Source organism: Gossypium arboreum, chromosome 7 (genome assembly GCF_025698485.1).
Source record: "Gossypium arboreum isolate Shixiya-1 chromosome 7, ASM2569848v2, whole genome shotgun sequence".
Classification (NCBI taxonomy): domain Eukaryota; kingdom Viridiplantae; phylum Streptophyta; class Magnoliopsida; order Malvales; family Malvaceae; genus Gossypium; species Gossypium arboreum.
In genome coordinates, this window is record NC_069076.1 from 100,676,072 (window position 1) to 100,807,711 (window position 131,640).

Genomic DNA, 131,640 nt, shown 5'->3' on the forward strand with positions numbered 1-131,640 from the left:
CAGCCTTTTAATTTTTATAACGATCGATCGTGTTGAAACTGTTATAATTTCGATATACGAATATATAGGAAGAGAGGGGATAAACTACAAAAATAGTCATTTTTGTTTTGTCTTATATTACATTTTAGCCACTTATGTTTGAAATGTTATGTTTTAGTCACTTACATTGTCGTTTGTTACGAAGTGGCCACTCTAGCGTTAAACTCCATTACGCCCCTAATGACAGTCCTGCATGGCAGTCCAAATGAGTTTTAAACGTCAACTTGGATCTCCGGTTGCTAGGATAAAAATAGGTTTTTAATTAAATAAATTTAATTTGGACTACCATGTAGGACTCCCATTAGGGAGGTAATGGATCTTAGCTGTAGAGTGACCACTTCGTAACAAAACATTAACGTAAGTGACTAAAACATAACATTTCAAACATAAGTTACTAAAATGTAATCTAAGGCAAACAAAAGTGATTATTTTTGTAGTTTACCCTTTTTTTTCCTATACATTCGTATGCCAAAATTATAACTGTTTTAATACAATCGACCGTTATAAGAATTAAAAGGCGGCGTTAGGCAACTGGCAGGGGCTTTGGTTCCTTTAAAATAGGAAATATCATTTTTAACTTTTTAAAATTTATGAAATTTTAAGTTAGTGTACGATAGAATTGCAATTTAACCTTTCTAAAAATGATACAATTTTGATTTAGTATTTTTAAAATTTAAAAAGATATAAGTTATTAAAATAGTAAAATCGTATTTTAGCTTTTCATAAAAATAGATAATTTAATTTCAACCCAAAAATATTTCATAATTTCAACTTGAACTGAATAACTAACTCATCTCTAACTAAATTAAGTAATTAGGTGAGAGTCGAACTTAAAAAATTTAAAATTGTTATAATCTCAACTTTATTATTGAACCAATGTATCGGTTTAAATCAAAGAAAATTATATAAATTAAAAAATAAGAACAAATATGGGCATTCTTAATTTATTCCATAAACTATATCCAACGTCATTAAATTATTAGTAAATTTACATTTTGACGACTTCAAAAGGCAATATACAGATCTTGATTTACCAACTCTTTCTTTGCTCTGTTGTTTCCAAATTTGTTCTTTTCTCTTCAAACTCGGTTCAATGCGTATAAAATACCTTGCAAAACTTATTAAAAAAAAGAATCTAATTAAAAAGTAACAAAGTAGCTTAAAATACTAAAATTAAAGACTCTGTGTTAGAACTAGTTGTAAAATCAATTAAAAGACTCAATACTTGCTAAAAATCACTTAGAAAAACAATGCAAATATGAGCGAATAAAGGTCTAATATACGAGAATTTTAAAATTTTGAATTTTACACCAAACATATTTAGCAAGGTATTTTGAGTGTCATGACGTACTAAAACCTTCTTTGTGCATATTTAAGTACACTATCAATGGAGTTTTTAATTTTCGCAAAACAAGGTCAAGGGATAACAAATATCCTATAAAGATATAATAAAATATTAAAAAGAAAAACATAACAATTTTAAAATTACTTATAAAATTTAAAAATATACTATAAATGTACCAAATTGCAAACAAAAATCAGCTTTAAAATTTCTTTTGTAAAAGATGATTTTGTAAGCAATCAATTACACTTGCCCAAAAAAATCAGTGAAGCCTCGTGTTTTTGTTTTAAACCATTTTTTTTCTCAAAATTCCTCAAGCTGAATTTTTATTCTAAGAAAATGTTGACATTGATGTTTATACTATATATCAAAATTTTGGTGTCTTCAATAATTAAATTTTAATTTAATTTTTAAATTAGTAAAAGATATTTATTTTAATAAAACAATAAATATTAAATTTAAGGGTATTTTTATATATAAAATCCAAGAAAAATGTTTATGATAGGATTTAAATAAAACTTTTAAATTTTATCATTTTAACTAAAGTAAAATTTAATTTTTAATAAATATATTATATAATTGTTTTCTTTCACATTGTGGATGTGTCACAAATTAACTCGGTCAACTCAAGAAAAAAATATAATATATGTGATATTATTATTTTTAAAATTTTATACTTTATTATTTATTATATGTTATTTTTAAACTCACATTTATCTTCTAAATATATAATTTTCCCAGGAATATGTATGTAATAAAACTTCAAATAAATTAGCAATAAAGAAGAGTTAATTTGCGAAAGGGACTAAACTAAAAAAGATTGAAAAGAAAATGTGCACTGTTTCAATGTAAAATGAAGAACCAAAAAGAAGCATTATCTTGTACATACACAAAAACAAAACAAACAAAAAAAACTTCATTAACCATTCATATAAGCTTGTTAAAAGATGGAGCGCATTGGATTCTGAACTAAGCTAACTTCATCATCATCTTGTTCTAAAGCTAAAGCTAGTAAATTAAGATAGACCGATTGAACAGTAGACGACGACGTAATGGAAGTCGAGCAATCGGTGGTAAGTAATCGAAATGAATTTTCTTATGGCCACCAGGTGCTTGACCCCATTGAAACACCCACAAAACGGGCATTCAAAGATAGGTTCTTTGTTGATGAATCTTATGATCAGTAGTATCACCGCCATTTTCATCATCATCTTCTTCTTCTTCTTGGGAAATCTTCTTGCTTTTCAGTTTGTGACTAGCTCTATGCCCACCCAAAGCCTGGTGAGATCTGAAAGTTCTATTGCATGTCCCACACTTGTAGCGCTTTGGGTGAACCTTGGCTGCACCAAAGAACTCATCATCTTCTTCATCCTTCTCATTATCAGAACCCACACCATCATCAGATATTTCATAACCTTGGGTTAGTTTTGGATTATTACTCCGTTGATCCCTTGAAAGCATTAAAAGACATAGGGCAGCATCTTCAACAGAGAGAGGTGAGCTCACCGAGTCAGATGGTGAACCGGTCATCGCCATGTTGGAGGAGAACTTGCGAAGAGTTTTAGATCTTTTCCCGGCTGGGTACTTAGCAGACCCGGTGGACTCAGAAGAAAGTTCATGTTTGGACGAAGCAAGAGGTGGGTTGGAAGAAGAAGTAGAAGATGGTGAGGAGAATCTACCAAAGTGAGATTTCATGTGAGCACCCAAGGCTTTGCCGTTGGAGAATCTTCGGAGACAGATCGTACATAGTCTGGAATTTTGGTCCATGGCCGTAAGCGAGATGAAACAACACAATAACAAAGGAGTGTGGGTTAAAAGAAAGAAGGGAGATCAGTATTGTTATTTATATATATATAATTGTTAAGCCTTTCTTTGCCGAATCAGAACATAAAGCACATAAGGTCCGGAGCAACTCTCACCTTGTCTAATTTATTAAATTTCTTAATTTATCTCTATTTTAAATTTATTTATATACATTAGTATTATTTAATCACGCACATAATTTTAATTAGGCTTAGTTTAGTATTACTTGTCAAAAACTGTTTTCCAAAATAAACTACTTTTGGGAAGAAGCTAAAAAGCAACTTGTTTACAAATATTTTTCTTCCAAAAGTGTTTTTTTTTTTGTCTCAAAAGTGCTTGTTAAAAGCAATACTAATCACACCCTTGGTTGACATGATTGGTTAGATCATCTCGATCAATAATAATGTGACAAAAAGAGAATTTACATTAAATTTATTAAAGAATCTGAAGATTTTTCATTTATCAAGTATTGTTCGTTCTCAAAGAAGATTTAGCAAAACTCATTAGCAAAAGTTGAGATTAGATCTCTTACATTTTTTAAAGAAATATGTAACCATTTATCCAACAAGTGGATATTTTGATATAATTTGGTAGATGCATGTACAACTTAATCACATGTGAGTTATGATCAACTCGCAACTTGTAGTTTGTGAGATTATTTGTTTAATTATTTGTTTAACAACAAAACTTTCAAATTATGTCGTCGAGATAATTCTTGCTAATGTTAGTGAATTTATACTCAAGTTTTAATAATCACTGTTTGCTAGATACTCAATGCAAGTATTGAAGAACCTGATACTTATGTGTATAAAATGGTTTAATAGAATTTATAAAGTAAATGTCTTCAATTAGTAGTTAAATCATATCTTTTGAGAAAAAAAGTTTTTGTATATACGGAAATGACATTTTACATGAATTAACACTTATAAGCATCGTGTCAATAAGTTATTATAAAAACTCTCAGTTAGAATTGGCTTTCGGTTAGTAACCCAATGCAACTCATTTTAGAATTTTTGAATGTGCAATGGATGTTCAAGTTGCTCTATCACAATGCACAAAATGGATATTCAAAGAAAGTTGGGAATATATATTAATTATGAATCTCCTTGTATTATTAAATGCTTTGGACGAATTGGAGATTCAATTTAGTTATATATCTCGATAATCAATCACAATCATATCAATTCAATTCAATTAACCATTTTCAACTCACCTCAATATCACGTCGTGCAAAAAAATATAAATATGCAACAATTAAAGTGATATGAATCATAGAAATAAAATTCGAACACTCGAGCTACTTGTCGTTAGCTCTTGCTTTTCCTTTTTCTCTCAACGATTCAGTGATGTTGTTAACTATGAACAATCACAAAACATATCAAAATATCAAATTCCAGTCAATTCACAATCAATTATCCGTTTATGCAAATTTTTGTACTTTATTCAATTTAGTCCTTAAACCCAGGACAAACATAACTTTCAATCAAAAGCTTTGGATTGAAATCCAATTTCACAAATACTTATTAGGGACCTTCTATTTTTTATTTATATAAAAATTTCATGTCAATTTTAAGTTTTATTTAATTTGCTCCCTAATATCTGAGACTTAACAATTAAAAGTTATAATTTAGTCCTTTTCATAATTTAAACTTAATTTCTCATATATTCATACAAATTTCATCAAATTCTCAATAATGGTAACTTTCTAAACTATAAAAATTTTACAAATTAACAAATAAATTAGCTGAATGAAACTCTCATGACCTTAAATTTGTAAAAATTACAAGAAAATTACTTACCCGAATGGTAGGAAAAATATTGAAGTTTTCTTTGTTTTTCTTTTGTGGAGGACGGCCTAATGTGGAAGATGAAGAGAAATTTCTCTTTCTTTCCTACACAAATTATATTTATTCTTAACTTAATGTTGTTCAACTTAAGTTAATTATGCTTTAGTTAAGAATTAATCTTAATTCTACTTAATTAATCAATCATCGTTACACAGTCCACTAAGTCTTATTTTAACAAGGTCTAACTGTTGTTTGGTACCTTTAGTTAATTGCAATTTAAGTTCTCAAGTCATTCTTTAATTAACAATTTATAGTGATTAAATTTTACAATTTAGTCTCTAGGTCTTAATTAATCACAATTTCGATTAAATTAACTATATAAATTTCAATTTACCTATACAATAACTCTATAAATATTTTTATTTAATATTTACAAGCTCGAAATGAGATCCCGAAACCACAATTTTCAATATCACTAAGACCTGAGTTGTTACAAAGATGATTTTTGTTACTTTAATAATTCAATCAATTTCTTTTCTATTAAAACCTTCCAAATTGATTTATTTTGATTTTGGGGATATGTTAAATATTTAATTATAATATTAACTGTTTTACCAATATTGGGGATACTATTTTGTTGTCCCGAAAGACCCCAAGATGTCTACTAGTGTTTGGTTTTTTGCACCCCCTAAACGTGCTGATGCGACAATTTGGAGAATGCTTTTCTTTGCTGTTATATGGTCCATTTGATTGTTTAGAAATAATTTAAATTTTTACGGCAAAGTTCTGGATTTCCTGTTATTGATCAATACACCTTAATGGCGATCATCCATTTAATTTATTCTTTAATCCCCCTAACCAGGTTGTCTTGGAGAGGAAGAATAAGAGGACTAACTTTAGCGCCCGATGAGTGTAGCCTCCCATTGGGTGCTAAAATTCAATGTCGATAGCTCTGCTAAAGATGGTGTGGAAGGCACTGGATGTATTCTCCGAAATGAAAAAGGCTCGGCACTCGTGATTTTCTAATGCCCTCCTGTATTCACTACTTCTCCTCTATCCGAGATTCTAGGCTTGTCATTTGCTTTGATCTTGTTGTCAATTGGTGCACTGATCCTTCTCTAGCACGGGGTGTCGTTGGGAATTTCGTTAGTAGTTTTATTAGGAAGGTTTTTCATATTTTTGGATAATTCGTCATATATCCCGCAATACTAATATGGAGGATAATAATCTCGCCAAAGTAGGGGCCAATAGAGACTGTTATTTATAGCAATACTTTGCTTAACCTTTTTGACTTCCTTCCTCAACTTTTGCTACCCAGGTGTGCTCTTATTTTAGCGTGGTGTTATTTTTTTTTCCCTAAGTACTAGATTATGTTTGTTTTTGACTTTGTATTGAGTTTTGTTGAATCAATAAATGTGATATCTTTACCTATAAAAGAATGTAAAATAAAATAATTTACTGAATTCATCAGCTCTAGGTTAATATATAATTGAATTAAATATAAATTGCAAATATAAGAATTCTTTTTAAATATGACGAAGATAATTGCACATTCTTAAAATTATGGAAGTATATTTTACATTAAACTATCATAGGTATATTTAGCCAAATATAATAATAATAACTGATAACTTGAAATGTATATGATAGCTTTTATTTTAATCTGTTGCAAAAGTTTTAAGAAATAAAATCGCTGGTAATTAATGACAAATTATTAGACTTAAACTTTTTTCTCATTGAAATTAGATGAATATATTCATTGTTGGTAATAATAACTAATTTTTTTTGCCATGTGTTCTTCAAAAATGTAAACAGTTAATAAGTGCTCTATTTTTATGAATGAAGATCGAAACCTCAAAACCTCATAATTAAGATACGAGATAAACAACCATCATCTATTTTTCAAGAAAAAAAAACATTTGAAGAGATTAATTAGATACAAGAAAAAAGATAACTGCTCAAATTGGTATGAAAGTCCAATCTAATATGTTTGATAAAATTGATTTTTTTTTCTCATGATTTGATGAAATTGATTTATCAGATAAAATCAGTTTCATATTTACTTTTTAAATATTTGAATTTAAAAAATGAAGTCTAAATGATGAGATATTAACCTAAGTAGGGAACAAGTTAAAAGTCAGGAAGGCGAGCTAATATGATCTGGGTTGGGCTGTTTATATCTTTACAACTATATAAAAATGATCCCACATTGACTGTATTTTGTTTGATGCAAAAGTTTTTATATTTACCGAAATTACATGAACAACGGCGATAAAATTTTAGTCCATTAAAATTGGAAATTTTATTTTTATTTTTTAAAACTTATAAAATTTTAAATTAATATATAATAAAATTGCACTTAAACTACTCCAAAATGATAAAATTTTATTTTTATTTTTAAAATTTTAAAAATTTTAAGCTATTAAATTAATTGCATTTTAACCCTTGTAGAAATATACAATTAAATAGGGTATTCGTAATTTATTATAGATTTTGATGTTTGCCCAACTTCCCCCTTTTTACCTTATGCTATTTGAATCTAAGTTTTCTTGTCTTGTATTGGAGATAACATAAGTTTATTCCATAGATGCTATTTACTGTAGATAAATTTTCATCCTTAGCTTTCATCTACCAAGTTGTTTCACCATTTCTTTCTTCTATTGTAAGTGGCACTGGAAATTACCTGCTCGGCTTAGAAGCAACAGTCCTCTGGACAGTGGAAACGCCATTCATGAATTTTGTCCGGAAAAGAACATTAGCGTTGTTAAACATGCCCTCTTTCAGTGAAACTACGATAAACTGCAAGTTTCAACAACAAATGTTCAAGATCAGTTCAATGACTAAATTCCATCAAAACTAGGCAAGCCATATCAACATGAATACTTCCACCACTGCATGAATTGCGGTGCATTGTGTATCAACAACACCATTGTCCACATGTCAGACTTATACAGATTATTAACTTATCAATTCATCATACCTGAGATTGTGGAAAGTGAGCTTTAATCATTCTCCCTATATTCTGAGTGTGGCTTAGATCAATTCTGCATCGATCTGTTGCAATCATGTTTTTTGTAATAATTTATAAGAATAGCATCGTCACCAAAAACCCTGTGTGGACTTACTGAGGGTTAGTTTTGAAGATGCCACTTCCCCATAGCATGAAAATTAAATCCAATTATTTAACCTGACCCACTTTCATGAAACAATGAACCTTACTGAGCAGAAAAAATATCAGCACCCTACCGGTTTGGGATGTGTGCAGGTATTGAGCGGGCAGAAGAAGCAAGTAGGAAGAAGAAAGGAAGAAGAAAATAAGTACCTCGTCAAGTATATAAAATGGAGCGGAGTTAAACAGCAGCAGAGCCAAGATTAAAGAAAGTGCAAGTAGAGACCTTGACCTCCACTCAGTTCAGACAAGGACTGTTTCCAAACATCTCCAAACGCAACACGGACCTCAAGACCATCTAAGAAGCTGCAACCTTCTGGGGGTTCGAGCTTTGCCATGGCTCCGGGCAAAAGGGTAGAAAAGATGGACCCAAAGTCTCTTTAAGAAAAGTGCATCATGAAGACCGAGCAAAATTAACTTTTAGACAACTCAAAACCAAAATAACCATAGGAGAGATGAAACATAACATCTAAAAAAGGAGATTCAAACAGATACGTAAAATGCAGAAAAACCAAATATAACGGAAAGTAATGCTTACTTGTTAACTTTGACCAAAGTGACCTTAAGTGTTTCTTTCTTCTTCTCATCTAGTTCTTCAAGCGTCTTCTTAATTTTAGACTTGTCATTCTAGACAGAGGAACCATAGGATAAGGAAAAGTTAAATGCTAAAAAAGATGACAGATTGAGAGTATCTAACCTCTACAGTGTTTTTCTTGGACATCAGATTATTATATTCATCTTCTGCTTTCTCAAACATTGCCACTACTTTCTTGTTCACTCTTTTTCCAAGGCTTTATGAGAGGCGACCAAAAAAAATTGAAAATCAAGTCAAACCAGGGAAAAGTGAGCAATAACCTCTCATATTATTAGAAGATAATAGGTATGATATTGTTTTGGACTACATGAATATGAAAAAAAATTGCGACAGAATTTATTTAACTCTGCACCTTGATTGTTCGGCTTGAAGCTTGTCAAGTTCTTCCCTTGTTTTAAGAGGATCACAGGATGCAAAATCATAATCCGTTCCACCTTTGCCAAAAAATTGTCTTTCAGTAGCAACCCAGGCGTGCTTCTCAATCAATTTGTCAACTTTCATGGAGCAATCTTTCTGCACCCTCTCCGTTTGCTTTACCTAAGAGACAATAATAAGTAGTATTTAACTGCATCAAGTTATAGGAGACCTACATGGACTAATAAAAAAAACTTACCTCATTGTCCAACCTTTTCCTCTCAAGCTTTATGTCACTAAGCTTAAGCTGAAGTTTTTGCTGCTCCTTAACAATGCTGCTAATTTGTGAATCACACTCCTTACTCTTTAAACGAATTGAGTCTAACTCAGATTGCAATTGGTCATGGTCTTTATTTAGAGTATCAACCTACACCAGAGAGCATGAAAAAAAATATCTTTATAACATAGAAATAAACAAGATAGGAATCTGCCGGTACCTTGGCCAGTTGTTCTTCTACTTCCAAATTAAGATTGTAAATCTGTGTTCTCAAGGAAGCCAATTGGCTCTCTAAAGATGATTGTTCTTGTTTAACTGCTTCTCGTTCCATAACAAGCATCTCTATTTCATTTTCATGCTCCTAAAACATGCAACAGCAAGTCCAAGAAATGAATGAGCCAAAATAAACTAAGTCTTCATCTGTACTCAAAATTAAACCACAACCGATTACTAAAAGAAAACAAGGGAGAATTAGACATTCAAATTCCACAACCACCATCCACCACCCCTCCCAAAAAAAAAAAAAAAATTGGTTGTGTGACTAGTGCTTATAATGGTTACCACATTAACTAAAATCCGAAAACATCTATAAACACAAATTCAACATAAACCGTGTCTCTAGAATCAATAACAAAATAGCAACGCTGCATAAAAAGTTCAAATAAGTTAACTCTTTGTTTCTTCAAAATCATTTTTAAAGGAACTACGAAAAAGTGTCAATATACCTTTAGATCCTTTGAAGCCAACAACAATTGAGATTTTGTATCCTTAATCTTTCTCTCCAAGGTTTTAAGTCTGCCCTCTCTATTATTCTCATGATCCCTAATTGATTTCTCAAGTTGCAAAATTGCACTAACATGCTTTTCATACAAAGTTTGCTTTTCTTTAACAGCTAAGTTTGCTACTTCAAGTTATTGCTCAATGTTCTTTATCATTTCTGCAAGCTAGTTTCATTTAAAAGAAGGAAATGAGAAAATTAAAAAAAGGAAAGGAAAAAAAAAATAGGGGCTTCATGATGGCTTAAATGAGATAAATTTATTGGTTAAAAGTATAATCAAAAAGAGCGAAGTGGAAAACCTTAAGATGCTCATTTTTCTTTGCCCTGTTCTGGAATAAGGAAAGGTCATGCGTTTTAAGTTCTAACTGAGCTTTAAGGTGCATGAACCTTTTCTGAAGAGGCTGTAGGTCTGCAATCTACAAGACCAGAAAAATGAAGACAATAAACAATTGAAAACAGTGGAAATTTGATTTACTGTAGAAACTGGCACTTAAGTGGCACATAAACGTTCAAAAAAAAATACAATAGAACCTGGGAACAAATAGAATACAGATTTTTCCATTCATAGAAAATGTGATTTTGAATATCGGAATAATTACTAAAATCAAAGATCCAGTTAGATAATACAGCTACCTATGTATTGAAAATCCTGTAATTGATATCACTGCAGCAATATTTCCATGAATGGATTAAAACCATACAGACTATTCAGTCTTAAATTAATGAATCATAAATTGATAGAACTGTATAACAAGTCCCCATCAAAATGTAAAATGCAAAATTTGACATTGACGTCATGATTCTGATGATCCATCAAAAGCAAGGGTGCAGAGTGTAATTTTTTTCTTTCCAGGAAGCCAAAAAGAGAGGATGTGATATAATGCGCAGCAATTGTACTTTTAATCAATCCTCTCAATCAATTCATTTTCTGATAAGAGCGAGCATGCTTAAGAAGAATTACAAGTCAGAATCTGAATGGAAATGATATTTGCTATGGAGTAATTTTTCATACAATTTCTTCTTTAAAAGACATACCACTAGATAAAATGACAAAGAACGATAGTATCACGTATAGTTTTGTATCGTACATAATATAAACCAACTAGTCGAATCTTAGTTCAATCACATAATAGAATTAATCCTCAAATTGGCAGTTAACAACAACAACACGAAAATAAAAATAAAATATGTTTTTATTAATATTAGAATCAGATGTATCTAAGATAGCAGGTGATTATATCCATACATCAAAGAACAATTCAGCTAACTCATACAAGAATCTGACAAGACACAAATGCATCAGTAACGTACTAAATATGAAAAGATATTCATTCAATGCAGATTACCTTCATTTCAATTTCAGATAACCTCTTCTGATGACCTGCAAGTTTTGATTCACACTCTGCTAAATCATGAAGTTGTCTAAGCAGATCATCCCCCCCCCCTGTGAAAAAGGTCTCAATTTTCAAACCTCTTAATTTACACAAATAAGTACTTGGATACAATTACTTAGGACAAGTTATAAGAAGAAAAACAGTCACTTTCTAAAAAAAATTTAAACATCCACTCCAACCTTTCCAAAAGCAGAATGAAACCTCAAGTTTCAGAGGAAAAAAAGAGTGAAGAAAGGACAAATACTAAAATACTTTACGAGAATAAATAACCATGTACCTGCGGCTTCCACCAGTCAAAAGACCACTAGGTTGAAATATATCACCTTCAAGGGTGACACTAGGAGCGCGAATTTCCCTATTAAAAGCAACCTGCAATGCGTTGAGTTGAAAAGAAAAGAAACCATACATGAATTGACAGCTAATATTGTTTTCAGGTGACAAATAAAGGTAAAACTTAGACATGAGCTCTAGCCAAATAAGAGAATAGTGAATCGTTTCACATTGTTTAAAGAACCACATATGAAAGTATTCAGATGGACATGCCTCCTTTGCAGCATCAGTAGTTTTACAAACAAAAGTAGCTCCAAATACATACTCCATAGCACTCTGCAGGACCATTCAAAACTTCAGAATAAGACATCAAACAAAATAAAAGTTACCAATATTTCCATCCCGGCTACTTAAAAAGCTCCAAAAGCATGTATAGCTCAATTAATCGAATTTAAGCACCACATTATAAATTACATTAAGCATACATCAGAAATTTCTAATAGGCATCATGCAGCAGGAGGTTTAACAAATAAAATAGCATCATGAAAACATACCTCCAATTCCTCATCATAACCAACCAAAGAAAGTGCCAGCTTTGCATTCTCCTTGCCAACCTGCCAATGCGAACATTAAATCAGAACAGAGAAAGAGAGACTCAAAAAGAAAAAGAACAAAGACAAAAACAAGAGACCAATTTCATAGCAGCCTGATGAACCCTTGGATGGACAGTACTAGGTTGGATTTTGTTTAATGGTATAATTGTTACTCTTCTTCGTAGATCACCATTCTGAAGCAACTGCTTTCCAGTATTTTCGGTGTCAACTACCACATTAAATAACTTCCCACCAGCAGAAACCTACAAATTGATTTAAAGAGTTACCATATAAATTTGATGGTAGGCTAGAAATATATCATTTATATGTTGTCAACCTCTAAGGCTGCCATTGCTGAGCTATCCTTCACTTTTATCAGTTTTACAACCACTCCTTTCACCTTTGACCTATCAAAATTTTTCACAGGATCACAATAAGTGAACTGAACATTTGCTAGCTGTGCTGAAAGATCTTGTACTGTGTCTTTCAACTTCTGGATGAGGTCCAACATAATTGCACAGTCCTAGATAAATTTGTCCATTAAAAACAATTTAGCCAAAAGAAAATTCATGGACATTCCACACTGGAGAAAGAAACATATAAGGAACCTTCTGCAAAGTTTCCATCTGGCCTTCTTTGTGTGGAAGAGATTCCAATTCAATTTTAACTTTTTCCAGATCTTTTCTCCTAGAATTAAGCTCATTCTCCACCTCAAGTGCTTCATCACGCTTTGACATTAATTGATGCCTTTTCTCTTCCAGCTCTTTTCCACAATGGCTAATTTTCGTTCTCAGCTGTTTCAATTCTGTTTCAGCAGCCCCAACTGCAACCTTAGCATCACCTAGTTGATCTGCAAGGCATTTCTCCTCATTGCCACTGTTCTTGCCAGCTACGATAGCCTGCCATTTTAATGACAGAAAAATTCCTCAGTAAACTTGGTTTACTAGTTAACGCAAGAAATATAATATTTATTGTTTATAAAAAAAATTCACATATGAAGGTGGTTACCTGGTATTCCTTTTCATGCTCTTTGAAACTCTTAGAAAGGTCCTCAACTCTCTTTTTCAGATCAGCTGCTCCTTCTTTAGACTTTTGCACAGCAACGGCTTTCTCTTCTATAGACTGCTTCAAAACTTCAATATAGTGAATAATCTGCAACAGAAAATAAGAAATACAAGTAATTTACATGAAAACAAGATAAAGATTAAACAAATTGAACAGAAGATAAACAGATGCTTGAGCTGATGCTTATAAAGCAGCAGAGGTCGGGACAATAAATCAATAACCTTTTCAGCATTTTCTTTCTCACCCTTGAGAGTATCCTCCTTGCTATTCAGCACAGAAACTTCCTGCACAAGTTTCTTAGATAAGGAATCTACTTCATCTGATAAAGCTTTAACTTCCCCACCCAAATTAGCTTCCTGTTCAGCAGTCAACTTCGATATGTTAGTCTCCATATCTTGAATTTCCACCTTTACCCTTTCTGTATCATTATCTATTTCGGTGATCTTTGCCTTCAATCTTTGGACTTCACCAACCGCACTATCTCTAATCCTCTTTGCTTCAACGTAATCATAAGCAACGCAAAATCTTTTAAGTCTATCCAGCTCAACATTCCCATTAGACCATTGCACATACTGCATCCGTTCTTTCCTTAACTTCTCCAAAGCAGGCAGTATTTCCTCATCAAGAAGCTTATTAATCTCATCAACCTTACTTTGTTTCTTATCAAGTGTTTTTAACACAAACTCTGTCTTTGTTTCATACATCCTCGTCCCGGAACGGAGGCTTCATATGCAAAACCTTGGTGATCCGACCTTGCATTATGACGAAATACGGATTGTTAACATTAAGTTGAACCGAATGGAAGAGATTCTGCACTTGACTCGGCTGCGCAAGTTTTCCGTTGATCAAATATTTGTTCCTTCCACCAACCACAATCTACGAAGGTTTCAATAAGATTTTCAATTTTAAAAGATAGAGATAAACATGGGATTTGCAGCAATATTTCAAACTGAAACAAAATCATAGCTGAAATAAAGAAAAGAAGAAGACAATTACGCATCACCTACTTGTCGAGTTACAGTGATTTCAGAGTGCTCCTCGTAACCGAGTGGACTCCGGGATCTATCGGAATTATCAAAGATAATGGAGACAGTGGCCTTGGTAATTCCGGCTTGGCCTTGCTTGTAAACGAGCTCTTGGAGATTGGCAGCACGAACTTGTTGCAAATTAGTGATCCCTAAAACAAAGCATATGGAGCCGAGGATGTTGGATTTCCCAGAGCCGTTTAAACCGGTTATGGAATTAAAGAAAGGATCGAAACCAGGGACCAGGGTCCTCGATGCATAGGACTTGAACCCTTCCAAACATATTTCCTTGATGTACATCGCGCCTTAAATTCAGGGACTCATAGAAAGAATACTCTAGAATTTGAAAGAAAAGAAAATCGCATGAAATTGTGGAGGAAGTAACGGTAGATGCGGTGATTAGATTCACTTTTGGAGCGAAAAGCGAGGGAGGGAGTGTGTTCTGAGTTTGGAGCCGACGTACTCGGTAAGAGGAAACGGCGTCGGAGATTGAAACGGTGGTTTTTCAGAATTTCGAAAGTCAGCGTTTGAGATACTGGGTTGGTGGTGTTGATGATGAAACTGACCGAACCAAAGGGCGGGAAACGGATGTGCCCATTGATTTTTCGAAATCTGACGGATGAGGAAGCCAAGTGTTTTTTTTTTTACAATTTTATCCCAATTATTAGGTGATTTTTTAAGAAAATAACAATAAAAATTAATGAATTGAACTCTCTCCATTTTTGTATATTGTTTAACTAACATTGCAACTTTATCTATTTTTCATTATAAGTTTTGGAAAATTAATATTTAATCTTTTATTTTACATTTTATTTTATTTTTGTTTTAGGGATAATAATGACTATTAAATTTATCATTGCTCCATAATTGACATGTTTTGCTCCACTCCTTTATGAATGTATAATTTTGACAACCACTATCATTTTCATAGGTTATGGATACATTCATCTCCACCTCTTACGCTTCAATTTAATTTTTACTATTTGTTTTTAATAATTTCTATTTTTTAAATCAAGTAAACATTTAAACATAATATATTTTTCCATTTTAAATTATTATAATTTTACCCTTTTAATAATTTTATACGAATCAAGGCAAGTAATTACCTTAATTGCTACATACCCAATATTCAAAAGAAAAATTCACCCCGCTCTACATCCACCTTTCAAACATCCACCTTTCAAAAAAATAACAAATATTACATTTTATTGCCCTCATGATGGGATAAAACAAATTAATACTGAATTATATTTATAAAAAAATTATTCAACGTTAAAAATATTTATAAATAAGTTGTCTTTAGGCTTTAGACATTATATTTAGTTGTTTAATTTAAGCATTTGATATAAAAATAGTGAAAGACAATTATTATTATTATATTAATATTTATAATTTTATTAAAATTAATTTATAATATAATTATTTTATTTGATCCTCCAATGGGTTGATTTAAGACATTAATTTAATCAAACACCTTATATAAAAATAAATATATATTAATTATGTTAAAATACAAAATATAATTTTACAAAATATTGTTGTGGTATAGTGACCCTTTTGTTCTAAGGGACTTGTGGATTTCATATTAAATCTATATCTCTTACAAAATAAGAAACTTAGTACAGAAGAAAAGAAAGCACAGTTAAACTCTAGTTGTTCCATCGGAATTCACCCTTCCAGAAACATGACCGGGGAACATAACATTATCATACAGAAGCCCAGCCACTGCTGCTCCAATCAATGGTCCAACCCAATAAACTGCCTGGTTCTTGAACCGTCCAGCAACTACGGCGGACCCAAAGGCTAATGCTGGGTTCATTGACCCTCCAGAGAATGGTCCTGCCGCCAGAACCATGCTTCCTGCCATCAATCCTATTACCAGTGGTCCAATGCTCCTCATTGGACCGCTTCTTGTGTCACCTCCGGCATAAACAGCGTACACCAAACCAAATGTCAGCACACCTTCTACCATGGATGCTCCGAACCCTGTCATTTCACTGGCAATTGTATATATTGGGACATCCTGTAAATACCTATAAATGTCATTTTAAGGGTAATGAAAAATGAAGTAACTGTATGATGGTGCAACAACAGATGAAATGATATACCTGGGAGACAGTGGCGACCTTCAACAAAAGGCAAGCCATCACAGAGGCCAACATTTGAGAAACCCAGTAAAACAGAGCAGTCGAGACACTTATATGACCCCCAACTGCCAACCCAAAAGTGACGGCCGGGTTCACATGCCCACCGGAAACGTTTGAGGCAATGTACACCGACGAGGACAGCGCGAAGGTGTTTGCAATGGCGACTAACACCAGACTAGACGGATCGGTTGCCGAGTTCGACATCAATTTCCCTGGTAAAAAATAACAAGTCGGCCATCATGTCATGTAGGGGAAAAAAACCCAGATTCATAAACAAGATGAAAAGGCACTAACGTGAAGCCATGGCAGAACCGACAACAACAAAGACATAAAAGAATGTGGAAATGAACTCAACGAGATAAGATCTGAGGGCATCGGGGGTAACAAATTGCTTGAAACGGGCAGTGAAGGAAGCGAGAGCCATTTCGTAACAAGAAGAATATGATGAAATGGAATTTGTTTTGAGTATAGAAAAGAGGGTTGGGATTTCTGGTTAAATTGCTTTTGAATACAAAGAAGGGGTGAGGGAAGTTTATAACAAGCATGAAAGGTTGCGACCTGTTCATGTTCAAAAATTAACCGCGCACTAGTTCACGTTGTTTCTGGCGGTCTATACCGTTACGTTGATTCGGCGGGGAAGCCAACTGTTAAATGTGTACGGCTTGGGCCAGCTGCTACGTAGATCTGCTAATGGGTGATGCAAATTCAAAATTTTTAATTACATTTTTAAGTACACACCCGACTCAAAAATAACTTTGAAATATGTTTAAACTTTCATTCAAATTAAAAATATTAAATTAGAGCTTGAACCACTCTGTTTGAATTAAATTGATATATAAAATAAATTTAAAAAGTATAATATATCAAAACATACTATAAATATTAAAATAAATATTTCTCAATAAATTTAAAATACATTAAAAAATTTTATACTTAAATAACATTAAAATAGTGACAACTTAGCAAGCAAATGCGTCTAAAATAATAGCAAAATTAATAATAAAATAAGAGTTATACAATATCTAAATAATAACAATATAATAATGAAATAACAACAAATAATAGGAGTAAACAGCAACAGAAGAGAAAGTATAAATAAAATCCTACTTAAGGCTCAACTAATTTAAAAAACAGACCTTATTTTTTGTTCTAATCCAATTTTTGAGCCTATATTTTTTGTCCAAATCCTCCCACTTTTTTGACAAACCTTCAGGCTTAGACAAATGACACCATAATATTTGAGAATATTGTCTTTATTTGATGAATGTATTAGAATAAAATTTTGATTTTGTTAGTGACATTTATTTGATAAATGTATTAAAATAAGTGACATTAAACTCATTTAGTTGTTTGTTTCTTTTATTAAGAAAGATAGTATAAATTATTACCAGGGGCGAAGCCAGAACAAATTTTTAGAGGGGCCGAATGAAAATTTAATTTTTTATAGTCTGTATCTTTATAATTTTTAAAAGATTAAATCAAATTTTTATAATTTAAAGAGAGATCAAAGTACAATTTTACCTTTACTAAATTAAAATTTTTAAAAAAATTCAAGGGCCTAAATATAAAATTTCCGTTTTAGGGGGGCCAGGGCCACTACCAGCCCCCCTTTGTATCCGCATCTGATTATTACATAGCAATCAATTTAGAAAAAGATAAATCAGTAACAATTTCGTGCAACACATTCAAAGTAAAATCAGAAGGTTGGAATTAAGAGTAAAAGCCAACAACCACTTCTTCCGAAGCCTTTGCTCAGCAATCAACCATTTTTATACATGCCTAATATCAATATCCCAATCTCGATGCATCTCGGATGGTATGAATGACATACGAATCCTGTTAATGTATCATCAAAGTACATTTAACATGATGCAACGCTTGTAAATAATCAATTTCTAACAACATATCACAACAACCATGCTCCCAAGCCTGCTCAAGACTATCAAGAATACTCAAAAGTTCCGCCTCATAAGCACTACACCACCCAATATTCCTTAAAATCCCAAGCACCACGAGCTAGATGCACCTCAGATCATGTCGCCCGCCATTCCTATTATGTATTCCCGATTCTGGCCACCGTCTACATTTACTTTCCATTTCCCCATCAGTGGGGGAGACCATGAAAGTTACGTCCACCTTCTTTGGACATTTGTAGATCCCTAAATCTGTTTCAATTGACTGAAAAATAAAATCGCTTCTTTATGTCTCATGCAAGGATGATAAAACCATCATTGTCTACACAATCAGCCGTAAAAATATAAGCATTTCTTCTCTTCCATAATAACCAACAAACAAAGAAAATATCCCGGTTTTTTATAGAGCTCGAAAAATACCAAGACCCGGTGAGGTTACGAACAATCCAGTCCTCAATGCTTAAATTATAAAACTTTGCTAACTTACCGTTATTTACCAGACTATTCCTGCAAAGGATCGTCACCGAGCATCTTCTTAATACATGATCTATATCCTCAACATTAGTACCACATATATGAAAACTAGAATCCATAGTCAAATTCCTCTTTAACTCTTTCAACATTAGTTAGCACCTTTCCACTGCAGACCAACCACAAGAAAGCTCTAACTTGTTGTGGACAGCGAGATTTCCATAGAACTTTACCATCTCGGATTCAAGGGACTAACCATTTGATCCATGGTTGCATATGTTGATTTTGTAGTGAAAATTCTCCTTCGTCCCATTTCAAACCGGGCCAAACCATAATCTCTTCACCACAGGGACGCCGAATTGGCGCAATCTTGGCCAAGCATTGAGTCGGAAGTAAGAAACTAAACTGATTCCATGCACATTGTCCATGCTTAGTCATCATATCTCTAACTAAAATATGAAACGCCGGTATCAAAATCTATTGCAAACAATAAGCCGCAAGGGACTCACTTCAATGGATCCAAACATCTCTCCAAAAGTCAACTTAACGCCCATCGCCCAAAACCCCAACAACTCCATTTCAAACCTCATCCCAAACCTTACATAGTCCGTTCCATAATCGTAATCCATTTCTAGGATGAAGAACCTCCTAAAGCCTTCTATCAACTTTATACTTAGACCGAAGCACTTGTACCCATAGATGATCCATACGAGCCACCAACATATAGTCATTCTTAACAAGAAAGCTATTGTTCAATTGATTGTTTATAAATAGTATAGAATCTAGTTGTTTATACTTAGGATAAAAAGAAATTAGTGGGTTTATCTTTTGAAGAGTAAATGACATATTATACATTTACTTGATAAATATATTATAAAAATGATATTTTTGGTAATTTCACTACTGAATTATTTTCATAGAGTTAAGTGGCGCCAAACTTAGTTAGCTGCTCTATCATAAGTACATATGGAAGTTATTTACTACTTCACTAGAAGTATGTCCTGTGGAAAGCACGCCTCACCCATTATAGGTACCTCACAGATTAAGGGTTCTTTTGGACGAGTCTTTACCCCAGTGAGATATATTTAGCTTTCTTTTTATCTCACGCTATAATATCCCTATAATATTTAATTTCATCGCCACTGCTATTTTTACACTAAACACACTATCCATCCGAAGGGACCCTAAGCCTTACCAATCACATGACAAATGGATTTAATTGAATCCATCTACCTATAAGACAAGACTCTCCTCAACTTGCAACACTGTTGTTTAAGAGAGATAATAACTCATTAAACCTACCAAACTAAGGGACGATTGATCAGATGGAGACCACAAAAGGATTCATACAATAATAGTTAATGCAGTGAACATGCAAATATAGACCTTCTCTCCAACTTCCTCCTTGAACCTTTTCTCTCTCCCCACTCTCTCTCTCTCTCTAATTGACCTTGCATCTTAGTAGCTCAGGATGCAACTCTCCGCACACCTCTATGTGAACCGCCCTCAACATCCTTCCCCATCTTCGATAATCAACAATTATACTAGTTATGTATCTAAAGAATTTAATTAAAGTAATAATTGTTAGTGTCAATTTTCAATGATAAAAATGGTAGCTTTCACAAGCCACCGACTCTTTGGACGGCTAAGTTGATTGCTTATTTTATTAGTTTGATGAGAAATGGTTACTTTTAAGTGTGTGCCCCAATCATGTATGGTATAATATCATTGTTATGTGGATCTCAAATTTTTTGGATTAATTCAAATCAAATTATTTTAAAATCAACAAATGAACAATTTACGATAAACAATGGCCTAATAAAATCAAATGCCAGCTCACATCTTAATCCACTTTGGGGCTGGAAATTTTGAAAACTTCTGAATCACACAAATAATATGCGCATAAAAATGGCATGCTAAGTACTGCCAAAAATAGATGATAATAATAATTAAATAAGCCGAAAAATTAGTGTAGCAGAGAATATTTGGAAACACCAAAGCATTTCTAGTATACTGCTGCTGCTGCTCTAAAACTCCATAATCTAAAATGGCGTTCTCAGACGCAAAAACAATTGAAAATGAAAATCTCGAGTAATTTCACAAATATTCACAGCTGAAAGGCTGATCTCCTTACTATTATTGGAAATAAATTCAATTTATGATGGAAAAATATAAACATAAAATTGCAAAAGATTTTCAGCTTCTACAGACTAGAAATTAATCAGCCTATATTATACATCTGCAGCAATATAGTAATAGAAGTTTCAAGAACTCGACACACCCGAAATTTGAGATTGATCTTTTCTTTGATCGTTGCCTCAAGTATTTTTGTGCTGTTTCTTTATGGTAACTCTCCAGCACATCTTCCTTGTAAAGCAAATCTCTGGTGTCTCTTATATCGTCGGTGCCGAAAAACACATCTCCGATGGTGCCGCGATTGACCGACGAGTGGTACAAAGAATCGGAAGAAGACGATGTGGAAAGGGAAGAAGATTGGGTAAAGTATTGGCCTCCACTGCCACCACCACCGCCTGTATGATCATAGAAGCTGCCACCGTCGTCATAATTTGGGATTCCTCTGGCCATGGAAAAGGGTTTAGGGGAGGAAGAGAGGAGTTTGATTAGGTTATGGAATTTTTTTAGTCCATTCCATTCAGGAGAGGATAACAATAATAGAGAGTGATTTGACTAGAAGGCATTTAGCGACTTCAATTATATCAATTAAGGGTTAGACTACTATCATAATTCAAACTACGACGTTTGCAGCTATACGCAACAGTATATTCCAATATTCCTTTTTTTTATTTACTTATTTTAATAAATTAAACTAGAATAATCGATTAGTTTAATTCTAAAATTTTAAATTAATAACGTAATTATAAACAAATGGTGTTAGCATATTTTATTTTATATCTCATGTCATTAAATATTTAAAAATTTAAAATAATTAAAATTTTTAAAAAGCTAAATTATAAAAAGTATAAAAGTTCATAAAAAATAAAACTGCAACTTTTGACTCTGTTGGACTATTTCATTGAATTACCATGATTATTTCGATAAAATAATTATCACTTATCATTTATATGTTTTACAATTAAAATGATATTATATTATTCATTTATCAAGAGTTGACACGTGATCTATACAATTTAAAGTTAGAAAAAAATTATTTAAAACAGTTATGCCATCGTCATTATATCTATTTTTAATAGTTTAATATCATGTCAATATTTTTATTTTGAAAAAATTAATTTCAAATGAAAATGCTAAAATTTAAGATTAAATTATTAATATTTTATTAAACTATTAAAAGAGATAATAATCATGTTTTATACAATCCTTTCTCTTTCGGAAGTAAAAGCTTTGGCCTTTTGTTGGCTGTTGCTTGAAATTTTTTATTTTAATTTGAGGCTTTTTATTAAAACAAAATTTTTATTTTGGACTTCGACATCAATAATTTTACATTTTTTTCGATCCTATTTTGGCTTCCCCCTTGCCTTTCTCACGTGTAAAGAGCACACATTCACCATTTCTCTCACCTCAAACCTCATTTGTATCTCTTCCATTGGGTCCCATTTCTCATAATTTTTCTCCTTTTTAACCTCTCGAATAGTATGACTTCCCGTCCAAACAGGGCGAACTGTCTTCAATCTTCACCACACTCTCCTCCACATCACTTCTAAAACTTGAAATTGCTAATTGTTGAATAAAATTTTTAACCCATATAATAGACATGTTAAAATTTAGTATATATACAAATAGGGTAATATCTGATGCACGCAGGCTCTATGCATTATTAATACATCACAATCGATTATATCACTGATAAATAAAATATGAAAAAGTTAAAGTACTTTTTAATAAATATTTAAATTTTCATTTAAATTTAATTATATATTCTGATCATCATCTCTTAACAATAACAACAACACTAAAATTTTTTAATTTAAGATTCTCACAAACCTTAAGGAACAAATTGTACTTAATAAAAACATTTTTTTTTTTCAATTTTGTTGGAAGTGTTACATCTTCTATGGTGATTGAATAGTGATAAAAGGAGACCGCCTCTGTACTTCAAAGGAAGGAAAAAAAAAAACTGCACCATTTTTTTTCAATCTGTTTTTAGAACAGTGGTAGAGTAAAAAAAAGTTTTGAGGCCGAATTAAATTATATACTGTTATAATAGTAAAAAAATAATTTCATCATTTTAATAAATTATATCTCTATAATTTTTAAAGAATTAAATTAAAATTTTATTATTTGTAAAAAATTAAAGTATAATTTTATTATCACTTATTTAAAATTTTATAAATTATAAAATATTTAAATAAAAAAATTCATTTTAAGGGAGCCGGCCCTGCCTGCCTGCCTTTGGCTCCCCCACTGGCTGAGAACTTATATTGAAGGCACTTTCCACCCAGTGTAGTTGGTTGCTCACCAATTCCAACCCTATCACCAGTGTAGTTTCTGTTAAGTGTTGTTAGGAAGAGTTTTCCTGTAGTTACATTTTTGTAGCAAAATTATCGATAAAACGGGATACTAAAACAAATCGATAGTAATATGTAGTAGTTTTAATGAATAAACGATACATCTATCAATACAATACTAATTACTTTGTTTGAATAAAAATAATATATTATATTAGATTATTTACAAAATTATTTGAATCGGATGGAATCGAAGTTTTAAACAAGTCTTCACGCTTTGAAAAGTAAGCTAGGGCAGGACTCGAGAATGGTGAAATCAAATTCAAGTTTGTTTTAATCAAACTCGAAAAACTTGTCTCATTTCATATCCAAATTTTAGTGCAAAAACAGAGCATGTAAAATAAACAATCCTTGCATAGATGGGTTGAAACTTTTCACCAAATTTCGTCACACTTTCCATTTACGATGAAACCCAAGGAATAATTTGCAAGAAAATTTAGAAAAATCATTCTTTCTCTAACCAAAGCATTAATTAGGCATTATTAATTTTCAATCTATGCAAGGAAGGAGGTTTAACAAGCGGACGAACCTCCGTCTTGAAGAGAAGGAAACAAAGCTTGTCCACCGAGAAGTACAAGAATCCTCCGCCGGCGTGCGTCACAAACGACCCAAAACTCTTCCCCACTATGCAATGCCATGCCGGTCCGTACAACGCATCAAATTCCTGCATCCCCCAAAAAACATTTTTTTAGGAAAAAAAAAAACTCAAAACCCCCGACATCCAAAAATGTGACTGAAGAAGCAAGATTTTAGGTTTACCTTCTTAAGGCACATTGCCACCTGCGTAGGTTTGGTAATACCTGGGTTGTTAGCGTCGACTAAAGCTCTGGCTCTCCGGATAGCTCGCTCTTGCATTGCGAGAGGCATATCGGCGGATCTCAGGCGGACGTTCAAATCGATGGCCATTGCTGCTAGTTTCAATTGGTTTGGAGGAGGAGGTGGTGGCGGAGCTCTGGCGACCGGCGGCAGAGATGAAGAACGCTGGAGCCTACATTGTGAACGATTTTTGGGTCTTTCGTCAATATTTCTTCGTCCATTATAAGAACGTTGTCTCTCCATTCACTCAAAACTAGTTGGGTGTGTTGTTTTTGAACGATGGTTGCAGGGAGGAAGGCAAGTGTCTTCAAAGTTTGAGCTTTGACTGACACTGTTTCTATTTGCTTTATTTGGACTCCAAAAAGAGACTAACTCCTGGGTTATATACGCTTTTAGTCCTTTTTATTATTCTGAAATTCGAGTTTTAATTTAAATTGGAATTTCTTTTAATTTTTATTTTGTCATTAGTTCAAAATGTAATTTTACCAATATTTTAACAAATAATAATTAGTACATTTAAATTGGTTTCTATGTAAAATGCTTAAGGTTGTTTTAAGAGGAAAAATTTAGACTTTTTAATAATATTATAAAGATGTCAGTGTAAAGTAGAAAATTTTTTTAAATATGAACATAGTAAAAGGATTAAAATTAAAATTAGACCAAATTTTTTTATTCGCTATTCAAATATAAAAAAAGAAATAATGGGAAGTGTGACGTTACGGGGAATGAGTGCAGTGCAGGCTACAGGCTACGGATATAAAAAGAGGGACTAGGCCCCGTAAGTAACCAAGGAAGACAGAGAATTATTGGATCAATTATTTTTGTCTTGAGGTTGAGGGGGGCCTTCAATTTTATTCCCATCTTCACCAAAGGGAAAAAAGAGAGTAAAAATAAGTGGAAAATGAAGCCTTTTGGTTCCTTATAATACCAGGGGATGATAGTTATTTGTAGCAGTATAAGAGTGACACCATAGCTCCCAATAAAAGGAACATACATGGAAGGAAAACCGATATCTGAGAGTGAAATCCTCACCATTTATAGCAAAGCAAAGATACACAGGTAAAGAGTTTCCATCTAATAAGATTAAAGACTTTGTTCATCAATTTTCATTCATTAGTTCTATGAGGGCCAATTTCTGTACCAACCGGCCCATGCAGAGACCAAGCCACTGATACCAAGTGACAGTGGATGGTTGCAGAAAGGGTTTGGCTCGATCTCTGCAGCTGCAATTATTAAATCAGCAACATTTGCTGCCACTGCCATCAGCCTCATCACCCTATCCCCTCTTATCTTTCTTATCTTCTCTTTTGCATCTTTTGAATCTTCTTCTTCTTCTTGTAAAGCAATGAGCTTCCTTTCGGCCTCAACCCCTTGTTTCATGATGATCAAATCTGAAACAATGAAGAAAATATAACCGAATGACTCACCAAATGCAGATATGAAGCTCATCCTCTTAGCCAACTTGGCATCCAATGTTCCAATCCTCGATAGCCATAGAAAGTGGTCGAAAAAGAAATACACCATCTCTCCTGCATTAGCAAGTACAGCTAGGAACTTGAATGTTGGGGTGGCACCAGGGTTCCTTCTCAACCCATTGAAACCAGTGAGGAACCTGCCTGTTCTAAAGGCTTTTCTGCTAAGACCGGAGGAGACCTCCCATTGTTTGAACCTGTTTGCTAGGTCTGGGTGTGTAGCTTCTACTTGCCAGTTAACAAGCTTAGAGACGTATTGGAAGGTCTTCACAAGCTTGTCAATGCCATCTCTTTTGGCTAGAAAGATCACGAGCTTGTCTACTATGTCATTCATTGTTGAGGTGGTGGTGAGGGTAAAGCTTTTTTGGGTGTTGTTGATAATGATGAACCTAGTGAACACCTTATTTGATTTCTTGACATGTTTAAGGAGAGTGAGAGCCACAGGAATTTTTTGGTTTCGGGGATAATACTACGAGGGATTTGCCTTGTGGTTTTAAGCTCCTCACACTCACAGCCAGTGGTTTACTTGTTTTTTTCTGTCTTATTATATCAAAAGCAATTTGGGGTGCCATGTGGACTTATTTCTTCTTCATGCAGTAACAAATCTTATCTACCACATATATCGGATAAGCTATTTTGTATTTGCCCAAAGACAGCCGTGAAACACAATGACTGTGCTTCATCATGGTAGGTGTCACTGTTATATATACACATACTACTGGGGGGGGGGGGGGGTATGCTATGGAGTACTAAAGGTGATTTACCCATTTGCTGAGCAACACAGAAGATAATAAAGGAAGCACATATACTATCTTCATATACGTGATTTAAAAGGTTATACAATTTCCGGACAAAGAGTGAAACATCCATGACATGGTGCTGGTTCTGATCCAAACTTGAAGCACCTTACAGCTGCCTCAACAATAACTTGAGGAATATATTCTTCCATTCTTCGAACTGTGTCACTGAGGTCAAGGCCTTGGGCTCCCACACCACCAGTGGCATCCACCCCAGCAATGTCAAAGGAGAGGAGAACATCATCCATGTGTGAGATAAAGTTTGAGATGTTGGTTCCGTAAATCTAAGTAGACAATTCAAATATAATAGTGTATTCATAATAAATAACCGAATTTATCTTTATGTAGTCAATCTGATTGAACAAACAAAATCTAATCGTTCAAAATTCTCTCTTGTGTGGTAGAAAAGGGATTGAGGTGAATGAAAAAATTGGATAATATATCTTTATGTCGATTCCAAACTCCTTTTAAATAATGAGCATAAGAGAGAATTAAACCACCTGTTCTGTTGATTGGCTAACTTGTAAACGTCGGCCGTAGCAAGTATTATTTAAACGCGGGCCTAGCCCTATGATTAGCCTTAAGGATAATGGGCTCGTTTAGAAAATTAGATAGAAGGAATACCATCCACGTTCCAACACCTGTTCTCCACGGTGTGAATGCAACACAATTCCGCACAAAAGTTTATCTTCGAAGATACGCTTTGGATCACTTTATTGTCAATTAGAGGTAAACGATCGGGTTTGGATTAGGCTCATATAATATATTTAGATGAATTTTAAAATTTTGGTTGGTTTTGACTAAAAATTAGATTTATTTTTTCATTTAAGTTTTACTCAATTTAAGAAAAATAAATTTGGACCCAATTTGGTTCGTTCATATTTAATTTTTTAAAATTATTATTATTTAAAAATAATTTTGAAAAAATATAATATATTAAATGCATTAACAATATCTAATAAATATTTTCTAACACGTTAAAAATATATTAAAAAGTGTTTATATTAAAAACACTACCATAAATATAATAAATGCTTTATTATATTAAAAACACAAATAAATATAATAAATATTTTATTAAATAATGTTTAGAATTTTATATTTTGGGTTAGGTTATTTAGTTGAGTAAGTTCTTTTTAGGTTTTGGGTAATAGGTTTAATTGTTATTAGATTAGTTCTTTAATATAAATATAAATATACAAAGATTATTATTTAACATATATAATTAATATAATATTCTTTTATAACACAATATATTTCGCCGGGTTGAACTGAGCTAATCTTGAGTAAAAAAAAATCTTACTTAAATCCCAACCCATATAAAAAACACACCTTAAAATTTCCATAAGTCCATTTTTCATTTGCCAAATCCTCTTATTTTATCGGACAGATCTTCGCGCTTGAACAGATAATTCGACCCGTGAATAGTTCTATCCTCAATAACTATATCACTTCCATTCCTCAAATTATCATACCTTTTTCGCCACCCTTTCTTCTAGACCATTTTGGCCTATCTTCATGTTTAGTCCCATCACCATTATATATATTATTTGATTTTGTACAATTTTATATATGAAATCTTGATTTGATCTATTTCTCACAAATTATTAACATATTTATTGATGTAAGCGCATACAAAAATAATTATATTTGTCAAATATAAAATTAAATTTATATATTTTATTTCTTTAAATGTGTATAATTGAAATAAAATTAAAGTTTCATTTATAAATTAGAACCACAATAAAAATTTCATATATTTATATAATTACACATGTATCAAATTACACATTAAAATAAAAATCATATACAATTTTAAAATTTATCCCTAATTCTTTTTAACTCAATTTAATATTATTATGCATACACAGACACATGTATTTAGAACTTATAGTAGTGCCATAATTATATGTCATATATATATATATATATATATATATTTTATTCGTACTTAATTGATGGGGGAAGCCACAAGTGGGCTGCAAAATAGTAAAACAATTTATAACCAAAACCATGTAGTTTGTATATCCCATATGCGCACACCACGAAAACTTTAGTGTTATAAAGTTGACCCCCAATCATCACTCCGCCCCCCAATTGAGACACTATCACCCACTCTTTTTTATTCTTCTAAACTCCAACTTGCAGGGACCACTTCAAAATGCTGTGACTCCCAGCAGCCTTTCAACGTATTTATGATCATCAACCTGAAATTCATATAAAGTCCTGATCGTTTACTCGTAATTCGGTTGGACCTTATCAGTTGGATGTATATAAGTCTTGTAGTGGGGATCGTTGGAGGAGCTCGCAAGGATAGTCTGTAATCTCACTTCACATATACAAGGAATTTACATGTGTGACAGACCAAAACTATACACATGTTTAACATGCATAGAGCCTACCAAAAATGTCAGTTTCATAAACAATAATAATGTGCATAAATATCACTATGATAATATTTTTGTTTTTTGTTTTTAATGTAAAATTTATGGAAAGATATTTAAATTTAAAATTAAATTAAAAGAAAAATCATCGATTAGTCAAGTTGCAGGCAAAGTTAGAGGTAGGGTAGAGAACATGGTGCTATCTGCTATGCACATCAAGCAATTCATTCAGTACTATATGACTGAAAACAGGAGGAGAATAGGCTGCGCACCAATTCTGACTTGTACCAAAAGAAGGTATGGCGTACTTAGTCAAGGATTGGTCACTCAAGCTGGATTCCATATTTTAATAAAAGATTAACAATTTATTTATTTTTATCAATAACGCCCAATATAAAACTTTTAGCTTCCAGTTTTATTAGCCAAAGACTATCCAAATTAGATTAGAAATTGCGGTTGCTTGTTTTGATTCGAAAAAATTAGAAAAAAGAAAATTTTAAATTAATCAAATTGAATTTTTCGAGTCAAGTAAAATAAGTAGTTTAAATTTGAGTTTGAATCGAATTGAATTATATATTTTTAATAACAAATTTACGTAAATAAACAAATTAGTTTCTCAATAAAAATTACAAAAGATATTCAAAATAGATTTTAAAATTTAAAATATTTTAAAAATTTCAAAATTTATATTTTTAAAAATTATAAAAAATTTTAAGAAAATTCTAAAGAATATATAAAAATTTTAAAAATATTCTAAAATAATAATTTTAGGAGCTAAATAAATTAATTAATGATTTAAAATTATCATATTAAGATATCTTATTTTCTTTTCTTAATTTGCTTTAATTTTTTTAAATATATATAATTTTAAATTAAACTGACATGTTTAATTTTTTAATTTAATTTAAATAATTTTATTCAATTCGATTAAAAGTTAAATTAAATTAAAATAATAAAATAAAATTTATCAACTTAATTATTTTAAAAAAATTATTCAAATAGATTCGATGAACCCTCTGTCGGCCAGTAAAGACAGTGACAGGGACAGGCAGCCCGAAGGAATACAAGGTTGGCCGAGTACTATGTCCAGTTCCACTTGTATTAAGATCCTAAACACAATACAATCATGCCATGTAATTTCTCCAAAATCCGACATGGCAGTTGTGGGTCCCAACCTCGAAAGAAGGATGAGGATATACGCCTCCTCTCAGAATAATTCTTCTCGGATATGCGAATATGCTTTTCCGACTCCATCCGCCATTTCCATCATTTAACTCTCGCCCTCACGTGGATTGACGGAAATATCCTCCCTTGTTTCCCACAAATCACCCTTTCGCCATTTTCCTTATTTTTTGACCGCTGTGACCCAATTGACCCTATCCTCAAAACAAATTGAAGCCTCAAAAAAAGCACGTTGTGGCTGGATTTGTTTATTTATTTCATACCCCGTCCCTATTGGTTTGACAAATATTTTTTTCTCCGAAAGGTTCCACATTTTTCATACGTGAAGAGTTGAATAACCTACATTATTTATACTTATCCCTCCTTCTTTGCTTGATTCTCAATTTCCGGGTTTAGTCCTTGTAGTCCCTCCCAAAAGAAGACGTCTCAATTTTTTCAAACCCCCCTGGCCCCTGCCTTTATATTCGTTATTATGTATTAGGATGTGCAAAAGGAGAAATCGCATTGGTAGCCAATTTAATGGCTTAGAATACTGAAAAAGAAAAGCATAAAAAGAGAAATAGTAGCCACTGAAGTTGAGCTGCTTTTTATTTTATGGTGATAAGGAAATTAAATTTCACTTTCATTTTCATTTTTCTTTTTCTTTTTTTTTTTTTGCAATTTATGCATGCATACTCAATTTCTTGCCTTAGATTTAATTGCAAAATTAGAAATTTTAGATTAAGAAGTCAAGTAAATTTATAGGGGACAAAATAACATTTTATCAATATTTTTGGGAGTCTAAATGACAATTTTATCAAATTTTATATGCAAATATAGAATCTCATTCCAATTGATAATTAACTTAATAAAAATTCAACTACTGACCTTTTTTAGTAGTGGGAATTGGGACCACAAAGACTTTGCCTTCGCTTTTTTAATAATGCTTGGCCGGTACGTTCTGATGAGGGACAATTATGTCAGTTTAATAAAAATGAGGGGGATCTAATAAACGAGGAAGTAGAATACTAATAGGAAAATAAGTAAGGGTATATTTGACAATTCAATTGTTTAAATTATTATTTATGCCAAGTTTTGGAGTCCTCCCTCCCGCTGCACTTGGAGCTTGAAAATCCGTGACTTTGACAACCGGGGAAAAGAAGAAGATAAAAAACAGAGAAGAGAAACAATAGAAGAGAATTTTTAGGAAAAAGAAAGAGAGAAATCAAAGGCAATAGCATAGCAATCTAGTGACGTCAGCTAAGCTCGAGGTAACGATCCTTTTGCTTCCTGCTGTATTTTCCTTAATGTATCTGTTTCGTCAATATTGAAGCTGTAATTCTTGTAAACTTGTTTTTTTTTTTTTATATATATATATACTAATTTTCTGGGTTCTTTGAGATTGCTTTGGCGATAATGTTGAGGGGAACTCCCCAGGATGGAAATTTGACCATTTGGGTTTTATTTTTATTTGGAATGGTCAAAATTATCATTGGAAACTCTGGATACCTGTTTCTTGGCGATTCTCTGTTTTTTTTCCATGTGGATTCTGTATCGACACCTGCGTTTGATGGTGTTTTGTTTGCTTTTTTAGCTGCCGTTTTTATGAACCTGTTGGATTTTTTTAAGATTCCATTGAATCCTCTGCTACGTTGCATCATTATTTGTTATGGAACTAATTTTGCTTCGGTTACAATCTATTTCATGGGTCCAGTTAATATTCGATGTTAAATTTGAGACTGTTTCATGATTCAAAGCAATAACTGCAATTGGGGTCTTTTCTTTACTGAAGACAAGGAATATCGTTTCTTTTATAAGTTTCTAATTGAAGGACTTGTTTCCACTTTGAAACTTTATTGAATTTTGACTAGAATTTCATGGACTTTTCCAGCACAGTATCTCAACTTTAGGAACTTGATATTGTTATATTTCTGGGGATTCTGAATTTTTAGCAGCATCTCAATTAATTTCTAGGAGCCTTATCAACAGTATAACCTATTTTCAACCATTTGACGAATTTTAACTATTTCTGATTGATACCCGATCAAGTATTCTCTCTTTGTTTGATTTGATTTAGAAATTTATTTATTTGTTGCTTTTTCTTTTCACTAAGTTCTGTTTTTAATTGAGTAATTATTACTTTGGAATTGTATATCAAATAACAATCTAACGTAGCTTATTGGCTGTCTGATTTTGGTGTACCAGGGGAAGTTGGAGCTCTACTTGGTCTTTTTCTTTTATTCGGGGGGAATCAAAATATATGGGTTCAGAACATGAATTGCCAGCTGATAGAAGTTATAGCAAGCCTCTTGGAATTCGATTCTTGGAATACATTAAGAAAGCGAAGCTTTCCTATGAAAGTCATCAAGCCATTGTCTTGATTGTAACATTTTTCGCATACGCTAGCTATCATGCGACGAGGAAAACCACCAGCATTGTCAAGAGTGCCCTTGATCCCCAATCATCTGATGTAGGCTTGAAGTTCCCGTGGAGGATAACATACCTTAGTGCTCCAGAAAGCAAAGGACTTTCATGGGTTCTAGGAGATGGTTGGGCGCCCTTTAATGGATCCGATGGGACGGCCTTGCTTGGTCAACTTGATGTGGCCTTTCTTTCAGTATATGCTTTAGGAATGTACTTCTCTGGACACATGGGTGATAGAATGAACCTAAGGATCTTTCTGACAGTGGGAATGGTTGGAACTGGCTTGTTTACTTCACTATTTGGTGCTGGGTATTGGGCTAAAATCCATAGCTTTTATTACTACCTGATAGTGCAAATGATTGCTGGGTTATTTCAATCGACGGGATGGCCTTCGGTTGTTGCAGTAGTTGGTAAATGGTTTGGGAAGAAGAAGAGAGGGCTGATTATGGGTATATGGAATGCTCACACATCTGTTGGGAACATTACTGGTTCTTTGATTGCTTCAGCACTATTGAGCTATGGATGGGGTTGGTCCTTTGTTGTGCCAGGTCTGCTTATTGCTTTCATGGGCTTGGTGGTTTTCTTTTTTCTGCCTGTTAGTCCCGAATCAGTCGGTGCTTATAGAGAAGAAGATGAAGTGGATTCACTTAGGAAGAATGAAGAGGAAGAGGGAGTTACGGAGCCTCTATTAGGCTCAAATACTGAGCTCAAGGAAAAAGCTGTAGGGTTCATTGAGGCTTGGAAAATTCCTGGGGTTGCTCCTTTTGCTTTCTGCCTCTTCTTTGCCAAATTGGTCGCTTACACATTTCTCTATTGGCTTCCATACTACATTAGCCATACAGGTATTCTTCTTTATTTCCTTCTCCTATGCATTTCTCTATTGTAGTTTTGAATGCTGTTGATAGATATTGTGTTATACCATTTGGATATATGGTATTCCTTTAAACATGCTAAACTTGGCTGTCTATAGATGATTCATTTCTGATTAGCCTTTCTTTATTTGATCTTGCAGCGATTGAGGGTAAATATTTATCCAATGAGGCGGCTGGAAACTTGTCGACTTTTTTTGATATTGGAGGGGTGCTTGGAGGAATCTTAGCTGGACACATTTCTGATCGTCTAGATGCGAGAGCCATAACTGCGGCAACTTTTATGTATTGTGCTATCCCTGCTCTCTATTTCTACCGTAGTTACGGACACGTTTCCTTGGTCATGAATGTAGCTCTCATGTTCATCTGCGGAATGTTCGTAAATGGCCCCTATGCTCTTATAACAACTGCTGTCTCGGCAGACCTGGGAACACACAGTTCATTAAGAGGGAGCTCCAAGGCATTGGCAACGGTAACAGCAATCATAGATGGAACAGGTTCTGTTGGTGCTGCAATCGGACCATTATTAACTGGTTACATCTCTGCCGAGAGCTGGAGCGCGGTTTTCACAATGCTCATGGGAGCAGCACTAGTTGCAGGGCTACTGTTGACAAGGCTTGTAGTGGCCGAGGTGGCAGCTAGGATATCCGAATCAAGGTCACAAGGAGGATCACAAACACGATCTGAAGCTCCAGAACTGGATGTATGATTGATTTTGTAGGGGCAACATAAGCTCCACCTGTATAAATAGTGTGTGATTTCATATTTTTCTTTGCTGTAGTTATAAAATGAAGAGAGGAAAAGCTTTCATTATGACTTGGCAAGGAGAAGATTTTTTTAGCCTTCTCCATGATTCTAGTTATGATTACTATGGAGTTTTTTATTTTATTTTTTATTATAGGAATTATTTGGAGGGAGAAGTTGGAGTAAAAGAAAATAGAAGAGTAATGAGAGAGTATTTTCTCTGCCAATCTGTATGTACATTCTGTATGTTACACTATATTAATTGATGAAGGCATCATTCAATCCTGTTGCTTATTAAAAACTTCACCTCTACTTTTGGCATATCCTCGCCAGTTTTTTGCACTTGATTTTGGATAATAATGTAAACATTGAAGTTATTCTTGATATAATATAATGTTTTAAACAATTTATAATTTCTTCTAAACTCATAAATAAATAAATTTGTGCTATCTTATATTAATTTTTTTAATTAATTGAGCACGATGTTACTCAATTTCTTCTTAAAAGTTATTTCATTTTCAGGCATATACAAATAAATAAATATATTAAGAAACTATTATTAATTGTTTTAGGTAAAGAATTTTAATTTTTAAATAATTTTTACTATTTTCTTCTCTTAAATTAAAAATAAAATTATTAATAATAGGATGACGAGTTTTTCTTCTTCTTCTTTTTTTTCTTGCGTTTCCCGCAAAAAATAACTGCTCGTTTAATTCTCAGAGTTTTCTTTAAAGAAAGGGAAAGAAATTGTCGGTGAATTGCGAAAACTCGTCATAGCATTTTCTTCATCTTCTTTAGATCGAATCAGGTTTCGTGTTCTTTTCATCCTATATATCTTTTATTCACTTAAAATATCTATAAATTCTTACATTTAGCTTCTCGAATCTATCAATTCTTGATCTTTATGGAAAAAAATTTAATATCTCCAATTCAATAAATGTTCTTGCTACAATTTCCGTTCAGTGCCCTAATTTTATTTGGTCCTCCATATTCTTTCGGTTTTCAGTTTTTATTTGTGGCAATCAGGATGAGATTTTTTATGAATGTTAAATGGTATAAACTTCTTCTTTGATTGTAATATAAATCATTCCCTGAATATAATTTTGCTTTTTTTTGGTGGTCATTCAATATAGTTATGCTTTATATGGTGGCTGTTTCATATTCCATCTACATATGTCTTCTTTAAAAGGAACCAATTAATGAGATAAGAAAAGGATATGATCTTTTAGAAGCTGAAAATTCGTCATTAAAAAATTCAAGAAATTCTACTATTTGTTATTTTTTCCCCTTTTGTTGGTTATATTGGGCATGTTTTTTCAGGTTCGTATGGTTGCAAAGTAGCCTCAGTAATTGACTTCATTACCATTGATTGTGCCAATTTCGAAGTTTGCTATTATTGCCCAGTGATTAGTTATGTTTAGTTGGTTCTAATGAAAATCAGCAAGTTCGTTTTTGGTGGAAAAGTTGTGTTTGTCACCAATGGGTGTGAACTACTTGGTGATCTCAGTGTTCTCTACAGCTTTAAGCTTTATAGCTCTTCAACTTCGGACAGAATTTTCACTACTTCAAACTGATGGGTTAATTACTGAGAATTTTATTCATACGGAAAATGTCAACCATGTACCTGAGCTTCTTTTGGGTTCTTACTCCATCATGGCTCTGCTGGCAAATTTTGTGCTCAATGTATTTATTCTAGTCATCCTTACTCTAAAGGTTAGTTTAGTCTGTTTCCACGAGCCTTTAAGTATTAATGATTTTGAAATTTTGAATTTATAATGAGAGCTGATAACTGTTATCTGTCTTAAGACATTACTCTGATATGAAGCAGCTATATGCTGAGATAGTTTTGCAAGGTAAATGACGTTGTCAAAATTATTTATTACATTGGAAGAATCATTTGAAACTCTGAACACTCTGAAACCAGATTGATACTTTGATTCCAAGTCCTGGCTTTAAACAAAACCTGTGGAAATGTGAAGCATATATGTCACTTTCTGATAATTGTTTGAAGTTCTCATGATTCGATTTACAAGTGCTCCATGTCTGAAATTATGAAAATGAACTTCAGCTAGGTTCTTGCTAATTAGTGGGCTTTTGATATCCATTTCCTAAGTAAATTTTTTTTGAGCTTTGATGAAATAGGCAGGTTCATTTTGGAGTTCATATATCTAAGAGTAATTATTTATTGTGATAGTAAATTTATGCCGTCTTACTTTAACCTTGTTTCACTCTTTGGCGGTTCCTTCTTCCATGTGCAGACTGTATTCTTTGGTCAGTTATACTCTTCAGAAATTCGGAAATTAATAGAATGCATTATCAACTATGTTATCTACAAGGTAAATGTTTTAACTGATTTAAACAATATTAACCTGTAATGGATGGTTTCCTGGATTTCTGATATGTTTAGTCTGTATCTCCTTAAGGCATATGAACACGCTATTTCCTTCTTTCTTCTTAAGAGAGTATGGTTATGGAGAGTAAATTTGATGATGCAGAAAACTGACAGAGATGACGGTGCTTAGGGCATATTTAAATTGAGGAAGTTCTTGGTGCTCTTGGTCAAAGGTTTAATTGAAGATTTGATTGTGAATAGTTACATTTTATTGGACAGGCAAATGCTTAAGTTTTTCTAGGGTTTTAACACAACTATTAGTACTTTAATGAGGAATAGATGCTTTTTGAGTTGATGAGTATTGGTCACTTGTATCAGAATGTCATCATATTGGGCTTCTTGATGGCTGGAGACCACCTGGTGAACATTGAACTACCAGCTGTTGTGAATTATTTTTGGTCTGGCTCACCATTCGGATTCCTGAGACAGTATTCAGGATAAGGTCCCCTTGTTCAATTATATTTGGTTTCTTGAGGAAGTATATTAAATTGCTGAAGTTAGGTTTGTACAATTCGTGATGACTAACTTTGATCACCATTTATTTTCTCACCAAATAAGAATAGTATCTTTCCCTTGGTCATGGCTCATCTCAAGGGCCACTTTGTGGTCAACCTTAGATATGCTGAATGCTGATGGTTTTGCAATATGATGGATACACCAAAGGATGGGTGGATTGTAAACTTCATTGTTTGTGTGAGGGTGTAAGAGAACTCTTTATTTTTGTTATAATGCATAAGGAATATTTCTTTGACTGAAGGATTGGATGGAAGATGCATATGGACAAAATGAGGATATACGTGGTTTTCAGAGAATGGCAACCTAGTCAGTAGAATAAAGAGAAAGGAAAGAGAGGAAAGCCCCTTGAGGAAGAAGAAGATCAATTTACACTTCTTTGATTAAATTATCAGTCTGTTTGCTTGTAGAAACCTCATGGTCCTCATGGATATATTACAGGAAATCAGCATACCATCCCCAAGATTTTTTTTTCTAGCACTGTATCTGTAGTGTATGACAATAGGTACTGCTGTATTGCCAGCTGAATTGATTAATTGAACTAAATATGTTGTGTGGGTTGGCATAAGTTGTTTGTGATTGAATTGCTGATACTTTCTTAAGGTGAAACTAAGTCAGGATTGAAATTGGTAAATATTTGGGACCATTTTCATCTTAAGTTCTCTTGACATGCTTTTAAGGTTTTTTCTTTCCTCTTCTTTCTTTTCGCTAATTCTGATATGTATATTGGTGGATATTGCACAGGGGACCTTTTTACCATTAGTTATTCCACCAACAATAATCCAAGCAGGTCTTTGGTTAATCTGGTTGACTGTTATATGTTGTCTAAAGGTATACTATTTGTGATGGAAATCTTGTTTTTAGCTGAGGATGGAAGAGATTGAATTTGAATTGCTTCTTATGTATCCTAACATTTTCTTGAGCACACACTACAGATGTTTCAAGCTTTGGGCAGGGATAGACTTGAGCATTTGAATGCATCTCCTTCTGTTACACCGTGGGCATACTTCCGTGTCTTTTCAGTGTTTCTCTTTGTCCTATCTTTCAGTTTCTTCTGGTATTGCTCTATGTCTTGTACTTTTGTGAATTAGGAAATACATCCATAAACAACATCCCTTCTTTTTCTTTTCGTTTTTTTAAAATTACCATAGAATGAATAGCATTATCATACTTTTAGAATGCATGGCAGCATTAGAACTCAAAGGCTATAATGATGTTAGTTATTTTTTAATAGGAATATGAATTCTGTTGTTGATGCCTCTATTTTGGTGGCTGGGACTTACTGCCACTCTGAACACCAAAAGAAGAATAGAAAGATGAGTTTGAAAATATTATTGAAGCCTGTACAGTATTTTGAAGTTATCTTACACAAATAACCTTATTTATCGGATAGGTCCTAACACTAAAGTGCCTTAAAGTAAATAGTAGCTTCAGAATTGTACTTCTTTGTTTCTATCTGTCTAAACTCAATAGTGCCTTTAGAGTGCAATTCCATGACGTTAATTTTGGTGATTCTAAGCTTAAGGCAAACAGTGTAGTACAAAAACTTGTTCCTGAGTTGCGGGTAGTGGAGTTTCTACTTTTTATAATTTGGAAGAAGGCAGTTTGGCTTCGCACAAGTTCATAAATATGTGAAATATACTTGTTTTTTTGTGGGTGCACTCAGGATAGGGCTGAGCTTTGTGCTATTCAAAACACTGAATCCGTCTATGTTTCTGCTGTTGTTTTTTGAGCCTCTCAGTATTACTTTTGAGACCTTGCAGGTATGCTTGATATATACATGTGCAGTTTTTATGATAAATGCAATCATTCTTGAAGTTATGTAACACTTTTTTTTGATAAAGTTGTATAATACTATTATTCAGTGAAAATATTGGATCCTGGTTTGATTAGGTGGCTTTGTTATATATGGTATTCTATACAGGCAATTTTGGTTCATGGGTTTCAGCTGCTTGAAATATCATTCCATGCAGTGGGCAACACTGTAGATTGCGAAAGATCAAAACTATTTGATTTATCAGTTGCAGGTATTTTTGCTCTTTTTTTTTTGGTATGGATGTAAGTACTTTGTTTGTTGATAGGTTGGCTGGATGTTCTCATACTTGAAGGTTCTCTACTTTACAATGTCATTGACTTGAAGAGTTTTGTTTCCTGAGATTGCTAAGCAAGTGAGCAATAAATCAAAGGGATTTCATTGTATTGTTCTCATTATATTATAATCTCCATTCTCATTAACATAATCCTTGTTACTCTAGTTTTTCATATATACTAGGTAAGGACATATGAATAAATGGAAAAAGCTGAGGCACCTGTTCTTGTATTTGAGAATTTGATCTAGTCTTCAGTATCTATACGACTTGGAGCTATTATGTTCAAGTCTTTCAGATTGCAACATTTTATGCCTTCTGGTTATTTGCAAATTCGTTCGTGCTTCTAGTTAAAATTTTTCTAGGCTTGCAGGTTTCATCTTAAGTTCTTTGCATTCCTTTACTATGTGACATTTTCCCCCTTTTAGAATGATTGCTATTTTCTTATTTATTATCTGGCTGAAAAGGGTGAGGTTCCTTGTTGTTAGCCTTCTGTTTGTTCCCTGCACTTTCTTCCTCTTATTTTCTTTTGACGATTGTACCTACAGGTTCGTTTTGGGAATGGAAGGGCATTCTTATTCGCAATCTAGGTTTCTTCCTTGACTTGGCAACACTGATAATGGCAGTTGGCCATTATGTGCTTATTTGGTGGCTTCATGGCATGGCATTCCATCTAGCAGATGCAGTTCTTTTCTTGAATATACGCGTAAATATTCCATTGTATTTGGAGCATTTTACAGCCCAATATTGATAATTTGACATCCCAATACATGTTCCTTCTGTTCACCAATTCAACTTTTTTGAGCAGGCATTGCTAACTGCAATTGTGAAACGAATAAATGGATTTATCAAATTGAGAATGGCATTAGGTGCTCTTCATGCGGCACTTCCTGATGCAACATCTGCAGAGATACAGGCATATGATGATGAATGTGCCATATGTCGGGTATGCTTTTGTTTTTTTAATTGTTTCCTTTCTAGTTTCCATTGATTTCTTAATGTCTAACTAACTTTGCAAAGCTCAGGAATCTATGGCCAAGGCTAAAAAGCTTCATTGTAATCACCTTTTTCATCTTTCTTGCTTGAGATCTTGGTATGATTATATGCTACTATCAAATTCGGTTTGTGTATTTGCTATGTGTGCAGCTGAACCTAATGCTGGATATTAATATACCATGCCAGGTTGGACCAAGGCTTAAATGAAGCTTACTCATGTCCAACATGTAGAAAGCCACTTTTCCTGGGCAGAACTGAAAATGAGGTGAATTCCCGTCAAATAAATTCTGGACTTGATCGGCAAAATATGCCTGGTCACACTTTAGCTACCGGAGTATTCCCAAATCAAATGCAGAACCCAGTGGAGGGCAGCCCTTGGAGGTTTGGTTCCTTTAAATTAGTCTCCCTAGCTTGCCTTGAAATAACAGTGTGTTGTATTTTCATTTTGAACAATCATTTAATCTAGAAGTTAGTATTAAAGTATGATTCATTTAGTGCCCTGAGTATCACTGGAATTCTTTTGTTGTGCCTTGCATAGTTTATGGATTTTCTGTTAGTGAGGGTCAAAGGTGGTTTGCCCCAGCTTGTTTTGAAATAACCATGTGTTGTACCTTCTGTTTGAACAATCATTTAGAAGTTCAAATTGAGATGGGAAACTTTTACTCTTGATCCTGATTACAAAGGAATTCTTTTATTTTTTGGGTAATAAGTATTTCATTTATTGTTAGGTAGGATTAAACTGGTGGTCTGCCTCCTTTCTTTCTCAAGGAAGGAATTAATTTAGGTTTGGGGGAATGGTAGGTGGGATTTTGATGGACTTCAACTCCATTAGCAGCAAACTGCTGCCCTACATCTGCTGCTGTTATCACTCAATATCCATGTCCTTAAAGAGAAAGGTTCCTCTGGTTTTAGAAAGAAGTAAATTGCATTGCCTGCATTATTTCTTCTGTTGATGCAGGAGTCAGAAGGGAGATGGCAACTTTCAGATGCCTAAGTTATAATGTTTGTTGCAAACCCAAAATTGATTTTGGAAGTGAGTTGGAAATTATTGTTCTCTTTGTTGTTCTTCAGGATGCTTATTGATATATATTATTTGGTTTTTGTAGGAGTGCAGAACTGGATTCAGGATGGCTGCATTCTTGGCCAACCCAGAGTGTTGATGGAGCAGGTCCTTCTACCGGTGTTGGATCTGTTGGACTTGGGAGAGTTCATATGATGATGAGGCATCTTGCATCTGTCGGAGATACTGCTGTTGAACATACTGCTCGGAGCCCCTGGTCCATGAATCTGTCTCAGGCCGCTGCATCTGTTTCATCAGTTCCACCAAATGTCGGCGGAAGATACCCTGGAAATGCTGGCAGTTTACGTATGAGGACTACCCCAAGTACAGGAAATGGCAACATAGCAAACATACTTGCCATGACTGAGACTGTACGAGAGGTTTTGCCACATATCCCGGATGAGATGATTATTCAGGTATGGTTAGGATTCAATATGACAATTAAGATTTTTAGCTTGCAGATTTTACTTGGTTCAGTCGAGTGTGGTTTTTCATTTGTTAAAAGATAAAAGGAAAAGGAAAATTATTCGAGGGAAGGAACAGCTTAGCTAATTGAATTTATTGTTTATTATAATTATAAGAAATGATGTAATTTGACATTGGAAATTGCAGGACTTGCAGAGAACAAATTCTGTTACTGACACAGTGAATAATCTTCTTCTCCAAATGTGATGATGTGCTGTCTCCTTGGACACATGCTTCATCCATTCTAGTTCATTAACAAATATCCTGGTCTTTTAGCATATGTGATGCTGATGCCAATGGCAATGCCAACCTTTTTGAGGTTGTTGGGATCAGAAAATGGCCGGTTCCTCTTGTATAAATATATGATGATGGTTGGTTGCGTGAATATGAAGGCAAGGTTAGTGAATCAGATGGTGTTATGGATAGAAAAGAAAGCATGAGAAGTTAACAGTTGTATTGGTTTTTGTTGTTGTTATTGTTTTAATTTGAAAAATAGAAGTTGGTCATCAGCAATGAGTACGAGGGTTGGCGTTGGTAATGCCATTCACATTGGTCTTGAATCTCGATCCCACCACAGCTGAAGCAGCAAAAGGAGAGAGAAAGAGAGAGAAAGGCGTACATTGTTTTGTTAGATGTTTGTATGAGAATGGTGGCAGTGGATCCGAAACTCTAACTTTACTTTGGGTTTTAAGTAGTATTGTAACTACACCCACAAATTTAATAAAAATAAAGCAGACTTTTGATCTTGCATTTACAGAAATTCGATTAGTAGTACTTTTAACACACCTACAAGTTTATTTCCTATGTTTGAGAGTAGACTAGATTAGGCAGGGCTACAGGGTTGAAGTGGACAAGTTGGCAGTAAAAAAGGTAGTTTTGTCGACCCAAGATCCGGGGATTGTTAACAGTACGAAAAAAATCAGCGTAGTTATTGTAATAAATAAAATAGTGATTGTCGGTAATTGTTGTGGTGAATGTAGGAGGGGTGGTCATAAAAGCAGGCGACAATTGAATTGGAATTGCTCTCCATATGGGAAAATGTTGCATTTTGTATTCCTCCATTACTGTTCTACTCTTGTCATTCGTGAATGTGCCTTTTTTGACTACATCCATCTCGTCTACAATTTTGCTTCACAAATCACTAAGCAATTAACATGAGTTACACGCACGCCAATGAAAATATATATATATATATACTTGCAATTAAAGTTTGATGGTGCTGCTGGAGCTCTCTCCTTTGGTAGGATTAAGGGTCTAAGTTTCTGGGGGCGGCATTTAGTTTCTTCTCATGCTCTTAGACAGTCAGTGTCACCCACAGCAATCATCTGCCTTTCATGCAATAGTCTGCCATTTATATTTATTCAAAATACCACCACAAGAAACATTTTACTTACCAACTAGATTTAATTCCGAATCCAATCATGTCTTGTCTATTCTTCTTCATCTTTGTGTGCCTGGCCATGCATGCATGCAATGCACGACATCTTGGAGTAGTCATGGACAACAATGATGTATCCAATAAGAAACATCTTTTTTCTACCAAGGTAAACCTTTCTTCTCTCACTACTAATACCCTTAATTGATTTGTGTTTCTTATTTGGGATTTGTTATACATAATTGCAGGTGGTGGGAAGTGTTAAACGGCCGAACAAGGAGCAACCAACAGAAACATCACTTAAAAGCATAGTTTTCCGTGAGAGGAAGGGAAGAGAAGAAAGGTCAAAGACTGCAGTAGGTGTTTCAGCTTCGGCCAAGGAGTTGGATGACCGTAGTGGGTTTTTCTCTGATTATTCCAGACCTAGAACACGCCCTCCTTCTCATAATTGAACTGTTGCCTCCATTGTTATTACTTACACCATACTATTATTTGTTTTCTAAGCTCAGTTCTTATATTTAACTAACATATATAGCACGCCTGCACTGCCCCTCATTAACGTAATACTATTACTTTCCATTTTATTATTCACCATTACCCTTTCTTTTTTTTAGTTAGCTCCTGCAAATGAGGGTGATGCTTAGGGCAACAATAGTCAATCACATAACTATAACTCCCATCTGAAATATGAATTTCGAAATCACATTTAAATTTTCTTTTTTTTTTTAAATCACCTCCAAATTTAATGACTTTTTTTTTATGTGTTTTCTAATTTACTCTTAAGTTCTAGGAGCCATTGATAATTAGGATGCCAACTTAAGTAATATTTGAATTATATAAACTTAAATACTTTTTAAAATTCATGTCTTATTTTTTTATATAATACTTAAAATTATCCATAATCTCTCTAATCTATGAATATGAGGATGATAATACGTTTCAACGCAGTCAAATCTATCTCTTCTTACTTTGACAACAATGCCCATATCATTGAATTAAGATATTAATAAATATATAGAGCTTTTATACGGTTTACGAATTAATAATTTCTTCCAAATTCTCTCACGAAAATATAGACTATTTTTGCTCATTTCTAAAAAATAAGCTTAATTTAATTGTGTTTTAAAGATTAAGTGAGCAGAAAATGGGATTAAATGTGAATAAATTTGGTTTACAAGATTGCCTCCAAATCCAAGGATAGGGACAGGAGACCATTTCCATCCCTTCCTATAACCAATACACCAAAATGAAGGGGACCAACGGCTATGCTTTATAATTTATTAATTAAGTTTAGACTTTAGAGATTAATTGTAATTAATTAGGGTAAGAAGTGTTTGGAATCCCCAAATCCAAAATGAAGATCTCCTACCTCATCTCAATGCAATGGGACCACTTCTGTCACGTGCCACAATCTCCTCCGACCAGACAAATATACATATACATACATGCGCCATATATATATATATTTGATTTTGGAATGAATAAATGACCCACTCCAAATGACAAAAAAGATGTTAGTAATAATAAAATATGATGCACCATTAATATAAAATATTTATACGTAAGTACCTAATGCTTGACGCCTCGTGTCATGAAAAGCATCACTACGAAATGTTACACTAAATTCATTGGGATACACCCAAGCTATTCCCTTTCTTTTATGATAAAGGGACATTGAACACGAAACAAGAGGAATCATTAGTTATTACTTTATTAAACCATCATCTTAAAACTTTTAGCCTTGACTCACTTTCTAAATCATATTCACATATAGTGTATAACTTAATATTTTTGTATCACAATTAATATTATGCGTGAAAAATAAGACGAAAAACTATGGCTAAATTTACTAACCTTTGTTAACACACCTATGGGTTAAAAGGATAGTTTCTACGGGGCGTAAGCCTCCCAAAAGGTAATGGAGGTGTGTAAAGGTTTTCTCGAGTCAGATGAAGATTGGCCCTCGAGTGCAAAGTCAGAAAGAAGTTTAATTGTAAGACCCATCTATCTAGTAAGGACGAAAGTCAGCTTTAGTGATTTGATTGTGCCGAGTGGAAGGGTCGTCGCTCAATAGATTAAAGTTACTCTAGAGATAATAGGCTACTCTTCCCTAAGAGCTCACATCAATGGAAAGGTTTGGCACATCGATTTCGACTCTTCGTCACTTGGGGCTATAGTATATTCCAAGGGTTGGGTTGTTCACCTATTAAAGTGATATGTGAGTTGGGTTCAGAACATCCTGAGACAGTTTGTTCCATTTCTGGTGTGAGCGTTAAAGCATTGAGAGGACCTTTCCCTAGTACGAAAAGATTGAGAAGAACGCACCTTTCGTGTACCAGTTATCATGTCTACGATAAACGCTAGGTAGCCAAGTTCGAAATGTCATCCAAACATTGAAGCTAAATTAGGAAAATAACGGAAGTGCGCCTCAAGATAGGAAAGACTAAGTTTCAAGACTTGAACCCCAAAGTCACGAGACATATCATCATCAAAGCAAAAATACTAAACCAAGGGAGGTTTGTCTCAAGACAGCTTTGTTGTCTCGAGATATACTATTGGATTTTGGATATTGAGTTTGGGTTTAAATCCTAACTTTGAATTCGATGGAATTTGGCATCACATTTGGATTCTAAAACCAAATAGGATATAGGGTGTTACAAAATAAATGATTTTAAAAATCTTTTAAATTTTTATAAGTTTATCAATAATTGTTTTAGAATTTTTATTTTTATTTATAAATTCTCCATTAGCGTTTTTATACTTTTTATAAGTTATTATAGATTTTTTGAAATTTTTATAAATTTTCTAAACTTTTTTAGAATTTAAAATAATTAAAAATAAAAATTAAGAAAGAAATAAACTCTAAAAATAAAAAGAAATCTAAAACTTATAATTAAGAAACTCCAACATCAAAGTGGTGTCTATAGTTGACTCATAACTGATTCCTAGAAAATTGTTGAAGAAGTTAAAGCAAAATTTGGAAGCAAGTGGTTTTACTATTGTTGAAGAACACTTGTGGATTTCACTTTTAACTTTTTTTTTAATTAAAAAATATTAAAATTGGATTTACTTTGTTTCCACGAAAAAGCTTTTACGAAAAATATTTTCGACTTTTTCTTATGTTGTTTTCTTATGTTGATTTCATGTAAAATTACTATCTTTATTTCTATAAAATGTTTTACCAAATTTTTTTTTGTAAAATATTTTTTAAATTGATAAGATTCTTGTAACGCCCCCACGCCCGAAACCATCACCGAGTCAAGCTTGAGGTGTTACTAAACTTATCTTACCTTTTAAACAACTCTAAATCACTTATTTTAATTTTCGAATAAACTGTTTTTCTGCGTCATGGTTACTTAAAATTCATTTCTCGAGTTTCAAAACTCAAATTAAGATCCGTAAATTTTTCATGAAACTAGACTCATATATATATCTACTAATTTTTTCTAGAATTTTGACTTATCCAATTAGTACAGTTTATTAGTTAAAGTTTCCCTGTTTCAAAACTCGATCTGACCGACCTCTTCTTACTACTGAACCATTTAATAAATGTAACGCCCCCACGCCCGAAACCATCACCGGAGTCAAGCTTGAGGTGTTACTAAACTTATCTTACCTTTTAAACAACTCTAAATCACTTATTTTAATTTTTTTTACCCTGAATTTGTGGTTTCGCAACCACTGTTCCGTTTAGGCCCTATTTCGGAATGTTACATTTCTCCCCCCCTTTAGGGATTTTCGTCCCGAAAATCTTACCTGTGAAGAGATATGGGTACTGTTTTCGCATAGCCTCTTCGGGTTCCCATGTAGCCTCGTCTACCCCATGTCTATTCCATAGTACTTTCACAAGTACAATACTTTTGTTCCTTAATTGCTTTACCTCTCGAGCTAGAATCTTTACCGGTTCTTCACCGTAAGTCATGTCTGGCTGAATCTCAACCTCTGTTTGAGAAATCACATGTGACGGATCTGAACGATAACGACGTAGCATAGACACATGAAATACATTATGAATCTTCTCTAACTCAATCGGTAAAGCTAACCGATATGCTAATGGTCCGACTCTCTCAATCACTTCAAACGGTCCAATAAAACATGGACTTAGTTTGCCTTTCTTGCCAAATCTGAGAACTTTCTTCTACGGGGATACTTTCAAAAAAACTTTGTCACCAACTTGATATTCGATCTCTTTTCTTTTTAAATCTGCATACGACTTCTGTCTGTCTGAAGCTGCTTTTAAACAATTTCTGATAACTTTCACTTTTTCTTCCGTTTCTTTAACTAGATCAACCCCGTAAATCTAGCTTTCTTTAAGCTCTGTCCAATATAAAGGTGTGCGGCATTTACGTCCATACAAAGCTTCATAAGGTGCCATCTTCAAACTCGACTGATAACTATTATTGTAGGCAAACTCTACTAATGGTAAATATTTTTCCCAACTGCCTTGAAATTCCAGTACACAACATCTAAGCATATCTTCAAGTACCTGAATAACTCTCTCTGACTGACCGTCGGTTTGAGGGTGGAAAGCTGTACTAAAACTCAACTTTGTGCCCAAAGCCTTCTGTAATTTCTTCCAAAACCGTGAAGTAAATCTTGGATCTCTGTCTAAAATGATCGATAATGGTACCTTGTGTAGTTTGACTATCTCTGACATATACAACTCGGCCAACTTGTCAAGTGAATAATCCATACGAACTGGGATAAAATGAGCCGACTTCGTTAACTTATCAATCACAACCTATACTGCATCTTTCTTTCTCGGTGTAAACGGCAATCCTGTCACAAAATCTATAGTAACTCGATCCCATTTCCACTCAGGGACTAGCACAGGCTGCAATAAACCTGAAGGTACCTGATGTTCGACCTTTACCTGCTGACAGATCAAACATCTAAAAACAAACTCTGAAATGTCCCTTTTCATTCCTACCCACCAGTACATTTTTTTTTAAATCATTATACATCTTTATACTACATGGATGAATAGACAAAGAACTACTATATGCTTCCTGTAAAATCTTTCGAATAAGCTCATCATTCTTCGGTATGCATACCCTGTCTCGGAACATCAAACAACCGTCGAATCGATCCAAAATCGACTCTACATCCGACTCAGACCGATCTCTTTTGGTTAACAACTCATCATGTCATTTTTTTTTTGAGCTTCACAAATTTCTTCAAGAAACATCGGTTTAGCTCTCAACTCAGCTAAGATAAAACCATCATCCGATAAGGCTAGACTAGTGTTCAAAGCTCTTAATGCAAATAAAGATTTCCTACTCAAAGCATCAAGAACAACGTTTGCCTTACAGGTGATAATCGATCACTAGCTCATAATCTTTAATCAACTCTAACCATCTTCTTTGCCTCAAATTCAAATCTTTTGAGTCATCAAATATTTCAAACTTTTGTGATCGGTGAATATGTGGCACTTCTCACCGTACAAATGATGTCTCCAAATCTTCAAATAAAAACAATGGCAACTAGCTCTAAATCATGTGTCGGATAGTTCTTCTCATGTGGCTTTAGTTGTCTAGAGGCATAAGCAATTACCTTCCTTCCCGCATAAGTACACAACCAAGTCCATTCATGGACGCATCATCAAATCACAAACTCCTTACGGTTCTAGTTGCACTAAACAGAGCTTTAGTCAACAATGCTTTTAACTTGTCAAAACTCGTTGACACTTCTCATCCATTCAAACTTGACATCCTTTCGCAGCAATCTTGTCAGCGGGGTAGCTATCATGGAAAATCCCTCTACAAATCGCCTATAATATCCGGCAAGACCAAGAAAACTTCTAACCTTTGATACATTTCTAGGAGGCTTCCAATCAACAATGGCTGAAATCTTGCTCGGATCAACCTTAATACCTTCACCTGAAACAATATGTCCAAGAAAACCAACTTCTCGTAACCAGTACTCACTTTTGCTGAACTTGACATACAACTGATTATCTTTCAGAATCTGAAAAACTGTTCTCAAATGCTCTGCATGCTCGGTCTCATCATGAGAATAAATCAAGATATCATCAATAAACAAAACTACAAACTTATCCAAGTACGGTCGAAAATTCGGTTCATTAAGTCCATGAAAATGGCGGGAGCATTAGTCAAGTCAAATGGCATCACAAGGAACTCATAATGACCATACCTAGTCCGGAAAGCGTCTTCAAGACATCGACTCTTTAACTCACAACCGATAATATCCGGATCTCAAATCTATCTTGAAAACACAAGAGCTCCTTCAATTGATCAAACAGATCATCAATTCTAGGCAATGGATACTTGTTCTTCATCGTTACCTTGTTAAGTTGCCGATAATTTAAGCACAATCTCATCGATCCGTCATATTACCTTGTTTCAATTCCAGAATTCCTTTCTCTTCGGTCAATAAACCTCGATGATGTACTTTTTATGAAATTCCTCCGAAAGAAATCCCAAGTGACCTCTCCTTTGGTACAACTGATACAAGTGTCTTCCACCAGTAGTAGGTCGAGTCTCTAAGAAGTGATACTACACATTCCATACATTCCTCGGTGTACAAGATAACTCATCAAAGACTCGATAGTATTTTCTAACCAAAATTCGCTCTTTCGCATCATCATCTTTTGTTGCTCGGAACTCTTCGCCCCTTGTTTCTGATTCTATCAACTGGTGGCTTTTCTCTTATCACTGCACTGTGATTGGGGAGCTTGAGCTACATGGGTAGCCCGAGAATCATGAGGGGTGGAGGTCTAACTGCGGATTCGCATTTAACGAACTCGGTAAACAAATCATTCAAAGCTTGGAAGAGAGCTTCTCGAGTCACTCCTCCCCGATTAATCACATCGCCTATTCTCGATGGCGCTACCCTTCTACGGAGCAAAGCGCATTACTTTCTACATCATCATCACCAGCTCACTCGGGATCCATTACAATAAGACAAAATATTTAAAAATCGTCGAGTCGTCACACTATCAAAATACAAGTATGGCATGTATAGCTAGACTTTTTCTCACACTAGCTGCTCCGAGAACCGACTAAACTCGCTTCGATACCAATAAATGTAACGCCTTACGCCCAAACCATCACCGAGTCAAGCTTGAGGTGTTACTAAACTTATCTTACCTTTTAAACAACTCTAAATCACTTATTTTAATTTTTTATACCCTGAATTTGTGGTTTCGCAACCACTGTTCCGTTTAGGCCCTATTTCGGAATGTTATAATTCTATTCATTGTAACACCGCCGTACTCGACTCGAACATCATGTCAAAGCGCCGGGATGTTACATTCTCTACTACATTCTTCAATTATCAAATATTTTCTTAAAACTTTCATAACTTTTCAATTTAGTCCTTTTTTTCATAAAAGTTCAATATTTACTAAATTAATCATATTAAATCAATTTTCTTTATTGTTACACCTTAATCACATAATTTATTTCAAAATCTTATTTCACATATCAAATTTCTATGTGTTTCACTTCTATTATTTCATCCACATATTTTCTCATGTTTAACAATTTAGTCATTATCATCATAAAATTACATATTTTTCCATAATTTCACTTTTACAATACTTTATGCATATTTCATCATCTCATAACACGTCCATTAAACTGTTATTCACATATTAAATTGTTTCACACTGAAACTTTTGTATATTTTTAATTTAGTCACTATTGCCATGTAATTTATTTTCACCATATAAGCACTTTAATCAAATAATTCATTATAATATTTTATTCCACATAAAAAAATTATGCATACCATTTATCTTGTTTCAATTATAAATTTCACAAAGTTTACAACATGAAAATTCATTATTTACTATAATTTCACATTAACATCACTTTGTAATCAATTCACTACTTATCATAAATCTCAAATGCATGATTGTTTCATTGAAAATAGCTTTTATGAAATATTTTTAGGAAATCACGAACACTAGAAACTATTTTATACAAATTCATCAAAATACCAAAAAATATTAACTTTTTTAGAAAAATAAATTATTTTCCAAAAATCATTTTTTAGAAATCATTTTCAATAAAAACAAATAGAGCGTTAAACTCAAAACAAAGATTTGAAGCTAATGGGTCTAAGGGATAGGTTATGCTCAATTTTATTTGGTAAGGGGAAAAAAAATTGGTTTCCTTGGTGTGCATAGGTTTGACATTTAAGGAGCTTGCTCCAAGCTAGAATTAAAGACTTCAAAGCCTATATTCCATGAGACTTTTAGAGTAAAGAGGAGTTCCTCGAGAAGCTATGGAATAAATAAAAATGATACCAACTCCATCAGCCAAAGAAGCCAACGAAATAAGCATCAAGATGTAACTTTTCATTGAAGATCAAATTTAATTCCTTTATTCAAGAGTTTGTTTCTAATTAAATTTTATTATTCGGACCTCGATGCAAAATTTTAGGCCTATTATCTAGGTTCGGATAAAAAAAATGGGCTTAAAATTTTGTCCAAACTTGACCTGGATAAAAAATGCTAAACTTAAGTCCGACTGGCTCGCCTGTATTAAATTTGTATATAAAAAAATTTAAAAATATAATACATCAAATACACTAAAAATATTAAAATAAATATTTTTCAACAAATTGAAAATATATTTAAAAAAGTATTTATACTTACATAACACTAAAATAGTTACAATTTAGCAAGCAAATGCCTCTAAAATAATAGAAAAATTAACAATAAAATAAGAGTTATACAACAAAATTATAGCAATATAATAGTAAAATGACGGCAAAACATTAAAAGTAAAAAATTAGTCAAATTCAGGCCGAACCAAAAATTCTTATCTAAGGCCTAACCCGTTTAGAAAATGAGCCTTATTTTTTGTCCAAACCCATTTTTTATATTTATATTTTTATTCAAACTCTTCTATTTTTCATGTGAACCTTTGAGTTTGGATGGGTAATCCGACCCATGATCAGGTCTATTTCTAACCAACTTAAGAAATCCCTTAACTATCGTTTTAAAGTGCAAGTTTGATTTTTTTTTTCTTAAAAAGAAATTCAATTTGGAAGTTTTGTATGAAGTTTCAAAACATGAAAACTTATGTTTAGGAGACAATTTAGACACCTTTCCTTACATTTGGGAAGCTCTCATGATGTTTGGAAGGTTTTGAGCAAAGTTAAAGGGTTGTTAATTAGTTTTCTAATTTGTACCCATGCGTTTAGGAACCTTGTAATAGTAAGACATTGTTATTAGGTTGAGACAAGTATTTTGGTTGTTATAGTTTAAAGAAATTGCAAAGTTCCAAAATGAAGTGTTCAGAGTGGCGACTACAAGATGAATTCAACCATTTCATGGGAAGTCTTCAAGGTACCCCACTGTTATGTTATTTGACAATTATACTCTTTAAAAGTTTCATTACATTTACACTTCTATGATTTATTATTACATCAGCATTATCATAAGGTCCCATATAGAATAAAAACAATTCTAGTCACCCGGAGAAGAAATTGTATAAAATTGTAATTTCACGTCATCCCTATTCCTTTCGAATAGGAGAATAATAAATTAGATTTTTTTCTCCTAATTTTAGCATTTTAGTTGGATTTGAATTTGTTCAGGAGTAAAAAACTAAAAATTAGGAAGAAAAAAACTAAAAATTAAGAAGAAAAATCTGATTTGTCATTTTCTTATTGAAAATGGATAGAGATGAGATGGAATCATAATTTCATACAATTCTTTTCTCTCTTTAATACATGTGTTTTCTATGATCCCTTACTTTGACAAGGAGCAACTAAATTATTGGACTCTCTAAATATATATATATATATGTATAAATTTAACTTCACCACAGTTTTCACCAAAGTATCTATATCAACCACACTAGAGACTCAATGCCCCATGGTGTAGAAGAATTGCCACAACACCATTCAACATCTGCAAATGCATCAAATTCCACCATAAGGTCAAATTTGCTATTCCACTGGGAATCATGAAAGAGCTCTAAAGCCATCTTAATAGCATAAAGTTCAACCATTTCAACACACATGCATAGAGTTTCTGAGTTTGTTCCGATTGACCACCAATTCCAAAAATCTAATTTTAGTAACAAACAATAGCTTATTTATTTCAAGTAATAAAAATTAAAAGAAAAAAAGTAAATAAATAAACAGAACACTTTGCATGAGAAAATTACATGCTGCTTGATTAACACTATGTGTTCCTCTCTAGTCTTTATTCTCTTAATATAACTAAATATTACCGATTGAATTAGTTAATTATTAACTTATACACTAAAATATTATATAAAAACAATACTTCTACCAAAACATAGTATATATATTCTTTTTCATACAATATCAGTAACTATCCATAACTTCTATATTCTTTTTTATACAATGCCTAGAATTATTTATAATCCCTCCCCGAGCTTTAAATAGGAGAATAATGCGCTTCTGCACACTTGAACCTATGTCTTACTAGATTAGCAACAATTCTTATGCTAATCGAAGTAAGATTTAACTGGTTAGTATATATATATTCTTAATAAATGATAAATTTATCCATTTTTTCTAGATTAATAGTTGATTTAGATATTTGGTGGCGGAAGCAACCATCTGCTACCCTCAATGAAGCCAAGATTTAAGAATTCTTGGGCAACGTTCTCAGTTAGCTGTACAGCGAATGGCACTCGCCCAGCTTGATCAGCTCCTGGCCCTGTGTTCTTGTATTCTCCGTAGAAAACAGTTCTGCAAATGAACCCCCAGAAAAAGCACCATTGTCAACTTCTCTAATCAGTGTAATAAAAAGAAAGAAGCAGCTTGCTTTTGGAGGGTTAAGATTGAAGGTGAAGCTTAGTCATGGGGGGAAAAAAGATATGTAAATGAAACTTACTGGGCGCGCTCAGGTTGTAAATTATGAGACCATCCCTCGGGATTGATGACTTCGCTCATATCAGTATAGGCATAAACAACTTTTGGACTGGTCTTCCAAGCTCTACCCAGATATGCACCTTGCGCTGTTCCAGTAATGGTGCAATGCACAAAAGAATAACCAGTGTTCTCCTCTTGACTTTCCCTTGCTTGTGCTGTGATTACTGTTAGTCCCGTATCCCCGTCTACGTATAATTCTGTGTTCTGCATGATCAAATTATGGAATGGTGTTATAGTACTGGGAAAAAAATCGCATGTGTTGTTAAGCTTAACGTATTTAACTTATGATAGCGGGTGCATTTTCCATTGCATCATGTTTATGGAAGTAACGCATGATTAATTATGATAATTACCATTGTCAGTCAGCTTCTCCAATTAGTTTATTTTAAAAATAATGGTTTACCAGATACAAAGACTTTCCACTTCCGAAAATGAAATCAACAGTGCCATGAATATAGCAGTTCATAAAGAAATGGTTTCCCCTGTCATCACATAATGTATCTTGGAAACCAATGATCTTGCAGTTATAGAAAGCCGCCTCATCGCCAGAGATTCTCAGGGCAACAGCTTGTGCTCCGACCGTTTTCCCGTCTGGTCTCGGAGCAGAATTCTATGTATATGCCAAGAAATACAATAAATATTCAGTAAAAAATTGGTTAGAAGAATATATATATTGTCCAATACTTAGTTGCTTACTTCTATAATGAGATTAACAGCCATGAAGAAATCAGACTCCACAATAAGGGAGGCACTGTCTACTGTTCCATAATCATGTGCGGTACCATCGAATGTCAAAGTTGGCATCCCGTTGGGATCCCCATGGAATGTAATGAATGGTTTAGTTCGTTCAATTTTGATTTTCTCTTTATAAGAACCAGGTCCAATCGATATAATCACGCGTTTGTCGTTCCCTTCGGGAACGCTCTCAATGGCTTCGGTTATGGTTTCAAAATCTCCACCGCCACCTTGCACCACTTTTACCACTGTAGGTTCAGTTTCGGCCTGCGCAAGGACAGCGTCTATGCTGCCAGTTCTCTCAGATGCAGGCATGACGTTGGCGTCAAACCACGCACTCACTTGTGATTTATCTTCGGGTATCTCTGGTGAACTTTGCGATGAAACAGTTGAAGCAAATATGAGAATTATGGTAATTAGTGCACCAACTTCAACGTTTCCGATTCCTATTCCTGTCATTTCTTTTCAATGTTCTTTAAGTTTATGAATTTGATTTGATTTTTTAAAGCCTGTAAGGGTTCCAATTCACAAGACAATTATAGTAACCCCAAAACTCTTAAAACATGCAATTTAGAGGGTTCCTCGCTTTACCATTCATTTCTGATTTTTCCTTGGAGCTGGGTACAAATTACAGACCAACCATTTCTTTTTATATTCTCAAAGATTAAATTTTGATTTCTTTATCCACAAGTTGCATGTATTGCTAAAATGTTTATTATTTCGATGAAATAATTTGAAATTCTAAAATTTAATACAACTACTCATAGTTTCTTTGAAGATAATGTGTTTTAATTGAATTGAGATTCAAATGTAAAATTTATTTTCTTTTTAAATTAACAGTTGCTATTATTTGTTTTTTTTTTTAGTTTATTTGTTGTACTAATTGTCATGTTAAGTACATGTATGCATACTTGTGAGAGAGAAATTCAATTTTTTCCATGGGAACCACACTCCATGGGATGGTCCATTTTGGGAGGAGTAGCCAAAAAATTGACCTGCGGTTGATTGGGGGTGATTGAGGACTGGAAAATGTCATTTGGGTTAATGGGTTTTATTTGAGATTCAGATAATATAGAACTTAAATGTGGGGTAGTTGCTAGGGCATGTGTGAGAAGGGTTCACAAAGTCATTTGGATTTGTTTCCATACAAGTATGCATAATAGGATTGGACTAATATGGGGTTATGTGGTGAAAGCTTATAAGAAGAAGTTGTGACTCAAAGGAAACCACGATGGAATTGATGATAACAAAAATCAAGGAGATGCACATTCTTTCCACATAATTAGCATTGGATTCTTGAACTACTATATCGACTACATTAACGACTATAAAATGCTTATAATTAAGTCGAATGTTGCACATTTGAACCATTGGTCTCTTAAGAAAAGTTCTTTGTTGCATGAACTTCGTGCTTGAATAGTTGAAATCGAGTTGCATCAACACCAATCGACATTCTAACAAGCTTTCTTTGTGTTGTTTCTAAATCCATCGAAACAAAGATTACACTGTCCAAAGAGTAAGGAACCCTACTGAAACTGAAAGTAACTACAGCAAAAAATGAGTTGTACTCTTGAGGCAGTCAATTAAAAAAGGTGGCAATGTGTTCTGTTTTAAATACAGGGCTTCCACACACTGCTAGTGTATCACATATTTGTTTAATTTTCTTTTCTCATGGCCCTTAACTGACAAGACAGGTACAAAACGCTTGCTTTTGTGGGGTGAGCGAAGAACAACCTCAATAACGTGCTCCGAATTGCTAATGATGTTTCATCACCAACTAATTGAGGCAAGATATATGCGCTAACTGTGGATAACCATAAAGATGCAAGGACATAATCTTGTTGTACATGTTGCACATAATCTTCATTTTACTTCTTTTAACCCATCATCAGAAACAAAAAATTCTGGTGAAATCACTGACGATCCATTTAACTTTTGTTTTTGTTTTTTTTTTTGTTTTTTAAATCTAACATAATAAATCATGATTGATTGAGTTTTACTTAAGATATTTCATCGCAGGGTAGGGATGTTCAAATGGTTAACTGACCAAATTAGTATTAACTGAATCGAAATATTTAGGTTAATTCGGTCGGTTAACTGAATTAACCAAAATTTATATATATATATATATATATATTGTTAAAATAGGTATAAAACATATAAAATAAATAAATTGAAAATGTTCATTTGACCTAATTAACGGAATTAATAATTACCTAATACATATAATATATAATATTATTTATTAAGTTAGGTTAATTCAATTAATTACCTAATTTCGAACCAAAATTATTGTTAACCGAAATTTTAAAAAAAATTTAACTAAATCTCCTATCAAATTAAATCAATTTAATGAATTAATTTAATTTTAACCGAAGTTTGAATAACCTTGGAGTAGATTGTAATAAACATCATTACTTAAAATTCCTGGTAATGACCAAATAATTAAACTGAATAGGTATGAGTTGGTGGGAATTGGGATTGAATTTTATAACAATTCCTACAACTAGGATTAGGATTCGGGCATCCCAATCAGAAGTGGTTTCCGAGTTGCCTACCATATCTTCAGCATTGTTATTATTAAAAAAAGGGTCTGGCTTAATGGCATGTGGAAGTTGGTTTGTGGCCTGGCTTAGCTGCTATTGCCCCCAAATTGTTTGATTGTATTCAATTTCAATTCACCCCAACCAAATAACATCGAAAAATGGGACAGCCCTTGATTTGCTTCCGTCTTTTTCAACCAATCTCTTACTCTTCGGAAGATATCTGAATTGTAAATAAATAAAAAGCAACTGTCGTGTCGAAGCTACCACGATTGGATGATGGGATAGTAATGGTAGTAGTCAAATGGTGGTTGAGTCCCCACTAAGTCCATTTTCCAACATTATTATTATTATTATTATTATTATTATGAGAATCTGCTAATTTTGGGCAAAGCTGATCTGTGATATGGAAAGGTGAATTGTTAAAGCAATCAAGTATATGGACGCTCAAATCTTCAATTAATTAAGTGGAAGGAAAAGATATACATTAAGGGCTGTTGTGCAGTGATTTTCAAAATACTTTCAGCTTCAAAAATATTTTTAAAAAAAATTATATAGAATAAGTTGTTTTTTACTGAAATCTTTTAGCTTTTCAGAAGTTAAAATTTTATTTATTTTTTTTAAAAATATTTTTAGTGCTTAATTATTTTTCACCCTATAATAATATAATACTTTCCTTTTTGTGCTTAATTATAAATGTATTAAAATTATTAATTTAAAATAATTTTTTAAAATACTAATTACAAATATTTAATAGTTATATTTAAATATTTAAAATATAATTTATATATTTTAATTAAATTTTATAAATAATTAATATTTATTGTTTAAAAATATTTAAAATTTTTATTTTATATATTAAAATATTAACAATAAGTTATAATAATTTTTTATATTCTTACTAAAATATAATAATATTAATTAATTTAAATATTATTTAAATACATATTTGTTACTTGATAATAACATATTTAAAATAAACATTTTATTCTTCAAAAATATATTTTGACAATAATATTAAACACTTAAATTTTAAACTAAACATTTTTAAAATACTTACCAGAAATACTTTTTTCACAGTACTTTTTAAAAATATTGCCATACATTTGCTGGGATGAAGCGCGTTGAATTGATGGATGGAGGAGGGGCTCAAACATTCCAAAAACCCTGACTTCCACCCCCTTAATATCAGGCGGGTTTAATTGATTTCCCAATCCACCAAATGACATTGATTGATTGATACTTAAACCCAAATTCAAACAAGTCATGGTGGGTATTGTCTGCCTTATTTTAATATTAATTAATTACTTAATACCAAAAGTAAATGGAAACAAAAAGAATTCCTTCTGCTTCTCAGTTCTCACTCATGGATTGGCCTTCAATTAAGTAATCGGGGTGGGCCTCTCAATAATTTTAGAAAAAGTCAATTTCTTTTCTTAATTTCATTTGTATTTTTTAAATTTTAAAATTTAAATACTAATTAAAATTAAAATATTAGTATTAACGTTGGAAAGATGAAGAATGTGAAAATGGTGTGAGTCGTTGGGTTGCGGTGCATGTGAAGCGGACGCTTTTCTCAGCATAATCTCAACTGAAGGTTAGAAGTTTGGAGAAAAAGGGAAGGAAATCCTGATTTCACATTTAAATAATATTAATGTGAGAAAAGAAGACCGAAACTTATGCAGTTTCTCCCATTTATCCCTGCCTTCATTACAGGGCTGTTTGTCTCATTCCACCGGCTGCAGCAAGTTAAAGCTATACAGGTTGAAACAATATCGGCATTTCAGAGAACCGGTTAAGCGCGTTTCCGGTGTAACAGACAATAAAATATTTGGAAAATGATGTTTTCGATTCATCCATAAATTAAATAAACAACAAAAGCCCCGCTCTTCCTCTGTCTCTCTCTACTACTTGTGTCTTTTTTCAGCTTTTTCTCCTACTTTGATGTTGTAAAACTTCATAAATATTCTTTCTTGATTATTTTCTTTTCATTTTATTTCAAATCCCATTCTTCGCTGCGAAGAAGAAGATATCTTCTTTTTTTTTTGGTAATATGGCTCTGCTTCTTTTGATTCACATTGCTCTGTTTTCCACTCTCTGTTTCGCTGCCGACCCTTCCGTCTTCCTTGATTTTAAACTCTCTTACATCACCCTCTCCCCTCTTGGTGTTCCTCAACGGGTTTGTTTTCTCACTACTCTCTGTTTCTTTCAGTACTTTCACTTTGTGGGGTGGTTCTGGCTTAGATTGTTGAAGTACATCAGAGGGTATCTCTTTAAGTAACTGCATCTACAAACTGGATTGTTAGTGAACTATTTGTGATTTTCCACTAGTATATTAGATTTGTGTTCTTTGATTAACTTTTGAACCTAAGTTGAGTACTTGGCAATGGTTGTGCTTCAACTATATTAGTAGTTAGCATATACGCATGTCGCATAGGACTTCACGACTTGTCCCCGTGTTTGAAAATCTGGATACTTATAAAAGTTCAAATTGCCTTATTCATGTTTAATTCATCTGTTGGCAGGTTATAGCAGTGAATGGGGCTTTTCCTGGTCCTGTTGTTAATGTCACAACTAATTACAATGTGAATATTAATGTTCACAATCAGTTGGACGAAAATCTTTTGATGACTTGGTAGGATTTGAGTGTTTCCCTTGGGATATTATTACTACTATTATTTGTTCAACGTCAGGTTCTGAAACTTGAAATTTTACAGGCCAGGAATTCAAATGCGGAGAAATTCATGGCAGGATGGTGTTCTTGGCACCAACTGTCCAATTCATCCCAAGAAGAATTTTACTTACCGATTTCAAGTCAAGGATCAAATTGGGAGCTTTTTCTACTTCCCCTCCCTCAATTTTCAAAGAGCATCGGGTGGCTTTGGTCCCATTATTATTAATAACCGGAATATTATAGCAATTCCTTTTGCTCATCCGGATGCTGACATTGTCCTCTTGGTGGGTGATTGGTATACCAAAAACCACACGGTTAGTAACTGATGAAGGGTTGGGATTTTGATTTTATCCGCATTCTACTTTTTTTTTTTTTGCAGTTTAAGTCTAATAATTGACACACTCTTCTTTTAGGCATTGAGAACAACTCTTGAGTCTGGTGAAGAACTTGGGATGCCAGATGGAGTTCTCATTAATGGGAAAGGACCCTACCGGTATAACTCAACTCTTGTACCTAATGGTATTGAATATGAAACCATTAATGTTGATCCAGGTATTCTTTTCAAACAAGTTTGCTTTGTTTTTCTTATCATCTGAGTATATGGTATCATCAGTTACAGTAATTTTTCTGAGCCTGATTTAAACTGAATGGTTTTACCTTTTGCGTTGGCATCCTTTAAGCTTTATCTAAAATATACCCCACACCCTTGAAAGTAATAGGTTTCACGTGTTTCATTCAGTTATTGATAACGCTTCATGTAACATCAGCTGAAAGGGGTTATTAGTTTTTACTGTATGAAGTCTTAATCTGCAATGGCATTGTGTTTTGCAGGCAAAACTTATCGCTTTCGAGTGAATAATGTTGGGACATCTACTAGTTTGAACTTTAGAATTGAGGGCCATAATCTTCTCTTAGTGGAAACCGAGGGATTCTATACAACACAACAGAATTTCACCAGCTTTGATATTCATGTGGGACAATCGTATTCCTTTCTGGTTACCATGGATCAGAATGCAACTAAAGATTATTACATTGTGGCAAGTGCTAGGTTTGTGAATGAAACAGTGTGGGAAAGAGTAACCGGTGTGGCCATCTTGCATTATTCCAACTCAAAAGGACCAGCCAGTGGGCCTCTGCCTGTTGCGCCGAGTGATATTTACAATCAATGGTCAGCAATGAACCAGCCCAGGGCCATCAGGTTTATGCTCACAGTTCCTTAGCATGTGTCCACATTGATACTTTCCTTCCTTTATAAACTTCCAACGGCCCCTCTTTCTAAAGTTGGCTTATTTTTACAACAAATTTGTCTGCAAAGATTCACATATTGAACTCTCTATTTTGTCATGATTAGGCAAAATACTACTGCAAGTGGAGCTCGCCCAAATCCCCAAGGGTCTTTTCACTATGGTTCAATTAATGTGACTGACACATATGTGATACAGAGCTTGCCTCCGGTTAGGATTGATGGGAAGTTTCGTGCTACACTTAATGGTATCTCTTTCGTCAACCCTGATACACCAATCAGGTTAGCTGACCTGCACAAAGTAAAGGGTGCTTATAAGCTGGATTTCCCCAATAAGCCACATGATAGAACTCCCCACATGGACCGATCTGTCATTAATGCTACATACAAAGGATTCATAGAAATTATATTGCAGAATAATGACACCAAGATGCAGAGCTTTCACATGGATGGCTATGCATTCTTTGTGGTCGGGTAAGAAACTTATACATGATGTGCCAAGTGCCAATGTGCATTTATGTTCTACAGTATTTTAAGCAACTCTTGGGTGTTTTATGCAGAATGGATTTTGGTGTGTGGAGTGAGAACAGCAGAAACAATTATAATAAATGGGATGCGATTTCTCGCTCCACAACAGAGGTTTGTTTTTTTCTAACACCACTACCTTGTTCACTGCTGTGTGCAATGGCAAGTGCTTAATCAATTAATATTTCTATTAATTGGTTTTATGTAGGTCTACCCAGGTGGATGGACGGCTGTCCTTGTATCTCTTGATAATGTTGGAGTATGGAACCTTAGAGTGGAGAACTTGGATAGATGGTACCTAGGCCAAGAGACCTACATGAGAATTATCAATCCAGAGGAAAATGGCAAGACAGAGATGGTCCCTCCTGATAATGTTATTTATTGCGGTGCTCTGCAGAGCTTGCAGAAGTATGTATATATATATCTGATAATGAAACCTCGTTAAAATTTCTCTCAAGCCCTTCCTAATACTAATGGCTGGTTGTATTTGCAGGGAATCACAAAGCTCTTCTGCAATGGCATTGCACTGTGGTAACTTCAAGCTGTTTCTAACTCTTGTCATCACAATTTTAGCCTTGTATTTTGACTTTTAGGTGACTATTCAAAGCTTACAGCTCCTCGGCTGTTTGTTATCTTTCTCTATCCTGTTGGAGTGGTTTGCTCCTATTTGATAGTTAGATTAGGCGTGCAAATGAAGTCAGACCTCACATTATTCTTTGTTTTGGTGTTAAAAGTTTCTCCTCTTTCTACATAATTGTAATTTGCATCATGAGGGGATCCATCATTATGTACTTCACATACTTTGTTAAAATTTTGCTTTCTATGTTTCCTGGGTTGATTTATTACCTACATTCAACATTATTTGTCTTGATTCTGTAAGTAGAACAGGACCTTTTTATGGTACTTATGACTATTCATTTTAGCAGTGTTGTGTGGAATTTTTGAATGTCAGTTCTATAACATGACTTTAACTTGAAGCAATGGGGTATCATAATTCATAATCTTGATTTAGATTTTCACAAGAGGGACAATTCATCTACTTTTAGCACGAGTGGGGCAAAGTAGCTTTATAGTAGGGATTTTTTTGGATTGAAATGCAAATTAGGATTGAAGATAAAAGCAAGAATATTTTGCAATATCTAAGCTACGCGGATTGTTGGCTTCGAGAACGCAGTATCCAACAATAATAGGATCACTAAATGGTATGCAGATATGATGAGGTGGACTGTGCCGAAGCAGCAAAAATGTCATTCTTGACAAAAGAACATTTATAAATTATTGGAGTAACTACATTCATAATTATTTTTTTATACAAGTAATATAAGAGATTATTACAACAAAAAAAATTAAAACTTTATTGCTTGGTCAAAATATTTACAAAACTCCCTACTGTTATAATTGTCGTAAGTAGAAATTTTCAAAGATTTGCACAAAGTGATACCTCAAACTTGGTTTTCTTTAGACGGATAAATTAATATCCTAATAAAGTCAAAATAAATTCAAATATTCATTATTAAAGGTGAAATTCATATAAAGGTATATTTATTTTATTTAATATTGGTTTGAATGAGATATTTCAACCATATTGTATTACTTTTATTAGACTTTGATTAGAATAAAGAGACAGAACACACGTGATATATATGTTAGTTACATACTCAAATATCATTATATTTTTCTTTAAAACTGCATTTATTTTAAAAACACAATCATATTAGAGTACCAATAATTGTGTTATCAAGTGGCTATAACACCACACATATATACCTCTTTATTATAGATGTTACTACTTATTTTATAACTATGATTGAAACCATGTCCATTACTCAAATAAGTCCAATGACATATTCCTATTTTAAACATGGTCATACTCACAAAATCTTTGTTTTGTGGCTTCCAAAGTACACATACAATTTTTTTTTATCAAACCAGAGATTATAGATTATTTCTGAACTATATAAATATATATAATAATAAAAATCATATATGTCGCCATAAGCATTCACAATCTTAATTTCGAAGATATGACTATTGTGTTACACTTCTCTTAAAAGATTTTATTTCTATATCATAATAATGATATTATGTAAGCCAATGATTTCCCTATATTCCACCTAGGCTAGAAAAGTTAACCAGATATATGATATCTTCCATTTCTCTACTTTGTGGAGTTTTTGTGTTAGTCAGAATCTTACACTGCCTATGCTGTGTTTCAACAATTCTGCAGCTTGTGGCCTTGATCGATAAATTTTCTTTTCAAATATATGTAGATGGGTCAAAGCGTGACAAACAAATAAATCTTGATGATTCATTAAAGTCTAATGATTAGTTGTATTGAAGGAAAATAGTCTATTGAGAACCCAACAAAGTACATACAACAAAATATCAAATTTTATAAAAATTCTCTACAATAGTTTTTTTTATAAAATAATATATCATCTGTATTTGCGCTTCTTCTTTTTTTCCTTTTTTTTCTCTAACCTTGGATTCTTTGTTTCGAATATTAATGTCCATCTCTGTGTCTCTCTCATGTGTAGTGTGCGTTGAGGAGGAGGAGCACTATGAGAATGTCCATGGGGAGATATCTCTTTGGCTAAAGTTAAAGCCTTCTTGACTCTTGTATGAGTCTGATGAGTAAATGTTTTTACAATTCAAACTTCTCTAAGCTTTTATAAAAATTAATTTCATGGCAGTAAATTTTTTTTTTAAATTGACTTTATAGCATTTTTAGTTCATATTAAGCAGTACGCATGCTCAATCACTTTGCTCCCCTCATCCTTCGACACTTCTTGATCACTGTCTATGCCCTTTCTTGCATTCGCTCGGTCCACCTTGAGTTGAATCAAACGTAAATGTTCAAGGTAGGTATTTCTTGCTTCTTAGTTTCACTTCTCTACATGCAATGACTTGTATCATATCTGCTATATGTCCTTTCACATCATTCAATTTTAAGATGTTTCTTATACGTACTTTGCATGCCCTTCAAACACCTTCCTAGTATCAGAACATGCAAGAATATTTTGGGAGTTTCAAATGCCTTTAGGATGAGTTCGCTGTTCCTATATAAGCTTGTAATTCTCTGAAACTCTGGAAACTTGCTTTTCATACTCATTTTCATGCATTCCTAGTCATTTTGGCCTCAATCTATAGCTTGATAGCCACCTAGTTTTGCTCATATATATTTTATATACCTTTTATTATTTGAGGTTAGGTAGCTCTCTACCTTTATGCTCAACACATTTTAGGATTACGTATTAGCAGAAACTTGATTTCCACAGCAATATTTTTAGGATGATTGAACTATTTTGGAGTGGCTTCTACGTTTAAAAAGAACCCAAAAAAAAAAAAAAAAAAAAAAAAAAGAAAAGAGTATACCTACGCATTTGTGTTGCGTGCCTCACTTGCATGCCAAGCTTTCCAGCAAAGCTAGCATTCAAGTAATCATTTTAGACAAGCTGAGACAATTTATATTTGATTCTGGTCCCACCAGATGTTTGTTTGATATCTATGCATGCTGCTTGCCCCCTCATTGCAAAAATGGATCTTTTTTTATCGTCTTTTTCAAAATTACAGCAAAGCATTTAAATTTGCTTTACTTATAATCCAATCAATAGTCCATAAGAAACAATTCTAGAAACTAATATAGATCACAAGATGAAAGAAAGAGGCAAAGGAAAGTTTTTCTGATTAACGCTACTATTCATTGACAAGTATAAATATCTTATCACCTGTCGGGTCGATCAATAAACAATAATATATGTGTCTGGGGCTGTTATATACTTAATCCATAGGCCATAATTAAACAACTCATTCCTCACTGTAATACTCCGTCTTGCTACCTATACCAATTTTTCTTCTTGATAGAAACAACTTTTTCCCCCTGACTAATCATGTTATTAATTTAATACCACCAGGGAAGGGAAGAGCTAGCAATTGTTATACAGTTTTGATATGTACAGAAAATTAAATAATAACTTCCCTTCCCTTCCCCTTTTTCCTTTTTCCCTTTGAAACTGAATATGCTATGATTAGTAATATATACTGTCAAATAATTAAAGGACCAGTCACTTCCACAGATCAGTGTGACGATTGGATGTTGATGCATTCTCCGGTGCCATTTCTTGTTTGTTTAAATGTCTGATGAGCAAATTTGCGTGCTGCGACGAGTGGAAGACATTCTTAGCTGAAGCACTTGAATAGTTATTTTGCTTGGCAACTTCTTCTTGACTGAGTTGAGAAGCCACAAACTTGTCAAGGATGCGCCAATCAGTGACTTGATCCGCCGCATGCTCGTTATTGGTGTTAGCATAGAGTGTCTGCAAGTGTTGCTCATGAGTTTCCTGTAGAGTGCTTGCATTGTTGATGTCTAGGCCAAATGCTTCGACGGGTGGGTGGAGTAGTTTTGGGCTGTCTAGAAGTGGTAGCTGGAGGTAATGCTCATTTGGGGCTTGGTACTGCAAATCAAGCTCTTTCTTGCAGGAATAGGGAAGGTGGTGGTAAGCCATATTTTGCATTGGTGAAGCAAGATCTGGAGTGAAAGAGACTTGGTCATCGTACCAACAAGGAGACTCATACTGACTGACTTTGCTAATAGCTGGTATTCTCTTCTTGAATACCCTACACACAACCCATCCTTCTTCCTGCGGAGTCCCGTTTTCGTCTGTTTCTAGGCGATACTCATGCATGATCCAGTCTGACTTTTGTCCATTTGGGGCTCGACCTTTATAAAACACTAAGGTCTTCCTCATGCCAATCAAGTCATGCTTAGAGTAAATAGCCTTGTCTCTACCGGTTGCTTTCCAAAACCCAGCTGCAGTGGCTCTATTTGTGCGAGTTCCAGTTGGATACTTCTTATCCTTATGACTAAAGAAATACCATTCATTTTGCTCTTCTGTCCCTATTCTGCATAGCTCTGTTCAAAATACACGCAAGGTGTTCAATTAGTGTCATTTGGCCTTAACTTTGTAATCTACAAAGATTTCAGAATTTATCTACCTTGAAGATCCCATGGCTCAATTTTATAGAGATCAACATCTCTAATTACATCTAGGTCAATCCTTCTTGATGTAATTTTCTTCCTCAGGTAATAGGCCACAAGTTCTTCATCAGTGGGATGGAAGCGAAAGCCTGGTGGAACTTGTGAAAATGCATTCATTTTCCCCTGCAAACCCATCACCACACTAAACTTTGATCACATGATATATTAATATATTAACATATTTTTCCATTAACCACACTTAGAGAACAGATGAGCACAGATCGATCAAAGAATTGATTGAAATGCACACTTAGCTACTAAGATTTTAAGACCTAGCAAAATTCATGGCTTAACTAGTACTTGCCCATTCAACTTGGGATGTGGTTTTATCAAAAGAGAGAACTTGTTCCATGGTTGTTGCACAATTATAACAGACCATCTCAATGCGGGCAAAACCTAGCTCTTTTGAGAGTCTACGTACTCATATTTTTACATATTTAATTACTTCCATATTTTGATTCCCAAAGCAATTGGTAAAGGATAAATTACAACTGGCTCACCAATATAACTCTAACTACAAAATATCAATGCACATGTTACATCAAGTAAGAAAATAAGTGAATTTTCCACTTTTTCTGTTGTTCTTAATCTGCAAGACATGATGAAAGTATATGAATAAATCATCATATAATCTGTAAAATAATCTGTAAATTTCATTTTATAACTCTTTAGATTCTACATATATTCGACTAAATGAAGAAATCTAAAAAAAAAAAAAGGAAAACAAAAATCAATTTATAGAAGCAAGAACAGTAAAGATAAGTCTGATTTCGATAATTTTCATTACCATTTTATGCAGTTTAAATTTAAATGCACGTTCCTTGCAGGTTCAATGGCCTACACTATCATTGTTTTGTAATAGATAAAACTACAATGAATATTTTTATGGAGGTCAATAAGACAATAACATAATGAAGACAAGTAAACAAAATCATGCTAGTAACATTATATTATGCATATTCAACTGTCCTTCTGTTTCCCCTAAATCCTTATGGAAATATGATGATATGTTATATTTGATAAGTCCCTTTTTCACAAGGCCGAAAGGAGTGTATCTCGGACTTTCATTGTAGGAGAATGCGAATATATAGTTTTGGTAAGAGGAGAATAACATGTTGAAATACCATGTATTTAATCGCATATTAATACACTTTTCATATAAAATTATAGTTTTGGTAAGAGGAGAATAACATGTTGAAATACCATGTATTTAATCGCATATTAATACACTTTTCATATAAAATTATAATAGATTAAAGTAATAGAAGCTTAAAAGAGAGAAAACAAAGTTAGCTTTCTTTTTTACCCCTTTTTTCTGCTGTTAATGGAAAAAATAAAGAGAAGAAGAAGATAAAAGCACCTGACATAGAATTTCATTCTTATCTTGTTATTACAGCAATAAGGTGCACGAACACAGGCGGGCATGCAGTGAAATTAAAAGCACGTGATAAAACCATTATGTCATCTCCATTGTAAACTCATGAAATGGCTGAACAAGTGTTCATTGTGGCGAGAGATCCTATTTTGTGATAAAGAAACTTAATGGAAAATGCATGCTTTCGAGATCTACAGTCGGTAAAATAGTCTAGAAGAGCGTATTAATGCGTCGTAGAAAAAGAAATATATATTACAAGTGATAAATTTTTGCTGAATATAAGTATGATGATCATGGGATTAGTGCAAGTTTTAATTATCCAAAACTGGTACAAATATGCAGTCAATGACAAAATGAGTTAGAGGCCCACTTTTCATTAGAAAGAAAAACTTGTAGATCTGATCAAAGATGTTCTTTTGACCCAAACTAAATTCATCCCATAACGTTAAACCTAACACACACAGTGTTTTAGACAATCTAAAGAAAAATATAGAATTGCGTGCGTGTGTGATGTGTGTGTATAGAGAGAGAGAGAGAGAGAGAGGGAGTGCTCACGGATCAAGCAACCAAAGATCTAGCTCTTTTTTAACACACGGATCTGGAGTGATTGAATCTTCCAGGAAGAATCAAGAAAATGCCTTTTTCTCCCGAAATATGTCGAGTGTTCTAAACTTTTAACCATTCAGCAGGCTCCAAATTTGGACAAGAAGACCAAGACAAAGAAGCAGTCAAGTGATTAATTAGTGGTAATCGGTAGTCTTTATTTATTTATTTTTTTTGCTTTTAACTATTGACTCCAAATTTGGACAAGAAGACAAATAAAGAGAGAGAGAGAAAGAAACAAGTTACTAGATATTTTGTGGTCTCGAGAACTAAACCCAACTGCTTTGGACAAAGGATAGGTAGGATCGAATCCCGAAGGAAGAAAAGAGAGAAAAAGGGAAAGAGTTTGGGGGAATGGAGAAAGAGTAGGGTTATATAGGAAGCAAAAGAAAAAGAAAGTGATTGGAGAGAGAGGGAAACCCTAATGATGGAAGAATTGGTAAGATGTATGTTAGTAAGCTAAATGTTTTCATTATCTATCATAACCAATCATTGTCTCTCACTGTCGGTTTGGAGCTAAATTGGTGCAGAAGCTTAGGGCGGGAAAATGGTGGCGCAAGATTGGCTGAGAGAAAGATGGCGAGAGAGAAATACCCCACTCTTCTGCCACCTCCACCCGTAAATGACAACGACCCTAATGAGTGTGAATGTTTTTCAGTTTCAAAGTCAGAGGAACCAACCACAACATCAACTGTAACAGAAATCATATTAGCTATATAGGGTGTGAATCAATTGTGGTAGTGCTGATCTGGAGTGGGGTGACGCAACCCAACAACCACCAGCAGCCCACGAATACTTCGATAATATTATTGATAAATTCCAGCAGAGGGAAATGGTCTACTCCATGAATCTCCCTAGGTATGGCCGGCCCCCCTCTTAGCCCTAACTCCTTTCCTACTCCATACCATTTCCTCTAATATCTGTTATTCTGGCTAAACAAGGGGTGCGTGCAAACCTTTGCAAGCTGCTTCCACTTGCCTTATTTGTCATAAAAATGTAGGCAACATAATTTATTCACTAATACATTTGAAAGATAATTTTTTTTTAATTCATGTTTTAATGAGCCAACAATTTTCTTTTTTTAATTAAGATATCACTGATGTTGCTTTTATGTTTTTGAAAATTAATTCATTCTAACAATGTTTCACGAAGAATACAGTGTGTGTTAAGAACTTGTATAGGTTTCTGTTCCACTTTCACTATCATAATGATAATAAATATATGCGCAATCCATTTTATAAAGAAAACACGCCCAGTATCTGTGCTCATCAGTTTGCGCCATTGTTACGGAGTTCAATCTCCCAATTTTGCTTCAACAGCTTGCTCATAGCTTTTATCCCTCCCGTCCCGTGCGCGTCCTTTTTCTTCAAGTAATGACGCTCACCAAACAACGGTACGTGGCTCTGTTGGGTTGGTCGGTTGCTTTAAGAACCATGCTACTCCCGGTTTCCAGTGGCTTCGCCGTCGGTCCAACTAACTTCCTCCCTGGGAACCACCTTTGCTAATACATTATGCGCTAATATCTCTCTGATTCAATTTTATTAAATAAACATAGTTTCTTATATTAGTAACAGAATTAAATAAATTTAAATTTTAATATTTATTGATTAAATATAACTTAAGTCTTTTTATTTTCAATTCAATTTTATATAAAGAATTTCATTACAAAATCATAAAAATAAAATTTAAGATATTAAAAATTAAACAATATTTTTAAATAATAAATCTCTGCATTATGCTATACGTGACTGGTGCACAGTAGGTTCCGCAAGGCAGGATGGATCGGAAGTGAATAATAAAGAAATACTCCCCCTGGGTGGGTCTCTGTATGCTGCGGCTTGCGGTCCGGCGTGGGCTAGCCACTATCATTAAGCTCGCACTTGAGGGTGGGACTCCCCGTCTTTTATCCCAAATTTCAGTACACGTGAAATTTAGCAAAGCTGCAAGTATTGATTACAAACCTTGTATGGTTCTCGCGTAATGACGTTTAAACTTATATCCTCTTTTGTTGATATAATATTAATGGACTAAAGCTTAAGCAATTTGTTGGTTTTATTTTCCAATTTATCATATACTAACTTTTATGTATTTAAAATTTATAATTATTATAAAATATTTACTTAAGTTGGTGTCATACCAATTTAATTATGTAAGCACCTTTTATATAAAATATTTTTATAATATATACTTTTAATAAAATAATATTATGATAGCATTTCAGCTCAAATCACATGTTCATTATTTCCAACCAAAATCTTATTTGTTTTTAAAAATTATCAAAAATAATTTGATGAAATGTTATGTAATTCAACTTTATTTGTTTAATTTGATAAAATAGATTTCTTAAATAAAATTTTAGTCAAACCCAAGAAAGAAAAGGAAATATGTATATATATATATATATATATATATATATATATAAATAAAGATATTAAGAGTACGATGGTATATTAGCAAATAACACTTATGCTTTAACCTATTACAAACATATGGTAAGAAAGTATACTTATTCATGGGTAAGGTTTAGGTTGAACCTTGACAAAATTTTAAGCCAGTTTGATAGGCTTAGGTTTGACCCAACTCAAAAAATAGGTTTAAAATTTTTGCTCAAATTCGGCCTGAATAACAATGTTAAAGTCTAAGCCCAACCTAGCCCGTACATGGTAAAATTTTGTATATATATATATTTTTTAAATATATTACATCAAAACATTAAAATATTAAAATAAATATTTCTCAAAAAATTGAAAGTAAATTTTAAAAATATTTATACTTAAATAACACTAATATAGGTGCAACTTAACAAACAAATGCTTCTAAAATAATAACAAAATTAACAACAAAATAAGAGTTATATAATATCTAACCAATAACAACAAAATAGTAACAATATAATAGTGAAATGGTAACAAAATAGTGAGAAAACAGCAAGAAATAATAGTAAAATAATGGGAAAACAATAAGAAAACAATAATTTTTTTCTTTTTGTAAATTCGAGTCAGGCCAGGCCTGACCTGGTAAAAAAAGCCTTACATGAGGCCCAACCTGTTTTTCAAACGAGCCTTATTTTTTTTCTCAAACCTATTTTTTAGGCCTATATATTTAGCTTCTTTATTTATCACTATTATTTATATTAAATGTATGAAATAAAAATTAAAAGAATAAAAAACAGAAAGAACTAATTATTAAAAAGGAAAATAATTTTTATAAACATATAAAGTCCCGAGTGGTGGGCTGGGCAAAATCTATTCTCAACTTGATTCTTAGGCTAGATGTGCAAGGATCCAGCCCATTATCTTCCCAAGTTTCTTCGGCAATACTGTGGATTTATTATATAAAAAGAGAAAAATGTCAAACCTAGCAAGGTGAACTCATTGGAAGCTTGAAAGGATAAGGCCGATGGAATAAACGTAAAGAGAAAACAAGGGCTACAATGAATACATTTTGTATTGGCATTAATTAAATTTAAAGTACGTAACTTAAGGTAAGTGCCACTGGCAAAGGCGCCCGCCATTCAGCCTCCATATGATCCCATCTTGCTTTTCAATTTAAAAGCTTGTTTAATTTCTCTTCAATCAATGCAGATTACCTTTTCAAGATATACATGCATAACCTAGGCGGCGAAGTCCCTTGCCGCTTGATCTAACCCCAGATTATTAAAATTTTCAACGTGATTCTCTCTTTTTTTCTTTTCCAAAATACCTTTTTGGGCAACTTATCTTTGGCTTATTGACAAAGGCAACTACGTATCCAACATTCCAAATAATCTGAAACTAACGCCTCACCAGTTACGACGGTAAACAAGTCTCCGCCTGTTGCGTGCCTTATTTCTGCTTTCTTTTGTTTAGGCGGAAGCAAGCAAATGCATGCATGATTCATTACAAAGCGATTGGTTTTGGTCATCCCTGAACTAATTATATAGCATTATCCCATAGATAAATTGGATACCATTCATCTTAAAATTCAACCTCTAAGCCAAATCCGTGCTTACATATAATACGTGCTTATATTGTTCCTTGGACATCTGCAAGTAGACAAAAACAGACTAAAAGGGTAACTAAACAACGGAAACGTTTAGTCATGAGCCTAATACAAAGGTTATCAGTGTTGGGAATGGCGGCAATGGCGATGGGTTTGGTGGCTTCACATGATTATGGTGAGGCATTAACAAAGAGTATTTTGTTCTACGAAGGCCAGAGGTCGGGGAAGTTGCCTCCTACTCAAAGGATCACCTGGAGGAAGGATTCTGCTCTTCGCGATGGCTTTGAGATTGGTGTAAGTCTTTCTGTCTTCCCTCTTCGGCAGCACAACCGTGCAATGAGCTAAAGTCTTCGTTTGACAAGTAATGTTGGACTACCCGAAAAAAAGAACTATTGTGTGCTAGCAATAGCACTTGCGTGACTCAAGTTCTTACATTTCATGGGATTCATGCCTAAGAAATACTTGCATGGAGCAGAAATTACGTAGAATAGAATATACCATAAAAACTGAAAAGTAAAAAACAAACATTCTCTAGCTAGTTTGATATCACATTATATGGCTTTTCATTCACAGGTTGATTTGGTGGGAGGTTACTATGACGCTGGTGATAATGTTAAATTCACTTTTCCAATGGCTTTCTCCATAACTATGCTAGCTTGGAGTGTACTAGAGTTTGGCCAATCCCTTGGCACAGATCTGCAGCATTCATTGAAGGCAATTCAGTGGGGAACGGATTACTTGCTGAAAGCCACAAGCATCCCAGGCTTTGTGTTTGCTCAAGTTGGCGATCCTTATGGTGATCACAACTGCTGGGAGAGGCCTGAAGACATGGACACTCCTAGAACCCCATATGCAGTGAGTAAAGAGTTTCCAGGATCAGAAGTTTCGGCTGAGATAGCTGCTGCGCTTGCAGCCTCTTCAATGGTGTTTAGACCTATTAATCGTGGATATTCTGCAAGGCTGCTCAAAAGAGCAAGAATGGTAAATGGTAGTATTAAATTAAATAATTTTCTTTGGATCTAGGAATATGTCCCATTAGTAACACAACACTTGTGCTGGGGTTAGGTTTTTGAATTTGCAGATAAGTACAGGGGATCATACAATGATAGTCTTGGACCATGGGCGTGCCCATTTTACTGTGATTATAGTGGATATCAGGTAAGGTTAGGGCCGGGAAACAATAAACATTCAAATGATCAGCTCAGCATATATAAATTAATAATGACTTCCGATACACCTTAATCAATGCAAGGATGAATTAGTTTGGGGGGCAGCATGGTTACTGAGGGCAACAAAGGCTCCCTATTACAGGAATTATGTTTTAGCCAACATTCAAAACTTGGACAAGAGTAGTAGCTTTGCGGAATTTGGATGGGATACCAAGCATGCTGGCATCAACGTACTTGTTTCCAGGGCAAGTATATGTAGTATTAAATTTTAATTTACTGACTTGAGTAATTTTTATTTTTATTTTGTTCTTGAAAACATGGAGATGATCAAATATCAATGTAATAGTTTACTCATCTGCGCGCAGCTAATAAAGAGTCAAACTCCTAAGCCTTTCATTACTAATGCAGACAAGTTTGTCTGCTCTGTGTTGCCTGAATCACCAACTGTTTCAGTCTCCTACTCGCCAGGTAAGGCAATCAGTTTTCTCTTACGACCAAACTCAATTCTATTTACTGGCTGACTGTTGTTTAATTTTCTTGGAAATTAAATACATGTAATATACATTTATCTCCCTTCCCGTCAGGTGGGCTCCTTATTAAACCTGGAGGAAGCAATTTGCAGCATGCAACAGCTTTATCCTTCCTTCTTCTAGTGTACAGTCGCCCTCTGAGTAAAGACAGTCGGGTGATCCACTGTGGCAATGTTGTTGCCACCCCTGCCAGGCTTCTACAGGTTGCAAGAAGCCAGGTATTGAATTATATGATTATACATTAATGTCCATATCCCTGTGACTAGCTTTGTTTTGGGAATAATATATTGATGCGCGCATGCAGGTGGATTACATCTTAGGAAGCAATCCACTGAATATGTCATACATGGTGGGATATGGCAAGAAGTTCCCGGAGAGGATACATCATCGGGGCTCCTCTTTACTTTCTATTACTCTACATCCCCAACATATTGACTGCACAGGTGGAGCTACCTATTTCTATACTAACAATCCTAACCCTAACTTGTTAACCGGAGCTGTTGTTGGAGGACCTGATATTAAGGATTCTTATGCTGATTCCAGAGCCGATTTTGCACACTCCGAGCCAACCACCTACATTAATGCACCTCTCGTTGGTCTCTTGGCTTACTTCAAATCACATTAATGATTAACCTTCTTCCCGTTTCTAGCAACTGTATACAAACATGCATGTCTGTATGTATATAATTAATTGGATTTCTTACCCAGGAATTTGTTGATTTTTATATGACAGTGTAACAATTCAACTTTGAATGCTACAAAAGGTTAAATCTTGTTTAGTGGAATCAAACTGCAATCCTATGCATATATTGCTCAACTTCTCTATGCTTTTTTCTTCTTCTTTGTTTTTTTTTTTTTACAGAAAATGAAACAAACTTGATAAAGCTTCTGTGTTTAATAAGGATAAGAACAAGTTTAGAAGTAAAACTAGAAAGAGACCGAAAACAAATTACCGGCTGGAATAAAGGTTAAAAACTAACCAAAAGCACCCCTGAATCACACCAAAACACACCCCTGAAACGAAATAACATGTTTGAATCCATAAAGCACACTTAAGCCTTAGAGGAGAAAGCAATAAGAACACCATACACAAACAGCCATAAAACTGGTTGAACTGGAAAAACCGATGGCCAAGCCCATTGAATCAGTTTTCTTTATTTTTTATTTTAGTAATTTATTCAATCGGACTGGTCGAACTAATGTTCTGACCGATTCACCAACCAACCTGATTATGAAAACCGATTCACCCTACACCCGACTCGATTGTCGGATTCGAATATGAGATACCACGTTCATTGCCAAAACAACTAAAATTAGTTTTTCATTCAATGTCAACACAAATATCATACTTTTACCACATTATACAAAACATTCGTATTGATTAAAAACAAGTTCAAATCATTTAAAATACTTTAGAAACATTTTTAATTGAGCTCTAAGTGTTTGGGGATTATCGGGACCAAGTTCAGGTCTCTAGGGGTCAAATCAAGTCAAAATAAAGGAAGGATCCCTATCTGACTCGGTTGTATCGATACAAGTGAATACTTTTACTGATATTATTGGGTATTACTGTTTATTTTTAGCTACTAACTTAATTGTACCGATAAAAATTTGTCAAAATCCAAAAATACCCCAAAACTCACCTAATTTGATCCAAAACATTACCAATTCATCTCAAAACATTACGAAACACTATAAACAAATTTCAAGCATATTTAACGCCTTGAATCACATGCTCACAAACATAAACACCACATCACTAATTCCATGCATCAATTTCACTTATTTGGCGTGCAAGCAATACCTCAAATATAGTATAAACATAACCAAAATGAGCAAGCATACCATCATATTCCTAGGTTAACATATATACACACCACCATACAGACATGACCACATTCAAATAACAACCCTTTAACATGATAAGTATCAAAACATCCAATATATAAGCTCAAAGACTAATCAATGACTCTAGATACATGTTAATTTGCTACAAAACATATCTAAAGCTATACAAACTCGGTTAAGTTGAGAACTGAATCTTAAATGTTTTCGTATTTTTTGAATCTTTGAGATTTAATATTACCTGTATACGAAAATAAAAAAAAAATCGTATGCTGAACAATAAAGCTCAGTGATACTAACATAATTTGTAAACAAAATGAATCAATGCATTATTAAGTTAAACACATTTTTTAACATATAATTCATAACTAATGAAACCATATCATCTACTCTTGTGTCATGTACTTATAATTTATGCTTGTTGCAACAAATCACTTTTAATTACTTTGAATCCATTGACTATACAATTTCAATACCAACTCAATTGTTTTTATTATAAGGCAAATCATATACACATATTTACTCTCTCATTTCACTATTGAATCCATTTATTCGTTTTATAATTATATCGTAGGTGATTAAGGTGATCAAAATCCAAAACTCTTAAAGAGAGAGAGATATCTTGTTCGGATGTTTATGGGTCTTAAAAGGAGGTGCTCCTTTTCGAGATGTCACGTGTAGACCTGTTCATGAATCAAGTTATTTATCCAAGCCCGAAGGCCTGTTAGAAATTTAGAAGGGTTTGGGAAAAGAAATATTAAGCCTAAAAAATAAACTTCAATAAAAAAAATTAAGCCCATTTAAAATATACATCAGGTTCAGGCTTGAACATTCGAAGCCCAAACCTAACCCGACTCACTTTTAAGTTTGTAATGTTTTATATTATATTATTTTTTATATATTATGTAATTTATAATACATAAAAATTAAATCTATAGTAATATATAATACTACTATAACGTAAACATTAAAAAATATTAAGATAACTAAATATAACATTTTAATAAATAAAAAATATATAAAATCATTAAATATTAAATTAAAAATAATATAAATAGATATTTTTAAGATTTTAAAAAATAATATGAATGAACCTAAAATGAGTTTGGATAAACTATTTACAAATTAGTAGGCTTAAGCAAAATTTTAAACACATTTCGAACCAAACTAAACTTGAAAAAACATAAAATATATTAATATTATGTCTAAACTCGACTCAAATCCAACACACAAACACTTCTAATCACGTGTCATTCCCATGTTAATTTCATACTTTCTAGAGCCGAATCCTATATACTCATATGAGACTTACATTTTGTTATTTTATTGTTAGCACTTAAAAAGCATAAAAAAACTCGCCTTTCTTTTCAAATTAAAATGTCTGAAAGTCAATTCCACTACAGAAGTAAAACAAACCACCCGCAATTTCAACAAACCATATTTTGTCTAAACCATCAAGAGCCGGTTTTCTGTTCCGTTCTTTTTTGTTGTTATAAAAAATGAGGGTAGATAAGCTGGTTCAATCCAAAAGATAGCAACAGATGTTTCCCCAAAATAGATGTGTTGTAATATATTAACATAACTACTTCAAACATTAGATGCAATTTCAACTACTTTCACGTCTTTACCCGTCAATGCCTTCTTCATCCATAAACCAACTACCCCTCGCGGTTATTGCTACTATATTGCTCAAATTGGTTCCATATCAAATACATTTTCACTTCAACTAACACCATTTCTTTCTAGAAAAACCCAACACCTTTCATTTCTCCAGTAGCTGGCCCCTCTGCTTTATCAACATTTCCCAAAAACACAATCCGACCTACATATTTCACAACAAACATTAACTTTAAAGTCAAGTACTTTTCACCCCCAAAAGATAATATAATAAAACAAGCAGACTAAATCTCTCATTTCCTCCATGAAGCAGAAACAAGACCAGGAAAAAATGGATGAAAAAAAAAAAAAAAAGACTACACCAGTAAGCCACAAGACAGCCTAGTGCCGGGTTCATCCATACATGGACACACAACATTCATAAAATATAAATATTTAAATATCAGCACCAAGGTAAACAAAAAAAGAAACTGAAAATTTCAAGCAAGAGAACACATTCTTCTTATAAGCACCACTTGACCTTTTTCAATTTTATAAGGTAAGATCAAGGATACCTTTTCCAATAGGCATAAACTGAAAGACCCATAAGGCTATTCGGGATTTTGCGGACTCCTTGGTACAAAATAACAATATTATAAATTATTATTAACTTCTCTTTCAATTCAAGGTAAGTACTCCAAGTCTGACATGCCAAAAACAAAACAAAAGTCAAAAAGCATTCATGACTTCAAAATCTATCCCATGACAGTAAACCAAAAATTAGTGTTTAATCATAAAATCACTCATCCAGTTGACCATACACATCTAAATTTTTGCTATTGTCAAATAAGGAATTAAACGCGGTACGAAATAATCAGAAATACATCCATTTGAGCACTAAAAATACTTAAGAAAAAAATCTTGGCAGACAAGTATAGTGGTTTCATTTTCTTCTTTTCAGTTCAAAAGAGCAAGTACTAAAACAGGTAATTAGTAAGCATAGAATGGAAGAAAACAAAATGCTTACCATTTCGACGAATAGAAATCTCTCTCAGGCGTCGAACCATACCACTGATTGGATCAGTGAAGACTTTCATCTCCAGATTTCCCTCTAGATATAGAGTCGTGCTACATCAGAGGAAAAAAACATATATTACAATCAAGATAAAGAATGAAAGCATTTAAAAGGCATCAAACCATGCTCAAAACCAGATTACTATAGCATTCAATATCCCACTCTCACCCATTCCAAGAGACATATTAGAAACCTCATTTTGAATTTCATACATAAACAGAACTAGTTGCCCTAAGTTTATATATTGCAAATAATGCTATCAGAAAACTGTTATGCTCAGAAATGATCCACTACAGTCTCCCCACCCAAGAACATGGAATGCACAAAATCCAAAAGCTACGTAGATTTCATCAGCTGATTAGTAGAGCTCATTCAGTCTAAACTCATACATAACTAAAATCCTTCAAAACCAACTATTCTCTCGACAGAACAAGGTTGCCTTTATCCGGATTCTTGCAGCCACCCTTTCTCATGCATTTCACATTCATTAAAGAAGGCTACCCAATTCTAGATGTAAATAGACTGTTACCAGAGCATCTTCAGTATAAGTGTCTAATAACTTTAATGATTCAGTAATACCAGAGCATTCACCCTTAATCTTTTACAGCATGTATGTACTTTTAAATCAAAAGAAAACACAGTAACTAACCGTTACAATAAGTTTTACAAATAAAAGGGACGAAATTCAAGGATAAGAAAATAGACATAATCTGAATATAAAGAAGCATTTCCGCATGTTAAGTACAATGAAATATGCTTCGAATGAAACCTTACCCAGGAAGAGCATGCTTCAGGACAACACCTCCCAAGTGCTCTTGGTACACACAAACACGATGCCACTGAATAGCACAGCGATTAGCATACTCCACTGGTTCCTCATTCCCATGTGGCCTCCTGTTGTTTCGAATCCCACCTGTCCCCAGGGAAAATAATGTCACTGATAGCCCACTCTTCAGTTTCTTATGGATTGGGGTCTGCCCTACCTGTCCAACCAGAATTGCCTACCAACAGGAAAACCAACCAAAAGCCAAAGAACCACTTCGAGTTAGCATATACGACATTTTTGTCCTCATGTTTTCTTTTTAGAGTCGGCTAATGCCCAGAAATCACCAAACAGAAATATTGAAATTTCTTTTAATAAGAGAGAGAGAGAGAGGTATAGAAAGCCATTAGAGTGAAAATGAATGCACCTTGTAAATGCCCGTATCAAAGCCATTCTCAAGCGGGAGGTCGTATAAACGACTCTTAGTGTTGGAGTCCTTGGCAGATTCTAAGGGCGTTGAGGATTGCGAAGAAGAAAAGTCGGGAAATGGATCAGAGTCCGAGTCGGAAGTTTCAGCAGAGGAGGAAATCGGGGTGGTGGTGCAAAAGGGCATTGAAAGTTGAGAAGTTCTGGGGTTACAGAGAAGAGATCTATAAACCCTTCTAGATAAATTTGCCATCGAATTCGCCATTTTCCTTTTTGGCTGGAGCTGGAAAATTTCGAATGTCGCGGTGGTAGAGTAGGCTTAATTCTTAAACACTAAGCTTAAACCCTAGCAATGTATGACTCACACACTCCCACATTTCTAAAGTTTCTTTATTCAATTAATGTTTTTCTCCTTTTATTTACAACTAGAGAGGCTGCCATATTTTGTATTATTGAAAGGTTAATTATTTTATATGATATATTTATTTAAATAAAAACAATTATTTAATGTACAAATGAAAAAATGCGACAAGTTTTAAAATTTTCTAAATAATCATTTTTTTATTTACACTTTCTGATGCAATATCAATTATTTGTTTTCAAAAAGAATGTAAAACCCTCCAGACTTCAAAAATAAAAATTAAGTCTTTGCTTTCTTTTTATCTAATTGGGAAACTTTTAAATACGTAAAAGATCCTGGAATTTTTTAAAAAAATTATTAAGTCTTTGTTTTTTTACTTAATTAAATAATCAAACTGCCAAAATGTATTAAATAAATCATTTTAATAAAACAATGATAAAAATAAAATTAAGCACCACGTGCCACAATCACATTTAAAATTAATAAAATTTATAAAATTATTAAATTTTAATAAAAAATAAAAATATTTAAATTTACTAAAATTAAAAAAATTATAAAAATTATAAAAAAGTATAAAATATAGAAAATATAGAAAAAATATAAAATTTTATAAAGTCGTAAGAAAATTATAAAATATATAAAAATATAAAATTAAGTAAAAGAATTATAAAAATTATTGTACTAAAGAAGCATTTTATAATTTTTCTATAACTTTTATTAATTTTTATTTTAATAATTTTTGTTACATGTCACGCTATATTGCAACACATGATGGCTTTAATTGAAAAAACTAGCGGGTCATTTTATAATTTGAACGATCAACGGTTAAAATTAATGGTTAAATGTCCTTTTATGCATTTTATATTTTTATGATTTTTATAAAATTTTATATTTTTAATATATTTTTATGATTTTTATAATTTTTTCTAATTTTAATAAATTTAAAATATTTCTTATTAATAAATTTTATTAATTTTTATTTTTATAATTTTTACCATATAACATGCTGTGATTGTGACACAAGATGACTTTAACTTAAAAAAAAAAATTAGAGAGCAGTTAACTTTAACGGTCAAAAGACAATTTTGATACACTTTGATAGTACAACTATTCAATTGAATGAGAAAATAAAAACAAAAACTTAATTGACTTTTTTAAAAAAATTGATGACTTTTACACAGTTGAACCAAATTTAAAAATTTTAGTATATATAGTGGTTAGATTAATTATATTTTTATATAAAATGAATATTATTTTTACTCAAACAAACTTACAAACGAAAATTATTGGTTATTATTAACAATATAAACTGGGGAACCTAAAGAGACATACTAGTAGCTAATTTGGATAGTCACCCAATTAAAAATAGGTAAAAGAACAGAATATAGCTACGTGAAGCAAAAGCAGCAGAACTCTCTGAACGCAGTGTAGATTTAGAACACAGAAAAGAGAAGTTACGAGAGGAGCCAAAAATTCTTACAATATTCTTCCTCCCCATAGTTACAGCAGCATCTCTGCAACCTCTTCCATTACTCCCTAACATTCATTTCATTCCCCCCCTTCTTTTTCCTTTCCTTTTCCATTCTCAAACAGTTCAAATTATCCCCAGTTTTGTGTCATCTCTTCTTATGTGGCTGAAGAAGAGGCTTCAAAGCTGGTCCTCATAAATTGTGCCTTCATCTTGATGGACTCCGATTTGCAAGCATGCAAGCTTTCTTCTTTTCTTTTTTGGAAATAAAACACTTACCACTCCTATCATCTAAAATTAAACGACTCATTTAAATCTTAAAACTTTCCCAACTCCCCAAAATTGACGTTTAAAACTCATTCATTCAATTTCAGCTGTCTCGGCAATAATTTGGCTGTAAACTGGAGTACTATTTCACAAAGCCCACCAATGGATACAATAATATATTTCTATGTTTCACATGGTAGAAACCAAGATATGTGTGATTTCCGTATTCGCCTACAGAATGAGCGAGTTCAATCTTCCATTTCTTTCATGATGCATACCACGATAATGCTTGTAGGTACAAACACTACTTTAGCTTCATTCTCGAGTGATTTTAGTTCTTTTGGCCGTAGGGGACATGAAAAGCTTTCTAACTGAGGCAATGGGATCATCAACCTGCAGAATAAAATCTAGGATGATTATAATCCTCGAGGGATGGGAAAGCTAAGGATGTTAATCCGGTAAAAACAAAAACTTATGATATTTTAATCATCAAGGCTAAGCAACAGTTCCTATAACGAACTGCTTTATGGATGAAGCCTAAATTTTACAACAGATTCGAAAATTAGAGTAAGATAGTAGAACTAGGGGTAAGCACAGTAAATCAATTTTTTTTATTAAAAAAAAAAACTCTTAATAGCAAGCATACCAAATTCATATTTATACTCAATTACAAATTAATATGAATATATACTTCTGTTTCAGAACAAGATATACGGCAACACCTCCATTACTTGAATTAAGTAACATTTCAACTTACCTTAATCATGGAGACGGTTGAAGTAGAACACACAGGTGAAGAATTAGGAAAATCTTTCCCATAAAGCAAAGCAGATAATGTTTGTTGCCATCCAGGTGCCCCACCACTCATTGATGCAATCCACGGACAAAAATGCCTGTGCTGCCTGATCGGATCAAACTCTGATATTTTATCCATATGTAGTCGCTTTAGATCCTTTCCTGGAAAATGGAGGCACATCAGTTGCTCACTCTTGTTATTAACTGAAAATTCATGAAATCACAAATAGGAATATAGCAATTGCAAATACCACAAACACATAGACCATATATAAATTACATATCAAGAAAGACATACTTCATTACTAACCAGCTGGATTGCAAAGATCTAATGAGGACTTAAGAAAAAGAAAGGAAAAAAAAAAATGCCATGCAGTTACTGGATCAACCTTTCCAGGTAGAACTAGCATGAGATAGATCACAAAAGCTCCTAGCTGATCCAACAAAAGGTTTAAAGTACAACATACTCGGGGCATTATTATGGAAGTAAAAGAAAAAAAAAAAAAAAAAAAGAGTTGAATTCTAACTTTGCGGCAAAGTTTCACAAGACACTGTTGCAGGTTAAATCGTTCAAGACAGATAATTGTCAATGAATATAAACATGCCATCCCAGTGAAATTGAAGTGTTTGAGTGCAATCAGAGTTAATTATTGCCTTTACAACCTTGGAGCACTGTCCTCTATCAGTCCAGTAAGAACTTTAAACTGTTCTGTCGCAAATTCCAAGATGAAAAAAAAAAAGATAAAATAGAAATTATATTAAGCCCCGTCACCATTAAGTTGAAAGCAACTCATGAAGATAGCCTCAACCACCATCACCACCCCAGTAACCTAGCATCAATTTAATCAAGTACCATTTTTCAAACATCATATCTAGATAAATGCATAAGTTGATGGCTATGTTTCTTTTAATTCATCAAGGTGCAGTTCTAGGAAGATTCTTCTACATGACAATTCTAGCATGTTGTCTGCCCATCCAACAACAGATCTACCTCTCATTCTATACCTAGAGAACTAGAACAAAGGTTACATAAAATATTTTAGCAAATGCAAGAGCAAATCAATAAAACCTTGGATGTACCTTCCGCATTAACAAATGATGAAAGTTTTATTAACAAGGCATTAATTTTCAACAAGGTACTTGATTGATCAAAAGAAACTACAGAACCATTTTGGCATCTACAAGCAAAAACTATAAACTATAAATGTATAGCCCAACTAGGTCTACAAGCAGCTTGAATAAGTCCATTCTTGAAGAGTAAAGTTGGAATCAAATCAGGAGCATAGGTGCACTGAAAAATGTGTGACATTCTTGACAACACATCAGATGGAAAAGTGGGATAGAGAAGCAGTGAATAATCTTCCCTCAGTCCATCTGATATTATCTATGGATTTGGGTTCAACATGATAGACAGAAGGGAAGTTATTCCTTCCATGTAGGAATATAGTTGATCTCCTTGGGCTATACTGTACTAGGAAAGTTGAGCATTCTGCTCAATTGTACATACAAGGCTCATATGTTTCAAATATCTTCTAGAAAATTCTGGAAGTCTCCAACTCGTGCTTATTGCACACTTCTAAACAGGAAACATAGTACAACTCAAACACCCAACTTGGTACGTAGAACTCAATTCGAAAGGACAGAAAAAAAAAATAATGTGTAATGAGTATATAAACAAGAATCACTCAATCACACTAACTGAAAAGGAGAGTTCAGCAAATTAGAGCACTAAATTACATATTCATGAGCTGGTAATCAGAGAAGTCATATATAAGCCACATGCCTGCCGGAATAGACCATTAATAGAAATTGATTGGCAAAACAGGTTTGATATGATATATGTATGAAAAATAAAATATTCACACCAAAGATTATAAAAGGCAAAAAAAAAAAAAAAATCATATCCTAATTTAACTTCCTGTAACATAAAGTGAATAGCATCTTCTCCCATTGAAAAAAAAGTTTAACTTCACCACCAAAGCCCATAACAAAGGGAACTAATTAACAACACAGAAAGAGGAAAAAAAAAAAGCATAAGTGAAACTTTCATTTTGCTAAAGATCTTTTCCAATGACACTGAGAACAAAACTTATTGATCATGAACAATACTGCATTAATGCTTACCTTTGGGACAGGATAAGACCTTATTGTTTTGTACAGCCTGGACTTCGGCAATCACTCCTTCCTCGCTGTTGGAACAAGTTTTGTCTTCTCTGGAGTTCATCTTGTTTGTGCCATCAACATTTACATCAGCTTCCAAGCAAGAGGCAACACATGTAGAGTCTTGATTAGATAAACAATTTTTTTTATCACAAACCCTATCTGGTTCTGCATTTTGTTCTGGATAGTACTTTTCAGATGTAACCATAACTGATGAATCATTAGCCTTAGCTCCTTCATTTCTAGGGGAAACATTAGCACCTTGAGTCATAACAGAAGACTCACCAACATGCATGGCATCAGAGTTCTTTACTGCTAAGTTGCAAGTTCTATCATTGTCTACCTTTTCAGGAAAGCTATTACTCTGGCAAGAATCTAGGACTACATTCTGAGAACTCTCTATTTGACCCCCAATATTAGAATCATCTATACCAGTATAAGGAGAATTTTCTTTTGCAGTGAAGTCGGTTCCTTCCAAAGGTGTGACATTTCTAAAAGTATCATCTCCTGAACAAACATCATAGTTTGAACAAGGAGACCGATCGCTGCTTTTAGAATTACAATTCACTTGACCATCTTTTTTTCCATTTAAAGTTCTCAAGTCCGCTAACGGAACACCTAGCTGATTAACACTATTATTGAAACAATCTATTTCTCCTGGAATCCTATTACAATTGGATTCTACTAGAGTATTTTTTGGATTACTGTATATCTGATCTCTAACCTCTGGATGATACAAAAGTCTAGCCCTTAAACTCTCGCCAATAACAGGTACATAGATTCTTGCTTTAAAGTTTTGTTGTGTTGGTGGAGGACCCCCAGCTATAGTTAATTTTGAATTTGAAGATGGCTCCATAGATGATGCCCCACTATTAAAAGGAACCTCACAGACATTGCTTTCATGGCCAGAATCGTGGACTCCAGGATTGACTTCCTCGCATCCAAATAATCTGAATAACTCTACAGGCCGTTGGACAGTGGAGAAAGCCCATAATCCAACACTCGCGCCACAAAGCCTGCAATCTAGAACAACAGATTTGGGATCATACTGCAATCCAAAAGAATTTTCAAAGTCTTTATTTGCCGTCAAATTCTCATTTTCATCAGTTGGACGGAAGCTGAGACGCAAATTTAGTCCATAATGAACTCCCTCGGATGAACTTAAAATATCAGCATCTTTAACAAACTGATTCTGACCATCCTTGCAGTCAACTACATAAGGTAGTGAACGTGGTTCCCAGCCACACAGACTTAAAAGCTTTTGAGCCTGCAACATTTTCAGATTTATCAGTCTTCAACACCAACACAAATCCAGGAAGCCATAAAAGACAAAACCACAATCAACAATGCAGGACATGTTGTACAGTCATCAATTGGAGAATCCATTGGATTATTATTACTCCTTTTACCAGAAAGCAGGTAGAATGGTATGAAAATGCAGTAGAAGAAAGTTTCAGAAAACAAACATGCATGTTTAAGTGTACTCGTACTTATGCAACTGAAACTGGCAAAAGCTGTCAGTCTTTAATGTACTTGTAATCGCAAACCAAAATGAGAAACAAGTTACATACCTGATAATACAAGTTGGCAGAATCCACAGCAGAACCATCTTCTATCCTTTCTAAATGAGAAAATTCAGCGTTCCCTTTCAGACAATCCAGCATTAAGGGTTGTCTGAGAAATTGTTCAAGCTGAGGGCTTCTCATAAATTCAATGGCCAAAGATGAAATAACAGGAAGAGCTATAAGTTGAAAGAGTGAGTCAGATCTCGCCCGGAATTTATCAACTAAATCAGCTGGCACAGAGGGAGGAAATTCAGCCAATCTTTCATCACAGATATTGTCAATCCAAGGGCAAAGCAATTTGTGTCCACTATCCAGCTTTAAGCTAAATACCAAGGCTGCCTTCTCAACTGAAGAGTATAAAAGTTAAATAATTTAGCCTTACAAATACCAGATTTTTCAAACTATTGGTTCAAAGTGAAGGAATATCTGATGGATGACATGCCTTGCTGCCGTGTCCAAGAAGATGGAGTAGAAAACAGGAGACGTGCTCCACATGATTCGCACGCTATAATGTCCATATCCACATTGACCCAACCTCTCCTAGCACAATTAACAGCATTTACTACCTAAAACAACGGAAAACATGATCATCTCTTTATCTATTAAATAAAAACCCAAAAGCTTAGGAAAGTGTATAGTCAGAATAGAGAGAGGAAAGAAAAGGGAACCTTGGGCTTAGCAAACCAAGTCATGGATTTGAAAGTTGATAACCTTCTCAAAAGATCTCCTCTATCCCATGGTCTGCAGAGTGGAGCTTCAGACGCAGCTAAGCAGTGCTGCTGCTTTTCCACTGCTGTAGTGTACGATGGAACGGGTCGTTTCTTCGCCCGTAATAGTTGTCTTTGTCCTCCCGTTCCCGGTGCCGGAGGACTAGTAATTAATTACAAATATATTTATAAATAAACAAATAAATAGCCGTAGTTTAATAGAAATTTCATCAACTAGAAGGAAACAAATCAGTAGTTAAAAGCAAATAGGGAAACAAAAAGGAACCTGGAGAAGGAAGTGGTAGATTTAGAAGAATGGAAGAGCTTGTCCATGATCGAATGAAACCTCTTCTCTGGATCGTCGGCCATTTTATTTCCTTTATCGGAGAAATAATATCTTCGTTGTACAAAAGAGAAACGAAGAAGAATGGTATTGAACTCCGCCTCGCCCTCTCCAGTGGATTTTAAGACCTCTTGCCGCTCCTAGAACGATTGGGCTCTTCTAATAAATCGCTTTCTTCACCCCTAATATCAGTGCAGAATTTGGTCTTCCCTTTGGGCTTGTTAAGGGCTAGGCCGAAAATTAATTATATTGGATAGGGGTAGCTCCAGTGCCAAGTATATAGATCTCTCGATTTTCAATTTTGTAAGAGTGAAAATTCGTATAAGGTAAGATTTAGAGAGTTGATTCATATTTAAAAAGAGAATGCAAAGAAAGAACGAAACCATACAAAGAAAAAAAATGATTTATCTTTTACTAATCTTAATTTGAATTTGTCTAGTGAATTTTGTTTGTTTCTTTCAAAAATTTGTTCATCCTCCAAAAACAGCTCAATTAAATCATTCCATTTATGATAAATTTGAAGACGAATTTTTGAGTAAATGAAGAATGATACATGCATAGATGAATTGAAATTTATTAAATTTAATTCACCAAATCTGTCAATTTTCAAGTTTGAAAAATCAGTAGATTTGCTATAACTTTTGAGATGAGATCTAGATATTTTTAAGCTGAGATGTTCTCATAAAGTTCGAAAAGTTATTTCTTAACTTCGAAATGCACTTTAAATCACTCGATTTCAAGCTAGAGAGCTCAATCTATTACAATTTTAGTGAGCTATGGTACGCACTTTGAATCACTCGATTTTAAATCCGAGAGTTCAAGTTATTACTATTTTAGAAAATAACGTGTGAGCAAAATTTTTGAACAAGACTACAAAAATTACTAGTTTAGGTTTTAATTAATTTTTAAATCGTAGGGTTTAATCTTAATGTCTATATCCAAGCACACAAGTATATTTAATAATTTTTATATGTTTTTTTATTTATTTTAAGTTACTTAGGAAATAAGAGTTGTAAATCGTTTTAAATTCTTGTTAGATAAGATTGGCCACATCCTTCTGGAGTTTGAATTCATCAAGGAGTTTTGTTCCATGACCATGAGTGCCTATAAATAAGGCTGGCCTCCTTCATTTTTAATCAGATTAAATTTTAATTACTCTTTTGAGTTTCCTCTCTTTTCAAGAATTCACTTTTTGTAATTTTCAAAAAAAGTTTCAACTTCAATTTCATTTGAATTGCTGGTGGAAATTCTTCAACTTTTATGTTGCCAAGTAATTTTCTTGGAGGTTCAGATGCCATCTCTTATTATTGGTTCTTCCTCATTCTTCAAGGGGAAAGTAAACTGTGGACAAGAGCCCCAGTTTTTCAAGTTTTAATGGCCAAATACAACTGGATGTTTTCCTTTATACATGAAGTTGAGAATAAAATTGCTTGTCAAAATCATATAGCTCATCTACACTTTGAGTTTGATCATGTCATGAGAAACATTACCTGTGCATTGCGTCAAAACTCATACCAAGTACATCCATCAGGAATTTTATTGAAGGAGACCGGGTAGTGGTGGGTGTTCTGCTTATCTATATCTGCTAGCTTTTGGTTTTCTTACTTCTCAACTAAAGAATTTGCTGCCAAAAGTTACCTTTATTGAAGGGTTACTCAGAAATCTCAACAGCAGCCTAAAACACAGCCATATCTACACGTCGAAAGCTCATGTGTAGCTTCAAGTTCTAAAATTCTTTAATCCACAACCTAATGAAGGAGCAAATTATGTTATCAGCTCTAAATTTTAAAACCAGTTCTTTAAGAATATTAGACTTAAAAGTAAATATAAAATAGATTTAAATGTGACTTAAGGATCTACCCCCAGATATAGGTACATTTAAATGTTAAAAACACTGCAAGTCCAGTCAAGTGGCCATTGAGTCGTGTAGGGATATGGTCATTTTAAAGAAACTTGCTGAACGGTGGTATAACTCCACCTTCCATACTGCTTCCATTGTTGAGGCATTGTGTGGATAGCAGTATGGAAGGTGGAGTTATACCACCATTCAGCAAGTGGTAACCACTTCACCCAATCTTGTGGCCGTTCCCCAGACATGCACTTTAAGTAACTCACAAGACATCTGTTCAACACCTCGGTTTGTCCATCAGTTTCAGGATGGTAAGCAGTTGTAAGATGAAGTCTCGCACCAGCCCTTTGGAAAAAAAGGTCCTGCCAGAAGTTGCTGATGAATACCTTGTCCCTGTCAGATACGACTGAGTCTGGCATCCATCATTCCATGTAACTTGTAGACATTATCCAAGAATACCTGAGCTACTGATACAGCAGTAAAAGGTGAGATAAGGCAATAAAATGACCATATTTAGTCAAACCATCTACCACCAACTGACAATTTTTTCCATTGAACTTGGAATGCCTTCTATAAAATCCATAGAGATTGATGACCAAGACCTCACTGGTATTGGACGAGGTTGCAGTAAGCCTGTAGGTGCAACATTTTCTGACTTGTATTTTTGACAGGTGGAACATTCTTTTGTCCAACGCTTAAGGTCATTTGACAGTCCCTTCCAATACAATAGACTGCCCATTCTCCTATTGGTAGCATGGATACCAGAGTGCCCTCCCAAAGCACTTGCATGGAATAGCTAGAATAGTTCTTGCCTGAGGTTATTTTCATCACCTACCACGATTTTGCCTTTCCTTCTAAGGAATCTACCATCCCAGCTGTACTTTGGGTGCTTAGCTCCCTGTTGTTGCACCTTGAGACATAACTTGTGTGTTTTTGAATCCTTTAGGTAAGAAGCTTGGACTCTTGCAAGTAGTTGAGAGCTAATGGCACTGCTAGTGATTTGAAAGAGCGTGGGTGTTTTACTTGAAGAGATTTGAGATTAATTTAAGACGAGACGTGGGGATTTTTTTTAATTTAAAGGTTTGGTTTTTTTTTTTTTTTTTTAATTTGAGATTTGGGAACGTGAGTCCCAAATTGATAAAGGGCATTATCGCCCAACTGAAAACTACGGGCCAGCGTAAACTTGCCTACTGTTCTTATACGGATACGGTTCCGACTTAGATTACCTTTCCCCCTTTTCTTTCTGACATTCAAACCCCTGCATATGCAAAACCTCCCTCAGTTTTATTTTTATATTAAATTTACAGCTTCATTTTCTCATTTTTGCCCTTTGATATTCCGCTTCTGCTTCTTTTTCCAGGTTCTGGCTTTATTTATACCAAGCCTAAAGTTAGACATGATAAAACCCAGTATATGTAAAACCCAGAGAAGATATCACCTTGTTTGTCGGTTTATACATGGCTGTAATGTGGAGGTATTATCATGTCTTCACTTTTTTTTTTCTTCCTTTTCATTCCCCCTTCTATTAAGTAGACTGTAGTTTATTTCTTGATATTTTGTGATATTAGTTGTGGGGTTTCTCTTTTTCTTTATTGATGTTTATTTGCATGATTGGTTTCTTTATTTGTTGATGAGTTTATGGATAATTGGGTGGATTTGATTCCTAAAGATCTGATTGAGGACCATTGACTTTTCTTAGTTCTTACTATATACGGTCCTTGGGGATTAAAGAAATTTTATTAAGAAATTGTTATGATAAGTTATAATAGTTCTCTGAAGGAATGAGACTTTTTGGTGCAGACAAGTTTAGGATTTTTCGTAGAAAACGATGCCCGGTCTTATTATGGATGATAATAAAGAAGAAGCAGATGTGAATGAAGTGAATGGGACTTCATCACATATTAAGGAAAATGTGGTTTTGAATAAGTCCCCTAAGAGCGCAAGACTGCAAAGCCTTCGTGGTGCAGAATCTGCTCTTCACCTCAATAATGGGATGAATCAGGCTGACACCTCCATTGAGCAGCTTTACGAGAATGTGTGTGATATGCAGAGTTCTGATCAGTCACCCTCAAGGCAGAGCTTTGGATCATAGGTGAAGAGTCTAGGATTGATTCGGAATTGTGCCATCTTGTTGGAGGAGAGATGAGAGAAGTTGAAATAATGCAAGTAGATATAGATAAACCAGAAGATGATAGTAATAGTAATTCCTCTTCTAAGAAGGGAGGCTCGTCTAGTGGTAAGAAGTCAGGGTTGTTGGACAAGAGCCAATCTGCAAGTGCAAAATCCATTTCTCCAGATCATGTCAGGAAATCGTCTCAATCACAAATGGTCTCTGAAGTATCAACAAAACTCAGTCTTAAGGGAAAAAGTCCACCTGAGAAACCTCCCATTAACAAGCGGAACAATAAGATTCTGAAGAAATCAAACACAGGAATTGTATCCATGAAGAAAGGGAAAGGGTCGAAGTTACAAAATGGAACTGAGGATGCTTCCGAGTCGTGGTTAGGTAGTCCTGATCTTGGACCATTTTTACTCAAGCAAGCTAGAGATTTGGTTTCTGCAGGAGACAATCCCCAGAAAGCTCTTGAATTGGCACTTCGAGCGGCAAAATCATATGAACTTTGCGCGAATGAGAAACCCAACTTAGAACTGGTCATGTGTTTGCATGTTACTGCAGCAATATTTTGCAGCTTAGGCCAGTACAATGAGGCAATTCCTCTTCTTGAACAATCAATTGAGATTCCACTGATTGAGGAAGGCCAGGAGCATGCCCTCGCTAAATTTGCTGGTTATATGCAGTTGGGTGACACTTATGCAATGCTAGGAGAGCTTGAGAACTCAATAACTTGTTACACCACTGGCCTTGAAGTCCAGAAACAAGTTCTTGGAGAAACAGATCCCAGAGTTGGTGAGATCTGCAGGTATTTGGCTGAAGCTCATGTGCAGGCATTGCAATTTGATGAAGCTCAGAGGCTATGTCAAATGGCTCTTGACATTCACAGAGAAAATGGTTCATCAGCTCTTCTTGAAGAGGCAGCAGATCGGAGGCTCATGGGTCTCATATGTGAAACAAGGGGAGACCATGAGGCAGCTTTGGAACATCTTGTTTTAGCCAGTATGTCCATGGTGGCAAATGGCCAGGAGGCAGAAGTGGCTTCTGTTGATTGCAGCATTGGAGATGCATACCTATCTTTGTCTAGGTATGATGAGGCTGTTTTTGCCTATCAGAAAGCACTCACAGCTTTTAAGACAACCAAAGGAGAGAATCATCCAGCAATTGGATCAGTTTTTGTCCGGTTGGCTGACTTGTATAACAGGACAGGGAAATTAAGGGAATCAAAATCATACTGTGAGAATGCTCTCCGAATCTACGAAAAACCCACGCTTGGGATTCCTCCAGAAGAAATTGCAAGTGGCCTCACAGATGTTTCTGCTATCTATGAATCAATGAATGACCTTGATCAGGCAATCAAGTTGCTACAGAAGGCCTTAAAAATATACAATGATTGCCCTGGTCAGCAAAGTACAATTGCTGGAATTGAAGCACAGATAGGAGTAATGTATTACATGCTGGGGAACTATTCAGAATCTTACAACTCCTTCAAAGGTGCCATTTCAAAGCTACGTGCATGTGGACAGAGGAAATCTGCCTTCTTTGGCGTTGCTCTCAATCAGATGGGGCTAGCTTGTGTCCAATGCTACGCTATACATGAGGCTGTCCAGTTGTTCGAAGAAGCCAAGAGCATATTGGAGCAAGAGCTCGGACCGTACCACCTTGATACACTTGTTGTTTATAGTAATCTTGCAGGCACTTATGATGCAAGTGGCAGGTATCAATATGCTTCTGTTCCTTTCTTCTCAATCTCATATCTACACCTGATTGTCAAAATTCACGACGCCACACTGACTTTCCTCGGGTTATGCTAGGTTTGATGGATCTATAAATATTTAACTAAACTGCTACCATTGTACTACTTTCTGGATGCAGATTTTTTAATCTTCTTACCGTGATTGCTGTGATATATGGTGTCAACAGGTTGGATGATGCCATTGAAATATTGGAGCATGTTGTTCAAATGAGAGAGGAAAAACTGGGGACTGCTACTCCTGAGGTTTATGATGAGAAGAAAAGGTTATCTGAATTATTAAAAGAAGCAGGAAGAGTTCGGAGCAGGAAAGCCAGATCATTAGAAACCCTTCTCGATGCCAACCCTCATAGTTTAAATGGTGAAGGAATTAAGGTGTGATAAGGATGAATTTATGTATTTATGATTGAAGATAGTGTATTATAGGACCCATTAAACTGAAAGAATGGAAGAAAAGAAAATAAAAAATAAAAATAGATTTTTTTATTGGCATGGGAAGAATATAAAGGGTGGTTGGGAGGGATGAAATAACTATCTGGAGATTTTGCTGTACTATTTGTTGTAATCCTATATTGATTGAAGGTTGCTTTTAATTATATTCTAATAATTTGTGATGTTATTTCTATAATAAAATCTCTTGAAGTATGGATATGCTTAGTGTTGCATAAGTAAAGGTTTGTTTGATCAGATGTAATTAGTGGTTGCAATGATGACCAACATCTTATTCAGTTGATCGATTGCTAACTCTTTTTCGGTTTGGTGCTACCATTCTTGAATCGCCTAGGGCTGAACTTATCAGTGCACTTAAGAGTGTTAGGAGGAAAGGCGTTATTAATGCTAAGCATAATTGTCTCTTGGAGTGTTTAGAAGGATGTACTTTAGGTGCCTCTATCAATGATAAATTGGAGTGTGTTCAGTGGGAAATAGAGGTGTGCATGGGTAGCCCGGCCTGAAGGCCCGTCCAAATAATGGGAGGGTTCGGGTAAAAATATAGGTTTGAAGTATGGGTTTGAGTAAAAAAACGAGGCCTGTTTAGGCCTTGGGAAAAACTATTTTGGCTCGGGCACAGCCCGGTCGAATTATATACTAAATATATATTTATTTTTATTTTAAATCATATTTATATTTTATTTTCAATTTTAATATAACCACTTTTTATTATATTTTCAATTTGTGTATTGTTTTAAGAATTGTTTTTCTCTTTTTTGTTTGTTTTTGTTTTAATATTTGTTTTATGTTTTTAAATGTATTTGATTTATTATATTTTAAAATTTTTATTTAATGAAATAATCTAAAAAATTTAATATGGGCCGGTCGCTCTCGAGCTTAACAATTTTTTTGGGCCGGGCTTAGACAAATTTTTAGGCCCATATTTTGGGCTGGGCTGGGCCCAGAAAACCGGCCTAAAATTTTATCTGGACTTGGCCAGAACCTAACTTGGCCCGGCCCATGTGTACCTCTAGTGGGAAAACATTCAACGATACAGTGATGTTATGTCATTTATATTCTTTTTAAATAATTTAATGTCATATTAGAATTTTCATTTTAAATTTTAAGATTTTCATCTTAAAAAAATCAAATCTAAATGAAAATCCTAAAATTTAAGATGAAATTACTGATGTGGCATTAAACTATTAGAAAGTGATAATATACATGTTTTATACAATCCGTTTGCATATGGATATATTTCGTATACTTATTTCAAGGTGAAATGAAATGCTAGAAAAATGAAAAAATCATGGTTGGGATGATTAGAGTAGCAAAAGTCATTGGAATTTTTATTTTATACATTGGAAGAATCCATTTTGTTATGAATAGACTAAAAGAAAACTGAAAGAAAGAATTAGTTATTCATAAAAATAATTATTTAATGGCCAAAATTAAATGGGGTTACATAGCTCGGAGACATCGAACAAAATAAATTTATTCTACTTATATTCCACTACTATTTACTAAGGACTGAAAATGAAATTGTAACAATAACCATTATCGAACTTGTGACATGGTTTAACTGTTGGCTTGGTAATATTGGTATATATGTTGAATGAACTAGTCAAATGAACTATAACACTCATCCATCTCAACGATTGGAACGAATATGAGTTGCAACAACGACAATTTCAAGCTTAAACCAATATATATATATCTATTTCGCATCATATTAATGTTTTATAAATCAAATTGGCAAGGTTAGAAAGTTTCAAACAAGATTAGAAATCATTTTGGGTCATTGAGTATATACGGGGACATGCCCAAATCATACAAGTGTTTGAAAATTCTTTGGCTTAATCGAGATCACTCAGGTTGAGAAAGATAAAAGTTTTACAATAACTTAAAACTTAAAATAATTTCAATAAAACTATAAAAACAAGGTAAAATCATTTTTGAAGGCTTTAAAATCATTTAGAAACTCTTATTGAGTGATTAAAGGTGGTCGAGGTCAAGTACGAGCTCCAAGGTGTAACGGCCTAATTTTCAGTGGTGTCGGAAATGGTGATTTGAGATCACTAAATTCGACAAATGAGATTGAACAAGATAGTAATTTAATATTTATGAGTCAAGTAAGAATTTAGAAGAATTTGTGAAATGGTGAAATTAGTGAATTAAAAGAATTTATTAGGTCAAACGGGTCAAAAATGAGGTATCGAGACCTCAAAGTTGAAAATCGAGCTATAAATATTTTTATAAATATTTATGGAGTGTCATTGAGTTAGTATTAAAGTTTAGTTAGAAAATTTTAACGTTTGGATGGCTAATTAATTGAAAAGGATTAAATTGAAAATAGCACAAAATTTGTTAAATTGTGAGTAAATAGCTTAAGTATTTAAAAGATGGATTTAAAGAGCAATTAGACCCAAAGGTTAATGGCTGGACGGTTTGGGTATGAAATAAGCAAGAAAACAATGTGAACAAGGGGCAAAATTGGAAATAGATAAAAGTTAATAGTTAAATAATGATGTAATTGAAAAATCTAGACATTTTCTTCATAATTTCTCAGCCAAAACGCCATAGAAGGTCTGGAGAAAGCTGGTTTTCATATTTTTACATCATGTGAGTCTAATTCTTGCTTTTCTTGATAATTTTTATGTTTTTATGACTTTTACAATTAGGTCCACTTGTAGAATTCATTAGTTTTTGATTTTATGGGTGAAATTGGAAGTTACCCTGGATGGATAAGGGAATTTTATGATGAATTATTATGAAATTTAAGTTCTAATTTCATATTAAGGTGGTTTTATTAAGTGATTTTGATAGGAAATGATATTTAGGACCTAATTGTGAAAAAGTTGTGAATTGAAGGTTGCTGTTGAAATTCAGAATATAAAAGGTTTTGAAATAGTTTATAATGATAAAATAAAGTGTTAATTGAGAAAAATTAGTTCAATTGATGGGTGAATTGAGTAGGGACTAAATTGTGAAAACTGTAAATTTTGGGGTAAAAGTGTAATTTCGAAATTTGAACAGCATAAATTGTGAAGTGAAATAGAAATCAAATAAATGCTAATGAGTAGAAATATTTTATATTATAGATCAAGAATCCAAAGAAGAACGAGGAAAATAAAAGTTGCGAATAGTCCCAAAATTTCAATATCTTCTACAAATTAGCCGGGTAAGTTCATATGGTTGAAATTAGATGTTTATTTGTGAATGATTGAAGTATATAATGTGTTATTATATACGAATTTTTGTGGGATTGTGTAGATTTTGTTAATGAAAGAATAAATGTGGAAATGCAAATTAGGAAAACGCAGGATTGAGTACGTTCAGTATCGTGACGTGTGATGAATTGACGGATAAGACCATGGTTGTTCCATGACAAAGTGTGAAATGTAGGTATGGTATCATCCATACTGAGTTGTGAAATGTAGGTATGGTATTATCCATACTTGAAATGTGAAATGTAGGGATGGTATTATCAAACCCATCTGAGTTAAGAAATGTAGGTATGGCATTTCCCATACCGAGTTGAAAAATGTAGGTATGGTATTTCAATGAGGAAAACCATACTGAGTTGTGAATCGTGGCATTGAGCAACGACGTACTCAATTTCGTAAGCCGTTTCCTAATTTGATTATAAGAAATAAAGAGAAGTGATCCAAATGAAAGAGATTGAGTAGTTATTCTTGTTGAGCTCAACTATGTGAATTATTATAACAATGGTTGTGAATCGCAGGAAACTTTAGTAAATGTTTTGGTATTGTTTGGAAATATTATGTTTGGTAAGCATTACTTTTAACCTATGAACTTACTAAGCTTCAATAAGCTTACTTGTGTGTGTTTAATATTTTATGTAGATTGACTTGAAGTGAAGTGGGTAGATCGGATCAACACAACAAAGCACACTATCCAGATCAATTCCGGTAGCTTTTGTTTTATGTTTGAAGATTTATATGGCATGTATAGAGTTTGAATGAATTGAAGTAAAGATGTTATAAACTAGTTAACAATATTTGTACTAAAATAGTTTTCGGTAAGTAGCAGTAGTTTGACTTTGAAAAATCACTAAAATAGTAGAAATGGAATTAAATAATGAATAAATTATGGAATCGAATCTCGATGAGTCTATTTTCATATGGAAGAAGCAAAACAGGTATATGAGCTATATTTTATGAGATGTTTAAATTTTTGTGAAACAGGGCCAGAGTAATTTCTGGATCCCCTGTTCTGACTTTGGAAATTCACCATAAATTTTACAAAGATAATTAGAAGTCATACTTTATATGTACAGATTCCTTATTGAGTCTAGTTTTATTAGAGACAAACGGCATAGTCATTGAAGCTCTGTACAGAGAGATATCTGATTCGTAATACACAAAGGTCAGAGTAGTCAAACCCTGAAACAGGGAGATTTTAAATAATAAACTGTACTAATTGGCTTGACCAAAATTCTAGAAAAAATTGGTAAGTAGATATATGAGTATAAATTCATAGAAAATTTACGGATTTGGATTTCGAGTTTTATAACTCGAGATATGAATTATTTAGCAACTATGATACAGTTGGACAGCTTGTCTGGAAAGTGTGATATAAATTGTTTGAATTTGTTTAAGTGCTCAAATAAGTTTAGTAATGCCTCGTGCTCGACTCCGGCGACGGTCTCGGGTAAAGGGGGCGTTACACAAGGAGACCAAAACGACCGAGACAATGCAAGGAACCCTACCCAGGATATCTAAGCCTGGTATTATAGCATTTTAACTATTGTAAAGTCCTATTCCGATACCTATAAGTTAGGACCGGAACTTGGTGTCCTTAAGCCAAAACTCGGTCTAAAAACATATAAAAACACCATTAAGTATCGGTAGGTTTCAAATCATTTAAAACACATTCAAATGACTCGTAGAACTCAGATACATTCATAAAGCATACTCAAGAATTTCAATGATCAAATAATAATTTATAAATCATCAAATTAAAGTACATTATCACTTATCAACATGAAACAAATAATTACAACTCTTTTCAAGGGACAAAGCCTTTATGTAAACGTCATTTTGATACAAATTCTAAGATATCATCCAATGTTCAACCTTCTTCTATCATCAAGTGGTGATGCAATGCATCTAAATCACTAATTCAATCCTCTCGGAAATGGTTTTACCTACGGGTTCTAAATCATTACCGTGTGAGCTTGATAAGCTTAGTAAGTATCTAAAGATTAACCTATTTATCCTATCCTTTTATAATGTTGATCCCCTCTTAAGCATGTCATACAAAGTTCACTCAACCCGCATTATAATGCTACAAACCGATTCATTTAAATTAATTAAATTACTGGCCTCAAATTACATTTTAATAGTTTATTTGTCAATCATTTATGGAATTCATGTTCCAAAATCTTATGGAAAGTTTGTATAGAGTTTAATCTCACACACAATCCTTTAAACCATAGTTTTTTAACATTTTCATATATGTATACAAACATTCTCTTTTATGTATCATACATTTTATTTTCGTAACTTCACTAAGGGCGTACATGATTATCAATTACCATAATATCACTAAAGACATGTTCACTTAGGCCACACAGATTTAGAATTTGTTACCATATCAATTTCTTATTAGCTTATTTAGATTATGCACCTTATAGCCACATTTTTCATTTCATTTTCAACTTTTATCGAAGTTTGAATTAACGCCTACTATAATCTTAGTAATATAGGATTTAGATAAATAGGAAATTTGCATACACTAATGAGCATCAAGGTGCTAAGCCCAAAGACAACAAAACTCCGAATGTATCATGAGGGCCTCTGAAGAGGTAATGTAAGCCTAATGATCTGCAAAACAAGCTTGACCAAGGGGTAACGTAACAAAATTCGAAGTCTAATCACATAACTCTAGAACTCCACATAACACCATTACAAAATTCCAGTAAAAATACACATGAGACCCTAATTGACATGCCAACAATATCCTAACATTGCTACCACATAATCAAGATCTTTATTCATGTAGTATTTATCGTCTTTCCATTTCTATGTTATAGCATATCAAATTTCATGATCTTAAATATACTTCATACACATTCATTTCCGTTTAATGGTCCCCAAATGGTAGAGAGTCATGATTCATTTATTCATCAACTTTCACATAGTCATTTTCATGTTTTTACTGACTCTATTGGCAACTTGCAAGAATTAACAATTCATCCCATACTAGGCTTAGAGGTGCTCATGGGTCGAGTTGGTTGGGCTCAACCAAAATTTTAGGCTCATTCGCTAGGCCCGGGCCAAATCCCACCTAAAAAATGAGCCTAAAATTTTGTCCAAACTTAGCCTGAATAAAAATGCTAAAATTGAACCCAAATTAACCCACACATTAATTTTTTATATTATTTTTATATAAATTTTAAATATATATAATACATTAAAAGACTAAAAACATTAAAATAAATGTTTCTAACAAATTAAAAATAAATTTAAAAATATGTAATTTAAATAACACTAAGATATGTGCAACTTAACAAGCAAATGCACTTAAAATAGTAACAAAATTAACAATAAAACAAGAGATATACAATATCCAAATAATAACAGCAAAATAGTAACAACATAATAGTAAAATGATAGCAAAATAGTGAAAAAAACAAGAAAATAACAAAAAAAAGTAAAAACAAATAATAAAAAAACAACAGTTTTTTTTTGGCATATTCGGGCTGGGTCGGGCTCGGGAGAAAAGTCTTACCTGAGGCCCAACCCGTTTTCTAAACGGGCCTTATTTTTTTGCCCAAACCCATTTTTCGGGGCCATATTTTTACCTAAACCCTCTTACTTTTCAAGCGGGCCTTCAAGCTGGGCCACCCAGCTCGGCCCATGAACAAGTCTAACTTGGCCATAGGGACATTATTAACATTTTCATACAATAAAGTATTTCATACATATTCATACACATCCTAACATACTTTTTAACACTTCCATGGCAACCAAGATTTCACATCCCACAATTAATTAATATCATTTGACCAATTCAACCTTTTTTGACAAGCAACGTGTCATTTGAAGCAATTAAATTCCCATGCATTCTCATATCCTACATATTGATACATTTAAAGAATGCAATGTATAATAATGCAATGATTATATAGGGTTAAATTGTATTTAGGATTTAAATTCAAACTCATGTGACTAATTTCTATTGGAGGTCTTGAGACATATCTTCCATGTCTCAAGACAAGATGGGCTTTACTATAATTTGATATGAAGATGTCTTGAGATATTGGGGTTTATGTCTCAAGACTATGCGCCTTATGTCTTGAGACGAATTTCTCATATTTTCTTAATTTAGTTTAATGTTTGGGTGTTTAGTTTATGTCTCGATACTTGGAATCTATTTTAGCTTTGAAGTGACATTGTCTCGAAACAAAAGTTACATTGTCTTGAGACTTAAGTTAGATTGTCTCAAGACTTCCTTGATCAATCTTGAGACTTAAAGCAAGCAAATGCATGAAATGGTTAATTTTATTCTTATGGTCTCAAGGTATGTTCTTATTGTATCGAGACTCTATGATAAAATGACCTAAAAATAAGCATTTAACGCATGCGACAACAATCAAATTCATTCGAAAGCCAACTTATAAACAAATGCATAAACATCAATTTGGCATATACAGTAACATGTTTAAACTTGCATATTCATCATCTAAGACCTTGTAAGTCCTTACCACCAAAACATACAAAAAAGGATCAAAATAAACATTAGACTTCAAAACTCAACTTAGGTACATGCCATAAACTATAAAAATATAAAATGAATAAAATTTTGATCGGAGTTGAGTTGCTGAATCTTGGATGCTTCGAACTTGATCTACTAAATCCTTACGAAACCAGTGCACGAAAATAAACAGCTGATGAACTATGATGATGGTGGCCAATGGGTGTTGGTGGAGTGGAGAACAACAAAGGTTTTTGTTAGGGATTTAGGACTTCAAACTTCAAAGAGGGCTATTGATTGCTAAATAAGGGAAAAAAAGAAGAATTGTTTTTATTATTTTATAATATAATTTGTTCGGGTCAAACTCAACTTAAAAAATTTTTACTCGAGGCTTGAGCCTTAATTATTGTCTAAACTCATTTTTTGAACATCTATTTTTATCAAAATTCTCTTACTTTTTAAGCAGATCTTCGAACTTAGATATATGTCTAATCCATGCTTTGCTGAAATTCGAGAAGCACTAACATTTTTATGGGATAATAATTCGAATCAGATTGCCTTAAGGTTGTTAATGTGTTACCTCTTCTTGTTTAGTATTATAATTAGTGATTGTTTAATGCTGAAAGACTCGCATATGTCTTCCCTTCGAACACGCGACAGGATGCTAGCTGCTCTAAGGTAGCTCTGTTCTATGTAAGCCGATTCTCTTGGGATTTTCCCTCCACTATTTCTTCCATTTCGATGAGTCTTGAAGATTATAAAAAACAGATTATTGTATTTAGACTGTATTTCTATTTGCAGAATCGACGAAAATACGAGTCTAATACAACCCACATTACCTTGGAGCCCAAGAACAGTAATATCTTAGCTAAATCATAAAATTCCCAGAAAATGTCAATAAATCGTTAAAAATTACCACATCCATACTCTACCTAATGAGGCAGATCCGGAAACCCATAATTGCCCACTTACCAAAATCATGTTATTGCAAATAAAAGTCATTCATTTAAGCTAAAACAACACAACTTCGAAAAATCCACACCACCTTTTATTCTCTTAAAGAACACACCTCATCCAAGTGCAAAACCAACACAAATTTGCATCAGAGTCAGCAGAAAGAAAGGGCATAACTTGGTATTGATTGAATAAGACTTAGTTCTTCTATTTTTTTTATTTTTTAGTTTCAGCATAAAGCAAGAGTGAAGCCTCACTTTGGGTCAGTGAAGAAGCTGTTGATACTGGGCATGATTTCTGGCGTCTTGTTGCGGACATATTTTCTCAAGAAATGTTCAGAATATTTTTCTCCCTCAGCAAAGTTGTCCAAAACCCCAGCAGCCCTGTTCTCCTTGGTTACCCTGTGAAAATCAATATATTCAACAGTTTAATTGATTCTCTCTCACAATCTTTCACTAATACCCAATATGACAAAATTTGGCTTGATAATTTGCCTATTTGCTTATTTATTTATTTATTCACTTTTTAAAAGCAAAATAAGTTTTAATTTTCCACTCATTCGTATCGACATAGTCATGGAACTGTAGAAAGGGCGAGCAGGAAGTGCACTGTAATAGTGTATACCCGGGTTTGATTCCTCTCTAGAAAATCCCTGATCAGTAATAAAAAACAAATTGGATGGACCGATTGACTTGAAAAATCAATGTTGCAATTATGCAAACATCTCCAGGTGGCATTCAGTAATCTCGACAAGTAGCATTCCTCATTACGTGTAAAAAAAGAGATGAATTTTGACAAAGATGATTCAATTATAAAAGGAAAAATCCCTTTGTAAACCTACCCCATGATTTTCGTTAAATAAAAGTAGACTTATATTTGATTTAAACGTGCTATCAACTTTCACTTGAAACCACATGTATATGGCCAGTACCACCAACAATAGATACAAACCCATTATAGTAGTAAGAACAGCGGCTTTCACATGTACAACAATAACAGTACCTTCCATACTTTCACAACAATAATAGTATTCACAACTCCCTCAAATAGACAACTGTAGCAGCAGCTTTCCCAGTTACTTTCACTAGTACAACAAAAGTCGTAGCTTTGCTGAATAAAAGCAAAGATAACTTCCTTAGCTACAACAAATGTTTGGGACATGATTGGTGGTCCTGCTTATGTTCAAGGTCCAGTCCAGGGCCATCGGGCAAAGGTGAGGATTTCTTTGCTCTTTTAATTATTTTTTACATTAAAATAAAGTACTATGATATTTTTTTAATTTCTTTTTGAGGTAATAGGTTCTTTATCTTGCTGATATGTTTTATGATTTAGCTAATTTGTTCACATTTGATTCTTGAATCTAAACTTTATGATTGAGGACATTATAGGAAGTGACTATCGTAGGTTATTCTATTTTAAGTACATCGCATTGTTCAATGTTTTGCTTTTGCAATTGGTTAGATTTAGCTTTCATACATAGTCGCCACTGATTAATGCATGTCATATAAATGTACACACATATAAAGAACTCGAAATCGAAATGATATTGAATCATATCCTAGGAGAAATTTAGATTATATAGCTCTCTTATGAATCAGTATAATTTCATTAGTCATCCGAGGTTCGTCAAATAATGTAATTCTTACCATGCTATCCTATCCCTTGATCTTTCCTATCTCTTTGTAATACTTTGCTATGAGCTCTTTAGAGAAAGATATGTGATCTTATCTAATGATCAAACCCAAGATATTACTGATTTAGATTTCAAGAGAGGCAACTAAAATCTTTGTCCCATGTTGATTTAGGTTCTTTAAAAAGATGATAATACTAGCTTTCTTCTTGATTTCTGTCGCCTTTACTCCTGATCTTCTTGATCATGCAATGGCAAGTATAGCAACTTCTTACAATGCATGATAAGATGAACGTTTCAAGTAAGCTATTTTAATCATTCCATCCGATTTGGGTTTTGTCTTCCAATTCTATCAAAATCCCTAATGGATTCTTAAAGCGGAAACTGTTCAAAGTGCCTAAACTGCATACGGTTTAAGTCGAATTTTTTATAGGCCATTTATAGAGAAGATGCCACAGCTTGAGCTACCAATGGCATATAAGTCATGACAGAACGGGAAAATTGAAGAGTTTGCATATGGTTTAACTCGATTTATTATAGGTCATTTATAGAAAGAGCTACCTATGGCATATACCTCATTTATGAGGAAATATGCAAGTTACACTCAAAGTGGTAGCATCCTCCCTGTGATTGACCAATATGCCATAGCTCATTGCTCGTAGACAAAGACCACCATGCACAAACTCTTCATTTTTGACACTTTATCTATTTCGGCACTCCTTCCTTATGAATCTACCACCAAGAGTATCAGTAAATTTGAAGCAACCCCCCCCCCCCCAAAAGAAAAGAACAATATGTTGAATTTGCTGAATGCTAGCAACTCTCAACAATGATTTGTATGAAAAGTATAAAACATTAATCTCAAATGTGCTATTAATAAATCTCCAACAAATATCCATATATTTAAGAAATAATCATAAGCGTTTTATATATGTTTTATATATTAGAAATTTTGTATTCTATATTCGTATTAAATATAAATCAAACATAAAACACAACGAATATTTTAAAAAATCCTATAAATAGGCAAAACTAGCTTATATATAACAAAAATCATAAATATATTAAAATATGAAAAGGAGAGAGAGACCTGACTTCAGGGTTGATGCAGATATTGCGCACCAACTGAAACCCGCAGATTCCGACAGCAACACCTACGGCCGCAAACAGCGGATACACCTGCAAAGTGCCCCCCAAATCCCCGTTTTTTTCTTATTAATTCATCAGATCTGACAATATACCATAACCTATAGAAAAAAATGAAATGAACCAACGACATGAATCTGAGCTTACCTCAGGCCTCAACCATCGATTTGCCATCGAGTGCACAGCAAGGATGCGAAATCAAAGCGATAGATAAGCCAAAGAGAATAGAGAGAGAGAGCTTTGAAATAAGGGAAAAAGGGAAGAAAACAGGAAGAATAGACCACCTTTTATCTGGATGACTTGTTAGGGCATATTCTATTTTTATTTATTTTTGCTTTAAAATAATTATACGCGGTTGAACCTAATTGGTTAGGGAAGAGCGCTAACGTATGGGATTTATCCAATCTGTTGATGCCGCGTGGACTACAGTGCTCTTTTCGAGGCTCTTGCAAAAAGAAAGTAAATTGTATCTGATTCGACACAAGTATTGTAGACATTTCCCATTTTCATCCCCGAGCATTTTATTGGTATATAATAGGAGGAAAATGTTTATTAAAAGTGTGTTTATTTACATGTAAAATATTTTACAAAAATATTTTTATATTTTTTGTGTTAATTTTATAAAAATAATTTAGTCAACGGAAAATAATTTATAGGTCAAGGTAAAATAATTTTTTGGTGTAAAATGACTTACTCTTTTGAAAAGCATAAATCATTTTTGGAGTTCTATAATTAATTTTATTTTATATAAAAATTAATTCAAATTAAGTTTAATATTATTATATTGATAATAAATTTTATTTTTAAAAAATATTTAAAATATTATATTTTTCAATATTATTAAATATATATATTTAATTTTTATATTTAGTCATATAATAAATTATTAATATAATAAATATAATTTATTATTCTAAAAATTTTAAAAATAATAATTTTAAATAATATTATTCACATAATATTGAAAATATTCAATATTAATATTTTAATAATAAATATTTATTACAATTACAAATATATTAATAATAAATGTTTTGTATTATAAAGGTTAAAATATATCATAAATCTACATACATTTCACGTATTTGTAATTTAGTCTTTGTACTTTTATTTTTAAAAATTTAATTCTTTTACTTTTCAAATTGGAAAATCAAGTCTAATTGTTGACATTATTAAATTTTTTGTCAACTATGTTGATGTCACATTTTAAATAAAAATACTCACTTAGTAGTCATGTAATTAAAAATAACGTTGTAATGAATTTGAATTTAACATAATATTTTTAAAATATGCAAAAACAATGTAAAATATAAAATTATAGATAAAAATAAATTCAATTAAACAGTGAAAAATAAGAAAATCTCAAATGTATGTTTGTTTAATTGAACACAACTTTTATGAAATATTTTTAAGAAATCTACTAAACAACGAAAATATTTTACAGATTCATCCAAATATCGAAAATATTAGCTTTTTCGAAATCATTTTCCAAAAGTTATTTTCAAATGAAACAAACGAGCCTTATTATATATCTATTATAATAGTTAGATTTAAAATAAATATAGTTTACAATTTAAATTTAAAATAAAAAGACGATTAAAAATAAGAATTGATCATGGGTTGGGATTGGGATTGAATTAATTTGGATTGAATTAATGTAAAACTTTAGGTTTATTTTGAACTAACTATTTTTATTATAATATTGTATATATTTTATTAATATTATTGATTAGTTTCAAATAATTTGTTTTATGCTTTAATATATGTTATTTTTAAAGCTAATCAGTATGTTATAAATACATAGTTTTCAAATAGATATATGTGGCGAATTCTAGTATTTATAATATATGTTATTTAATTTAATTATAAATAAAAATTATTAAATTTTGATACAACATTTTATACCTAACTTGGAAGATGATTAGATGCAAAGTGTCACATTTGTTGTCGAAGCAATAAAAAATAAACATTAAACTAACCATCAAAGCTAAAAGTTTGAACAAAAATAACTGAAGTGTGACATATACAATTAAAAAATATAACAAGTGATAAACAAACTCAAACGAGTTTATACGCAACATATTGGAGTCAGAGACAATCAAACACAGAGGCAGGTTACGTATACTAGGTTAAATTAGAAAAATACATAGCTATTTCAAACTCAAACGGGTTTATACGCAACATATTGGAGTCAGAGACAATCAAACACAGAGGCAGGTTACGTATACTAGGTTAAATTAGAAAAATACATAGCTATTTCAAACTCAAACGGGTTTATACGCAACATATTGGAGTCAGAGACAATCAAACACAGAGGCAGGTTACGTATACTAGGTTAACTTAGAAAAATACATAGCTATGTCAAAGATATGCCTCTTTTATATTTAAGTTCAGCTTTGAAGTTTCGTGTCTTAAGACAATATAGCTATATCTTAAGACTTGACCTATATATCTCGAGATACTAGCACCATGTCTCGAGACTTTGGCCTCTAAATAATGTTTTTAGTTTTTTTGTTTTATGGCATGAGATTTTAGTGTTCATGTATCAAGACAATTATGATATGTTTCAATATATGTACCTAGAGAAGCATAGATCTCATAAATTGTTATTGAGTCTTTGAATACATTCTTAATGTCTTGAGATACGGACTTAAAAATGCAAAAAGCAAGTATCACAAGTTGAGTCTATAAATGTCTCTATACATATACGAAATGACACTAAATCATTGTAAGCATATTGAAAATACAAAAACGAGTTTAAAATTTGCAAAAATATGATCATTATCATAATAGATAAAAAAAATTCACTAGGTAAAATAAATTTTAACACTTAAATGTATGCATAAGCATATAATTTGCATCACAACTCAAACCAAAAGTAATTAATATTCTCAAAATAAATCAAGACATAACAAATATATCAAATATTCTAAAATCACATAGAAATATACTTAAAGACATGAAAATCCCCGTAGTGGCTCAAGTACATGTTCAAACTAATAAAGTCCAAAGTAGGAGTAACGAAGTTGTAGATGAGACTTAGGCCTTGGATGTTGGAATAATCAAATCAAGTCTCGTATGCACCCCTACTACTTTCATACAAAACAAACATACTATGCCTTGAGCTTTCCAAAGTTTAATGGTGTTAGCAAATCCAATTTCATAATATATGACCATTGTGCAATTAAGCATGCTATAATGTTAGCATCAAGTCAATATAACTCATATAATCGAAACATTATCTTAAAGTATCAATTAACATATCATCACTAGCACAAACCCATAGATCAACATATCTCAAAGTTTAGTTAGGCAATGCCTCAATTCATGGTATAACATATTTTCAAATGCCAAATCTTCATATTTTTCAAGTTGATATCATTATAGCAAACATTAGTTTACATCAAGAAATTTGCCCTTATTGACCAATTATAAAACAAAGAATAAATACATAGATCAATCCTCTAACTTTCCAAATAATCATGCACAAGTGCCAAATGGGTAAATGTACTCTAGTGCATGTAAAACATGATTTTCTCTTAAGTGTAATACCTCTAAAATCACCATGCTATATTTGTAAAGTGTCATACTAGAAATATACAGAGCGATTTTCTGAGTAAATGAAATGTGATAACTATGCACTAGTGACCCAAGTTACTAGTTAAGTGATTACCAACCTAGTCGATTTAGGAATTATTAATGCAATTAAAATCAAAACATAGAAAGCTAAGCTAGATTATCTACCAAGTAAGCTAACCTAAACTTCCGCCTTCTTATTTTAGACTAATGCAATTAGTGGGGCAATGATCGATTAGTCAACTAGTTACTAACCAAGCTAACACGTCTTGATCGTATCAATTGTCATCCCTAATCAATCTCCTCTTGACCTCATTCAAACCTAGGAACTACAATTCAGGATCTCTTCTCAGTCTTAGCTAGTTTATAGCTCTCTTCTAGGTTTTATTGTTCAACACAATCATATTAACATTCTACTTAATAAACTCTTATCTCAGCCTCATCTATCTACATATCTAACTACAATAATCATTTGTAGTTTATTAAGCGTTTTAACCGAATCAAACAATCAACCAATCAATCTTTAACATTCACATTAACTATACTTAACAACCAACATTCTAATTAACCATTAGAGAAATTTAGCACATGGTAATCAAAACACAAACAACCATTCTAAATATTCAATTGGTAGAAATGAATTAAAGCAAGAGTAGTTGTAAGATTGTTTTACTTTAGAAACATAAAGTTTGTTTATGCCTTAAAAGGTTTAATTATGAGATTAATCACCTTTAAAGATTAGAAAGCTAGTTTAAGGTTTCATTTGTTAATTCTCTATTTCATTTTATTTTTCAAAAAAAAAAAAAAGAAGGGCCAAAACAAAATAGGTGTCTATGCCTTTGCACCTTCCTTATTACACAAGCAACACACTAAAAGGGGCAGTTATAGACACCTAATTTTGTCCAGAGTATGTGATTTCGAATTTATTGGGATTTGAATCCATTAAAATAGAGGTTATATGATACTTTTGAGTAAAATCAATTTTGATTTTGATTTTGATTTTAAATTTGATTTAGTATTAATCTAGTTTGCTACTTAAATTAAAATATGATTTTTTAAATTGGGACTAAATTGAACTTCTTTCATAAAATTTAAGGACTCGAATTAGATTTCGATTAAAATTTTGGTTGAAATAACGACAAGCTGAATTGAAATTTATTTGTTTTTGGTTTTTCATGGTGGATTATTTTGAAAATAATAAAAACATTTTTATAAATAAATTTGATTTTGTATTTAAATAATTTTAATTATTAATAACGAGGTTCGATGGAAGAGCTCGTTTTAAGTCCAATTAAATTCCAACCCAAGTCCATATTTGAACCTAGTTTTAAGCCCCATTCCAAGAAACGGTTCATTTTAAAGTCCATTTTACTTTTGGGCCTAAAGGCCCATATTATTATGATATTTCAGTTTATGGTTTTGAACCATAAAGTGGTTGTCGTGAATCAAAGTGGTAGTAAATACCACTTATTATTGTATTTTTTTATTTTTACTTTTGAAAATATCAAAACTGCTAAAAATGAATCTCGGAAATCAAAAGAAGGAAAATGAAAAAAAAGTTTCTTCCTGATCAAGAACACAAGCATGCAAATCTAACATTTTTGAGGCACAAATAAATAAATTTTAAAAACCTTAATTGCCTAATTAAATAAGGGTGCTTTTTTTTTTTCTTTTTGTCTTTTTTTTTTATCTCATCATTATAGAAATCCCGTATAGTGAACCCAAGAAAACATCAACCACTATCAACATCACAACAAAAAAATTAAAAAATATAAATTAGAAAAGAATACCAATAGGCACACACAAACACAGAGAGCACAAGCAGTAGCAGTTTCAGAATACCAAATGTATAATTTTTTAATTCGTTTTTTTCTTTTCCCCCCTTTTTTTTTTGTGTGGATGCATTGTTGATAATTGAGGTTTGGTTTCGAGAAGTTTTTGGGGCTTTGAGATGAGAAAGAGAGAAGGCTCTAATGAACATGACCTCACCAGGGTTTAAACCTAAAGTCATGAGAGACCCATCAATTTCCTTAAGCCCAGAAGATAAAATAAAATTTCTTTTATCCTTTTTTAAGGTTTTAAACATAGATTTGAGAAAAGGAAAGGGAAAAGTAACGACTTTTTTTTTTTTTGAAAAGAAGAAAAAGAAAGAAGAGTTTTTTTTTTTTTTTTGAAAAAGAGAAAATTTTGAAATTTTCAACCATTGTGTGCAGTGCGCCGCTGAAGAATTTTGAGTTGAAATATTTAATTGTTCTACGGTGTGTTAGAACAAGTAGTGGAATACAACTATATCTACTATTTACACTTATGCTAGAATAAGTGTATGTTCCAATCAAAATCTTTTAAGGTTGACATTATTAACATTAAAGGAACATGTTTTAAAGACCAAACTAGTTGAGACATGAATCTTGCTTGAAGCCCATGTTTGATTAGTTTGAGGTTTCTTGTGCTAAAACTCTACCTATACTGCTTGTCTCTTTTCATGTTCAAACTACAGTTAGAAGTATCTATTTTGGAACAGTTGAAGTCTTTTATGTTATCATGTTTGACTTTTAATTAAATATCATTAAGGCCGCAACTGTGGAAATATTTTGTGGTTAACATTTTAGGATAATCATCATCATTTGCTTGTATGACTTGGAGAAGAGGTAGAGCAGTTTTATGTGCTTGGAAAAGCTATACTTAATTCTTATCTCTTGAGAGCTTTGAAGCTGATGGAAATTGTTCTATAAATAGCTTTATTTGAATATCTTTTTAAGATAATTATCAGTGTTTAAAGTTATATTAAACTCTTATCTCTTGGTTGCTAATCAACTTTAGAGAAGAGCTATAAATAGTTAGCTAGTCAACTTTTTCATTAACCGTTTTGGGGTGTGTATAGACACTCATTGTTTAAGAATTTTTGTGAATGTGAGGTATTTGAAGAAACTTATTTGTAATAATTTGGTTTTGACTTTGAGACTTCTCAACTTCCATTTCAACATAAGATAGAGAGAAACTATTTTTAAACATTAAGTCGGAATGAAGTGCAAACTAAATGCTTTTTCACATCCAATGACGAGCCAGATAAATGAGAAAAAGAGAAGATAGAGGAAAATAAAGGGAAAAGAGAAAGGGAGGGTGTTTTTCAAAAAAAAAAAAGAAAAAGTTTTAGGGGGTTAAATAGTGAGGGAAATGGGAAAATTTCTATCTAGTCCCTCCAGTTTTTTTTTTATTCAAATTTTCTAATGTTTCTGCTTTTTGAGATAACATGATTGGTTCCTTTAAGTTTTAATTTCATTTGAATTTTGAAAACTTTTCAATCAAGTCCCTTTTCTTTCACGTTGTTTTTAAAATTTGAAATTAAAATATCTTCTTAATTTAAGTTAATTTATTTCAAATTAAAATTTTCTAAAGTGTTCATTTAGATTGATATATTTTGTAACTTAATTAATTTTGATTATAATTTTCGTGTTTTTATAACTTTCTTATTACTATTAGTGTTTGATTTTGCTTGTGAAAAGTTTTGATGTATTTATCGAGTTATCTTTATTGTAAAGTTAAACTTGATTCAAACTCGAAAATTAAATTATTTATTTGAGGTAACACAAAATTTAAAAAAAATTTCAAGTCGAATTGAGTTTTGCTCAACCTTAATATAAATACAAGGTATTAATAACATTTTATACATGACAGTTACTACCAAAACGGTAATTAAAACCATAATTTACAAAATAGGACCTACTAGTAAAATAAATATTGTGAAAATGCTGATGCGTGGATTAAAGAACTAGGACACTCACTCTACCAAAATGGCTCATGTACCATGCTTTATTTTATATGTCTACATAAAAGATATCACAACTCCTAACCTTTATAGAACTTAGACTACCCCATTAATTAGATATTAGCAATTATAATAAGGATCAATCAGTGGCAAGCATTCCAATGGGTTCATGGCCTATAAATTTGTTGTTCGTCTTTAGCTACTCATTCAAAAATATTTTTGAGACAATGGAAACAGTTTCCATGAAGAAGAGATTTGTGATAACCAATGTAGTCTCCATTTTATATATGCTTATTGCAGTTCACGCTCAAGGAGACTTCCCTCCTGATTATTCTTCTTCGCAATCTGAATTTCCTCAGAATTCTCAGGACATGAAATACCCCAGGGAGACCCAAAAGTCATCTCTTGAAGAACAATCACATTCTCCCAATACCTCTCTCTCTTCAGAATCTATATTTCCTCAAGACCCCAATGAGCCTTTTGAAGACCCTTTTGAATCGGAATTTCCTAATGAAACAGATTCAAATGTCAAAATCCAGTCACCTCCTCCATCTCCCGCACCTTTGTCCTCAGCTACACCACCCTCACCTACAAAACCTCCATATCCTCCTAAACATCCATGGATTTTAGATAACACTTGTAAAACAAGGTGTTCTACGCTTTGCATAAGACACAAAGTTCCTCTTCTTAATAACCTATGCAAGGAAATCTGTGGGAAAAGATGCATACTCTATTACTGGCAGCTTGTCTACAACTGTACCATTCATTGTGCATATTCCATGCCCAAAATTTGCAAATCCGGTAAAAAGACTCTTTTAAGTTAACTTGTCTTTTAAATCTTTCATGGTATCAATATCGATTTCTGATAAAAACATTTCTTGGTATCCTTGTTCTTTCAGATAAAAAGAAAGAAGCAGGATATGTGAGTTACTGCTATCACAAATGCATCAAGAAATTCTAGGCTATGAATATCATTTCATATTGCAGGGAGGGATTTGAGATCCATGGAACTGAAGCTATATTTGGTTTATCTCAAATGAAAGTACAATAGAACTGTCATTAGGAAGTTGATACTTTTTGATTGACGAAATAAAACTGGAGAGGAATTGTAATTTCAATATTCCACCTACTCCTTGCAATGCAAAGAACGAGCTATAATTGTCATTTCAGTATTTCACCTACTCGCTGCAATATTAACATCTTTTGATGCTCTAATATCATGCAAAGAATTAGTTCCATTTGTCATTTCAGTACTTCACATAACATCTTTCCATGATAGAATCATGCCAAGTATGAGTTAGATTTGTCATTTCAGTATTCCAACTACCCTTGTAAACCTTACTATTACATGAGCCAAATATCAATCTTTATAATTGATTTCAATTTATAGTTAAAATTATAAATAATTTTAGACATAAAATTAGAAGAGTTAAATCAACTAAAAATTAGTATTTTCATTATCTATTTATTTTAACCACATTTGATAATCCCGGTAAACTATAAAAATAATCACATTTAGTTTTCTTTTCCATTTTGACTGAAAAAACTATTCTCATCCTAGTTGGACATTCAAGTTGGCATTTAAATCCCATTTGGACTGCCACGTAAGATTGCTATTAGAGAGGTAATGGAGGTTAAAGGTAGAATGACTACTTCGTAACAGAATAATAACATAAGTGACTAAAACGTAATGTTTCAAACATAAGTGACTAAAATATAATCTGAAGCAAACAAAAAAGACTATTTTTATAGTTTACCCTAAAAAGAAAATGATTGAATTTTTATTTATGTCAAAATAAAATAATTATAATAACATTTCTATAATTAATTTAACTTGTCTGATATGGTGAATATAATCTAACATTTTCTTTATTCCGGTCATTACAACCAGAGAATGTGACCCTATAGGTTCTTATATCGTTGGCATTATAACCAAGTTATCATAGAAATTAATGAAATTTTTAATAGAATGACAAGTTGACTCTTTGATTTAACGTGTATGGACTAATTTACCCATTTTAAATAGAGAAGACAAAATGCAACCCTAATCGTAATACATAGGCTACATATGACTTTTACTTATATATCAACACTTGTGAATAGTTTAAATTTCTCCAAATTTCTCAGATCTGATTAGCTCCAAACTGCGAGTGGAAGGAAAAAAAAGTAATTTGCACTCTCTTCTCTTCACTATCTCTACAAAGGACAGTTTAATATGACTCTTCGTTTGGCTTCATAGGTACTTATTTACCAGCCAGAATTTCAGAATTGCATAATGGGCCTGAATACTTGCTTTTTTGCTGCTCCCTTGTGTGTGTATTCACCATTAAAGACCTAACTTATGTTTTAAGGCAACTGTTCCTTGTTTATGTTGCTTTTGTGGATTTTGTTATTCACTGTAAACTTATCCTCCAGTCAAAAGTAAAAATGATGTCTTAACCAAATCTTAAACCATCTGCACCAGCTACTATAAATGACCTTATTTTGCGTCTGTTTGCCAATGACTTTTGATACACTGATCCTGTAAGTCTACATTTTTGTTGTCTCTGCTTAAAACTTGATTTCCTTCAACATATTACTGTACTATCTTCAAATATCTATAATATAGATTGTCTGTATTTTTAGGTGGATGGAAGTGTAACTACAAAGCAAGATGTTTGATTAGTCTTCACCGATGGTTCAAGGATTATATTTCGTTGATCGGTATGGCATTGCTTTGTTTCCCTAACTCAAAACTTAAGGCTCATAACTTGCTTACTCTTTATCACATGTTAATTTCATATGCATACAGGGAACTGGTTCAGCCGGTGCTACCATTCAAATCTGTATTGAGCAGTTTAAGCCACATGCTTCCAGACACGACATGGATGCCCTCAAGTCATTAATAGCTCAGTTACTGATGATTTTACATATATTCCTCTGGGCAAGTTATGAATAAATTGTTTGCTAGTATTTCAGAACACTTTACAGGAAGAGAAAGCTACAGTCATCACATAAACCACACTCATCCTGAATCTTACTTATCAACTGTTATCTCAAGTGGCCGTTACGCTCCATGTAATTTATGTGGACTGTTTATGCAGAAATAAAGCATCTAACTTCCACCGCTAGATAATGAAGAGCAAGTGGGATCCAGTAATACATTTCTGTTGATAAGACATCCGCACACAGGCTAAAAAGAGATGCCATTCAAATGGTCGATTAATGGAATTCTACTTTGACTCGATCGCAACTAATAAAATCTTGTTGTAGTTGCTAATTTCTGAAAAAGATAAAATGTTTAATGGAAGTTTTTGGCGTGATGGACAAATTGACAAACAGAGTAAAACAATGACACTAAAGATTGTTTATAGAGTTCAATTTCCTTACATCTATGAAGCTTAATTTGGTAAGTAAATTTACTATCTTTAATTTGCAATACAATAATTGTATTAAATTTTATCATTTTTTTAGTATAACAATCTCACTTTTGTATCTAAATACCTAGACCACTCACCTCTCAATCCCTCTTTCGGCAGTAAACAAAACGTGTTTACTCTCTCAAATGCATTCAATAAAGTATTCTACAATGAACAAATTCATACTCTCTAGATCAAAACTGTAACACCCTGTACCCGAGACCGTTGCCGGAGTCGGACACGAGGGGTTTGCAGACTTAAATCACTTGCTTTCACAGTCCATTTTAAAAATTTCCTTGCTTTCACAGTCCATTTTAAAAATTTGATTTAAGTCTGCAAACCCCTCGTGTCCGATTCCGGCAACGGTCTCTGCACGGGGTGTTACAATTAAATTGGTATCAGAGCTACGGTTTAGTCGATTCTAGGACTACCGTAATGCGTTTGGGTCTAGCTATACATGCCATTTTATGTGATTATTTGATAGTGTGGTGATTTCGACATTTGCAAATGTGTTTATTTATAGTAATGGATCCCGATCCCGACCGAAGCGGAGGTGATGATCTTGAGAGTGTAGCGCTTTGCTCCTTTAAAGGGACAATGGCCGGCGGACTCTCAACCTAATGCTAGTAATCCAAATGATGAAGCTAGACAAGCTTTCTATAGCGTGATGAATGATTGGTTCAACCAATACATTCGAACTAATACTACTGTTCCACAACCTCCATTCCCAACAAACACAACCCCGACCTACAATGCCTCCGAATCGACCAAATAAGGTCAAATAAGCCCCAGTTGATGAATCAAAACATGGGGCTACTGAATTTAAAGCTACGGATAGCGACGATGCGAGCAAGCTGAATTTTGGTTGGACAACACTATCCGGACTTTCGATGAGCTATCTTGTACACCGATGAATGCCTAAAGTGTACTATCTCCTTGCTACGCGATTCGCCTACTATTGGTGGAGTACTCGACTTCATTGTGCCTCGAGAGCAAGTAACTTGGGAGTTTTTCCAAACCGAGTTTGGAAAAAGTATATCGATCGAGATTTGTTGATCAAAACGGAAGGAATTTCTTGAGCTTAAGCAAGGTTCTATGTCGATTCATCGATTCTGACGAAAATTTGTTAGACTTAGTAGATACGCCGGAATGTGTTTCGTCCGAGGCTATCATGTGTAAACGCTTGAGGATGGGCTGAATGAAGATATAAAATGTTCGTTGGCATTCTTGAAATACGAGAGTTCGTAGTACTTGTCGAGCGAGCTTGTAAAGTCGAAGAGCTTAGAAAAGAAAAACAAAAAGTTGATGTGGGAACTGGAGAGTTTCATAAAAGATCCTCGGGAAAGTCTCTTCAACAGGCATCGAAGAAATTTCGAGATGATGTGGGCATGTATAGAGGCACTTCGGGCCTTTTTAGACGAGATCGTGATCGACCCCCTGTGGGTACACGAGGCACTTCGGTCGCCAGTGTTGAGAATGAACGTCGAGACGAGCGAGTGTCGACATTGTGGTAAATGGCATTCGGGAGTCAGAGGTTCCATGACCGCTCTCGCTATAAGTGTGGATCAGGTGACCACTTTATCAAGGATTGCCCGAGGTTGCTGAACAAAATGTAAGTCGAGTGGGAAACCGGTGCTACTCTCGCTCGGGGTAGACCGTCTAGAAACACGGGCAATGCTAGTGGCGGTCGAGAGGATCTAGAGGTGCTACAACCAGATCCGAGGCTCGTCGCTGCTAGAGCTTATGCTATACGTGCCGCGAGGATGCTTCTTCACTGATGTTATTACCGTACTTTTACTCTCTTTGATACTAATGTAATTGCTTTGATTGACCGGTTCTATTCATTCTTATATATGCGAACCTTAGCATCCAAAGAAGACTTTACCTATTGAGTCTCTTGAGTTCGTAATTCGGTGTCAAATCCTTGGGTCGTTATGTGCTTGTTGACAAAGTGTGTAAGAAATGCCCCTAGTAATTGAGATTCTGTTTTCCGCGGACTTGATGCTTTTGCCGTTCGACGAATTTGATGTTATCCTCGGTTTAGATTGGTTGACCGTGCATGATGCGGTTGTGAATTGCAAAGGCAAGACTATTGATTTGAGATGCTAAATAACGAGATAATCCGAGTTGAGTCTACAGACTTAAAGGGTTGCCACCGTAATATCGCAATGTTGGCCCGAAATATGTGAGAAAGTACAAGCATACCTTGCGTATGTACTTGATGACAAGGAATTGGAAAAGAAACCCGAATCTGTGCGGTGGGTTGTGAATACCGGATGTTTTTCCGAAGAATTTCGGGTTTACCACTGTTCGGGAAGTAGAGTTTGGTATTGAGCTTGTACAGGACTACGCCAATTTCGATAGCTCCGTGTCGTATGGCACCAACCGAGTTAAAAGAGTTGAAAGCTCGGTTGCAAGAACTGACGGATAGAGGTTTCGCTCGACCAAGTTTCTCACCTTAGGGTGCACCAAGATTGTTTATGAAAAAGAAGGACGGAACCATGAGGATGTGCATTGACTATCGTCAGCTGAATAAAGTGACGATAAGGAATAAATATCCGTTATCGCATATTGATGATTTGTTTGATCAACTAAAGGGAGCCTCAGTGTTTTCAAAGATAGATTTGAGATCGGGTTATTATCGATTCATGAATTCGAGATTCGGATATACCCAAAACCGCTTTCGAGCGAGATACGGCCACTACGAGTTCTTAGTGATGCTGTTTGGGCTCACTAATGCCCTGCGGTATTTATGGATTTGATGAATCGGATCTTGACATAGATTTGGACCGGTTCGTAGTTGTGTTCATTGATGGCATCTTGGTCTATTCAAGAGATGAGACCGAACATGCTAAACACCGAGATTAGTGTTGCAAATTTTACGGATAAGCGGTTATATGCTAAGTTCAAGAAGTGTGAGTTCGGTTAAGAGAGGTTAGCTTCTTGGGTCATGTGGTATCTGCATCGGTATTCAAGTTGACCCGAGCAAAATTTCAACCATACTTAACTGGAAGCCTCAGAAATATTACTGAGGTTCGAGCTTTTTGGGACTTGCGGTTACTACCGACGGTTTGTAAAGGTTTCTCGATGATAGCCACACCCATCGAAGCTACTTCAAAAAGATGTTAAGTTCGAATGGACGGAAAAATGTCGAAAAGTTTTGATCAATGAAAACTTATTTGACCGAAGCTCCAATTTTAGTGCGACCGAATCGGGCAAAGAGTTTGTCATCTATAGTGACGCCTCCCTACTTGGGTTAGGTTGCGTATTGATGCAAGAAGGTAGAGTTGTGGCCTATGCGTCGAGACAATTAAAGCCACATGAGAAAAATTATCCGACTCATGATCTCGAATTAGCTGCCATCGTATTTGCTTTGAAAATATGGCGACATTATTTATTTGGCGAGAAGTGCCATATGTATTCGGATCACAAAAGTCTCAAATATTTGATGACTCAAAGAGACTTAAATCTGCGACAAAGACGTTAGCTCGAGCTGTTAAAGGATTATGAGCTTGTCATTGACTATCACCCGGAAAAGGCTAATGTGGTTGCGGATGCCTTAAGTCGTAAATCACTGTTCGCTTTACGAGCGATGAATGTACACTTGTCTGTTCTACCCGACAATGTGTTAGTAGCTGAATTAAAAGCCAAACCATTATTGATTCATCAAATTCGTGAGGCTCAGAAAGTCGATGATGAATTGGTTGCAAAACGGGCTGAATGTGTTCCGAATGTGGAATCAGAGTTTCAAGTTGATGATGACGATTGTTTGAGGTTCAGAAATCGTTTGTGTATTCCAAGAAATTCAGAACTTATTTCGATAATTCTGAACGAAGCTCATTGTAGCCGAATGTCAGTCCACCCGGGGAGTACGAAAATGTACAACGACCTAAGACGTCAGTTTTGGTGGTATGGTATGTTTGCATGTGCATCGGAAAAGTCGATTCGTTTGAAATAGTATTCGTTCAATCGACTAACGAACTTTCGGCTCTTAGATAGGTTGATACCTTGTGTGTGTATATGTTGATGAAGTGTGAAGTAAGTATGATTATGAGAATGTGTATTAATAAAGTGATTCATTTAGCTATGTGAACGTAATACTTTAGTCAAAGCCGATTTCATTACTTGAAACTTACTAAGCATTAAAATGCTTACCTGTTGCTTTGGCTCTTTGTTTTCTAGATTTTGTTCGTTAGCTATCGGATTCGGGATCATCAAGTCGAAGTCATCCACACTATCAAAGCCCTTTTGGTACTCTTTTAGTTGAACTCTGGATATGGCATGTATAGGACTACCCTTTGTTGTTTTTCAAGTACTTTTTGTGATGTATGTGTGTACAGCCATGCGAAAATGGCTCGTAGAAGTGGAGTATGGCATTAGACCATTTGTGTTTATGTATATATATATGGTTTCATGATGTGACTATGGACTGGAATGGAAGTGTTGGGCAAATGATCAGCCATTGGAATGGCTAATTATGATCATATGTGGACCTATGTATGACAAAACTCTAGTTGGTCCATGGAAACCACGAAATAGGTAAAGTTTACCTTGAAAACAGATGCTGACAGCAGCAGTGGTGTGGATTTGAAAAATCACTAAAATTTGTAGGAATGGAATTAAATAGTGAATAAATTATGTAATCGAACCTTGATGAATCTATTTTCATATGAAAGTAACGAAACAATCATATGAACAGTATATTAAGAGATATTAAAGTTCTCGCAAAACAGGGCCAGAACGGTTTCTGGATCCCCTGTTTCGACTTTGAAAATTTACCATAAATTATCCAGAGACAATTAGAAGTCATGCCTTATATGTATAGATCCCGATTTGAGTCTAGTTTCATTAGAAACAAACGGTATTAGTATTGAAGCTCTGTACAGGGAGATATCCAAGTCGTAATACATGAAGGTCAGAGTAGTTGAACCCAGAATCAGGGGAGACTTTAACTAATAAACTGTACCAATTGGCCCGACCAAAAATTCTAGAAAAAAATATATAGATGAACATATGAGTCTAGTTTCAGGGAAAAATTACGAAACTGATTTTCGAGTTTTGGAACTCAAGATATGATTTTTAAGGTGACAGTGATGCAGTTAGTCAACTGCCTAGAAATTTTTAAAATGGACTGTGAAAGCAAGTGATTTAAGTCTGCAAACCCCTCGTGTCCGACTCCGGCAACGGTCTCGGGTACGGGGTGTTACAAAAACTTACACAAATCTCTTAATATATAAGAAGTTTCGAGGCTTGCTAACATACTAAACATCAATTACAATCCAATTCGTTTTCCCCTATCTAAGGAATCCAATTGTTAGATCTGATCCGATCCAATCCTATCTTGAAGCTAAGCTGCTTCAAATGGATTGGTCCTCAAAGTCAGACTTTCATACCTCCACAATATCAACAACATTCAAAGCGCAAATAAATTTATTTTAAAAAGTTATCAACTTTAAACATGACAAGTAACAATCACCGCAATGATGATAAAAGTGACTACTTCAAAACTTTCCTCAACGAATTCATTGACTAGCTATTTCAATTGAATAAATTGATTTTTAATACTATTCATCCTTTTTGAAGACTTGGTCCGATGGAGTATTTACGACAAGGACAAAAGAGAAGTTGGCTTTCACTTGTCAAGGTGAATTCGTAGATCCATTTGAGCTGATGAGATTTGGATGATTCAAATTTGAGACATGAGAGCCATCCACTGGTAGTGTCCCGACCAACTCTTATGGTACAACTAAGACAAGCATGAGCACCATGCAATTTTTGATGTCAAAAAAATGGTGTCCCTCGTGCCTACAGTTTTCCTATGAAATGCGAGCCAACGCTCTCCAGCAAAGCCCAAAAGTGACATAATGGCACAGCAAGCACTCAACGGGAGGAAGCATGTTGGGACAGCATGGCTGCGTGGCTTTCGAACCATGCAATTTAATTTGTATCATCCAGGTCTTTCTTCAATGCATTTCTACCTTTCTTTGGACGTGACACTTTCGGACAATACCCTCTTCACTTCAGGAAATAAGTTTCTTCTATTAGGAGGGTCCTAGCAACGTGCTTTTCCATAAAATTTTCAGTGCATATGGAAATCTAAAAAAGATGCCATTTTCCCTGTTTAACTGTTCCCTTATCATTGCCAGCTACAACATAAAGGGGTTCAACTAGAAATAGCTAGAAAGGAATAGCATTCATGGCTTTGAAATTTACAAACTTTACATGTGGAAAGGTGTCCAGTATCTGCGTGTGACAAGTGACAAACTGTTGGACCAAAACTCGATCAAAACATACATTTACACTCATAAATTGATTTGTCAGGATAAATATGGTTAACTTAACCTGAATGAGAAAAAAACATGCCTTGTTTGACTCCTTTAAAAAAACATAATTCCTACTATCTATATAACTTTATAAAGGAATGCATTAATAGCCTTTCTTTATTGACACGTGCATCATCATAATGCTTTCCGTTTTACATTTTAAAAAATGGTGAAATTTCAGTTTTAGTCCCTCTATTATATTTAAATTTAAAGTTTAACCATCACACTTTTATTTCTAACATAATTCGGTCCTTATATTATTGTTAATATAACTAACTTTTTAATTAAAATATTAGGTGATTATATATAATTTGAATACCCTAATAATCTTAAAGATTGATTCTAGCTTTCCATTTCTTCTAGTTTATATAGAGATAAATTATATTCATAAGAAGTACCTTTACAAAATTGTAAAATTTATTTTAAAAGAGTTGTTAAATATATATTTTTTCCCATAGTGATGATTAACTTTGGAAAAGTCACTAAACTTTTATGTTTTTCCTTTCCTCATCTTCAGGCATTTAGGGCGGTCCGACCTCTTTAAAATGTAAAATTTTTATTTAACCCTTAATTTTTTAAAAAATTTAAATTAATAAAGGTAAAGTTACACTTTACCCCTTAAAATTATAAAAATTTGATTTAATTCTTTAAAAATTATAAAGATATAGACTATAAAAAATTAAAATTTCATTCGGTTCCCCTTAAAAATTTGTTCTGGCTTCGTCCCTGCTCATCTTTGTTTATTTTCTTATAATAAAATATTTGTATTTTCTTCTTACCAGATATATTTTGTTCATAATGTCGTATTAAAGGTAAATATACAATGCGTGCTAAGTATAGTGGAAGACAACTATCTCTCAAGCAACAAATAATAGTAATAATTCTTGAATGGGTGCAGTGTGGTTAACTACAAAGGTCCACTTGAACTTGTTGAATCATAACTGGAAAGTCATAATGAAGCGATGACCTGTTCATATGAAACTATCTCTTCATTCTCCTGTTTCAGTGCTTTATATAGAAGCCACTTAATGTAGGTTTTGACAACATTATTTTTGGACTCAACTCGTTAATGACTGAATGTCTGTCATGTTCACTCTTTTCCTACATAATTGTTGTTTTTTTCCTTCAAATCAAGAAACATCCCAGACACATATAGTTCATATAGTTCATCGTCAATTTCAACTTGTCCAAAATCCACACACATGACACAGAGCAGCAAGCTAATGGCTGTCTGAAGTAGAATAAATATTGTGGCCTACGCTTTGGCAAAATCCAAAATTAGAAAGACTAGAGGACATATGATAACAAGCCAGGAGAGGAGGCATCAACTCTCCATCAGAGCAGGCATGTAACATGATGGTGGAGTTGTCATAATGTGATGCACATAAACAAGTGGGGCAAATTAATTTGAGTTGAGGCCAAGAGCAAAGAGCAGATCCCATGATATTGATATACCCAACAAGGTTGGATCCATGCACAAACAGTAGTTGAAGAGGTGCTTACAATTAGGACAAACACAGTTCCATCTTCCAATTTATTTATCCACTAAAAAGATTGCTTGCTTTTCTCCCTGTCTGTACCATTATTTGTTGGTGGGTCTGGTGGTGGGATATTAAACCACATTACAATGGGGGGCAGAGAATCCCCATTGATTTTGGTTTTGGAGTTTTGAAGAAAAGGACGGGGCTCTTGGCTACCATTTCCAAACTTTTGTGTTCTCTTCCCCAGTTTGTATTAGGAATTATATCAATTTCGCTATTAAACCCTCGTATTCCTATTTTCTTTGAATTTCTTCTCATGCCTTGCCTGGCTGGCCCTTCGCCGAATGGTAAAATTGTGATTTTAGGCCCTGTAGAAGGTAAAACATTCAATTTAAGACTTTAGTTAAATGAAAGATTCAAATTTTTACCCCTGCGAAAATAAATAAGTTAATTTAAGTATTTTTAACACAATATTTTTAGCTTTGCCCCCCAAAATTTTATAATTACATTTTTCATCTTGAATAAAATTCTTGGCTTCACCTAAAACTGGTACTAGCAAGCTACTCGAGTTCAACTTGAAAAATACTCTAACTCGATTTGATAATTATTGAGCTAAATACGAGTTTAGTAATACTCAGTTAGAACAACTCGCAAGCATTATCAAGCTTTTCATTTTCAATATATATTTTAAATATTTTAATTTTATGAAATTATGTTATTGCCCTTAATATATATAATCAAACCTAGCATTAATTATCGAGTCAAGCTCGAGCTCAAGTTTACATGTCTACAAGCTTATCGAACCCAAGTTCAAGCTTGAGTACGAAAATTAAATCGAGCTCCAACCCGATTAACTCAATTATATCCTCAGTCGATCTTAAACTTAAAAAATGATGTTTGATCGAGTTTAAACCGAATATTGAGATTCAAATTTCAAGTACAGCTCAAGCTTATTAATATTCAAGCTCAACTCGACTTGGTTACACTCTTAGAGTTGCCACCCTTTCTCTCTCCCTTGCTTCAACAATTGAATAACCCAAATTGCCACAATATTTAAATATTAAAGGCCTTTTTTTTTTTTTTCTAATTATTGAGTAGGATAGGACTTCTTCGGCGTTCGAACCCAAGATTGATGTTGAAGACATGACCACAAGTCATTTTAACCTATAAATAATTATTTGGTACACTAGCCTTGATTTTTTTAAATTCTACAACTGATGTTAAAAAAAAAGGAAGAAGACAACTGTCCTTAAATTGGATTCAAAAATAATAAATAAAATGTAACATCCCTAAATTCTCCTTGGTTATAAGTAGTATTATTTCGAGAAAAATATGTGCTAGATTTTTTAGAGTAAATAAAATGTTATTTATCAATATTAGTAGGGAAGGTAATTGGATATCGGAGGAAGTTGAAAATAATGTTATGTTGGGAGATATTAATATGGGGTGTGGCCTAAATTGTAAAGAAGTGGAAACTGAAGGGGTAAAATTATAAATATTTAAAAGTTGAGGGGTTAAACAAAAAATATGGAATAGTTGGATGACCAAAGTTGCATTTTTTTCTAAAAGTGTGAATGGTGAAATTGTAAATGTTAAAAATTATAAAGGCAAAATGATCATTTGATAAGAGATATTTTTTAGTAAAATTATCAAAATGCCCTTAGATGTGCATTTAATTGGTGCCCTTGGATTTACTTGATGGAAATGGAATTATTATGAGTCTTTACATGAACAAATGCCTTCATATAGAAATAAATTGTATCTTTTATTCATTTTAGTCTTTTGTCATTAAATTCCACTAGTTCACACTAAAACTTTGGGAATTTTCATAGCCTACCTTAGAGAAAAAGTGAAATAAAGATCTTAGAGAGTTTGTTTATCATCTTGAAGCTAAGACCTTAGAAGTTAGAATTGAAGAAAATTGAAAGGAAGTGATGAAGGTGTGACAGGCAAAGGCTAATCTAGGGGACTGGTAGGGGCCCTGACCCCCCTAAAATGAAAAATTTTTCTAAATTTTTTGTTTTGGTCCTTTAAAATTTTAAAAATTTTAAATTAGTAAAGATAAAATTGTACTTTGACCCCCTAAAAATGATAAAATTTTGATTTAATCCTTTAAAAATTGCATCTTTGCTATTGTAAAAATTACAGTTTAATTTTGGCCCCTTAAAAAAAAAATTCTAACTTCACCCCTAGTAACAAAAAGAAAAAAAGAAGTAAATAAGTGATGTTCTTGTCAGAAAGAGGTAAGTATTCTTTTGGGAATTTCTGACCATGTTAGGTTTCGACGAAAATAAAGATATAGACTAATAAAATATTGATGAATATGTTAAAGGGTTGAAAGGTTAAATTGTATAGAAAAAATATGATTTAATTGTGTTAGTTAATTTATATAGTAAACTACAAAGCTAAATTATTATAAATCTCAATAAAACATATTTCTAGACAGCAACAGTGTTGCAAATTTATAATTTTACAGAAAAATTTGTAGGAATTGAGTTAAATTTTGAACTAAACATGAAATCAAAGCTTTATAATTCTAGTTTTACATACAAGAAAAAGTGTAATGCATTGGATTGTAATTAATGAGAAAAATAAGTTTTGGTGAGATAGGTCAGTCTAATTTTAGGTTTCCTGTTTCAACTTTAAAAATAATTAAAAATATAAAAAATAATTAGAAGATGAAGTTTATATGTATAAAATTCTTAATAAGTTTATTATGAAGAAGAACAAATAACGACATTGTACAAGTTTTGTACTAAAAGATAAATATTTTCTAATGGAAGAAAGTTAAAGTAGCCTAACAGTAGAATAGGGGAAAATTTGAAGACAAATTGTATTAACTGGCTAATTTAAAAGATTTGATCAAAATTTTTATATTAGTGGTGGGGTATCCAGTTTTGAGAATTTCAAATGAAACTTAATTATTAATTCTAATGAATGAGATATGAATAAAAAACATGACTATTATGCATTGGATTGTTCTGTTTTGAAAGTTAAGTATAGGTATATAATTTTGATCGCTTATTAGTGATATATTATGAGACATGAAAAGTGAATATGCTTGACAACAAGATATCGAACTGGGATTATTATAAATATTTTTATATTTATAAATATAAACTTTGTAGAAACATAGTAGATATCTTATTGATGAATAAATAATATACACTTCTCTCTCTCTCTTCTTTTTTCTTTTGAATAATTTTATTATAGGTTTTGATCATATCTACTTTTTGTGACACAAAAATGCTTAGAACTACTTATAACCCCTTCCTTACCCATAAATAGGAAGATAATACGCTTCAGTATACTCAAACCCATATTTTCCTGCATTGGTAACAATGTCCATGCCAATCAACTCTTTTTTTCTTTGATATAAAAGATTAGAATAAAGGATATTATTCAAGTAAACCCCTCTTAACAATAAAATTTTTAAGATTTAAACTCAATCTAAATACCTGAAAAAAAAAATTCCTTCCAACCATTAGTTGCTATACATACTTTCCTTTCTATTCTCTTCATCTCTTGTTGTTTTACCTTTGTTGTTTGCTTTACTTTTATGACATTATTAATTATCCATCATTTTTCGTCATTTTGTCTTCCTATATATAATTATAAAGACATGATAGAGAAAATGTGGTAGGTAGTATTAATAACGTGACATAACACTCAAATTCAGGACCACAATATCGAAAATATAAAAATGCAGTGACATATATGAGAATATATGTCTTGTAGCTGTAGATTAAAACCAAATATATATATATATTATTTTACATAAATAAAGTTATAGCCTTATCTAGCTTGGGTTTAAAATAAAATTTGTTCAGTAGACAGTGAACTCTAAAAGGCACAAGGAAATTCAAATTTTGAACAGCAAGAAACAGGGCTGTTAGGTTGCGCTAATTTTTTTTCTTGGATTGTTATGGATAAATTAATGTACCAAAATGTTACTCTACTCGCCATCTATATGTTAGCTCAATGTATAGTAGTTGGTTTAACTGGAAACTGATGAAATATGCTACAAATCTTTGACAATATGCATAAAATGATAACAATTTGTTGCCCAAAAACAAAAGAGCAGAAGAATCCAGAACATGACAATGATTAACACAGTTTCAAAATTTACTATGCTTCAGTCAAAAGTCCCTTGCACGATACATTAGACATGTGACTTCAAGATGTCGGCAACAACTTAGATTATCTTCAAGAAAACTGTTGTTAGGGGTAAAGGTCCTATTTAGTTTTGACTGCCCAAAAGCCTTTTTCATACCCAAAATAATCCTAAACAGTTGGCTGTTTCTGTCAAAAGCTGTTGAAAAGATATTTTTTCTTGTTGGCAAACGTTGTTTTTAGCCCCTTGTAGGAGCATTATAATAAATAGGCATCTCAGTCTTGGCGAAACCCCAGACATCCGTAGCATAGGCTAAGCACTATCACAAATCATTGAGAGTTTAAGGCCCTACCCCCCCAACCAAAAAAAAAAAAAAAAAAGCTGTGACGAGTGTACGCTGCTCAAAGTCCTGTGGTAGTTTCTGTGTTTCCTTGACATGAAATATGAAAGCTAACTCCCAGGATATTTTCTTGTTGTCAGTTTGTTGCAATGAAAGATCTTGGTGATATGAAATGAAACAGAAAATTTTGTGTCTTTTCCTTTAGTACTATGTTTGATTGACAATTATTCTGGTAACAAGTCAGCTATAACTGCTACAAAGTTTTTGGGTTCTGTCACAACACAACAAAGCCAGTCTCTTTCAGGGTGCTCGCTACTTTGGCAAGTTTAACGTGCTGTTTATCTTGATGTTTCTCTGTCCTTTTAGCAGGGTTAATAATACTGAGGAAAGAAGTTGAAAATGATACATGATGAGTTAGATGAATTAAGGTGAATTTCAGCATTTGGTTGCTCACGTGTATGTATAATTGGATAATCAGTGGGGTGTAGTGTGGTTCGACGGGTCGTCCTATAAGGGAAAGCATGCATAATGCTGTCTCATATTGGGCTTTGCCATTAGGTACAGAGATCTATGGGTCTGACTGCCAAGGACGCCCGCTGCTATAAAATAGTGAGGTCTTAGTACAGGTGACATTAGGATATCTCTCCACTAATAAAACGCCAAATATCATGGAAACGCTTCCTGGCAAACATTTAAAATTAAAAAGAAAAGGAAAAAAGACAACCTCCCCTACAACCTGTAGCAGTTTTCTTAATTTTTTCAATTCACAAAGCACCAAAACTGCAATTCTCCCTTTTAAGTAGCCCTTGTTTGCAAAAAAAGAATAAAGAAATAAATAAATTCAACAGAGATAGAGATAGAGCGAGATAGAGAGAGAGGGGGAGGAGCTATAAGATTCCAAAATTTGCGCACTGATTTCCCCAATGAGAGCGGCCTTGGCGTTTCTTTCATCACACCTCTCAAACTTATGTCTCTCCCTCCTCTTCTTTCCAATAACTAACTATTCCTTTCTCTGTCTCAGTCCATCTCTTACCGCCCATAACTACTCCTAAAATCACTCAAGTATATAAATATATCCATCTTTCTTAGGCCTCAAAATATTTACACTTCATGCAATGGCAATTGACTGCGTCTCCAGCATAGCCTCCATGCCTCACCATCTCAAAGACGACAGTAAAGATGAGCAAAAACAACTAGTTTTTGATGCTTCTGTGCTTAAATACCAATCCTGCATACCACAACAATTTATATGGCCTGACGATGAAAAGCCTTGCGCTAGTGCACCAGAACTCCAAGTACCACTCATTGACATTAAAGGTTTCCTCTCTGGTGACCCTGTTGCTGCGATGGAAGCTTCAAGGCTTGTCGGCGAGGCATGTCAACAGCATGGTTTCTTTCTTGTAGTTAATCATGGAGTCGATGCCACACTCGTGGCCGATGCTCATAGGTACATGGATAACTTCTTTGAATTGCCACTCTGCGAAAAGCAATGGGCTCAGAGAAAAGTTGGTGAGCACTGTGGATATGCCAGCAGCTTCACCGGCAGGTTCTCCTCCAAGTTGCCTTGGAAAGAAACACTTTCTTTTCGCTACTCAGCTCAGAGAAACGCATCCACGATGGTTGAAGACTACCTTGTTAATAAAATGGGAGATGAATTCAGGCATTTCGGGTAAGAAATTCGAATGTTGTAAAGTTTTCCGTGTCATTTTTTCTGCTTATTGTTATTATACTCCTCGATGCTGAAATCTTGAGTTTAATTGCCTGCAGAAGGGTATACCAGAGCTACTGCGAGGCTATGAGCAAGCTTTCTCTAGGGATTATGGAGCTTTTAGCCATCAGTCTGGGCGTAGGCAGAGCGCATTTCAGGGAATTTTTTGAGGACAATGATTCAATAATGAGGCTGAATTACTATCCGCTTTGCCAAAAACCAGACCTCACTTTAGGAACGGGGCCTCATTGCGATCCAACATCTTTAACCATCCTTCACCAAGACCGAGTTGGTGGTCTTCAAGTGTTTGTAGACAACGAATGGCGTTCAATCAGCCCAAATTTCGAAGCATTTGTTGTTAACATTGGCGACACCTTCATGGTAAGATCCTTTTCCATTTAATCCGTGCATTCTTTAAGTGTAGGAATGCTTTGGTGATTAAGTTTTGGAGTAATGTTGATTAAGCTGTGTGGGTTTAATTTTCAGGCTTTATCAAATGGAAGATACAAAAGTTGCTTGCACCGGGCGGTTGTGAACAGTCACACCCCAAGAAAATCCCTTGCTTTCTTTTTGTGCCCAAAGGGTGATAAAGTGGTTACCCCACCAAAAGAGTTGGTGGACGCAAATAGCCCCAGAGTATATCCAGATTTTACATGGCCTATGCTGCTTGAATTCACACAAAAGCACTACAGAGCTGACATGAATACGCTTGAAGTATTCTCAAACTGGGTTCAACAGAGAAGCCGCTGAACCGCTGTTGTCTCTACCGTCTTGTAAATTAGCTAGGTGTCATTACAAAACAGACATTGCCATATCACTGGCCTCTCTGCCAAGAACATGACACTTGATGGGTGGACAGAAAACTGATTCAAGAGCTGGGATTTTTGCTACGATTTGAAGGCAAGGTCAGGGGATAAGGGGTCAGGTGACAAGCATTTTAAGTGATGAAATGAAATACAAGACAAGAGATGCTACGAGGAACCCAATAAACAGCTCCACCATCACTAATTTTTTTTTTGTATCTCCTTTGAGAATATAGAAAGCATAGAATTACCTCTCCTCATGTAAAAACAAAATTAGGCTACTTAATTGCTAGGTTCTCTTTCTTTTGTTGTTATATTTCATGCAACTTCTTCCATTGCAAGTCGTTATATATTTTGTTTCATACTTTGGCTTAGTTTTTTATTTTTAGGTATGGCCTCGTAGAACCAAAACTCAGCCAATCCTATAAAAGCTAACCTTTAGCTTTGCATAGGATTGTCGCATCGGAGCATTACAAAATTCAGTCAATATATCCGAAACATTACACTCTCGTAAGATCAATTCAATTAAAAACTTCATCAAAATAAAAAAGGTTGATAAAAAAATTATTTCTCTTTAACTTCACTCAATGTTTTTGTGGTTATATTATTGATCTCTTAACCACTGTTAGAATTAAGTGACCCAAATTCTTATTTAAATAAAATACGATGGAAAATAAAATAAAAGTAAAATCCATATAGAACTAGACTTCTTTTATTTTATTTTAGAATAAGGTTTTAAACCTTATTAAACTCCATCTATTTTATATTGATTAGATAAGGTGTTTCAATCCTACTAGAATATG

At 33.6% G+C, this 131,640-nt stretch overlaps 16 protein-coding genes and 1 long non-coding RNA gene across 20 annotated transcripts; 6 read left to right on the top strand and 11 right to left on the bottom strand.

Moving 5' to 3' along the window:
* Window positions 1-2,527: 2,527 nt before the first annotated feature.
* On the bottom strand, window positions 2,528-3,190 carry LOC108476198 (zinc finger protein ZAT9-like; the record flags this gene model as incomplete). The annotated part of the gene is made up of 1 exon (XM_017778328.2): window positions 2,528-3,190. A coding segment is annotated over one exon (663 nt), but the record flags the coding sequence as incomplete, so codon positions are not given.
* Window positions 3,191-7,444: 4,254 nt separating this feature from the next.
* Window positions 7,445-15,204, bottom strand: LOC108471396 (structural maintenance of chromosomes protein 2-1). Its single transcript, XM_053030344.1, is given in 22 exon segments — window positions 7,445-7,770; window positions 7,952-8,016; window positions 8,019-8,025; window positions 8,294-8,370; window positions 8,373-8,518; window positions 8,679-8,767; window positions 8,838-8,931; window positions 9,088-9,272; window positions 9,349-9,516; window positions 9,587-9,727; window positions 10,444-10,560; window positions 11,491-11,601; window positions 11,809-11,907; window positions 12,082-12,144; window positions 12,363-12,422; window positions 12,500-12,664; window positions 12,739-12,924; window positions 13,010-13,300; window positions 13,410-13,553; window positions 13,688-14,183; window positions 14,185-14,342; window positions 14,474-15,204. Coding segments are annotated over 22 exon segments (3,300 nt in total). The 5' UTR covers window positions 14,792-15,204; the 3' UTR covers window positions 7,445-7,650.
* A 774-nt stretch (window positions 15,205-15,978) lies between these two features.
* Window positions 15,979-17,062, bottom strand: LOC108476187 (probable aquaporin TIP5-1). Its single transcript, XM_017778316.2, has 3 exons — window positions 16,933-17,062; window positions 16,600-16,850; window positions 15,979-16,514 (listed from the first exon to the last, which is right to left on the bottom strand). The coding sequence occupies exons 1-3, from the start codon at window positions 17,060-17,062 to the stop codon at window positions 16,134-16,136; spliced, it is 762 nt and encodes a 253-aa protein (XP_017633805.1). The 3' UTR covers window positions 15,979-16,133.
* A 6,818-nt stretch (window positions 17,063-23,880) lies between these two features.
* LOC108470994 (uncharacterized) lies at window positions 23,881-24,697 on the bottom strand. Its single transcript, XM_017772545.2, has 2 exons — window positions 24,269-24,697; window positions 23,881-24,173 (listed from the first exon to the last, which is right to left on the bottom strand). The coding sequence occupies exons 1-2, from the start codon at window positions 24,566-24,568 to the stop codon at window positions 23,982-23,984; spliced, it is 492 nt and encodes a 163-aa protein (XP_017628034.1). The 5' UTR covers window positions 24,569-24,697; the 3' UTR covers window positions 23,881-23,981.
* A 537-nt stretch (window positions 24,698-25,234) lies between these two features.
* LOC108470984 (peroxisomal membrane protein 11B) lies at window positions 25,235-26,333 on the bottom strand. Its single transcript, XM_017772536.2, has one exon. The coding sequence runs from the start codon at window positions 26,129-26,131 to the stop codon at window positions 25,445-25,447; it is 687 nt and encodes a 228-aa protein (XP_017628025.1). The 5' UTR covers window positions 26,132-26,333; the 3' UTR covers window positions 25,235-25,444.
* Window positions 26,334-30,428: 4,095 nt separating this feature from the next.
* On the top strand, window positions 30,429-34,477 carry LOC108467355 (putative glycerol-3-phosphate transporter 1). Its single transcript, XM_017768001.2, has 3 exons — window positions 30,429-31,410; window positions 32,345-33,405; window positions 33,576-34,477. Exons 2-3 carry the CDS (start codon window positions 32,400-32,402, stop codon window positions 34,139-34,141), a joined length of 1,572 nt encoding a protein of 523 aa, XP_017623490.1. The 5' UTR covers window positions 30,429-31,410; window positions 32,345-32,399; the 3' UTR covers window positions 34,142-34,477.
* A 318-nt stretch (window positions 34,478-34,795) lies between these two features.
* On the top strand, window positions 34,796-42,449 carry LOC108455767 (E3 ubiquitin protein ligase RIN2-like). 2 transcript variants are annotated; one of them, XR_001866823.2, is made up of 14 exons: window positions 34,796-34,984; window positions 35,497-35,889; window positions 36,435-36,512; window positions 37,826-37,912; window positions 38,017-38,138; window positions 38,748-38,844; window positions 39,006-39,108; window positions 39,717-39,874; window positions 39,977-40,114; window positions 40,194-40,261; window positions 40,351-40,545; window positions 41,271-41,640; window positions 41,837-42,086; window positions 42,186-42,449. XR_001866823.2 is itself a non-coding variant. In XM_017754315.2 (13 exons), the coding sequence occupies exons 2-13, from the start codon at window positions 35,656-35,658 to the stop codon at window positions 41,894-41,896; spliced, it is 1,710 nt and encodes a 569-aa protein (XP_017609804.1). In that variant the 5' UTR covers window positions 34,796-34,984; window positions 35,497-35,655; the 3' UTR covers window positions 41,897-42,449. The 2 variants fall into 2 exon arrangements, 1 of the variants encoding a protein (XP_017609804.1); XM_017754315.2 differs by having other exon boundaries at window positions 41,837-42,449.
* A 10,846-nt stretch (window positions 42,450-53,295) lies between these two features.
* LOC108476181 (pectinesterase PPME1-like) lies at window positions 53,296-55,203 on the bottom strand. The gene is made up of 4 exons (XM_053031137.1): window positions 54,642-55,203; window positions 54,349-54,555; window positions 53,908-54,149; window positions 53,296-53,762 (listed from the first exon to the last, which is right to left on the bottom strand). The coding sequence occupies exons 1-4, from the start codon at window positions 55,137-55,139 to the stop codon at window positions 53,603-53,605; spliced, it is 1,107 nt and encodes a 368-aa protein (XP_052887097.1). The 5' UTR covers window positions 55,140-55,203; the 3' UTR covers window positions 53,296-53,602.
* A 3,528-nt stretch (window positions 55,204-58,731) lies between these two features.
* LOC108468262 (monocopper oxidase-like protein SKS1) lies at window positions 58,732-62,603 on the top strand. The gene is made up of 9 exons (XM_017769154.2): window positions 58,732-59,402; window positions 59,749-59,858; window positions 59,941-60,211; window positions 60,311-60,449; window positions 60,729-61,095; window positions 61,249-61,614; window positions 61,701-61,779; window positions 61,874-62,073; window positions 62,159-62,603. The coding sequence occupies exons 1-9, from the start codon at window positions 59,277-59,279 to the stop codon at window positions 62,256-62,258; spliced, it is 1,758 nt and encodes a 585-aa protein (XP_017624643.1). The 5' UTR covers window positions 58,732-59,276; the 3' UTR covers window positions 62,259-62,603.
* A 2,740-nt stretch (window positions 62,604-65,343) lies between these two features.
* Window positions 65,344-66,885, bottom strand: LOC108484169 (NAC domain-containing protein 7-like). Its single transcript, XM_017787865.2, has 2 exons — window positions 66,661-66,885; window positions 65,344-66,577 (listed from the first exon to the last, which is right to left on the bottom strand). The coding sequence occupies exons 1-2, from the start codon at window positions 66,836-66,838 to the stop codon at window positions 65,730-65,732; spliced, it is 1,026 nt and encodes a 341-aa protein (XP_017643354.1). The 5' UTR covers window positions 66,839-66,885; the 3' UTR covers window positions 65,344-65,729.
* Window positions 66,886-72,592: 5,707 nt separating this feature from the next.
* On the top strand, window positions 72,593-75,142 carry LOC108485807 (endoglucanase 8-like). Of its 3 annotated transcripts, none has more exons than XM_017789656.2 (7): window positions 72,593-72,956; window positions 73,236-73,643; window positions 73,728-73,820; window positions 73,915-74,076; window positions 74,197-74,299; window positions 74,416-74,579; window positions 74,666-75,142. In XM_017789656.2, the coding sequence occupies exons 1-7, from the start codon at window positions 72,762-72,764 to the stop codon at window positions 74,984-74,986; spliced, it is 1,446 nt and encodes a 481-aa protein (XP_017645145.1). In that variant the 5' UTR covers window positions 72,593-72,761; the 3' UTR covers window positions 74,987-75,142. The 3 variants fall into 3 exon arrangements, with proteins under 3 accessions (XP_017645145.1, XP_017645153.1, XP_017645161.1); XM_017789664.2 differs by having other exon boundaries at window positions 72,810-72,956; window positions 73,915-74,102; window positions 74,214-74,299; window positions 74,666-74,986; XM_017789672.2 differs by having other exon boundaries at window positions 72,810-72,956; window positions 73,915-74,098; window positions 74,222-74,299; window positions 74,666-74,986.
* A 2,504-nt stretch (window positions 75,143-77,646) lies between these two features.
* LOC108466524 (uncharacterized) lies at window positions 77,647-80,475 on the bottom strand. Its single transcript, XM_017766891.2, has 4 exons — window positions 80,068-80,475; window positions 79,652-79,878; window positions 78,830-78,930; window positions 77,647-78,028 (listed from the first exon to the last, which is right to left on the bottom strand). The coding sequence occupies exons 1-4, from the start codon at window positions 80,329-80,331 to the stop codon at window positions 77,949-77,951; spliced, it is 672 nt and encodes a 223-aa protein (XP_017622380.1). The 5' UTR covers window positions 80,332-80,475; the 3' UTR covers window positions 77,647-77,948.
* A 1,222-nt stretch (window positions 80,476-81,697) lies between these two features.
* Window positions 81,698-88,074, bottom strand: LOC108456070 (uncharacterized). Its single transcript, XM_017754665.2, has 7 exons — window positions 87,676-88,074; window positions 87,351-87,552; window positions 87,125-87,248; window positions 86,689-87,029; window positions 85,082-86,384; window positions 82,920-83,119; window positions 81,698-82,555 (listed from the first exon to the last, which is right to left on the bottom strand). The coding sequence occupies exons 1-7, from the start codon at window positions 87,756-87,758 to the stop codon at window positions 82,478-82,480; spliced, it is 2,331 nt and encodes a 776-aa protein (XP_017610154.1). The 5' UTR covers window positions 87,759-88,074; the 3' UTR covers window positions 81,698-82,477.
* A 979-nt stretch (window positions 88,075-89,053) lies between these two features.
* LOC128295567 (uncharacterized) lies at window positions 89,054-89,635 on the bottom strand. The gene is made up of 2 exons (XR_008286089.1): window positions 89,593-89,635; window positions 89,054-89,480 (listed from the first exon to the last, which is right to left on the bottom strand). It is a non-coding gene; the product is annotated as an uncharacterized LOC128295567 (long non-coding RNA).
* A 507-nt stretch (window positions 89,636-90,142) lies between these two features.
* LOC108465030 (protein KINESIN LIGHT CHAIN-RELATED 3-like) lies at window positions 90,143-94,080 on the top strand. Its single transcript, XM_053031245.1, is given in 4 exon segments — window positions 90,143-91,055; window positions 91,382-91,668; window positions 91,671-93,411; window positions 93,570-94,080. Coding segments are annotated over 3 exon segments (2,259 nt in total). The 5' UTR covers window positions 90,143-91,055; window positions 91,382-91,409; the 3' UTR covers window positions 93,829-94,080.
* Window positions 94,081-102,580: 8,500 nt separating this feature from the next.
* Window positions 102,581-105,644, bottom strand: LOC108458586 (uncharacterized). Its single transcript, XM_017758000.2, has 3 exons — window positions 105,476-105,644; window positions 105,273-105,361; window positions 102,581-102,953 (listed from the first exon to the last, which is right to left on the bottom strand). The coding sequence occupies exons 1-3, from the start codon at window positions 105,500-105,502 to the stop codon at window positions 102,806-102,808; spliced, it is 264 nt and encodes an 87-aa protein (XP_017613489.1). The 5' UTR covers window positions 105,503-105,644; the 3' UTR covers window positions 102,581-102,805.
* A 23,551-nt stretch (window positions 105,645-129,195) lies between these two features.
* Window positions 129,196-131,172, top strand: LOC108484411 (gibberellin 20 oxidase 1-D-like). The gene is made up of 3 exons (XM_017788188.2): window positions 129,196-129,995; window positions 130,094-130,415; window positions 130,521-131,172. The coding sequence occupies exons 1-3, from the start codon at window positions 129,442-129,444 to the stop codon at window positions 130,782-130,784; spliced, it is 1,140 nt and encodes a 379-aa protein (XP_017643677.2). The 5' UTR covers window positions 129,196-129,441; the 3' UTR covers window positions 130,785-131,172.
* The last annotated feature ends 468 nt before the right edge of the window (window positions 131,173-131,640 follow it).

Excerpts from the sequence above, each read along its gene's own strand:
- LOC108476187 (XM_017778316.2), bottom strand. The coding sequence starts at position 17,062 with ATGGCTCTCGCTTCCTTCACTGCCCGTTTCAAGCAATTTGTTACCCCC. Across the intron at positions 16,851-16,932 it reads CGGTTCTGCCATGGCTTCAC|GGAAATTGATGTCGAACTCG; the intron begins GTTAGTGCCTTT and ends ATTTTTTACCAG. Across the intron at positions 16,515-16,599 it reads AGGTCGCCACTGTCTCCCAG|GATGTCCCAATATATACAAT; the intron begins GTATATCATTTC and ends AGGTATTTACAG.
- LOC108470994 (XM_017772545.2), bottom strand. The coding sequence starts at position 24,568 with ATGGAGAGACAACGTTCTTATAATGGACGAAGAAATATTGACGAAAGA. Across the intron at positions 24,174-24,268 it reads TGGCAATGTGCCTTAAGAAG|GAATTTGATGCGTTGTACGG; the intron begins GTAAACCTAAAA and ends TGGGGGATGCAG.
- LOC108470984 (XM_017772536.2), bottom strand. The coding sequence starts at position 26,131 with ATGAATGACATAGTAGACAAGCTCGTGATCTTTCTAGCCAAAAGAGAT.
- LOC108467355 (XM_017768001.2), top strand. The coding sequence starts at position 32,400 with ATGGGTTCAGAACATGAATTGCCAGCTGATAGAAGTTATAGCAAGCCT. Across the intron at positions 33,406-33,575 it reads ATACTACATTAGCCATACAG|CGATTGAGGGTAAATATTTA; the intron begins GTATTCTTCTTT and ends TTGATCTTGCAG.
- LOC108455767 (XM_017754315.2), top strand. The coding sequence starts at position 35,656 with ATGGGTGTGAACTACTTGGTGATCTCAGTGTTCTCTACAGCTTTAAGC. Across the intron at positions 37,913-38,016 it reads CTGTTATATGTTGTCTAAAG|ATGTTTCAAGCTTTGGGCAG; the intron begins GTATACTATTTG and ends CACACACTACAG. Across the intron at positions 38,845-39,005 it reads TTACTTTTGAGACCTTGCAG|GCAATTTTGGTTCATGGGTT; the intron begins GTATGCTTGATA and ends TATTCTATACAG.
- LOC108476181 (XM_053031137.1), bottom strand. The coding sequence starts at position 55,139 with ATGACAGGAATAGGAATCGGAAACGTTGAAGTTGGTGCACTAATTACC. Across the intron at positions 54,150-54,348 it reads GTGGAAAGTCTTTGTATCTG|AACACAGAATTATACGTAGA; the intron begins GTAAACCATTAT and ends TTGATCATGCAG. Across the intron at positions 53,763-53,907 it reads TTACAACCTGAGCGCGCCCA|AACTGTTTTCTACGGAGAAT; the intron begins GTAAGTTTCATT and ends GTTCATTTGCAG.
- LOC108468262 (XM_017769154.2), top strand. The coding sequence starts at position 59,277 with ATGGCTCTGCTTCTTTTGATTCACATTGCTCTGTTTTCCACTCTCTGT. Across the intron at positions 61,096-61,248 it reads AACCAGCCCAGGGCCATCAG|GCAAAATACTACTGCAAGTG; the intron begins GTTTATGCTCAC and ends TGTCATGATTAG. Across the intron at positions 61,780-61,873 it reads TTTCTCGCTCCACAACAGAG|GTCTACCCAGGTGGATGGAC; the intron begins GTTTGTTTTTTT and ends GGTTTTATGTAG.
- LOC108484169 (XM_017787865.2), bottom strand. The coding sequence starts at position 66,838 with ATGGGTTTGCAGGGGAAAATGAATGCATTTTCACAAGTTCCACCAGGC. Across the intron at positions 66,578-66,660 it reads TGAGCCATGGGATCTTCAAG|AGCTATGCAGAATAGGGACA; the intron begins GTAGATAAATTC and ends TATTTTGAACAG.
- LOC108485807 (XM_017789656.2), top strand. The coding sequence starts at position 72,762 with ATGAGCCTAATACAAAGGTTATCAGTGTTGGGAATGGCGGCAATGGCG. Across the intron at positions 74,300-74,415 it reads TTCAGTCTCCTACTCGCCAG|GTGGGCTCCTTATTAAACCT; the intron begins GTAAGGCAATCA and ends CCTTCCCGTCAG. Across the intron at positions 74,580-74,665 it reads TACAGGTTGCAAGAAGCCAG|GTGGATTACATCTTAGGAAG; the intron begins GTATTGAATTAT and ends GCGCGCATGCAG.
- LOC108466524 (XM_017766891.2), bottom strand. The coding sequence starts at position 80,331 with ATGGCGAATTCGATGGCAAATTTATCTAGAAGGGTTTATAGATCTCTT. Across the intron at positions 79,879-80,067 it reads TTGATACGGGCATTTACAAG|GCAATTCTGGTTGGACAGGT; the intron begins GTGCATTCATTT and ends TCCTGTTGGTAG. Across the intron at positions 78,931-79,651 it reads CTGAAGCATGCTCTTCCTGG|CACGACTCTATATCTAGAGG; the intron begins GTAAGGTTTCAT and ends CCTCTGATGTAG.
- LOC108456070 (XM_017754665.2), bottom strand. The coding sequence starts at position 87,758 with ATGGCCGACGATCCAGAGAAGAGGTTTCATTCGATCATGGACAAGCTC. Across the intron at positions 87,249-87,350 it reads CTTGGTTTGCTAAGCCCAAG|GTAGTAAATGCTGTTAATTG; the intron begins GTTCCCTTTTCT and ends CCGTTGTTTTAG. Across the intron at positions 86,385-86,688 it reads CTGCCAACTTGTATTATCAG|GCTCAAAAGCTTTTAAGTCT; the intron begins GTATGTAACTTG and ends AAAATGTTGCAG.
- LOC108458586 (XM_017758000.2), bottom strand. The coding sequence starts at position 105,502 with ATGGCAAATCGATGGTTGAGGCCTGAG. Across the intron at positions 105,362-105,475 it reads ATCGATGGTTGAGGCCTGAG|GTGTATCCGCTGTTTGCGGC; the intron begins GTAAGCTCAGAT and ends GGCACTTTGCAG. Across the intron at positions 102,954-105,272 it reads TGCATCAACCCTGAAGTCAG|GGTAACCAAGGAGAACAGGG; the intron begins GTCTCTCTCTCC and ends TGATTTTCACAG.
- LOC108484411 (XM_017788188.2), top strand. The coding sequence starts at position 129,442 with ATGGCAATTGACTGCGTCTCCAGCATAGCCTCCATGCCTCACCATCTC. Across the intron at positions 129,996-130,093 it reads GATGAATTCAGGCATTTCGG|AAGGGTATACCAGAGCTACT; the intron begins GTAAGAAATTCG and ends AATTGCCTGCAG. Across the intron at positions 130,416-130,520 it reads ACATTGGCGACACCTTCATG|GCTTTATCAAATGGAAGATA; the intron begins GTAAGATCCTTT and ends TTTAATTTTCAG.